General features: G+C 48.9%; 10 protein-coding genes and 1 long non-coding RNA gene across 19 annotated transcripts in view; 6 read left to right on the top strand and 5 right to left on the bottom strand.

Moving 5' to 3' along the window:
• The first annotated feature begins 20,119 nt into the window (after positions 1 to 20,119).
• On the top strand, positions 20,120 to 20,996 carry LOC120709702. The gene is made up of 3 exons (XM_039995371.1): positions 20,120 to 20,286; positions 20,319 to 20,690; positions 20,978 to 20,996. Exons 1-3 carry the CDS (start codon positions 20,120 to 20,122, stop codon positions 20,994 to 20,996), a joined length of 558 nt encoding a protein of 185 aa, XP_039851305.1.
• A 78-nt stretch (positions 20,997 to 21,074) lies between these two features.
• On the top strand, positions 21,075 to 30,885 carry LOC120706397. Of its 4 annotated transcripts, XM_039991041.1 has the most exons (8): positions 21,075 to 21,595; positions 21,679 to 21,729; positions 21,856 to 21,909; positions 22,372 to 22,413; positions 22,835 to 22,913; positions 23,884 to 23,901; positions 23,939 to 23,990; positions 30,571 to 30,885. In XM_039991041.1, the coding sequence occupies exons 1-8, from the start codon at positions 21,586 to 21,588 to the stop codon at positions 30,724 to 30,726; spliced, it is 462 nt and encodes a 153-aa protein (XP_039846975.1). In that variant the 5' UTR covers positions 21,075 to 21,585; the 3' UTR covers positions 30,727 to 30,885. The 4 variants fall into 4 exon arrangements, 2 of the variants coding, with proteins under 2 accessions (XP_039846975.1, XP_039846974.1); XR_005688281.1 differs by having other exon boundaries at positions 21,093 to 21,595; positions 22,110 to 23,137; positions 23,884 to 24,517; XR_005688280.1 differs by having other exon boundaries at positions 21,094 to 21,595; positions 22,110 to 23,137; positions 23,884 to 23,990.
• Positions 30,886 to 38,754: 7,869 nt separating this feature from the next.
• On the bottom strand, positions 38,755 to 39,325 carry LOC120706399. Its single transcript, XR_005688282.1, has 2 exons — positions 38,999 to 39,325; positions 38,755 to 38,870 (listed from the first exon to the last, which is right to left on the bottom strand). It is a non-coding gene; the product is annotated as an uncharacterized LOC120706399 (long non-coding RNA).
• A 180-nt stretch (positions 39,326 to 39,505) lies between these two features.
• On the bottom strand, positions 39,506 to 41,533 carry LOC120709701. Its single transcript, XM_039995370.1, has 3 exons — positions 41,518 to 41,533; positions 40,116 to 40,993; positions 39,506 to 39,998 (listed from the first exon to the last, which is right to left on the bottom strand). Exons 1-2 carry the CDS (start codon positions 41,531 to 41,533, stop codon positions 40,320 to 40,322), a joined length of 690 nt encoding a protein of 229 aa, XP_039851304.1. The 3' UTR covers positions 39,506 to 39,998; positions 40,116 to 40,319.
• A 327-nt stretch (positions 41,534 to 41,860) lies between these two features.
• LOC120706398 (mediator-associated protein 2-like) lies at positions 41,861 to 47,161 on the bottom strand. The gene is made up of 7 exons (XM_039991042.1): positions 46,577 to 47,161; positions 46,273 to 46,432; positions 45,794 to 45,899; positions 45,079 to 45,163; positions 44,344 to 44,427; positions 43,039 to 43,143; positions 41,861 to 42,466 (listed from the first exon to the last, which is right to left on the bottom strand). The coding sequence occupies exons 2-7, from the start codon at positions 46,299 to 46,301 to the stop codon at positions 42,195 to 42,197; spliced, it is 681 nt and encodes a 226-aa protein (XP_039846976.1). The 5' UTR covers positions 46,302 to 46,432; positions 46,577 to 47,161; the 3' UTR covers positions 41,861 to 42,194.
• A 2,318-nt stretch (positions 47,162 to 49,479) lies between these two features.
• LOC120709700 (probable FAD synthase) lies at positions 49,480 to 53,027 on the top strand. The gene is made up of 8 exons (XM_039995369.1): positions 49,480 to 49,580; positions 51,285 to 51,330; positions 51,433 to 51,605; positions 51,713 to 51,830; positions 51,936 to 52,018; positions 52,126 to 52,185; positions 52,514 to 52,640; positions 53,001 to 53,027. Exons 1-8 carry the CDS (start codon positions 49,480 to 49,482, stop codon positions 53,025 to 53,027), a joined length of 735 nt encoding a protein of 244 aa, XP_039851303.1.
• Positions 53,028 to 59,907: 6,880 nt separating this feature from the next.
• On the top strand, positions 59,908 to 75,083 carry LOC120706396 (FAD synthase-like). Its single transcript, XM_039991039.1, has 16 exons — positions 59,908 to 60,254; positions 61,636 to 61,681; positions 61,789 to 61,952; positions 62,054 to 62,171; positions 62,316 to 62,398; positions 62,486 to 62,545; positions 62,808 to 63,053; positions 63,438 to 63,534; positions 63,696 to 63,746; positions 63,817 to 63,897; positions 64,194 to 64,265; positions 64,381 to 64,443; positions 64,742 to 64,888; positions 65,375 to 65,432; positions 65,532 to 65,584; positions 74,616 to 75,083. The coding sequence occupies exons 1-16, from the start codon at positions 60,154 to 60,156 to the stop codon at positions 74,697 to 74,699; spliced, it is 1,524 nt and encodes a 507-aa protein (XP_039846973.1). The 5' UTR covers positions 59,908 to 60,153; the 3' UTR covers positions 74,700 to 75,083.
• A 2,362-nt stretch (positions 75,084 to 77,445) lies between these two features.
• On the top strand, positions 77,446 to 85,528 carry LOC120706395 (serine/threonine-protein kinase RUNKEL-like). The gene is made up of 10 exons (XM_039991038.1): positions 77,446 to 77,700; positions 77,889 to 77,978; positions 78,416 to 78,468; positions 78,606 to 78,681; positions 79,899 to 79,960; positions 80,043 to 80,121; positions 80,223 to 80,282; positions 80,381 to 81,970; positions 82,848 to 83,717; positions 83,897 to 85,528. Exons 1-10 carry the CDS (start codon positions 77,653 to 77,655, stop codon positions 85,013 to 85,015), a joined length of 4,047 nt encoding a protein of 1,348 aa, XP_039846972.1. The 5' UTR covers positions 77,446 to 77,652; the 3' UTR covers positions 85,016 to 85,528.
• Positions 85,529 to 99,755: 14,227 nt separating this feature from the next.
• On the bottom strand, positions 99,756 to 104,099 carry LOC120706394 (serine/threonine-protein kinase PBL27-like). Of its 5 annotated transcripts, none has more exons than XM_039991031.1 (6): positions 103,809 to 104,099; positions 103,254 to 103,310; positions 102,836 to 103,044; positions 102,443 to 102,632; positions 101,473 to 101,864; positions 99,756 to 100,677 (listed from the first exon to the last, which is right to left on the bottom strand). In XM_039991031.1, the coding sequence occupies exons 1-6, from the start codon at positions 103,903 to 103,905 to the stop codon at positions 100,192 to 100,194; spliced, it is 1,431 nt and encodes a 476-aa protein (XP_039846965.1). In that variant the 5' UTR covers positions 103,906 to 104,099; the 3' UTR covers positions 99,756 to 100,191. The 5 variants fall into 5 exon arrangements, with proteins under 5 accessions (XP_039846965.1, XP_039846966.1, XP_039846967.1 ...); XM_039991032.1 differs by having other exon boundaries at positions 102,836 to 103,023; XM_039991033.1 differs by lacking the exon at positions 103,254 to 103,310 and having other exon boundaries at positions 103,809 to 104,097.
• Positions 104,100 to 111,411: 7,312 nt separating this feature from the next.
• Positions 111,412 to 116,896, bottom strand: LOC120706393 (L10-interacting MYB domain-containing protein-like). Of its 2 annotated transcripts, XM_039991029.1 has the most exons (7): positions 116,717 to 116,896; positions 115,755 to 115,827; positions 114,166 to 114,312; positions 113,772 to 114,079; positions 113,609 to 113,687; positions 112,896 to 113,519; positions 111,412 to 111,720 (listed from the first exon to the last, which is right to left on the bottom strand). In XM_039991029.1, the coding sequence occupies exons 1-6, from the start codon at positions 116,885 to 116,887 to the stop codon at positions 113,305 to 113,307; spliced, it is 993 nt and encodes a 330-aa protein (XP_039846963.1). In that variant the 5' UTR covers positions 116,888 to 116,896; the 3' UTR covers positions 111,412 to 111,720; positions 112,896 to 113,304. The 2 variants fall into 2 exon arrangements, with proteins under 2 accessions (XP_039846963.1, XP_039846964.1); XM_039991030.1 differs by lacking the exon at positions 116,717 to 116,896 and having other exon boundaries at positions 114,166 to 114,991.
• A 20,399-nt stretch (positions 116,897 to 137,295) lies between these two features.
• The window catches only part of LOC120706391 (zinc finger CCCH domain-containing protein 6-like), a 5,599-nt gene continuing 2,974 nt past the window's right edge, over positions 137,296 to 139,920 (top strand). Inside the window, exons 1-5 of the mRNA XM_039991025.1 lie at positions 137,296 to 137,541; positions 137,678 to 137,865; positions 138,824 to 138,892; positions 139,153 to 139,269; positions 139,349 to 139,627. Coding sequence (XP_039846959.1) covers positions 137,454 to 137,541; positions 137,678 to 137,865; positions 138,824 to 138,892; positions 139,153 to 139,269; positions 139,349 to 139,627 — 741 coding nt within the window. The 5' untranslated portion in view covers positions 137,296 to 137,453. The remainder of the gene's footprint in view (positions 137,542 to 137,677; positions 137,866 to 138,823; positions 138,893 to 139,152; positions 139,270 to 139,348; positions 139,628 to 139,920) is intronic.

Below are 139,920 nucleotides of genomic sequence, written 5' to 3'. Positions count from 1 at the left end.
TAGTAATCCATCCTTCGGTGGTGATGCCAAAGGAGCAATCTCAAGTCTATCATTTTCTCCATGTTAAAAAAGCAGGCCAATGTTACATAATCACCATTTAAGCAGTTCCTTAAAGTCTTAATAATGATGGAAGAAAAGAACAAAACTTTTATTTGGATGACCTTAAGTTGGCAAGCTGTAACATCATAGTCCAAGTGGCCCTTCCAAGCAAAATTATCCCACTGGCACAAAGAAAAATCCCGGATTATCAAGCAAGTTTGGACCCTGTCCAGGACATGCAGTGCTTTTAAGGTCATCAATTCCATTCTGCACCGAAATTTCAATGTTCACACCTGAGGATGCAAAGAAGAGTTCAGGGACTAACAGCACTATAACAAAACTAAATATCTGATATTATTCTGAATGTAAATGCTAGTGAGACACTAGCCGATTTGCTTCTGCAAAATTGTTTAGGTGTTGCACTTCAAACCAACCTTTTGAGAATCATGCGGGCACATATAATGAACTGGAACTGCAAAATAACTAAATGATCCAACTCGTGAACATAGAGTTTTACTAAGGACATGAAGTCGCGCGCCGCCTCCGTGAATCCCTTGCGCTGGCCGCCTGCGACGCGCCCACGCTGCCGTTAGCACCCCTGCGCGAACGGCCGGACGGAGGAGTCCTGCACGCCGGGCAGCGCTAGCAGGCCCTGGGCGCGTGCGGATGGATGGCCGGAGGGGGCCTGCGCGCCAGTCGCCGGAGCAGGCCACCGATAGGCGCGACCGCGCGAGCAGGCGCCTGGAGAGTGTTGGAGGGGTGATGGCGTGATGCGGATGGATTGGATTGGGATGGGTGTGCAGTTAGCAGAGGGCAACTTGGTCATTTCGCATTCGTTCACAATCAGTGGCGGATGCAGGATTGGAGGCAAGGGGGGCTGAAACAATAGAGATGTTGATTTGTGTGAAGATTTAATGGTGATTTAGAGGTCTTGCTACAGTGTTTTACGTGTAATTAGGGGGGCTTGAGCCCCCCTAGCCCCCCTCCTGTATCCGCCCCTGTTCACAATTAATCTGAATAAATAATAGGCCCTGGTATCTTGTGACAAAATTACATTGATCGAACGGTGTCTCTGGGCAAAGGGAGATTTCTTTAGTGGCTACCAACAAAAGCTGTTATGAATCGATGCCTCTTCATCAATAGGCGTCTTTTCTCATGCGATCTCATCCATCTGTACGGCAGTTAGCATAGTTGTTAGTGTGATAACAGTTAGCATGACATACGAAGGGTGCCCCTTCGGCTAGTCTGTTCATGTGAACAGTAACTTCCTTGTAAACAAAAACCCCTTTACATGTATATAATCCTCAAAGATCAATGAAATAAATAGTTGTTCCCAAATCTTTGTTCATTTACATTCTCATTCACAACACGTTATCAGTCACTTTGCTCTTTGAACAAGAGAAAAGGAGAACGACAAGCGGAAGAACGAACGCTGCTTCCAGAGGCACATGCCTCTGAACCCCCATCGGTAAGCATGGCAAGACTTGACTTACCGTCTCATATCGTCCGTGGCTTGTTCTTCGCCCAGCGTCGCGCCAGTGGAGTTCGTCGTGGCTCGATTCGCCGCCATGGCCACCATGGTCAGCGCCGCAGCGTTTTCGAGCGCCTTGGGCCTCGTGTTCGCTGCAATTCTGCCCGTGGCCCTACTTCATTTGGCCGCATCTTCGATGCCGCTGTTCGCAGCCTCCATGCAGGTCCAATTCGTGGCCGCGAGTACAGCCCCATCCACAGTGGCCGCCTTGCTTCTTCGCGCGGTCTGCATCTGCAGAGTCAGACACCATCTCCTCGCCGTGGCGTGGACGGTGCCAACCCCAGCAACGCTGCACCGCGTGTCGACGAAGCACCAGCGCCATCTGTCGTCGAAGCGCCGGCGCCGCCCGTTGAGGAAGCTATTGCAGAGCCCGCCGCTGTGCCCGCGTACGCGCCCATCGAGCCGATGTCGCCGACACCGGCGCCTCCACGCTTTTGGTGTGACTTCTGCTAGGAGTTCACGCCGATCCCGCACACGCTCGAATATGCGTACTCTTGCCGTCGCTCACACCAGCCTCTCCGACTCCAGTGGCGGCAAGGACGGGCGTTCCCCCGCTCGATCCATGGTTCATGAACACTCAGGCTGCACCCGCGCTCAACGCTGTGGAGATTGAAGAAGAGAATGCAGTCGTGTCCGGCCCTGGAATCGGCATACTTATCAACCCTGGTGGCACGCGAGCGGCAAGGACCGGCGTACCACCGTACTACATCGCCGGCCCCTCGGTTCCTCCGGCGGCAGAGGCACCGGCTTCTCCGCCCAAGACGCGCGCCGAGGCTGCAGCGCGCGCATGAAGGCTCAGGCCCTCCCGAGTCCTCCTCCGGCCGAGGCCCTGCCAACCTCGATGCTCCGGCGCCTCCTCGGTCGCAAGACGGCGGCAATGGACCGGCGCCCCGGACTCCGCCGCACCGGCGCCTGGAACCCGACGGATCTTGGCCTCCCGAGCGCGGTAGTCCTCAACATGGCCGTCGGCGGCAGCGGCTTCTACTCTCCCGATGAGGGGGAGTCCTCCAACTGAATCAGGCGAGCAGCGGCAGCACAGTGGTGAACGGCGGCGGGGCGGTCAAGTGGCGGCGGCGGTTTCCTGGTATGCAGCGGCGTGGAGTAGCGTTGCTGTCCGTGCTGGCTGCTGATGCCTCTGTAGGCCGTGAAAATGGCCCAAAATACCTGCGCCCTGATCTCTCTTCCTGCTGTTCGTCCTGTGCACGCCTGATGGGCCAAGCTAATGAACGTGGATTCATTTCCAATTCCCATGGCTGGCTGGCCTATTATCTTTATTATTTAGTTGATTTAATTTCAGCAATAATTCGCATAAGACTCTGTTAGTCTCCAGTAATTATGTGCTGTAAAATATTACTGATTATGCTTAGTCGTTGACTTGAGTAATTTATTGTACTTGTGATATTTTTATCATTGTAAAATATCCATTTGTGGTATTGTTCATAGTATTTGTCCTGGTATGAATGGCAAATCCAATAAATAATACCCCTCATATTACAACTACGATCTTGCAATTTATTTATTATTAATTTATATATTATTGTCAATTGATCGATTTATTTAAGCCCATTTTACGCTTTAATTGTTCAAAGCTCTAAGTGCTTAAATAATGGATGCAACAATTTATACGTAATTTTCTCATTAAACAATTGTATAACACGCATGTTCTATAGTCGTTTTGTTGGCCACTCCACAAGGTAGCAGCACAATTGCTACTGCGGGATCTACACTAAGTAAATACTTAGTGATTATCCTCAACGTGCATACCCAACATTATCACATAGAACATTTGGTCTACATTTTTATCTCAAAGATGACTACCAATAATTCGCATTCCTATTGGCCATACACAAGGTAGCACTCTAGTTGCTACTGTAGGATCTACACTAAGTCCACAACTTAGTGACCATCCTCAACGTGCGTACCCAATTCGTTTGCTAATTAGCTAAGGTCTTCATCAAATTATTGATGACTACCTTAAGATGTGTTTATACAACTTGCATAATTATTTGGCATCTACTGTGTTAAGCTTATGCCCATTTTGAGATCTACGCCTTTATGGTGACTACCTCCATTCTCTTATTATGCACATGAGATTTTTACACCACTAATAATACAAGATTTATCTTGTTTTTATTTTGCATCCCATAATTACAACACACCACAACATTTTAATAACTTAAAATGTTTCGATGGTTTACCATGTGTAGGATTAATGGCTGTCAAAGAGTTCGAACAATTAGCTCTTGATGGCCACAACTATCCAACATGGGCTGTGGACGTAAAAGTTAGTCTTTCGTCACGTGGACTTTATCGAGCAGTTGCACCACCCCAAGAGGGTGTTGCACCACTTGATGATCAATATGTATTCTCGGCTCTATACATTATTTGGAGTCACATTCATCCTGATCTAAAAGCCGAATATTTGTTGGAAGAAAATCCACGAAATTTATGGACTTCTCTTAAGAAATGCTATGAACAACAAAAGGCACTTATCCTGCCCGCGGCCAATTATGAGTGGACCCACCTTCGCTTACAGGACTTTAAAACTGTAAGTAGGATCTGCTCAAAGTTGCAATTCTGCGAGAAAGAACCTTCAGATGCGGATAAGATAGAAAAGACTCTATCTACTATGCTTCCCTCTAAAAGGATTCTTCAACAACAATACCGTGAAAGAAATTTTCAGGTTTATTCCGATCTTATTCATACATTACTTGAGGCCGAAAAACATTCCGAACTTATGGTTTAGAATAATCAGCAACGCCCTATAGGATCTGCTCCATTGCCTGAAGTACATGCTTATTCTAAGAATAAACCCAAATTTAATGAAGGATCTTCTAAGAACTATCATCAAGAAAATTCCAAGAAGGGTAAGAAAATCCGCAAACGCAACAAGAAATTCCAGAATTGTGTTTCCAACAAGGGTAAGAACATTTCCAAACACAGGAGTGACAAACCTGTGTGCCAAAAGTGCGGCTGTTACAGTCACATTACAAAGAAATGTCGTACCCCGAATCATCTTGTTGATCTTTACTTAAAGTCCGTGGGACGTGGACGTGCTACTCAAGGACAAAAGTATGAAGCCCACTTCAACTATCAACCTGACACCACCAGGGAAGAGGCTAGTTGTTCGCAACAAGTTCCCGAGGAACCAAGCAGCAACCCGATACCAAGAGGCGAGGATCTTGCTACAGAGAATATGATCGTGGAATACGCTTCCAACGACATATTTGGAGACCTTAAATAGGCTCCCAATCTCCAAAAGATTCCAAAGTCTTGATGTCCTATTTACTAGTATTTGTAATATTTAGCACAATTTATATCTTAAAGTGTTGTAAATAAATAAGGTTATCACTTTCTTAGGTTGGATATAAAATAAATGTATTGTATACATTTGATATTCAATAAATATAGTATGTATTCTATATATCATCAAAGAATTTCATATTAAATTCTTCATTTATATATAGATTTATACGGGAGTCGATCCGATGGACGAGGAATTATGCCTTGTGGATAGTGGAACCATAAATTCTATACTTAGGGAAACAAAATATTTCCAAACTCTTACAAAGAAACAAGGAAATATTTTGATAATCGCGGGACGCGATGCAACGATAGTTGGCACTAGTCGTGCCACTATTGTACTCCCTATGGGTACCCATATTACAATTGAGGATGCACTTTTATATCCCAATTCAAAGCGTACCCTACTAAACTATAAAGATATCCGTCAAAACAGTTTTCATATTGAAATCGGTGATGACAATAATGAGGAATTTCTCCTCATTACTAAAGATAACGGATATGGCAAATAAATTGTCGAACAAATTCCTTCTTTTCCGTCCGGATTGTACTACACATACATTAAACCCGTACCACATGTTGCGTATAAGATAATTTTTCAGAATGTTGATACATTCAAAACTTGGCATGACCGCCTTGGCCATCCTGGTGTAGGGATGATGAGAAAAATTATCAGCAATTCAAATGGTCATGAGTTAAATATTGCTAAATTTCCCAAATCATCGGATTTTATGTGCACTTCATGCACTACTGAAAAATTGATTTTACATCCATCACACATTAAAATTCAAAATGAGCCACTCAAATTCGTTGAACGCATTCAAGACGACATATGTGGCCAAATACAACCTACGTCTGGACCTTTCAGGTACTTCATGGTTCTAATAGATGCATCTACTAGATGGTCTCGTGTGTGTCTTTTATCCACACGTAACCATGCTTTTGCAAAGATTATTGCTCAGTCATTAGACTTAGAGCACAAAATCCTGAACATCAAATTCAATCAATTCGAATAGAGAATGCTGCTGAATTTTCCTCAAAGACTTTCAATGATTATTGTATGGCTTTAGGAATTCAAGTTCAACACACTGTCCCATATGTCCATACACAAAATGGTTTAGCAGAATCTCTTATTAAGAGAATTAAACTCATTGCAAGACCCTTACTACAAAATTGCAACCTTCCAACTTCATGTTGGGGTCATGCAGTCTTACACGCTGCAGACTTAATTCAATTGCGACCAACTGCATATCACGTAGTCTCTCCTATGCAATTAGTACGTGGGAATAATCCAAATATTTCCCATCTGTGAAAATTCGGTCGCGCAGTATACGTACCGATCTCACTACCTAAGCGTACCGCTATGGGCCCACACAGAAAACTAGGTATCTATGTGGGATATCAATCACCACCGATTATTAAATACCTCAAACCCCTCACATGGGACCTATTCACGGCTCGGTATGCTGATTGCATATTCAATGCGGACCATTTCCCGGCATTAGGGGGAGACTATAAGTACCAAAATGAATGCCAGGAAATCAATTGGGATGCCCAAGGCATTTCCTCCTCAGATCCACGTACTCAAGAAACTGAACAATAAATTCAGAAGATCATAAATTTGCAACATATTGCAAATAACCTGCCAGAAGCATTTACTGATTATAAGGGTGTCACAAAGTCATCTTATCCTGCACGGAGTGCACCCAAAAGAGTAGAGATACCAAACAAAAATATTCAACTCCTCCCGCTTCCAAAGAAGAGGGGGAGAAGTACGGCTGCTCCCAAGGATGATGCTCAAACGAAGCGTCAGAGGATTCCGCGGACTAAATCTACAAAATCAGTAAATATAAGCCAACCTAAAGTTGGTAGACGCCGAAAAGTGGATACAAATCCCATACTAGGACCAAATCCACAACCCGGATCAATGGTGCACCCAAATACTGATCCTGGGACATCGGAACACCCTGACTCCATAGTCTTAGGAAATGACGAGTCACACAAAGGGGTGAAAGAAATTTCCATCAATTACATTGACTCTGGAGAATCATACGATCATAAGACTACTGTTGTCAACATATACTTCTCCGCAGCAATTGCAGAAATCTTCCTAAACGATCCAGATCCCAAGACCATGGCAGAATGCAAAAAGCGCTCGGACTGGACTCAATGGAAAGAAGCAATCCAAGCTGAAATAGCCTCACTCACTAAAAGAGAGGTATTCACAACTGCAATACCTACACCTCCCAAAGTCTTCCTTGTGGAATGAAAACAATGAAGTAGTGAGATATAAAGCAAGACTAGTAGAACAAGGGTTCACGCAGAGACCCGGCATTGATTACAATGAAACCTATTCTCCAGTAATAAGTGGAATTACTTTCCGATACTTGATATCATTGGCAATTCAAAATCATCTATCTATGCAGTTGATGGATGTAGTGACAGCATATCTTTATGGGTCACTTGATTCGGACATATACATGAAGGTTCCTGATGGAATCCAAATTCCTAATCCAAATGCAAATCGCAACATGTATTGTGTAAAGCTTAAAAAGTCACTATATGGCTTAAAGCAGTCGGGACGAATGTGGTGCAACCGACTAAGTGAGTTCCTTTTTAAGAAGGGATACACAAATAATAATGATTGCCCATGTGTTTTCACTAAGAAATCTCCAACGAGATTCTATATTATATCCGTGTATGTTGATGATTTGAATATCATTGGCAACCCAAAGGATATAGAAGAAGCACGCAATCACCTCACGACGGAATTTGAGATGAAGAATTTGGGTAAGACCAAATATTGCTTAGGTTTACAACTTGAGTACCTTCCCTCAGGAATACTAGTGCATCAATCAGCTTATATTCAAAAAATATTGGAGAAATTCAATATGAATAAATCGTATCCATCTAAAACCCCGATGGTTGTTCGTTCTCTAGAAATGGAGAAAAACCAATTTAGACCACAAGAAGAGGAAGAGGAGATACTGGGACCCGAGGTTCCATATCTCAGCGCCATTGGAGCACTTATGTATCTTGCAAATAGCACCAGGCCTGATATTGCATTTGCAGTAAATTTACTAGCTAGACATAGTGCTCAACCTACTCAACGTCATTGGACGGGAGTAAAGAATATCTTCAGATATCTCAATGGCACAAAGGATCTAGGTTTATTCTTTAAGAAAAATCTTGATCCCAATATGATTGGATATACATATGCTGGTTATCTATCTGATCCCCACAATGGTAAATCCCAAACAGGATTTGTATTCCTACATGGAGGTACTGCTATTTCATGGAAGTCTTCTAAGCAGACTCTCACGGCGACCTCTACTAATCACTCTAAAATCATTGCACTATACGAGGCATCACGTGAATGTGTATGGCTTCGCAGAGTGATTAACCACATACAACAGTCATGTGGTATTGGTTCAATCGAATCACCTACAATTATCTATGAAGATAATTCTGCTTGTGTTACACAGATGCAAACAGGTTATATAAAGAGCAATATAACCAAGCACATTGCACCTAAGCTGTTTTATCCCCATAAATTACAAGAAAGAGGAGAAATAAACATCTTGCAAATTAAGTCATGTGATATCTCGCTGACCTCTTTACTAAGTCCTTACCAACTTCTATATTTCAAAAATTTGTACATGATATTGGCATGCGACGACTTCGAGATTTGTAAGAATCAGGGGGAGACATCTCATAGATGCTAACCTATACCTGCATTATATTATACTCTTTTCTTTAACAAGTTTTACTTATGAGTTTTCTTGTTGAAATTTTTAACGAGGTAATATTAACATAAGCTTGTGTTGTATTTTCTATTTTCCCCCATCGGGGTTTTTGTAGGAAATATCAAAGACACATATTGCTCTCACAACTCACTTATGGTTTTTCCTGAAAAGGTTTTTCATGTGAAGTTATTCAACAGGCAATATCAATAATATGTCATCATATTTTCTCCTCATTTTCCCACTGGGTTTTTAAAGTAGTTTTAGCGACATATCAATTTATATTACTCCTTGTCGGTGTCCCGACCCAGGGGGCCCAGATCCCAACTAGTAAATGCAGCGTGCTTCCTCATCCCAGATGATGATGCAAGAGGCAACACAGTAACGCGCGGTTTATCCTGGTTCCGGCCGCGGGGCCGTACGTCCAGCAAAGGGGATGTACGAGGGCACTGTATTATCTTGCACCCGGAGTGCTTGTAGCAGGGGATGGAAGCAAGGCAAGAGAGGGAGGGAAGCCCCCAAGTCTCTGCTAGAAGTGGAGTTGGCTCAGATGAGTGCTCAGTAGTCCCTGAACGTCCTCTTGGAAAAGAGAAGCCAGAGAGAGAGACTAACCAGCCAGCAGCCCCGGCTAAAGGAAGCCCGCCCCCTCCTTTTATAGTCACAAGGAGGGGCGGAGTACATGAGTGGGGGCATAGAAGTCGTCGTTTTCCCCTGAACCGCGGGGTACAGTGGTTGGATACTGTAGGAAGTACACTGTGGGAAGGCGGCGCGCGTCGCTGTCGTCCTGGATTTCGTCCTTGGTTCTGCGAGGATCGCGCCGGTCGTCCTGCAGTGTCTCTGTAGGCGGCGTGGTCGTCGCCGATGTATGGTCTCCTATATACGGCGCGGTGGCATTCGGTGGGCCCTACGGATTAGGGTCCTGTATGCACCAGCGGCAGTGGCAGCGGGGCGCGCGGCGGCCCTGGACCCCCTGGTCGGAGTGCGGGCGTGCACACTAGGAGGTCCGGGGGATGCGCGGAGGTCCCGGACTCCACAAGGGGGGAGGTCCGGGGCTCCGCCCGTGTGTGCTGAGTGCCCTTCTCGGAAGGACACGTGACATCGCCGGTCCCCTTCCCCAGCGGGGAGGTGAGTCCGGATGGTTGGTGTCGACAGAATGGTACGGGAGCAGTGCCGTGCCTGTCTTGTCCCGTATCACTGGTCCCACAGTGTTGCTATAGCAACTGGGGCGGCGGAGCGGTGACCGAAGTCAGCGGATGGGACCCCGGTCACATCCACTGTGGGAGTGGCAGTCTAACGCCGCCCGTCCTTTGAGCCGTGGCAGAGTGGCTGGCCTTTAATGCCTTCGTACGACGGTCAGTTGGGCGGCGGGGCCGTTTGTCCCTTGTGCCGAGAGACGGCCACGAGCGAGGCGGAGATGAGTCACCCGCTCGAGGGTAGATCCGCTACCCTCGAGCGAGGCGGAGGTGTGTTGCGCGGTCGAGGGTCCCGAGGGGAGCCCTCGAGCGAGGCGGAAAATGAGTCACCCGCTTGAGGGTAGGTCCGCTACCCTCGAGCGAGGCGGAGATTGTTTTCGCGTGTTCGAAGGGGATGCGAATGTGCCACATGCTGGGCTGCTTTGAGTCGTTTCCTTTCTTCCGGATGGGAAGCAGGCCGTGGGCCTTCGTGGGCCCAGTTGTCTTAACAGGTGTTTGTGTTTTTAAAGCGATCTTAGTACCCCGATTAGGGTGCCCCTAATCGTGGTACCCGACAGTAGCCCCCGAGACTTTGGTCGAGTCAATGGATTCGACCAAATGGTGATTCGGCGATTTCCCCTTTGACGTGATCAGTCAATGCTGCGCATCCGCCAGATGCACCTGAGCGCCAGTCCAGCGGATGTGACAACACGCCGGTCGGGGTAGTACGCCCGCGGGGGGAGTACTTCGAGGCGCGCGTCTCTTTATTTGTTTGAAGGACAAGACGTGTCCGCGCGCTGGGGGGGCCAGGGCGATGGTGGCGCTCGCTGCTCGGCAGCTGGTGCTCCCATCGCGCTGTCACGCACGTAGAGCCTTGGCCCCGACGTTCCTGGTTGCTTTGTGGTGCGCCGTTCGAGGATAGCCGGCCAGAGCCGACACTGCCCCGCTTAGCATCCAGGGGCTCAGCTCCGCTTTATTTCGTTTGGTCGTGTCTCGGCGTGGGGACCGAGGACATCCTTTGCTCGTGGAGCGCCGCTTCGTCACGGGCGATACAAGCCTCCGCTCTTTGATAAGCTTGAAGCCTTGTGCCCGGCGCAGCTATAAATAGGGGTCGTGGGGTTCCCTTTCTTCTCCAACCTCCCAGCTCTTTCTTCCAGTATCGCCCTAATTTTGTAATGTTTTCTCTGCCCTTTTGTGACCGGCCCCCGGATGGGGTGGCCTGGCTTTTTTTAGACTTTTGGCGCTAGAAGAAAGCTTGCGAGCGGTGGAGGAAGACCGGAGTGGGCGTGCGCACCATCCCTCAGCTTCAATGAGATCAGCAGAAGAGCATTGGGCCCATGGGGTCCTGCTCCTGCGATGTCCCCTAGCCTGAAGGGGGATGGTGACGCCTGACCGTGGCGCTGGCGCCAGGTCCGGCGGCTATTTTTCGCATCGTCCCCCCCGGCGACAAGGTTGCTCTCGGGGAGACGGTGCGGAGGGCGCTGTCCGCTAGCTCGACCCCCCGCGTGGTCTTCGGTGGAGGAGACGCTAGAAGAAGGCTTGCGAGGAGAGCGTCCCGCTGGACCCGTGAGGCCTGGGGGCTGTTTCTCGCATCCCTAGCAGCCTGGCCGTTGCGTCAGCCAAGGGCTCGGTGCCTTTTCTTCGTCACTCGTTCCTCCCCAAGACAGGGAAAATTGCCACATAGGTGGCAATGTGTTTGTATCTTTCGATGGCTTCGCGCCGGTAATCCTTTGTAATCTTTATTTGCATTTGAGCAATAAAGTCCCCTTTCTCCTCTACGGGGAGGATTACCGAGGGTATAGGGGTGTACATAGAGTTACGACCCTCAAATATGTGTGAAGTCTCCTTCGCGGGGGCGCGTCAGCGCACCCGCGGGTGTAGCCCCTGAGGCCTTGGAGGAGTGTTTGTGCTCGTCCAAGGGCTACAAACGTTGTCCCACTGGGTAGCTCTACTGGGATGGCCGTCCAGCGTCTTTTTCAGCTGGCATCGGCACTTTTTCAGCCGGCCTCGGCACTCTCAGTGCTGGTATAGCGACCCGGCGTTCAGCTTAGCCGTTAGGGGAACGTACGCTAATAGCGGGGGGGGGGGGGGGGGGGGGGGTCGGTTATACACGTGGAGCTTCATAAGTGACGGTTGTCGATTTATTCGAGGGTGCGGTTTTGAACCGTGGTGTGCGAGGAGCCCCCGAGCCCAGGCCCGTATGAAGGCGTTCAGGGGAACCCTCGACTTTGATTACGACCCTCGTCGCCCTTCCGCAGGGAGGAGGGGTGAAGCGCACCATGCTACCCATGCCCTGGCCGGGAGCTATGGCCGGGAGCTATGGCTGCTTCAGTGAGCTATTAGCGGGTTGTTCAAGCGGACGTCCATGCCCCGTTCGATAAGGGTCGGCTTGTGGTCCATAGACACGTCACATAGAGCACTTGCGAAGGTTCGCTAGGCGGGGCTCGGACCCATTCGGTAGGGTCCGAGGGCTCGATGCTCTCCCTCGATGGGATCCCCCTTCTAGGGACCCTCGACTGGCCTTGAACACTGCGTAGGATGTCTCAAACTCCACGTTCGAGGGTAGCTTGTACGGCACATCCCTGCAGTCCCTGACTCTGGTGATCTAGGGCGCCTGTCGAACCCCCTGAAGGGACAGGCTTCGACCCCCTGATCAGTAAGATCTCGAAATGCGATTCCTTCGAGGGTAAAGAGACCCCTCGAAGGAATATTCCATCGTGATTCGGAAACGACGCAGAGTCGCGAGTTATGCGTGCAGGTCTTCTGCTGGTGGTGGGCGACGTGGCCCGATCTGTGTGGTGCGGCGTGGGCGCGCCTTTTCAGGCGACAGCCTCGGGTAGATGAAGCGGTGTGGACGGCGGCTAACGGATGGGATAGCGCAACAGTCGCGCCGTACCCGCCGGTTACCGTGCCGCAGTTATTGCTGCGTGCGCGCGTGGGAGACTCCGTGGTCGTGGGGCCCAACCGTCAGCGAGAGCAAAATCTACCGCACTCAATGCGGTAGATTTGGGCCGTGGCTGCGGCTGCACCCGTCATGGTGAAATAAAATGAAGAGGAATGGGTTGTTTGGGCTCACCTAGCCATTTGCCTTCATCCCTCTCCGCCTTCTCCGCCTCCTTTGCATCCTGAACCCGTAGCCAAGAGCGAAAAGGAGGAAGAAGGAGGAGAGAGAGAGAGAGAAAGAGCACCTTAGCCATCCCAGAGTCATCGCCCCCACATTCCCCCCTCGAATTTGAAGAGATGTCGGACATCCAAGAGCCTTTGCCCTGGGGGAAGTCCTCCGTTACCGTGGCAGTCCTGGAGCAGCTGGTCGCCGACCGGCTGCTGCCGTGGATCACCGACTCGGGGGCGCCGGCATGGATTTCCCCGCATCCGGATGAGACCGAGCCGAAGCCCCCGCAAGGCTACGTCGTGAGCTTCGTGCGCCTTCACGAGCGAGGCTTCGGCGTCCCCGTCAGCAGGTTTATGAGGGCCTTGTGCGAGTAGTACGGAGTGGAGCTGCACAATTTCAGCCCCAACTCCATCTCGCAGGCCGCGGTCTTCGTCGCCGCCTGCGAGGGGTACCTCGGCATCGAAGCCCACTTGGACCTCTGGGTCCATCTGTTCCGAGGCGAACTTTTCGTCGAGAACGCGCGGGGCCAACCGAGGCGGTTCGTGCACGCCGGGGGCCTGACGCTCCACGTCCGCCCGACCCGGATGAATCTTTACATCACGAGCAAGATGACGACAAACAACTCCGGGTGGAGCCGAGGGTGGTTCTACCTTCGGAACTACAGGAGCGCGCTCCCGGCGTTCACTAACAAAGTTCTCCGGGAGCGTCCGCTGAAGTGGGACTGGGGGGTGTCGCCCCCATCGCAACAAGCCAAGCTCGAGGGCCTCACCGACGCGCTGGCGCGTCTGGTGAGGAAAGGGCTGACGGCTGCGGCCGTCATCGCGAACTTCCACCGGCAGAGGGTTATCCCTCCGTGGAAAGGGCCCTGCCGATTTTCGAGCTCACCCCCGGGAGCCAGGTGGAGGGCTTGAGGACGTCGAAAAAGCTGCTTTCCCACACCGCCACCGCCCGGAGGGAGAAGTACGCGGTGGCGGAGTTCCCTCAAAATCCCGTGGACCTCTGGAGGATCAAGATGCGCCCCGAGCCGGGGTACATTTCTCTGGTAAGTTTTGATTTCGAATCCGCTGTATGTTGTGTGGTCCCCTTTTCCTGACCCTATCTCGGGCGTGCTTTGTAGGGATTGAGGTGCGGCACCTCGAAGCCCCCGGTCCCGAAACAACGCCTGATCAATCGTCTCCACGCGGAGAAGATGAAAAGGCGGAAGGACGCGACGGAGGCAAAGGCCGAGAGGAAGAGGAAGAGAAAAGTGAAGCACGACAAGGAGTGCAAGCTTGCTCGTGCGGAGGGGAAAGCACGGCCCGCCACGCCCGAGTCCTCGGAGGAGGAGGAAGAGGCCTCGGATGCCGAGGACCACGCTCTGAGGAGCGACGGGGAAGCCGCGGGCGCGAGCCCCCCGCCGTTCTACCTGTGGGATGACGACGAGGGGAAGCCGGTGGCGCCGGAGGTGACGAGGGCCATAGCAGAGTCCTCGGCGCACCCATACCTCGAGGGGGCTGAGCGGGGGTCGTCGCCTCTGGCGGCTGGTGAGGAGACGCCTGCGCCCCAGGTGCTGGTCCGTGGCGAAGAGGCTGCGGCGGGCGAGGAGTCATCCGTGCTGGCAGCCTCGAGTCACCAGGCCGACACGAGGGGGGCGCCCTCGGGGCAGTCTTCGAGGGGTGGCACGGCGACTCGGGCCCGAAGAAGCGCCACGAGGAAGCGGAGCATGAGTGCTCGATCCGGGTAAGCAGACCTCGCTTTCGTTTTTGTTGCGTGTTTGGTGGGTTTCTCGATCCTGTTGTCCTCAACTCGTGTTCTTCGTTTTCCAGCCCCGGGGCTGTCCCCAAAGATGCGGTGCAGCTTGCCCCGGCCAAGGCTCTCAAGACCGGGGCACGAAGCACACCGCACACGGCGCCGTAGCCCCCGCCTACTGCGGACCTCGAGGCGGCGGCCTCGAGGCTACGGGAGGCCATGGCTCGGGGTGCCCAGGCGGCGTAGCAAGCTCGGGCACAGGAGGAGGAGGGTGACACCGGCCAGAGCGGTGCCGAAGCAGCCGCTCCGGCTGCCGACGCAGGGGAGACCGGCTAGGGCGGTGTGGACGGCGCCACCCTGGCCGTTACTGAAGTTGAGGCCGGTCAGGGCAATGCGGCCAGCGCTGCCCGACCGGACACAGGAGGAGAGACCGGCGGGGGCGCGCAGGAGCGCCCTGCCGACCATGTGGAGGAGACCCTCGTCTTCGAGCCCCCGAGGGCCGAGGGCGAGGGCGTCGCAGAGGAGGAGACGGCGCAAGAGGCGCCGATGGTGGAAGGAGCTCCCATCCCGGGGCCCGCGGAGGCCCAGGACGAGGGTACTGTCGCGGTAGTGCCCGTGCCAACGGCGCAAGATGGTGTGACGGCAGTGGTGGAGCTGCCGGACAGCAGCGAGGAGTACGGGGACTCGATGGACATCGACCTCGCTGCTGCGGCAAGCGCCGCCGCGCACATCGCCGAGTTCGCGTCAGCCAGCGCGGGCATGCTCGAGGCGGGGACGTCCGAGGGGGGGCCATCTCGGGGCGATCGTTCCGTCCGGGGTCCCCTCGGAGTTCCTTCGCAAGGAGCAAGAGGAGGAGGAGGCCTGGAACAAGCAGATGGGCGTGGGTCGCGAGATCTTGCAAGCCCTCGACCGCGCCTTCGCGCTCCACCAGAATGCGGATTACCAGGTCAGCCAGGTAAATGCTTCCCCCCACCGAAAATTGCTTGGATTTGGTTTAACTTTTACGCATCTTCACCCACGTCCTCCCCTTTGCAGCAGCTGAGGGAAATCTCGCGCGAAAAGAGCGCCGAGATGAACCGGCTGTACTCCTAGCTGAGCCAGCTCGGGCAGCACAACGCCAAGCTGGTACTCAAGAACATTGATGCCAACGCGAAGATGGCGGATCTGGGAACGCGTCAGCAGGCGCTGGAGGAGGAGCTGGCGCGGGTTGCTGGTGAGTGGGACGTCCAGAGGGCGGCAGCGGAGGAGAAGGCCCGGGAGGCTGAGGCACAAGCTGCCGAGCTGCAGCGCCTTCGGACGGCGCTCGAGGATAGAGCTCGGGAGGCTGAGGCGCAAAGCGCCGAACTGCAGCGCCTCAGCACCACGCTCGAGCAGCAGAAGGCCGAGCTCCTCCACAGGGAGGTAGCCGTGGTTGCGCTCACCGGGACCCCCCGGGAACAGGGCGAGGCCCTCGAGGAGAAGGGGGTGGCTCTCCAGAACATGGGGGCTACCCTTAAGGAGAAGGAAGCCTCCTTGTCCTCGCTCGAAGAGGCCGCTCGAGCCCAGAGGGAGGAGGCGCAGAGGAACATCACGGGTGAGTACCTTCGATTTTTCGTTGATTTGTTATTTTTTGTAACTGACGTTGGTTTCCTTTGCTCAGAGCTGAGGCAGAAGGTGGCGGCCGAGACCGCGGCAAAGGAAGCGGTCCACACCGCACTCACGGCGGTGCAGATGGAGTTTGCTGAGCTGGAGCAGACCGGCGTGAGCGTGTGTCAAGAGCTCGAGGGGGAGGGTTCCGTCTCGGGCAGCTCGGTGATCAGCCGCCTGCGCGCGCTAGGCGGCCGGATTGCCGAACACGCCAAGAGCACCTTCCGTCTCGGTGTCCTGCGGGCTCTCGCCGTGGCCTCGACACACTACCTCATGGATCTCCAGAGGGTGTCGTTGGGGTACGTCGTTCCCGATGATGCGGATGCGGACGCCGCGTCGGTCATCATGGATAAAGCTGACGCAGCCGCGGAGGAGTTTGCCACCATCCTCACCGAGAAGCTCGAAGTAGACATCCCTCCCATCGCCGAATTCGACGCCCCTGAGGGCCCGCAAGGGGGGATGGTAGCCTGTAGGAAAACTGGGCCTCGAAGCCCATGTAAATAGATTAGTGTTTATCATAGTCGCGCTTTGTAATCGCATCCTATGAATATAAGAGATTTTATTTTCGTAATTTGAATGTGTGGCCCGTCGAGGCCTTGTGCGTTCGAGTCTATATTTCTTTACTTTATTTCCGTGTTCTTCGTATGCGACTTAGATAAACATCTGCGAGGAACTTCGCGTTCATAAGCAACGTAGGCGTAGGGTGGTGAGGGGGGTGCCGTATCCCGGAGGCGTAGGCGGCCCCACGACTCGGCCAGCCCCGTACCGTAGTTGCTTACGCCTCGCGTCCATTTTTTCCAAGGATACGAGAAGCTTAGGGTCGAGACGGAAATATTTCAAAAAAACATTGGCGACTTTTTGGGGACGTTCGGGGGTTCCCCCCTAGTAGCCCCCGAGGGAGGCTCGGCTTTGCCGAGGGTAAAGCCGAGCGTACCTCAATGTTCGTGTGCACCCGAGCCCTCGAGGGTCCGGAAGGTTCCCAAAAAGCAATAAGTAAAGCGTACTTCCTTATTATTTCGGGAAATTGAAAATGCGAGTACGAACAATATACAAATAGCTTGAAATGCTAAGGATAGAAGCGACGTAGCTGTTGTATGTTCCAAGCGTTGGTAAGGACTTCGCCATTTTTGTTCGCCAGCTTGTACGTGCCGGGTTTGAGCACCTCGGTGATTATGTACGGCCCTTCCCATGGAGGTGAGTGCTTGTGGCGGCCCCTGTTGTCCTGTCGGAGCCTCAGCACCAAGTCCCCTTCGTTGAGGTCTCGGCGCCGTACCCTCTGCACTTGATACCTTCGTAAGAACTGATGGTAGCGCGCAGAGTGGAGGAGCGCCACGTCTCGAGCCTCGTCCACTTGGTCCAGCGAGTCTTCGCGGGCTCGCTGGTTTTGTTGCTCTTGGTATGCCTTGAGCCTTGGCGATCCGTATTCCAAGTCAGTGAGGAGAATGGCCTCGGCGCCGTGGATGAGGAAGAACGGGGAAAAACCCGTGGCTCTGCTTGGGTCGTCCTCGGGCTCCAAATGACCGAGGGTAGCTCCGTGAGCCACCTCCGGCCGAACATGTTCAGCTTGTTGAAGATTCTCGTCTTCAGTCCCTGGAGGATCATGCCATTGGCACGCTCCACTTGCCCGTTCGTCAGTTCAAATAAGTGGTTCTCAACTTATATCTCAAGAATATTTGGATTTCATTCAAGACTCAAATCAGAAAAGACAAAATCAGAAAAAGTCTATACACCGGTTTAACCGACGATCTCAATTTTCTATACGTCGGTTAAACAGAGTCAGCAGAGTCTGGACAATTCAATACACCGGTTAAACCGACGGGTTTGAATTTAACGTCGGTGCATTAGTCCAGAGTTGGTTTTTCCAGGGTATTTCAAGTTCTATACACCGGTTAAACCGACGATGTTTGAAATGGGACGTCGGTGCAATTGACCAGTGAGATGGTTTTTCCAAGGACTTCAGAAGTTGTACTCACCGGTTAAACCGACGATAGGTTTGAGTTAACGTCGGTGCAGTTATCCAGAGACTTGGTTTTTCAGTTGATCAGTGGACAACTACACTCACCGGTTAAACCGATGATACGTCGGTTAATCTGCCCAAGTTGTAACGGCTAGTTTTCAGAAGGGGCAGTTTACATTCATCGGTTAAACCGACGATGACTATTGGAGGTACGTCGGATTAACCGGCGCTACGCAGTTTTCTGGCAGCTTTTCTCCAACGGCTCTATTCATGTGAGCTGCCTATATATACCCCTCCAATGGGTCATTTTGCCACTCTTGACACCAGACAACATCCATACACTCAATACTATAGTCAAGAGCCACCTTGAGCTTCATCATTCACATATTTGTTCATTCAATCAATCAAGAAGCAAGATTAAGGACTTGAGTAGAGAGAAGCTTGTGTGCATCCGTTCTTGGTGATCGGTTCTTGCTCAAGTGAAGGCCTTAGCTTGTTACTCTTGGTGATTGGCATCACCTAGGCGATCTTGGTGATCGAGGTGTTTCTCGCGGAGCTTGCCAAAGATTGTGGGAGCCCGGAGAAGAAGATTGTACGTGGCTTGATCTCCACCACGCCGGGATGGTGAACGGAGACTCTTAGTGAGCGCCCTCGTCTCGGTGACTTGGGAGGTGACAAGACTCTTTGTGAGTGTCACAACGTGGATTAGGGGTGTGTGCCAACACATCGATACCACGGGAAAAAATCCGGTTGTCTCTTGTCCACTCTCTTTATTCAAGCATTTTCTTTCATGCAATTTATTCATGTGCTTGACATAGAGATCATAACTTAGCTCTACCTTGCTAGGCTCTACTTCTCTTTTTATCTCTCTTAGCTTGTGTAGGTAGCTTAGTTATCCGGTTGGTGAATTGGTGCCTTACTAGCATTGCATAGGTTAAGGTTGCTTTACTTTGTTTTAGAAATTGAAAAAGGCCCAATTCACCCCCCCCTCTTGGTCCATCGATCCTTACAACGATACATATAAATTTTTTTATCATAACTTTACAATCTATACAATTTTAATGCTGATTTAATTGAGCTCATATGTTGGACGCTTGATCACAGAAACCGAAAAAAGAATGGACACAGATTTCTAAAATGGAAAGTTTGGGAGCTGTCAGAAATCGATTGTTAGCGCGCACCTAGCCAGCCCCCCTTCGGTTGTAGTATGTTCACGTGAACAGTAACTTCCTTGTAAACATACATCCCTTCACATATACTCCGTCAAAAAAAACCGTCGTTCTTTGACTCTTACAAACTGTGTTTGACTGCTCGTCTTATTCAACTTTTTTTTACAAATATTATCACTTTTATTATGACTTATTACATTACTAATGATATTTTAATAATATTTTATTTGTTTTATAATATACATAAAAAATTTGAATAAGACGAGGAGTCGACGCAGTTTCTACGAGTCGAAGAACGACGGTCTTTTTGGGGATGGAGGGAGTATATAACCTTCTGTTTGGATGGATGGACGAGTCCATCCGGGTTGGGTCGAACCCCTTTTTGCGTTGCTTGGATGGAGGGTGGGAGGGTTGGAGTGATCCCGTGAGTGGAATATTCCACGTAGATGCGGGTTCACCGCGTCCCTCCAAAACTGGCGGACGGAGCGAACCCAGTTTTCTCCGTCGGGAGCGCCGTGTCCTCCGTCTTCTCCACGCGGGCGGAGAAGGGCGCGTGGATCCGGCGGCGGCGGGGCTGCCCCGCGGCGGTGGCTCGCAGAGGGAGGATGCCAGCCATCGCGCGAGACCTCCATTCCAAACCAAACACGAGAGCTATAGCGTCCGGCAAGTGATTAGAAACTCGCTTCATCTTCAACAACCAGCAAGCAGGCAAGGCAAGAGAGAAAGCAAGCAAGCAAAGATGTGCGGTGGTGCGATCCTCGCCGAGCTCATACCGAGCACGCCGGCGCGCCGCATCACGCCGGGCCACCTCTGGCCCGCGGCCAAGCAGCAGAGGGCCGACGACTTCGAGGCCGCATTCCGGGAGTTCGACGGGGACTCCGACGAGGTGCAGAGCAAGCCGCTCGGGTTCACGCTTCCTCCGCCGGCGCCGCGACCAGGAAGCTGAGGAGGCAGCAGGAGGAGCTGCTGGCCGCGCCGGCGCCGAGCAGGGCCTCCGCTGAGGCGCCCGCAGTCGCCTACGACGCCGCCGCGCGCGACATCCGCGGGCCCAGGGCCAAGCTCAACTTCCCCTCGCCCGCCGACGCCGCTCCTGCCGCCGGGCGCAAGCACGCCCGCGCCGCCGAGTTCGTCGACCTCGTCGCCGACGAAGAGGACGGCCAGCAGCGCTGCGCGGCGTCCGGCGTCAAACACGAGAGCGAGACCTCCGAGTCCGGCGGCGCCCTCCCGGACTTCTCTTGGCAGGGCGTGTCGGCGTACGACGAGTCCCCCGCCCCGGTGGCCGTCGAGGTCAAGGCCGGCGGGGCGGGGAAGTGGCGGCGGCGGAGCGCGGGCCCGCGTCGGGGGCGGCGGGGGCGGGGAGATTCGGCGCGTCGGGGGCGGCGGGGGCGAGGAGGTCGGGCAGCCGGGGCGCGGGGCGGTGGCGTCGGGAGCGGAGCGGGTAGGAAGAAGAAGAAAGGAGATGGGGGGAGAGAGAGAGAGGATACCGACATGTGGGGCCCACTAACGGCCCACTAATGGAGTGAGTGTTGCCATCCAACCCGTACTCCCAATTCCTTCAACCAAACATGTGATGGGTTCACTCCGTTCCCAAAATCAGAGCTGCAACCAAACAATAAGATGGGTTGGCTCCGTCCCCAAAATGAGGGTTGGATCCAACCCAACCCACTCATCCCGCGACCAAACACACGGTAATTCTCAAAGATCAATGCCCTCGTCGCCCCTGCCGCGCCGCCCGCTGCAGCCAGCTCCGCCGCGCCCCGGCCACGCCGCCGTCCTCCGTGTGCGGCCACGCCCCCGCCGCCGCGCCCCAGCTCCTCTGCGTCCGGCGTCCAGGGCGCCCGGTCTACCGCGCGCCGCGGCCGGCCTGGGTGGTCAGTGGTGCACCAAGCAGCTCCGCATCCTGGGCCGCCGTGAGACTCCGTCGTGGGCGTCCGGCGTGGGCGGGAGCCGGGCGGCGAGCCGTGCGCCTCGCCCTGCGTGCGGTGCCCTGCACCGCCGCCGTGAGCTGTCGCCGTGGGCGCACGGCCTGGGCGGGAGACGAAGGGCAAGCCATGGCCCTGCGTGCGGTGCGCCGTGCCGCGCCCGCTTTCCCGGCCCTCTCCGCCCCCCGGTGCCGCGCTCGGCGCCAGGCCGAGGCCTTGGACGCAGCGTGCCGCGTCCGCTCCATCGCAGCCCTAGCCGTCGTCGCCACGATCCGCTGCCTCAATGAATCCTGGTTCGATTCTTTATCTTCCACTTCCTTTCCCCAATGAATCCTGGTTCGATTATTCATCTTACGGTATACTTTTGCCATTTTAGTCGTCGATCTATGCGGCGACAGGGCCGCAACCGGTCCAGCTCCGCCTAGAGGTCAGTCAACGGACTCTGCAGAGCGTCCCCCCCCCCCTACCTTTCTTTTACCGATTTTAGTTCATCCAAAGCACAGGGTTCTTGTTTAAGAAATTAGCCTAACATTTGTTATTCTTGGCTACACAGGGCTCGATCTATCTACATCCAAAATAGGAGTTGTGCTACTTGTCCCGTTAACAGGTATGAGAGAATGCCATTTAATTCCTGACCCCTTCCGATTCTCTTGCTGCTTAGCTTTTACACTTTTCTTGCATAATACGGGCAGGTAGTAGACCAGCCAATGCTATGCTTGGGTAGCTATTTGTTTAATTAGATGATTCTCTCTGATATGATGTTTTTGTTTAGAGTAAAATATTTACACATAATCTTATATTCTTCAGGTTTAGGGAATATTCGAGAAACTGTCAAGTAATGTGAATGGATCCACATCAAGAAAGGAAAAATTCAAGCTAATTGTACAACAAGTTAATGCTTCTAATTTATCTCTCAAAGCTGATGTTCCAACTAGATGGAATTCTACTTTTCTTATGCTTGAAAGAGCTGTGAAATTCCGTGATGCTTTCGACAGACTACATGAATGTGATAGCTCATACAAGTTCTTACCTTCCAAGGAGGACTGACAGCTTATTCATTGCGTAGCAGATTGTCTCAAGGTCTTTTATGAGGTTAGAAAAAGAGTTTCAGGTACAAAATATTCCACTTTAAGTCTGTACTTCAATTATTTCTGTGGAATTTATCTTCTCCGTGAGTGGCAATTTGGTGTTAATACATTTGTTCCATCGATGGTTGTACCAATGGTGAATAAATTTTGGTAATATTGGGACGTTGCAAATAAATTATTAGAGACTGCAACAACTCTTGACGCCGCCTACAAAATGAAATCCATCAAGTACTACTATAAATTGCTTTATGATCCATTTCTAGCTGAACTAAGAATTGAATCTGCGAGAAAATCATTTCTTGAGTTGTTTAGTGAATATGCAAGTCAACGCTCCCAAACTTCATCAGATGCTAACTCATCAAGGAATTGAATCTGCAAGAATTTTTTTTTTGTACTTATATATAGGCTTTCTAACTTTATTTTAATTGAAACAATTGAGCCTAGGGGTGATGAAGGTGACATACCTACCTCTGAACCATCTCTACCAACTAAAAGTCAAGAAGATCAAACAGGACCAATGTAGGTATGGCAAATACATCATTTCTACCCCTGCATCTTATGTGAGTGGTACATTTCAATAGTATGTGAAGGGGTTTAGGACCATAGGCAACGGAAAATGTGATCTAAATGCATTTTATAGTTTCTGGAAGGAGTTCTGCTTCTAGGTAAAGCTTCATATGTGTATTGTGCTCAGATAAAAGAACCAGTTGGCATCAGTGGGTTGGATGTGGATGAGGCCATGCTGAGGTATATTTCTGGAGCATCTGTGTATACACTTTTAGACTCATGACTACTGCATATTGTGGGTTGTAAGACCGTCCACAGCGAAAAGAGCAAATGGATGAGCAAATGTACTGTTTGGCACTGTAGACGCACTGTTTGGCACTGTAGACAGAGAGGGCGTGGAAACCGAGGAAGAGATGCTCCTTAGGATGCTCGGCCCGTTGTGGATGGCCTAAGGTAACATGATTTTTTTTGGTCAAAATTCTCCCTATTTTTTCTGTTTGTGTTGTGTCAGAATTGATGTCATCTATGTGAAGCCTGATGTCATCTATGTGATGCAATTGTTTGCAATAGCTCTGATGATTTAAATTTGTGGATGCACTCGATCAGTTGTTCAGATGAAAAATTTTGTTAGGAAATTTACTGCACCTCTTCTCGAAAGTGTCAGATGAGTTCTTTATGGTCCCCGATGCCACCAACCACACAGCTGGAGTTCTTAATAATTTTGGATGAGTTAACTATATCTGCTGCTTGACGTATATAGTCGTGATCTTTGTGTGTGTGTGTGGGGTGGGGGTGGGGGGGACAAGCATATAGATGTTGCTTTGTATTTACATAAGTCGAGCTAATTCTATTTTCATGGAGTCAGGTGCACTTATCTTTTCTAACTTCACTTGGTACTGCTTCGTGTCTCTTCATATTGAACTGTATAGCTTTGATCCTGCATCTCACAATTTTCTGAAAAAATGTCTCTTTTGTTCTTTGAACAGGGTCGTATCTATTTCGGACTGCATCAGGGTATCAAGAGAGGGAAACGAGTGTCGGCACATGTTTGGTAGCATATAAAAAATATGATACACTCAAGGGACATGAGAAGGTACGCTCCCCGTTGACAACTGTCCTATCTGGTAAAACATTAGAAGTTGCTAGCTGAAATGTTCTTGCTGCGTTCAGGGTGTTACCGGCATTAGCTTGAATCTTTGAGAGTTTTGAACCTTCAGCTTTTGTGTTTGTTCATTAATCTTGTATTTTGATGCATGTTTTACTTGCAAAAGGGTAAAGTATACATAACATAATATTTATCACTCATATCTTATTTTGATGCATGTTTTACTTGCAAAAATCAGAAGTTCAAAAACATGAAATTGCATTGACCTTGTTGCTCAAATGTACCATTTTGTTTTATTTAGTGTATATCATTGTTACACATAAATATTACATATGTTGTTTTTTTACCCGTAGCGTTAGCACGGGCCAACTTACTATATGTAATAGGAGCAAAATAGTTCTGTAGTTATGAGTTCAGCCATGTATCAACAAATTCATTTGGCGGGGGTTGGATGTGTTCCTGGTTGGTCCATGTTATCTCTATTGATATGTCTCCTGCAAAGGGTATGAGGATAGGTGAGCGAACAGCCTTTTTGACAAAATCCCATGGTGTACATAAGCATATTTTGCTTTGATCATTGTTATATTTAGTTGCTTATGAATTTTAATCTGAGGGCAGGGTGAAACTTTTGTGCACAGAATTAGCCTAAGCATAAGCCCTGTTTTAGAACAATGTTTCTCATGTAGGTACATAAAAGGTGATTAAGGCATTTGTGCGTTGCTTCAACTTTTGTAGTAGCCCTGTTTTTGAAAATGATGATGACGTTACTGATGAACCTGCTGGTGCAGATGTCTCAAAACAGCTACGGCTAACTCCACTGTTAGTCAAAAGAGTAGACCAGGAAAAAAAATGAAGTGACGTACTGATACTGTGTCTTTTGATATTCATCCATGATAAACTTTATCTAGGGTTGGCTTGATTTACATGTTATGACAAATGATGAATATCTATATCTTGTTCTTTCTGCAATCAATGAACATGTTATGATATTGTTAGACAGATTTTGTATATACTTGTGTGTGGGTCCTGCGCTAGGCATGTATAAGCCGGCCGGCCCTGTGTTTGGTTAGGGAGATATGGTTAGTTAGAGTCCTGAGTAGATTTGGTTTCGGGGTTTCCTTTAGCCCCAAGCTAGAGATATGGTTAGTTAGAGTCCTGAGTAGATTTGGTTTCGGGCTTTCCTTTAGCCCCAAGCTATTCTTAGCCATATATATGTAACATGTGTATCTCCCAATTAATCAAGTAATTATTCCACACAAATTACATCTCTTTCATGGTATCACGAGACTAGGTTATCTCCTTCCGCTGCTGGCGCCGCTGTACGCGCGCCCCACCTCACCGGCGCTGCTCCTATCGCGCCTTTGCGCTGCCCGCCAGCGCTGCACTTTGAGCGCCCGCCCGGCCTAGCGCCATGACTTCTGGCGACGATGACGCCGCCAAGCCTGCCACCGACGCTGATGCTGCACGCGACGAGGAAGCACGCGCAGCCGAGGCTGCCCGAGCTGCTGCTCAGGCCCGCGCCGAGGAAGCTGAGCGGGAGGCCGCCTCCGCTCAGGACGATCTCGACGCCGCCGCCGCTCGTCTCCGTGCCGCGCAGGAGCGCGCTGCTACCGAACGTGCCGCGGCCGCGCCCTCCAAGGAAGATGACGCCGACGCCTTCCACCATGGCGAAGACGACATCGACCTCCAGGCCGCTCTTCTCCAACAGGAGGCCGCCGTCCTCCTCAATCTCCATGCGCAAGCTGTCTCTGTCCAGAACATCCAGACTCTCGTCCCGCTACTCCTGGATGTCAACTCCACCTTCTACGCCCGCTGGAAGGAGTCCTTCCTTGACGTCCTCGGAAAGTACTCGCTGGAACACCATGTTCTCTCCGACGCCGTCGCCCCTTCTTCTCCTTCCTGGGTGCGAATGAATTGTGTCGTCCGCACCTGGCTGCTCGGCGCCATCTCCGACGATCTCGCCAACTCTGTCTCCGAGCGCGGCGCCTCCGCTCATGCGATCTGGCTCGCCATCGAGTCCCAATTCCTTGGGAACCGTACCACCCGAGCTCTCTACGCCGACCAAGAGTTCCGGGCCTTTTCCCAAGGCGATCTCTCCATCGTCGACTACTGCCGCCGCTTCAAACGCATGGCGGAAGATCTTCGGGACATCGACCAACCGATCTCCGAGGAGACACTCGTCCTCAACATCATCAGTGGGCTCAATGAGCGCTTCAGCGCCCTTGGTCTTCATCTTCGCCGCAGCACCCCGCTCCCTTCCTTCCTCCAGGTGCGCGACGACCTTCGTCTCGAGGAGATGACCATGGCCAAAGCTCCCCCCCCCCCGCCGCCGCTGCCCTCACCGCCCTCTCCGGCTCCAGCACCGGCGGCTCTGGCGGATCCAAGCCACCCACCCTGGCGCCGCCTCGACCACCCCAGCAGCAGGACTCCGCCCCGAAGACGCCACAGCAGTCGGCGTCCAACTCCGGGGGCGGCGGCTTCCAGCGCGGCAAGCGCGGTGGCAAGCGCTTCAACAAAGGCGGCGGCGGCGGGGGTTCCTCCGCTGGCGGCGCCTCCGGCAACGCATCTGGCGGCGGCTCCTCCTCCCCTGCGACGGCTCCACCGACCGGCACCAGCTTCTACAACCCGTGGACCGGTGCGATCTACATGTGACCGGGTCCACGGGCCCCGATGCCTCCGCGGGCCGCTCCTCCAGCTCAACACCAGACCTACGTCGCCGGCCCACCTAGCCAATGGGCTGGCCAGTGGGGTGTTCCCTCCCCTGCTGCGCCTCTGTCTCCAGGCTGGGATCAGCAGGCCCTAGCGGCCCAATTCCAGACCATGTCGCTCCAACAGCCGCCGCAATAAGATTGGTATTTTGATACCGGTGCTACCACTCATATGGCTTCCGATGCTAGTATACTCTCGACCTCCACTATTCCTTCTAGTCACTCTCCTTCATCTATCATTGTTGGCAATGGGAATCTCCTTCCCGTGGTCTCCACCGGCAGTATTGTCCTTCCACATAACCTCCATCTTAATAAAGTTTTGGTTTCTCCTAACCTTACTAAGAATCTTATTTTCGTTCGTCAATTCACTATCGACAATAACTACACTGTGGAATTTGACCCCTTTGGTTGCTCTGTGAAGGATCTTCCCACTCGGAACGAGATCTTCAGATGTAACAGCTCCGGACCTCTCTACCCGTTGCAGCTTCCGGCATCCGCCCTCCTAGCATCTAGCACCTCCTCGCTTTGGCATCAGCGTCTCGGGCACCCTGGTCATGAAGTTTTGTCTAGATTAGCACACTCTTCCGCCATTCGTTGTAATAAAAGTGCTAGCAACTCTATTTGTCATGCGTGTCAACTTGGTCGTCATGTTCGTCTTCCCTTTCATATGTCATCATCCCGCGCCTCGCGCCCCTTTGAGTTAATACATTGTGATCTCTGGACCTCGCCAGTTGCTAGCGTCTCGGGTCATAAATATTACCTCGTTATTCTTGATGATTTTTCTCACTATTTATGGACCTTCCCTCTCCGCCTTAAGTCTGACACCTTCTCCACCTTATCTGATTTCTTTTCCTATGTGCGCACACAATTTAACACCGGTGTGCAGGGCCTTCAGTGTGACAATGGCAGGGAGTTTGATAACTCCAGCTCGCGCATCTTCTTCCTCGCCAATGGCGTTCGTCTGCGCATGTCCTGCCCCCATACTTCACCACAGAATGGTAAGGCTGAACGCATTATTCGTTCCATTAATAATGTCGTTCGCTCCCTTCTGTTTCAGGCTAGCACCCCCCAGGTTTTGGGCTGCCACACTTAACACTGCTACATATCTCCTGAATATTCTACCCACCAAGACGCTCGATTTTTCTACTCCACATCTCTCCCTCTTTGGGACACCACCGTCATATGACCACCTGCGCGTCTTTGGGTGTAAGTGCTACCCTAACCTTTCTGCCACCGCCACAAATAAACTCGCTCCTCGTTTCGCCTTGTGTGTATTCCTTGGCTATTCTCCTCACCACAAGGGCTATCTCTGTCTTGACCGTCATACTAATCGGATCATCATCTCTCGCCATGTGATTTTTTAGGAGACTTCCTTTCCCTTTGCGGAAACATCTCCCTCTCCCTCACGTGCGGATTTCAATTTTTTGGACGAGTTCACTAATCCGGTGGTTGTTCCTTTTCCACCATCACCGCATTTGTTGCCTGCAGGTACTACCGTAAGCAACATGCAGTCCCGCATGGTTGCTACCCTTCCCAGCGATGTACCTCCTACGCCACCTGCAGACCCTGCACCAGCTGCGCCACGCGCGGCCCCGACGTCTCCCGCTGCACCACGCGCGGCCACGACGCCCTCTGCTGCGCCATGCGCAGCTTCTTCACCGACTTCAGCTGCACCATGCACGGCATCGTCGCCACCCACGGCTTCATCCTCCCCCAATGGTCATGATGCTACACAGCCACTGGGACGCTTTGGCTTGGTGTACTCACGGCGCCCCGCGGTTCAGCCTGCTGCTCCAACGCCCGTCACGGCTACACCTGCTGCTCCCCTCCCTCGTGGCGCCGTCCGAGTCAACCCTGTGACCAACCAGCATGCCATGGTCACTAGGGCCAAGCGTGGTATTCTCCTGCCGGCTCTGTATCATGCAGCGACCTTATCGCCGATTCCTCGGACGTATCGTGCCGCCCTCGCTGATCCCAATTGGCGTGCTGCAATGGAAGCTGAGTACTCTGCCCTCCTGTCTAATAATACATGGGATCTTCTTCCTCAACCATCTCAGTGTAATGTTGTAACCGGCAAGTGGATTTTCAAACATAAATTCAAGACTGATGGATCTTTTGAGCGCTATAAAGCTCATTGGGTACTTCGTGGATTCACTCAGCGTCCTGGAATTGATTTTGCTGAAACCTTCAGTCCGGTGGTCAAGCCTGCTACAGTTCGGACGGTTCTATCTCTGGCTCTGTCACGCTCCTGGCCTGTTCATCAGCTTGATGTCAACAATGCTTTCTTGCAATGCAATCTGTCTGAGACGGTCTATTGCGCTCAGCCTTCTGGATTCGAGGACTCCGCACATCCAGATTATGTGTGCCAGCTTAATCGCTCACTTTATGGTCTTAAGCAGGCGCCTCGTGCATGGTACAGCCGGTTTGCTTCACATCTTCTGCAGCTTGGTTTTGTCGAAGCTAAGTCAGACACTTCTTTGTCCATCTACCATCGTGGCGAAGATGTGGTCTATCTTTTGCTGTATGTTGATGATATTGTCTTGACGGCTTCCTCCGCTGATCTTCTGAGGCGCACCATCACCTCTCTCCAACAGGAATTCTCACTGAAGGACCTTGGCGCCCTTCATCAGTTCCTTGGCATGCAGGTTCAACGAGTGGGTTCAGATCTCTTTCTATCTCAACGGCAGTACATGATTGTGATCCTTGAGCGGGCTGGCATGGCAGATTGCAAGCCCTGTGCGACTCCTATAGACCTGAATCCCAAGTTGTCAGCTGATGGTGCTCCTGTTTCAGATCCCATGGATTTTCGCAGTCTTGTTGGTGCCCTCCAGTATCTTACTTTCACCAGGCCAGATATCTTTTATGCAGTTCAGCAAGTCTGTCTTCACATGCATAATCCCCGAGAACCTCATCTCACTGCTCTGAAGCGCATTCTGCGTTACGTCCGTGGCACATTACATATGGGTTTGTTCCTGGGCCCCTCTTCTCAGTCAGATTTGGTGGTCTACTCTGATGCTTATTGGGCTGGCTGTCCAGATACACGCAAGTCTACCTCAGGCTATGCGGTTTTCCTTGGTGATAATCTGATCTCCTGGTCGTCCAAGCGTCAGAACACTATTTCTCGCTCCAGTGCAGAGGCTGAGTATCGAGCTGTCGCTAATGCAGTTGCTGAAGCCACCTGGTTACGCCAACTCCTGTCTGAGCTGCACACTGCTTTGCGCAAGACAACCTTGGTGTACTGCGACAACATCAGTGCTATCTATATGTCCTCCAATCCCGTTCAGCATCAGCGCACCAAACATGTGGAGATCGATCTTCATTTCGTTCGGGAGCGTGTTGCACTTGGTGATGTGCGTGTTCTTCATGTCCCGACGACATCTTCACCAAGGGGTTGCCTTCATCCGTCTTCACGGAGTTTAGGTCCAGTCTTAATGTTCGGTCATCCGACGATTTGACTGCGGGGGCGTGTTAGACAGATTCTGTATATACTTGTGTGTGGGTCCTGCGCTAGGCATGTATAAGCCGGCCAGCCCTGTGTTTGGTTAGGGAGATATGGTTAGTTAGAGTCCTGAGTAGATTTGGTTTCGGGGTTTCCTTTAGCCCCAAGCTAGAGATATGGTTAGTTAGAGTCTTGAGTAGATTTGGTTTTGGGGTTTCCTTTAGCCCCAAGCTATTCTCAGCCCTATATATATAACCTGTGTATCTCCAAATTAATCAAACAATTATTCCACACAAATTACATCTCTTTCTGATATAGCTTTCACGATGGCTTAATTTCCTACAGCCTGCAGTGAAGTACTGTTTCTTACTGCACAGTGTCCTAATGTTCTGCTTGACCTTTTCCATTGTGATGGCTGCAGGAAACCCCTGCTCCTGCTGAAGATGGTGCTGCTGACAAGGGCATCAAGGAGGGGGCCCCAAGTGATGAACAGATTAAGGAATGTAAAGTGAAACGGAAGTGGAGCTGCTTCTCTCATGGCTCCACCGTAGGACCTTTAAGAACAACGATAGTGTAGGTTCTGAGCATAAGAAATTTAGCCCATGCTTCGTGATGGTTCCCTTGGTCGTGTAGCTTAGTGTAATGAAACACTGTTTAACATACTGAGGCTCAAGTGTCCAATCGCCTCTGGAATTACATTGCATCCCTAAATGTGTTTTAGTTCATCTTTTGCGTTTGAGCTGGTTCTCGATGGCAACTTTGCAATGTCGATAATTGATAGGTCGTGGCTTATTTGCTCATGTGCCCTTATCTGCAAGGACATATGAGCAAACTATTAGCTATCGCTACATTTCTTTCTTTGCCCGTGGCGTTAGGCTATCTCCAATCATTTCCCCTCTCCAACTCCCCTCAAACGTACTATTGACTATATTTTACTACCTCCCTCCAAAAAATTCCTCCTCTATAACTCCTTCTCTCCAACCATTCCCCCATATTTATTCCCTCTATATATTATCACTCATTAACTAACTATTTATTTATTGTTTTTTAATTTTAAAAAATCATACAGTATTTGTACTGTCATAATACACATTATCATTATGTCACGGAGCTCAAACGAGATTAATATCGTGAAGAAACAGTATAAATAAAATATAGAGGGAATTGAAACTCATCGTATATATAAGGAGAGTTTTAACTCCCCCCATATATATAGGGGGAGCTTTGGAGGGAATCGTTGGAGTAAATTTCCCTCCAAAACTCCCTACATAGGGTGGGGGCGGTTCGCCGTTGGAGCGAGCCTTGGCACCGGGTGCACTTACTAGTGTTCCAAAAGCGGTGTCCGGTCCGTTCAAAAAAAAAAAAGCGGTGTCCGGTGACCCCCCTGGCCGCCCAGGAGCCACCCGTCCGTACGCCCCATCGAGGGCCCCGAAGGACGGTGGACCACCGCCCAGCCGACAGCCAGACACCGGGGCAGATCTGTGCGGGCACGTGACCGAATCCTCCCCGCCCACGGAACGCCGCAGCCCGGCGGAGGGGCGGAGCGGAGGCCGGCCGCAAAAGTTGCGGCGCGCTAGACGAAAGCGACTGCTCCGGCGGCGGCAGATTTTTCTCGACCGTGCTCCGCGTCGCAGGAAAGCTTAGCTAGCCGCGTCTCACTGCGAAACGGATCGGGGTAAAACCGTAAAAGGCTACGCGCCACGCATGCCCCGCGAGCCTCCGAACGAAGCTTGCGCCGGCGCCAATCAATGGCGCAGGGCTCGTCGCGCTCGCCCGGTCGTCCGGCGGCAAACGAGTAAACGACCAGGCAAGCGGAGCGTGCCAGCGTGGGTCCGCCTGCTGTATTGCAAACTGCACGGCAGTGGAGGCCGGCAGGGGCGGCGGAGGTGGCAGTGTGTGCAGGGTGTGGATGGACGGTGGGCGTGTCCGTGTGCCGTCCAAGATGGTGCATAGCTTGGCCGATGACGGGCAAAGGGCTTGCCATGGCACGCGTGACCATTTAGAGCCATTTCTGAACTTCCAAAGCACGACGTTTTCAGCATGCCCGAAGTGACAGGATGACGCGATAAGCTTTGACATGCACTGCTAGCATGGCACGAACACGACGAGCATGGTGCCGTGTCTAGAATCTCAGCACGAGGATTGCGACGATTCTTTGTCTTGATAAGCTAGTATGGTAACAAAGACCGGTATATCTCTTTTAGTTTTTACACATCCTCGTCTTTAGTTTATTTCCCCTCCTCACGACGAACTACGTGGGTATTATGTAGTTAAATTAATTGTAATTGATGACGGTAAGATAAACTTTTGTTTACAGACAAGTTGTAAGAGATGGGTTGTTAATTTGTTATTTAGGTAGCATGTCAGGACGATGACACGTCGCGCCACGAGCCATGCTCGATCTCAACAACGCAACGGGACGAGAGTAGCGTGTCGACTAAACATGGTACAATACGGCACAAGTCACGTGCCATATTTAAACCTGTGCGGGACAAGAGGATGAGTGTGGCTTCGCCGACTAAACATGGAGAATGCCGGGCCGTGCCGTGTGCCGCCGTGCCACGACCAAGTGTCCAAGTCCCACCTCTACTTTTTTAAGTAGAAAAAAATATGCAACCCCAATTGGGTTGTCAGAGGAGAGTGGGAAGCAGAGCTGTGTGTTGACTCGCGTCAAGTTGATTTGGGAATTCCATTGACGGCTACCTAGCTAGAATGATTAACACAAACAAATATGAGAAATTAACTAATACGACCAAACAAATAAACATATAAATTAAACTAGTAAGTACTGATGAAACGAACTGAAACACTGGAACAAGCTTTTTTTTTTATGGGAACACTGAACACAAACTGATGAAACTGTAATTCGAGTAAATTTTACGGCCGCCGACCAAATCAACCGAGTAGTGATCAGTGATCAGTTGATCACCACTAGCTGTTTTTTTTTGAGAGGGTGATCACCACTAGCTAGAGGCCGAAGCTGACCACCAGCTAAGCTGGGCCGCAAGTTGGCACTAGAAAAGTTGCAATTGTGCATGGCCTTGGCAGCAGTGCCCGCCGCAATTTGCAAGACCTCACGGCTATTTCCCTGCACTTTTCTCTCGTCAGATCGATGGTACTGCTAGCTCCAGCAACTGTACAGATTATGAACCGTACACTGTTGCCAAAAAAAGAAAGAAAGGAAAACACGCTGCTAATAAAAATCGAGCTCCTGGATCGTGCAGCCTGTTCATACATATCCAGGGGGTCCGGATAAGATCGACGTGCCATGCCCAAGACGTACACATCTTATCCCGTTATCTCCTGTTTGACTCGCTCGAGTCTCCTGTGACACTATGCGATGTATGTCCCTAGCGTTTTCATCAAGAACACGCAAAGGATTTACGCGTCGTTTTGCTAAAAGAAAAGGACGCACGTGTACTGTTTGCTGAAGCTAAGCTGTCCGATCGAGCAAATACAGTTGCCCACTGAGTCTGAACTGAAGATATTCATCAGGAAAGAAGAACTCGAATCAGGGAGAAAATTACCGGGCAGCAGCTTGAAGAGCTGGTGTAGTTTGATCGGTGTTACCTTGATCTTGCCCCGATCATCAGATGGGAAGAAGTGTCGCCGCGGACAAGGCCTTACATCAGGAGCAGGGGCCACGGTGTAGCCAAGAACAACTTGCCGATGGCCGACCGATCGATCAGCACACGCGCGTCAGTGGTGTCTGACGACGATCAGATCGATCGGAGGCGTTCGTCAATCGGCAAGTCATCCTTGGCTGCACCATAGTCCCCGAGCCTAATGTTAGGCCGCGGGCGATCGAGCCGAGCCGATCCGCCGGCGCCGCCCTGGCTGAGCTGAGCTGAGAGCTTGCAGCCACGGCCGAGGAAGAGGGGAGCTCGTTGCTGGGAAAGGGAGAGGGGAACGCACGGACAGAGTCACAGAGATGTGCGGGCTCTTTATAGAGAGAAGACGCCATTTCTGAAGGGAGCTAGGAAGGTCGGTGGGAGAATTGAATAGCCTGCAATTCTGGAAAGAAAAATACTTGAATATCGTCTGCAGATTTTTTGAAGGGGACAGGCTATGATCGGATAGGGAAATGTGGTCACGCGGCACATGCAGCTCGCGATCGTTGCTGCTAGCACCTGCTGCGTGCAAAATCAATGCCGGAAGCATGGACGGATGCGCGCGTCCACATGAATACAGGCATGGGAAGCACCGATCAAAGGGTTTGGGTTTGGGAACGTTTTAGTGATCAGTGTAACATGACAACACGCGAAACTTGAAACCAAACCTCCCCAAATGACGATGGAGCTAGTCAGCTAGCGTCGATTACTAGTATATTATTACCAGGTAATAATAAAGTCGTGTACTGAGCGAAACGAAAGAGAGAGAGAAAAGATTGTGTACTGTGTGTGAGAGCCCTTTATAGGTAGGTACACACACACGGTGATACACCTTTGATGCTGTCTTTCCACGTCGGAGATTCCTCGTCCTCTGACAGGCCACTTTTTCCGGTGCCTGACTGGGCCACGAAAGAGATATGCATGGGCCTGACTGGGGCGCCATGCCGCCGCGCACCTCCCCGGCCCCACTGTGCCCTCCCTCGCGCGGGCGCGGCTCATCCATTGATCCTTCGTACGGGCTCTGCACTGCCACCGACCCCGCCTGATTGCCATGTTCGCATCCAGAGCCAGCGTCGTGCTCCCCATCCGTGCCGTGCCGCGCCGCCTCGCGCGCTCGCAGCTGTCCTGGGATTGGCAATGGCGTCCTCTTCCTCCTCCCGCCCATGATTGCGGGGATTGAATTGACCGGCTGGCCGGGCGGCAGGCCGGGCGCAGGATCACGGAGGGAGGAGGATCGCCCGCGGCTCGTCGTTCGTGCGTGTCCTGACGGACGACGGGTGGGGAATGAAACTATTTTCTGGTTGGTGGTGTCAGCGGCCAGAGCTTGCCTTTGCCCCCCGGCGGCCCGGCCTGTACTTGGTGCCGTGGCTCAAACTTTTTTTTTTCTCAGAACAGAATTATTGGTTGGAACTTCAAATTAGCCATCTCGTTTTTCCTTGCGATCAATGATAACCTAGGCAAAAGCCGAGTCGATTGAGGATCTGTGTCGGGTTTCAAACTTTGAAGTTCGCTTCGCCCGAGCGCAGCCAAGGCCCCGGCTTGACAAAGCTTGCATATTGGCAGCATATCATGTGGCGACATAGCTCGAGACGTGGCTGGAGTAAGCTCCATGGGGCAGTCTTAACTTGGCAACAGTTTAATGCTTAAAGCTTTATATAAGATAGGCACTCGTTCCGTCGTTCGTAGTACCTGTTTCAGAGTTGGACCCAAGAGTTATGGGGATCGATAAAGTGAATATCTTACCCTCAATTAATCTTCTCCTGAAGTCATGTTTTCTCAGCCAGAGATTGTAGATTCTGGCTTTTATAATCTCTATCTCTAGCTGAAATAAATAGCCAACTTTTGAATCTAAGATACTATAGTGTCCACCAGCTTTTGCCAAATTATGGCACAAAAAATATATTTACCCTTTGCTTTGCTTTGCATTCTCATTCCTCCCATTTTGCAAAATTCATGAAGAGGCAATACAGCTGATTATGATGTTAGTATCTTTGTTCTTTCCTTCTCAAGCAACCCCCCCCCCCCCCTAAAACGACCAGCTTGTGGTATTCCATCAAGTATCATTTCTAGTTTCACAAAATAAAGGAGTGCCCACAAAATGGCATGGCATGAACATATCGCGTGCCACAACAGAAACTCGATCGGGGGCTTGAAACGGTCCCCACCCGCGTTTCATTAAGAGGAAGCGACAACCTCGGCTCTTAACCCGATCAAGAAACCCCCCGAACCCTGACCCACCAGCGAGGGGGATTTTTTACCCCGCGGCATCGGAAATTCGCGTCCCCCAGGACTCGAACCCGCGCCGCTGGGTGCCACCAGCCTCAGCCGACCAGTCGGTTGTAGAGGCCTTAGGCATCGCGTACCACATCAGGTTAGGCCATTTTGAACCAATAAGAAAATTTGAAGGGCATTGATAGCCGATTTGATATTTGTAAAGACAAGCGTGACTCTTGGGACAAAGGTTACTAGTTGAGGGATATGTTTGGCTGTTTTCCTTCTCATAATAAATGTTTCGACACTTTAGAATCTTCATGACACTTCTCATCCTCTCTCTTTATAATAACTCTGTCATGCCAGCAAATTTAATGCTCATGCCACTCCTGTGACACTCCTACTGAGACTAAGCACGCATGAAAAAAATAGTTAATGATAGTTAAGAAAAAGTTAAGATTAGAGAAAATAGACCATTCTTATTAGTGCAAGTTTCATGGGCATTAAATAGACTATCATGTCAACATTTTTGATGATGTGGTAGTGTATTAATGAAGAGAGAAGTGAAATGAGTTTCATGGGGTTGAAACGATGTGTACACTGTATTTCAAACATTTTTAGATAATATATCATTCTAGGTTATCATGCCTTAGAAGTTGCATAATGATGAGAATTTAGTAAAGATTATAAAATAGTTATAAATGAGTTTTTTTGAACAAGGAAATAAGCACAATAATGTAAATCCAACCAGGTAAATAGGTTGCCTTGATAGGCATACAGGATTGAGATGACTTTTACTATTTTATTTTTGCTAGGTTCAAAATGAAGCTAGGTCTACAGCAATCCGATAAATAAGCACAATAATGTAAATCCAACCAGGTAAATAGGTTGCCTTGATAGTATTTTTGCCAGTGATGCTTGATCGTTTTGAGCATTGTCATTGTCAAGCATATGGGACAACGATTCATGCATGATTCAGATCTTATACCAATCCACCTTCTCCGTGCAAGTAACAAGGAGCCCAAAGCCCCCAAGCGTGCACCATGCAAAGGTCTCCACATTGCAAGTTGTTTAACTTCCAACGTTAAGTGGACACCTTGTTGATTTTGTTAATTTGGTTAATGCAACTACCAATGTGAATTCCTTACTAGGGAAAGCGATGCACAGTTTTAAAATGTTTCGCTGAGAATTATGGCACAACTTCCATCCTCCCAATGAATTACCATCCATCTAATCATTTTCATTTTCTCGTATATATTAATTGTTTTTCAATTTTTTACTAACCATTCAGTTCCTATAGTAAACATTCTGAACTTCGGCGTGCATCAGGCTGCGCCGTAGGACCGTAAGCATCAGCAAAATGATCCACGAGCAAACTTTCGGGAGCAGCGGCAGCTCAGTTGAAGGGAGCACGGACGCAGCAGGTATCAATCACAATCAGTTCAGAAACAAGACCGTGAAAGTTGAATAAAATGTGCGGCAAATCACAAGCAGAGCGAGCAGGCCGGGGGAAGCACTGCGAGCTCAGACAAGAGTGAATCGCCGGGCGGAAACTCTCGCACACCAAGGTTAGGAGCCCGAGTATTCAGGATCAGAACTCGGGGCCTCTTTACATGTGCGTATCGAACTTGAAACCCGGCCCCCAAAACCACAACGAAAACAGTAGGAGGAACAAACAAACAACAATCAGGAGGAACCAAATGCAATTCGGATCAAATTGCATCCAAAAATAAGAAAGGCAAGAGCAACGGCGAAATACAAGCTAGATCGAGGCTGCAACCAGGAGCCACAAAAGGATCCCTAAGTCTGGACGGACGAGAGCAGACAAGAATTGGCGGCGGCTACGACGACGAGAGAGCAGGGTGAGCGGTAGGGTTTTGGTGGGGATGTTGATTTATAGCGAAGGCGCATCGACGGAGGCCGTCGGATCGGTCGCATCCTTCTGTTTGCCACGATCTCGCCCAGCCGCCAGGCGCCGTTTCCCAACCCGTTTATTCGGGCCGCGCGACGGCCCGCGGGCGTGGGATCCTCTTGGGCCCGTACGTCCACGACACCTCGGCGGCCCAAAGAAGCTCGTCGTGCGTGAGGAGTGGGAGTGGGAGAGCATCTCATTATTCTCATCTTAAGCTGAGATGCTGGATCGCACACGCACAGCTGGCCAGAAAGAAGTCAGAAGGCACCTGAACCTTCTCCTTGGAGGGGAAGATCTGCTCGTGAAATTGCTCAAGAAAAAGACTTTCAGGGCATTCTAATTTCTAAACCAGAGAAGGGCTGGGGTGGGCCACGGGAGCGGACGGTGAGCAAAGTTGATAGGAAGATGATAGGAACAGAGACAGCGCGTCCTTGCAGACAGAGAACTCCCTGTACTTTTGCATTCTTTTAAAGATTGCAAAATGAACCATGGCACAATATTATAAGGCATCGTATCTTATGAAAACCAAACCCCCTGTGGAAACTATGAAAACTGCAACGGAGGCCACATGATTTTGATCGGAAGACACCCGACAGAGATGGAGAAATTTTTCATTTTCACGCCCGCCTCTTCCCACCGTGCCCTGCGCGTTTCGCAATCCACCCCCTGCCTTCGTCAACCTCCAGCGCCGTTATGCTCGAGACCGCGCACGTCGCCTGTGGCGCTGGACGGGTCGGCGGCCAGCGCGGACACGCCCTGGTCATAGTAGGCCGTCGGCAGGCCATGGAGCAGCGCCGACCCGTGGCCACGGAGCAGCGCGGGCGCCGTCGCCAGGCCATGGAGCAGCGACGCCGCCCAACAATCAGAAGGCTCCAGCATTTGTTTACATTCGGAAAGATCCTTGCTTGAATTGTGTTTACATTCGGTTGCCTCAACGGAGGCACAATCAACGGCGACTGCATCTTCATCATCCATGGCGGCGCCGGACTAATTACACATGCAGGCAATGAGAAACATTCAGTTCATGCACCCAGCAGTGATTACAAACACCATGCCTACTGATCGTTTTAGCTACCCATCAGTGACTCTGAATGTCAAGCAGCCCATGGACGTACCGATCGGGAAAGCGAAGACGCTGCCGATCACGACGACCATGAAAGACGAGGGCGGCGGCGATCAAGACGTGATGTGATCACGCAAGACGAGGGCGGCGCTGCTGGAGGCGTTGGAGGCTGGCGGTGCTGTCGAGTCCCTCTGCCACGGTCTCGCGGCCACGGGCGCGCTGCTGGAGCTCCTATGAGACCGGCGGCGGCGCGTTTTCCACGCGGTGGGGGGCTGCTGGAGCTCCTATGAGACTAGCGGCGGCGCGTTTTCCACGCGGTGGGCGGAACCCCCTGCGGAGACAAAACGACGAGACGGAACGGCGCGGTCTCGGGCGTAACGGCACTAGAGGATAACGGAGGCAGGGGCGGATTGCGAAACGCGTGTGGCACGGTGGGAAGAGGCGGGCGTGAAAATGAAAAATTTCCCTACCTCTGCCCGGTGCCCTCCGATCAAGATCCTGTGGTATCTGTTGCAGTTTTCATAGTTTCCACGGGAGATTTGGTTTCCATAAAATACGGTTATAAGGTACTAGAATAGAGCAGATCGCGCATCCTAAAACTACTTGAAACATAATTATTTTTTTACAAACAAAGCAACCCTGTTCGTGTAGAAAATCATTCTTTATGCATGAAGCAATACTCCTCATGGAAGAACCTCGTGTGGGCATGGTTCGGGCTATCGTCTTCGCTGGGCCGGCACACGGAGGTGGCCTCGCGCGAGGCCTTTCGCAGCGCCGACACCCACTCCCGGATGTCCTCCAGGCGCTCGTCTCCCGGGGCTCCTCCTCCTTCCGCCATGACCAGCACCAGCTGCTCGACTCGAGGATGGGTGCCCTCTTCAGCAAGAACCCGACCAGCCGCCGCTCCCGCCATGTCCCCCTAAAATCACGACCTTGATGAAAGTCAGCTGGCCGAGGACGATCTTGTGGCCGAATCCGATGTATTTGTCATCGTCCTCCTCCTCCTCCTCGTCTGACACCCAGCTGCTTCTGTGTGCAGGAGTGCTGGAGAGCTGCAGTTACATTAGCAAATTCAGCTGGTAATCATTAAGCAGTTCATTCAGAAAACTTTTTCTCAACTGAAACTCTCCAAGTTTGGGGCTTTGGGAACAAAAGTGAAAGGTGCTTACACGGATGAAGAGCCGTTCGAGGACCGGAAGTGAGGTGTGACAGAAGAAATAGTACACGCGCTCAGGAACCGCGCGTCCTGAGAGAGAATTTCTTCTTCTAGGGAGCCCAGCAGCAGCTGCAGCTCTTGGAGGTTGGGCATGTCTACATACGTATCCTCAGCGCCGTCGACATGCGCATAAGGAAGATGATCGAAGCGGTCATCATCATCCGAGTCCATTGAAAGCGACGGCACCACCAAGCCGACGGAGCAGAGCGTCAAGATCCGGGGATGCGGGACCGTGGTAGACGAAGGGGTAGTAGTAGTCGTGGTTCCGGTCCAAGGTGTGGAGGCCGGCCATGTGCGAGAGGTACACGTCGCGCAGCGCCGGCGCGGGGGCGAAGTCGACGACGACGGCCTCGCACCAGTCGGCGGTGCTCAGGATGACGTCGCCGTACAGGGCGAACGACTCGAGCGCGGGCGCGGCGACCCGGAGCTCGCGCACGCCCAGGCAGCCCAGGAGCTCCAGCGCCCGCAGCCGCTCGCTGGCGACGCGCACCGCGGCGAGGAGGGGGCAGCACCGCAGGCTCAGGGACTCGAGCGCGCGGCAGGTGGCGAGCACGCCCCGGAGCGCCTCGTCGGTGACGTCGGTGTGGCTGAGGGAAAGGGAGCGGAGGCCGGCGAGACCGGCGGCCGCGGGGAGCGGGACGGCGCGGAGGCTGAGCCGGCCTAGCGCGAGCCGCTCCAGCGAGCTCCTGACCTGGAACAGGTCGCCGGGGAGACCCAGGAACGCGGCGGATCCACTGGGGCGCCCACCGCCGGGAGAAGGCGCTGGTGCGGGCGGCGTGCTTGAGCGGGAGGTCGCGGAGGATGGAGTGGAGGAGGTCGTCGGGGAGGCTGCTCAGCTGGTCCTCCATGGCTCCGCTGCAGGTGCTCGATCGGGTGCGATTCCACGTCAGTAGGCGGTGCGAGGTCGATTGGTGTATGCAAAGGTTTAATGCTCTGATTAGTTCCCACCCGTAAATGTAAAAAAATATCACATCGATGCATATGCATGAAGTACTAAATGAAATCTATTTATAAAATTTTTTACATGGATGAGCTGTAAATCGCGAGACGAATCTAATGAACCTAATTAATTCATGATTTGCAACAGCGATGCTACCGTAACCATCCACTAATTATTAATTAATCATGAATTAATTATCATCATTAGATTCGTCTCACGATTTACAACCCATCCGTGCAAAAAAAAATTTATAAATAGACTTCATTTAGTACTTTAAATTAATAAAATTCCATCGCAATTTTTTTTTGCAAAACATCTAAACACAGCCTTAGCTGAGACTGGAAACGGGAGGTCTGGGTGGTAGTAGTTGATCCAGCTTTGGAGCAAGCAGCTCGCTCTCGGACGCGTATCCTACGTTTTTTTTTTCCCATTCCTCTATTTTTCCTCTATTTTTCTATTCCTTCGTTCCAAACGGACACAGTGGAAGCAGAATTGAACCAGCATGCGATGATGCGAGAGCTGCTGTCTGTGGCATACTAATTGCTAGGGATGTCCCTTTTTTCCGAACCCTAGCGAACGATGCTACGAGTGAATCGGGAAGCAGTTTACCTCAAGATCAGCAGGCTATGCACGGTCTGCAGCATTCACCGCAGGCCGCACTGCGGAAGGTCGCTTGCGCCGACCCGATCTACAGGCCAGCGCATTTTGAGTATAATTCAAACAGAACAAAACATAAAATTAGAAGACAAAAGCAGGGATTAAAGGACTCCATGATTAACATAGTTAGCAATGGCATGGTTTTCAAGTTGGAAAATAGGCTTCCAGAAATCAGAACTCAAGGGACATGTCGTCGCTTTCAGTAAACAGGCAGAACGGTACACAGCGATATTCCAGTTCCCGCACCACGCAACGGGCTCTCCTAACTCCCAAGTATCATTCTGCAAACACCACCTACCACTCAAGAAATATGTTTTGCATCAACAAAATTGAGATCCAGGGACGCACGAAGGAACTACAAACCCAAATTTCCGGCACAGCTCCGCAGCAGCTGATAGTTCAAGGGAAATTGATCTACTTGCCAAGGCGGCACTACTACTCCACGATCTTAACCTTCTTTTTCTTCTTTGATTTCTCCGATGACTGTGGCACCTCCGAAGTCGTGTTGCTCTGCACGCCATGTGCCTGAGATCCTTGGGAGGCCTTGCCTGACATGTTTGAGTGCCCCAGGCTGCTTTCATCCTTTCTCTTCTGCTTGTGTTTGGGAGTCGGCTCTGCGCTCCATTGGCCCAGTGAACGGGCTGAGCCTTGGCTGCTCCGGTTCTTCGATGCACTAGTGAACCGAGACTTAGTCTTCCTAGAAGAACCTGGGAAGCCACAAGAGAATCGCAGTTCAATCAGATGTCTCTTTCTTGCGGTTATAATGATTGAGTGGCGAACTGGCCATTAAGTAAACTGACAGCATTTTGTTTGAGGGATGTAAGTTATTGGCAAAAATGCATTCCATCACCAGTGAACTCAAAAATACACCTGAATAAGTTATTAAATCTCATGGGGCTATTCTTACTTAATCAACTTTCACTGGTGACCTCCCATCTCATGGTAAAAGAGCAGATGTTTAAAATTAGCACCCACAAAAATAAAAAAAATAAGGTTACACCATATGCCTGAAGGTTACTAACATAGATGATATGCACTTGGACCAACTTGTCTTTCCTCTTGTTGAATAGTTATGAACTTACAAAAAAATATAAGACCGTGAACTCACCCAAGCAATTTTTTTTGAAGAAAATGTAAGATTTAACTGCCAGGAATTACCCCCAATCTAGGGATTTCGACTATTATCCAGCAGTAACATCGTATCCTACCTAACTTGGCTACAATGATAACAGTGGAAAGTGGAATTGGTGAACAAAAACAATTTCGGGAAAAGAATTACCTGCAGATATCTTACTGCTTGGAGTAAGACCCCCAAAATTTGGTTTAACTAATTCCTCAGGTTCAGGATAACGAACTAAGCAAACTCGCCGTGATATCTTCCCCACTGTATTTTTTTGTCAGTCAACAAATTTGCATATTAAAAACATAAAATATAAATAGAAGATGAGAAAGCTAAGATAGAACTGCTTGAGAGTTTACGCAAATTTAGAAAGTAGTGCCTGCAAGACAAGAGAAGGTGATGGATATTTTTCCTCCTTCGCTAAAACCCTTATGATTTTAAACATTGTTTGCTTATCTTAGAATATTTTTTAGCCTAATTTTTTCTTGTTGCGCACAGTTGAATGATAGCTATGACGCCACCTTGTTTTCATGATCGAACTGTCATGCAGGAAATAAAACTGATACACCAGAACACTAAGAAGCAATAGCAATAGCCCAGAAGATATTCTTCATTGTTGGCACTAGGTTGGGATAAGGTCCAACTTCTACAGTTCATCCCAATATAGTTTCTGCATCAACCAAGAGCTACAAATGAATAATATCTCTGAATTTGACATTTGGAAATAAACTTTCACAGATGGGAACCATGCCCTCTTCTTCTCTTCTCATTTCAGTATTTCCCTTATAGATCAAAGAAACCAAACTAACAAGTTGAAGTACATGTCAAAATAACTGACTAAGAAACATTTTTAAAAAACCAAATATGACACTACAAACTATCATGAAGCAGAAGGCTCATTGTATTGTTAACATTATTCACGAACTGGTAACTAATGATTTAGCCATCACGGCCCTGATCAGGGACCGTGCAGAACTAGGGGATTTGGGGGATTGTGAGGGATAAACGGATGATGAACGGGACACTTGAGATCAGGCACACCGACCGCGGCTGCACCCTCTCAAGGCTCGGAGTTAGATGACGATCTCATGATAATTTTTACTTGATTCCAAATAGATGCACAACCTCTACTTATATAGAGCTTAAACCAATCCTAACCCTAATGACCTAATCTCGCTGGTGCTACAGTACCCGTGGAACTACAGTACCACGCTACAGTATGGGCTGGACTATTATCGAATAACATTAGCAAATGGGAAGAACTAATATCAACGGCTTCTATCTAATGAGCGCTAGCTTAGGGTTCTCCCAACCCATCACAAGCAGCTTCAATCATGGCATGAAAACTAACCCATTAAACCGAATATGAAGATATACGGCAGCGAGATTTCTGTCTCGAGAAAGGGGCAAAATAATATATGAAAATCCCACACAATTAAAGTAACAAGTTAAATTCCACGGTACCAGGTTTTATTTCTGATCCTGATGGTTGAAAGACAGTTGCATCTGGCTGCTGGGCTTTATAGCTAACAAGCTCGTAAGATTTCCCTGAAAAAAGTAGGTGTGTTAGCTGCAGCCTGTAACTGATATTTTCATTGAGAAAAAATTTAATAGTTCTTTCCCACAAAAACTGGACTATGATGTTTGCCATGTGCTGTTTCTAGCTTCAACTGAAGAAATTAATGAGTTAACAGTACATTACATGATAAAGCTGGCATTTCATTTCAATGATCGAACTTATGAATATTGGTAACAGTACCACCTCATTTTCATAAACTAAATTGTAAGTCATACATCTTGATTTCAATTTATGTCCCAAAGAACCCGTAAACTAGTAGTTCATTCCCCAAAGATTAAAGAAGGAAATTGGTAGAATAAGAACTTCACTACTACTAAAACTCAATGCTTAATTCGGGCTACCAAAAAGAACACCTTAGGAGATTCAGACACAATGTTAGCCATGGAAATACAATGGTTCCACTGAAAGGATGGACACTGATGTGTTTAGTATAGGATACAAATGCTATTTGGCAAAAACACTATGGCCAAAGTTGGAGTGAACAATACTCAAGTTTGGAGATTCCAGAAAGCTCAAAAGCTATTAAACCATGTAACCATCGAGTCAAAGCAATTTCACCATAGCCCCATGTAATCACCAAGTGAAAGCAACTTCATTATAGCCCATGCCAGTTATGTTACCTGAGGAACTCTCCAAATTGCCCAAGTTTCCATCCTTGTGCAGCTTAAGAGAAAGCTCTTTACCATGGAAATCAGAAACATCTAACTGCATCGTTGTACAGAAAACATTAAGATGCCACAATCAGCATTGCAGCATATTACTAAGTAAAAAGTTCAATTTACCCCCCTCAACTAGAGCCAAAGTTTGAATAACCCCCTAAACTATAACTTGGTTCAATTTACCCCCTAAACTATGCCATTTAGTTTATTTTACCCCATAATAGAAGTTATCTTTTTTGTTTCTTCATACACAAGTTGAATTTTAATTTTAAATTTTGCAGGATAGTAGTGGACATCACAATGCATATTTAGAAAAAGTTTTATAATTTTTCGCCATTAGTTTTCATATAATTTTGAATTTCAATGATTAATTTATTATTAAATACCCTAACCTGTAAAAATAATGATAAAAAATATGATTATTTTTTCTAACATGTGTTATGGGGTGTACTATTATGTTGTAAAATTTCAGCTTAAAATTCCACCTATGAATGAAGAAATAAGAAATACAAATTATATTAGGGGGTAATTTGAATCAAATGGTATAGTTTAGGGGGTAAAATGAATCAAACGATAGTTTAGGGAGTTATCTAGACTTTGGCTATAGTTGAGGGGAGTAATTTAGACTTTTTCCTATTACTAACACACTACTGGGGTGCAAGAGGTCCAGCTTTACCTGATCTTTAGGCCACTGTATTAGCCAAAACTCTGTCGAGTCTGTTGGCGATATGTCAAGCATGGGTTCTTCTTTGACCTCCTGAAAAGCTGGTCCAGGCTCATAGCTACAGCGGTTGATGTAAAGTTCAGATGCCAAAGAACAGAAACGTAGCATCAATGCATATGAGGTGCCCTCCTGGAAGTATATACACTAATTCCATTCGTGGCAAGCAGGTGCATATCTACCATAAGTTTTATTAAGAGAAGGGTAACAAGTTCGCCATATGATAGTTGATAGCATTCCAGCTTAGCATTATTCGAGCAGAAAAAAGGTAGTACCAAGCAGTAAAACAACACTATGCAATTATAATGCTCTTGCATTCAAAATGGTAACAACTGGTCCAGTTTACTCCGCAAGATGAGCATTCGGACAGACCTAGTCCATACCAACTACACTACGGTGTCACAGGGAAAACAAAGAGAACGTTGAGGACATACCGAACCCTTGCTGCTGCCGCCTTCACCATCTCTACCGCAAGACAAGCCCCTCCCTCAACCGCGCGCTCTTCACGAGGGCTCTTCCCGAATAAGATGAAACACCCTAACTTGTTCTGGAAACAAACTGCGTCCGCACCTTTTGTACGATTGGTCTTGGGCGCTGAAGAACAGGAATCCCGATTCGACCGTGGATGGGCGGATTACATTACCAGGTGGGGAATACCAGGCATCATAACAATAAGAACACACTGATGATGAGTTGAGGGAATGAGAAAACTTTCCCCGCGTAAGCAAGGTCCAGTACCTGTACGGGCCAATCAACGAGCTGCTGACGAGGCGACAACGGGCGAGCCGGCGAGGGGTGACTTCGATGAGGCGGCGGCGGCGGCACTATAGATGGCAACGGGGCTATCCCCGCCGGGGATCAGCCGAACGTTCCAGCCCCCCCATCAACTGGAGAGTCCCCGCTCCCCGTCCCCGCTAATGCTCACGGGGGAAGAATATCCCCGTCCCCGTCCCCGAGCGGGGATCGCAGACCCGCTGGGGACCCCGGCCCCGTTTAATCCCCGAGGCGTAGGTGCGGTGGACGAGCTCCGGCTGGCGTAACGGGAGGCGGCGGCGCTGTGACGGCGGGGTTCGATTCCGGCCGGGACGGAGACACGCGGAGGGGTGGCGGCCGGAGTTGGACTGGATCCACCAAAGGGAGCCGCGCGTAGGGGCGGCGGCGCTGTCGTCGGTCGCGGAGGCCGCTGGAAGGGGAGCCGCGCGCAGGGGAGAGAAGGAAGGTGGCGGCGGCTGCACAGGGGAGAGCAGGAGGGGGGGGCGCACAGGAGAGGGAGGCGGCGGCGGCTGGGCGACGCGCCGACGCGCGACTCCACGTCGCGAGCGCGGCTGCGCGAGTCAGGACTCAGGAGGCGGCGGCGCAAGTCGTGGAAAAGGATGGGTGAGGGTAGAGGCAGTTTAGCTAGGGTTACCAGGTATTTATACCTTGTATTTAACTTAGGCTGGGCTGAACATCTAGCACTGGGCTTCTTTTAGCCAGCTAGCTGGTAGTCGTGTTCCAGCCCCCGCTTTTAGTCGGGTCACCCGACGGGTGACGGGGACGGGGAGTGTTGGAACGTTCCAGCCCCTGCTTCACCCGATGGGGATTAGTTTTAGTCCGTGAACATCCTCGCGGGGATTAGTTTTAGTCCACCAACGTCCCCTCATAGATGAAATCTCCATTGGGGATCAGGGATCGGCCCGTTGCCATCCCTAGGTGGCACAGAGAGAGCGAGAGAGCAAGTGAGGAGGGAGCAAACCCTAAATTGGGCTTCTGGGCTTATGTTGACCGTCCTGCCAAATCGATCATCGGCCCATGCTCCTTGTGCGTGAGAGAGAGAAGAAGTAACCGTATTAGTTGGGCCGTGGCCTCGCGCACTATCATCACAAAATGGAAAAGTCATTTTTGCCTCCCTGAACTTTGGGCTGAATCCGCTTTTCTTCCCTGAACTTTGAAACCGGCCGACCAGCCTCCTCGGACTCACGAAACCGGTCGCAGGACCTCCTTGAGCGGGTTTGAGGGCGGTTTTACTATTTTTTATGTTTATTTTAACTGAAACTTTGAAAAATTATAGTAAATCACAAATAAATTATAAAATAGAAAATCTAATTTTGTTGGACTCCACATAGTAGACCTGGGCATCCTCCGGGCCGGGTCGGGTTCGGGTCGGGCCAAAAAAAGCCCGGTGTTTTTTCTAGCGGCCCGTGCCCGACCCGACCCGGTGGCCGGGCCGTAAAATTGAGCCCGCACCCGACCCGATAGTCAGTCGGGTCGGGTCGGGTCGGGCCGGGCCTATGTAAAATGTCGGGTTCCTTCGAGTTTTTCGGGTTTCGGGTCAAAAATTTTAGCCCGTGCCCGGCCCGTCAGTCATACCGGGTCAAAAATTTTGACCCGAGCCCGCCCATCAAACTCTTCGGGTCGGGTCGGGTCGGGCTATTTTCGGGCGGGTTGGGTCGGGTCCGTCGGGTCGGGCAGCCCATGCCCAGGTCTACCACATAGGTAGATATACGCAGTGAATATATTATATGGTATACTTTAATATAATTTTTTGCTATATCTTTAGATATATATTTTTCTGTAATTAATTTATAGCTATATTTTTCGTCATTCAATTGTGATGAAAATTTTATAGCAGACTAATCATTATATGATTGAGTTGTAGTAAAAAAATTATAATTATAGGATAATGTTTGACTGATCTACAGATTTATCTATATAAACTAGATAAATCTATAGAGAAATCTAGACAAATCTATAGATAAATCTAGATAAATTTATAACTCAGTCATACATCATCCAATAATCATAAAAATTTTACTGCAGCTCAATCATATAATGATTAGCTCACCATAAAAATTTCACAATAATTGGATGACGGAAATTGTAGCTATAAATTAATTACACAATAGTATATATCTAAAGATATAACAAAAAATTGTATTAAAGTATACTGTATAATATATTCACTACGTATATCTACTCATGTGGAGTCCAACAAAATTAGATTTTCTATTTTATGATTTTTTTTGATTTACTATAATTTTTCAAAGATTTAGTTAAAAATAAACATAAAAGAAAAATAGTAAAACCACCCTCAAACCCGCTCAAGGAGGTCATGTGGTTTCAAGAGTTCGAGGAGGTTGGTCAGCCGGTTTTAAAGTCCAGGGAGGAAAAGCGGACTCGATCTAAAATTCAGGGAGGCAAAAAGAATTTTTTCCTCACAAAATCATCTGCATTGACCCAGCCCATAACGACCCTCAACGGGGCTAGTCCGTACCAGGTCCGGACCGAGACCTGGGTTTACAAATGGATCGAATACGAAAGTAATATCGTATTTTTTTATTTTTATTAATATGGATAGTGTTTGTTTTTGTCGGATAAAATTGTAATATATATTGATATTTAACTTTTTAGTGTTCAGATGCGGATCGGTTACGGATATTGAATATTCGAAATCGGATACCGATGAATAAAAACTCTTTCGGCCTGAATCAAATTCGAATATGCTTGTCGCTGGCAGGACCCAATTGACCGAGATCAATCGTCGTCACCTGAGCTAGCTGCCCTTTCTTCTTGCTCTCGATCAAGTTGCGAGACCGAACGATCGGTACCCGCGAGGAGCCAGGCTCGGACGTCCGACCCGCAGCGCGGTGCGCGGCGTGGCGATGGAGATCGAGCGGGCGGTGTGCGGCAGCGGTGATGCCCGGCTGCGCGCCAAGTACGATGCCGCCGTCTACACCATACGCCAAGCCTTGGCGCTGTACCCGTACGTACGTGCGGTCGCCCTCGCCTCTCTTCTCTAGCTCTCTGCGGCACCTGCACTACTTCACCATGGGCCCTCCCTAATAATGTCTTCTACGCCAACGCTAGCTCGCATTCTCAGCTTGTGGCAAGACCTTGGGTTTTTTTGGATCATGCCATTACAATTTGCTAACTTCTGATATATGCCATTACAATTCACCTATTTTGAAACCTGCCATTACAATTTTTCGTTTCTTTGAATCGTGCCATTTTATACGTCTTTGATGCCCTTGGACCCACTTGCAGACCCCCGTATTTTTTATGACCCAAAATACCCCTGTTGCTTCTCTCCCAACACTCACTGACGTGTGGGACCCACACGTCAGCATCTTCTTCAACCTTCGGTGCTTCTTCTTGCTTCTACCTCAACATCGCAGATCTGGCGGAGCTTGGGGCGGCACTAGGCGAGGTGCCCATGCCGGCACCGGCGCGGTGAGCGGTGAGCTCGAGGCAGCGCCGGTGGGGTGGAGCTTGGGCGGCGGAGGGAGCTCGGCCGGGGGCGCGGCAGGGGGAGCGAGCTCGCCCGCGGGCGCGGCGGCGGCGTGCCCGCGCGAGGCCAGGCGCGGCGCGGCGTCGGCGAGGCCCCGCGCAAGGCTAGGCGAGGCGCGGCGCCGGCGAGCTCGCCTGGGGGCGCGGCGGTGGTGTGCCCGCGCGAGGGGCGCCGGCGACAGCATGCCCGCGCAAGGGCAGGCGGGGGAGGGGCTCGGCCGGGGGAGGGGGGCTCTCCCGGCGGGGGAGCATGCCGGCGGCGCTCGTGGCGTTGGGGGGGTGCAGAGGTGAGCAGCCCATGGAGAGGAAAAGGTTGAAGGAGGAAGGAGATTGAAGGAGAAGCTGACGTGTGGGCCCCACACGTCAGTGAGTGTAGAGAGAAAAGCAGCAGGGGTATTTTGGGCCATACGAAAATACGAGGGTCTGCAAGTGGGTCCATGGGCATCAAAGACGTATAAAATAGCACGATTCAAAGAAACGAAAAATTGTAATGGCAGGTTTCAAAATAGGTGAATTGTAATGGCATATCTCAGAAGTTGGAAAATTGTAATGGCATGGATCCAAAAAACCCCAAGACCTTTGTCCAGGAGGCCAGGACTGGGTTTGGCGCATTGGCCTCGCCTCGGCGCACATGTTCTTGCGCCGTCGAGGATTCATGCATGGCTCCGTACAGCATCGAGCAGGGGCTGTTTCGTCTTTTGTAACCGATGCATGACTTGTGGATCTTTTCCAATATTATTCGGACAGTCTCGTCTGCATTGAGTCCGGTCAGCGTGAACGCCCAAAATCTTATATGACTCCACACTGCTCTTGAGTGCTTTAAAAAAAATACATGTGGATCTTTGTGTTAGCGCTAGTACATGCACGTACGATGCCTTAATCTTTGTTTTGGTCCAACTAAAAAAACGAGATATATAGTATTATAGTGTAATTAGCACTAAACAGGCATGACTATTAGTACATTCTCTGCTTTTGTTCTTTGTCCATCACATCTATGGCACATGACAGAAAAAGAGTGCGTGGAGAGACACGTTTTGAAAACGCAAAGACTATTGGTAGAATGGTAGTTGTTTCTATGGTATACTTTTTCTTGTATCTTTCTTTTTTCTGCTTCAATTATTGTTCTATTGTTTATATTGGGTGGGTGTGCAGTTGGTATCTCCGAGATTTCACTTTTCAGGTTTGAGCAACTCGCTTTCAGCTTCAACGGCGGGAAAGATTCAACCGTACTTTCCTACTGTCCCTCATCTGCTCACCACTTGTCTCTAGCTTATGTTCAATGACAGTTACTAACCATCAACCTTGATGGCAACGTGCTAATTCAATAGGTGCTGTTGCATCTGCTTCGGGCTGGCTACTATCTGCACAAGGCAACAAGTTCAGGCCATGTGGACAAAATTGTCCTTCAGGCCATTCAAAATTGCCCGATGCGGACCATCTACTTCGAGGACCCTAACACCTTTTCTGAAATCGACTCGTTCACGTACAAGGCCGCGTCGACGTAAGAACTCGCAGATCGGATCAGTTACAATACAGTTCTATGTGCCATTGTATTATCTTTATTCTCGGCAAGTTGAGTGTGTATTCATTCTCATCCATGTTTTGCAGATACGGCTTGTCACTGGAAACTATTAGGACAGATTATAAATCTGGCATAGAAGCCCTGCTTAAGGAGAAGCCCACCAAAGCAATCTTCCTTGGCACCAGAAACGGTGATCCGAATGCGGTGCGGCAGCTCTCTTGAATGATCGATTCTTTTTGCAATTGCTCTTCTTCTACTAGTTTATACAAGAGACATTGACATGCGCCATCCAATTTCAAATTTCTCTAGGTTGGTCAACAACAGTTCTCCCCTAGCTCACCCGACTGGCCTCCTTTCATGAGGGTGAACCCTATCTTGGATTGGTCCTACAGGTTTGCCTCCTGTATCCTGATCCCTGAATAATCCTGCCCGCGTAGCTCAACGGAGATCGTTGCATTTTCTCCCCCTGGATGCTAATTAGAATGCTTTGCTCTGACAGCGATGTTTGGTCTTTCCTACTAACCTGCAAGGTCAAATACTGCAGCCTCTATGATCAAGGGTATGTGCTCTTTGGTCTTTTCCATGCATGTTCAGAGACTTCTTCAGAGTCTACACCTTTTTAAGTCACACAAAAAAAAAGTCTACACCTTTTTGGTAGCTGTTACTGCCTTGTAGACCAAAGTGCACGCAACCTAGTATCAAAATTAGAACTGCACTGGCTCCCGTTGCATGTACGACGTATTGGCCGTGTGCTACTGAACTTTTAGCAAAAGCGCAACGTGTCATTTCAGTACAATTACCTCTGCCCTTCCATACAAATTTACTTAGTAGGCTATCGTGCATCTAAGTATCTGACGACAGTTGATCTGGTAATCTGGTTCCAGCAGGTACACTTCTATTGGCAGCATACATAACACTGTTCCAAACGAGCTTCTGCGTGATGGATCAGGCGGGTATAAACCGGCATACACGCTGTCAGATGGGGGTCTTGAAAGGGCTGGTAGAGCAAAGAAGGTTGGGGAGACAAACGCTTCCGTCAATGGCAGAAAAAACACAATGAACCACGGCAGAGGAGTAGGCCGTAGATGAAACAACCCCCCTGTAAATCTAGTTGTTTTCGATCGGCTTGATTAAGAATTTGAGATGAATTCCTTTTTGGAGAATTTCGTGTAAAAAGTGGCAGAGATGTATGCATATATTGGTAGCCCCATGTAGATAGAGAAATCGATAGGCAAGGTAACTGAAATTCCTGGAAGTTACACGATGTTGTATTGGTAAGGCTAGTCATTATTTATTTGACAAAAATTTATCTATGCTTTAGTATTGGATAAATAAAGTGAAATAGATTCTTCGAATTTGGTTCCTCCATTGCAGGTGTATTTTAAGAAGGAAAATCAGTAAGTGCTCTGCCTTTTCGTTATGCTAGGGAAACTTCTCTGCGATAATTTTTTCTTAGTTTTTATGTGAAAGTGGATGATACTTTTTTAGGTTCAACCACTGTATCCGTAAGATTCTTGCAGCACGTGTGTTCAATTCAGCATGTAAAAGCACTAGGCACATTACACCGTAAGACCCCTTCAACTTTTTTTCGCGACCGTGCCTGAGCACGTATTTCATTAAGAAAAAAATAGTTTACAGACAATTCTTGATGCGGCCAAATAGAGCTTAACCGACACAAGATCACAAAAGTCTAAAAATAGAAAAAACACAGACAAACACCCAACAACCACAACAGACACCCAGCAGCAGAAGCAAGACGGGGGAGAACACCTCCAACCCTACAACCCCAAACGAGGCCAAACCAACGCCAACCAACAACTGGACCTGCAAAAGAAACTACACCGCAAAAAGTGCGAAGATCTGCAACACAACCAAGGTGGCAAAGCATCCACCCAACCAACCAACAGCGGCGGCAAAGCATCCGCCCGAAGAGAACTCCAACCAACGACGACCGCAGCAAAGCATCCGCCAGAGCAGTACAACGGCAAAGAAACCACCAACCGACGACCAACGCAACCTGGACGATGTAGAGCAAACTAAGCAAAGGCATGCGCAGAAGCGGATCCTCTCCAAGAAGAGCAATCGACCACCACCGGCAAGAGCTTCTAAGACAACGCCTCCAGAGAGGGAGCGACGCAAAAGGCGTCGTTGTCGTCCGACCAACATGGTCTAGGTTTTCACCTGGAAAGCACACCGAAGGGGAGGGCATAGGGGAAAGAGTGATGCCTTCAACAAGATAAGCGACGCCCTCGGACGTCGCCGTCACCGGCTCGCAAACGAACCAAGGCTTTTGCCTTCACCCCAGTCCCAACCCAAAGTTGATGACAGCAGACACGCACACCCCCCACCCAGCCACACGAGGCGGCGGCGATGCAGCCAAGAGCCCCCGGCCACCCAAGGCAGCGGCGGGAAGCCCTGGGCGAGCGGCGGCGGCGGTGCGGCCACGCCCCCCTCCTTCCACCCCCGGCGGCGGTGCAGCCGCACCCGAGCCGGCGACGGAGGCGCGCCCCCACCCAAGCCCGATGGCGGATCCAGTCAAGGGGGGGGGCCTGTATCCGTCGAGGAGGAGGCCAGATCCGGCCCCGGCGGCCGGCGGCGACGAAGAAGTACGAGGTCTTTAGGGCGGGAGGAGGAAGGAGGTGGGAGAGAGAGGAGAGGGTGTGGGGGCGCGGCAGAGCCGACTTCGGCTCGGCCACATGCTGCCACCACCACCCGGACGGGTGCCAGCGACGGCGGCGGCCACCGGAGGCGAGCCGGGGTGGGGTGGTGGGCGACGGCACGCGGCGCCCCCCTCCCCCCCCCGAGTTGCCAACTAGAGCGACGCGGGGGGGGGGGGGGAGGGAGGGTGTGCGTTAGCCTCATTTGGGTTGAGTTTGACCCCTTCAACTTCACGAAGATAACGCGTGTTAGGTGTTACACCGCTTGCTAGGTGTAATGTGAAAAACAGTTCCAATTCCAAGAGTTCTTGAAACTAGGTGTTCCTAGAATTAAGATTTCATAAAGCTTGAGCTAGAGCCTTACTGAGACCGTTTATATGAACCCTTCAGGTTTAAACTGTAATATCCCGTATTTTTACGGAATGTTATATTCTCCGAAAAAGTGAAATTTCAAAAACTTTTTGTGTGCAAGTGTAAATAGGTAGAAATAATATAAGGATATAATTCTCTCCATCTCAAATCCTAGTAAATTAAAAACGAATCAAAAATAAGGATGATATATTTGCTAGTGTGCTACATTTGGAGTTTGGAGTTTGTTGAATCTACCTTGTTTCCATTTGATTTGGATTTCTTTTGTTTGAAATTGGGTGGCAAATAATTTGAATTAAGCCATTCAAATTATTTGCAAGAGCTAACTATAACCCTATCTAACCTGGAGTCCTGGACCTAAAACCCCTAACCAGACCAGCCCAAACCCTTCAGCCGGCCCGCTAACCTAACCCCCACATCCAGCCTTCCCACCACCGCTAACCCAACCTGGCCCAGCATCACGCTCCGCCCAGACCACCCCGCGCGGCCTGCCAACACGACCCTCTACCGCGCGCGGACGCGCCCACACGGCAAGCACCGGCCCGCTTCACCGCGGCCTGCACCGCCTCGCTTCCTTCCCCTTCGCCCCGAGCCACTGACGGGTGGACCCCGCACGTCAGCGCCCCCTTTTCCCCTTTCCAACCGCCCGGCACTGCTTTTCTTCCCCGCGGCCGACGACCGCCGCATTCTGCGCTGGGGACGCCTGCCCGCTGACGCCACCGCCTGCACCCTTGGTCAGCCACCCTCCGCGACTCCGAGCCCGGGTCGAAGGTGCCTTGGATGCACGCCACGTACCCCGCGCCTCGAACCGCCATCCGCCATGCAATCTTCGGCGTCCGTGCCCACCGAAGCCCTGGCGGCCGCCTATAAGATCCACACCGCTGCGGACGGGAACCCTAGACACCCAATTGGGGTTTCCCCCTCACGCCGCCGCCAGAATCGGGAGAGGAAGGGAGAAACAGAGGAGGGAGAGAAAGAGGAAGAGCCGCCGCCGCCGCCGGGAATCTCCGCCAAGGCAGCGCCCGTACGTCGACGTCGACGCAACTGCGCAGCACGGCACCACCCCGACGTCCTCCTGCATCGCCTCTCCATTGCGCCGTGACCACAGGCCCAACGGTGAGCCCCGCCGCCGCACCTTTCCCTCCGCATTCGCCCTGCTCCGGTGAGCCATGGCCGCCATGGCCGAACCCTAGCTGGCCCTAGGACACCCCTTCCCCTTTTTGTGTGTACGCGTATAGGAGCCGACGAGCCCCGCCGCCGTTAACCGAAGCCCGCAGCCTCCTTCACCCAGCGCCGCCATGGCCACTTGGCCACACGGCCGCGGGTGGCCTCGGAAGCCGAGAACTCACGCGTGAGCACGCACCCTTTGCGAACCCTCACCGGCCGCAAGGCCAAGTCGTGGCCTTGCACGGCCGTGCGCCTGACCCCGTCGTCGCCACAGTTGCCCCATCTTTGCCTAGCCCGACTGGTGAGCCTCAGCTGCCGAGTCCTTGTCCACCTGACACCGCGCACGCACAGGCCTCCCTGCACCTTGGCCCGACCTCGTCGCCCCACCTTGTCTGCCGCCGCTCCGTCGGCCTTTGGACGCTCCTTCGCCATGCCTCGCCGTGGCCGCGTCGCGTCACGTCACGCACGAGCGCACATGCGTACACGCCGCGCCATCGCTGCATCCACACCTTTGCCCCGCGCGCACTCGCGGCCGCCCAAGGTTGGGCCTTTGCTTCGCGTTGGCGCCGTCCCGAGCCGCCGTTCCACCCTGCACCCTCGCCCTTGCTCCGCCGGGCCTCGCCCGAGCTCGCCTTGTCACCGTCATCTCCATTGACGCCGCCGTGCTCGTCGTCCCGGCCGTCCTCGTCAAGCCATGCCGCCGGATCTCGCCGACACTGCCCGGAGGACCTTCGTCGCCGAGCCCAAGCCGCCGCCGTCGAGTGTTGCCACCTTCGCCGCCGCCTTGCTTTGCCTGAGCCTTCGCTTGACACGCCTCGCCGCCGCGTCGGGTGGACGCGCGCATGCTCGCGACGTCGCGTCGCGGTGAGCCGAGCCGCGCTGGACACACACACACACACACAAACACACACACACACACACACACACACACACACACACACACACCTGCACACACACGAGCCAAAAGCCGCACCGGATCACCCGCTGCCCGCAACAGATCCACCAGTCAATGACATGTGGGGCCCAGCTGCAAGAGAGAAGAAGAAGACACTGACGCGTGGGACTGGGACGTCAGCGAAAGGAAAGAGAAGAAAGAAAAGAAGAAGAAGAAGAAGAAGAAGAAGAAGAAGAAGAAGAAGAAGAAGAAGAAGAAGAAGAAGAAGAAGAAGGAGATGGGCCGGATTTGGCCCGATCGGCCCGAGAAGAAGATGAGCTCAGTTGCACTTTGAGCCCGCTAACTCTTTGCCCTTTTTCTTTTATCACAGCACTTACACACGGGACCCACCTGTCATCCACACAATGCGACTGATCAGCGGGACCCACCGACCACAGACCCCACCGACGACCCGTTGACCAGTCAACAGTCAACATTGACTTGGTCAACGCTGATGTCAGCAGGGCCCACTGCTGACGTCAGCAGGGCCGGACCCCTAGATGACGTCGTGCTACCACGTGGCAAGCCTAGAGGCTGCCACGTGTCACTGACGGAGTGTTTTCTTTTCCGAAAATCATTTATTAATTCTAGAAATTGTTTTAAGCTTCAAAAATTCATAATAAATCAACCGGAGCTCCGAAAATTATGAAACCAGTTTCATAATTCTTCTAAAATCATGCTCTACATGTTATAGTAGGTTTTGTTGTGTGATTGGATCTTATTTGAGCAGTTTTAGTGCATCTTTGCACTGTAGTCCCTATAGTTATACGAGTTTACGTTTAGGTCCCTACGAGAAGCAGCTGATCGACGCCCTGGACGCCCAGAAGACCCAGAAGGACGTTGCGGACTACAAGAAGCCCCCGAGACCCCGGAGGACTATGAAGAGTTACCAGGTTCACGCCCATCTATGACTTTAATTCCTATTAGGCATTGCTTGCTAGAATTGCTATTGCTCACTAGTGTGTGTGTGGGATAAGCCTGCATGGCCTACTTATATACCGTATTCCTTGTGTCCCTAATATACCTTGATTGATTCTTGGATGCTTTGGCTACTATGAGAGAGAATGGGTATGAAAAATTCCATGATATGATAGTCTTGGCATGCATGAGACTCACTTTGTGAGGAGTCAGAAATAGGGCTTTTAGCTGGGGCAAGGTACTGGCCGGGAATGTGTATTGAGCACATTCCGGGGGAGCACCTGTGGCGGGTGCGGGAAGAGAAGAGAAGGAGGGGAAATACCTGTTTATGGGTGCCCAAGGAGAGGCAATACCTACTGTTGGTGCCTTTGGTGGACCACTGCGGAGGACTGCGTGAGGAGTGCTTGCCCCGGCTCTTACGGACATATGCGGTAACTATGATTTGTGGGACTTTGTAAACGCGCATGCCACTTATCCACTATGAGGGTGGACCCGGTCCGAGCTAGCTATGCGCATCACCAGCCCTGTTAGAAGTAGGGTTGTGCGGGGGAGGCCCGATGCGGGAGTAGCACGAGCCTTATATAAACTCCGGATGGCAAGGGGTGGGGCCACACAACTCCAGGGCGACCTCTTGCGAGGGGATGCATCCCAACCTGGGGAGACAAGATGGTGCCATAGCGGTTAGTCTCATTTCCAGTAAACCGGTGCCTCGGAGTCAGTCGGTCGATGGATCGGCGGGCGATGGGGCGAGTGGGTACAGGTGCACAACCCCTGCAGGGTGAAAACTATACGTATAGCCGCGTACTCGGTCATGTACATTCCTACTCTTCTGTTACTTCATCTAGAGTAGTAAACCCAGATTTCTATCTCCCTCTAGTCCACTTCCCCCTTGGAGTCAGATGAGGTGCAGGGAGAGGGAGTTCCTGCACCGCCCCGGGTTTTGACCGGTGCCGGTATGGCCCATGTCGGAGAGTGACAGATGACTTATATATATATATATATATATATATATATATATATATATATATATATATATATATATATATATATATATATATATATATATATATATATATATATACCTTATTGCATCCACTTAAAGTTTGCATACGGATGGTGACGTGAACCTATCCCGTCCTTGGGGATAGTCGGGTAGATGCAGGATTCAACTAGTGGATCAAGCCCGAAGACGAAGAATGAAGCTAAGGACGATTCGAGCTACACTCCGAGCTGCCTGTGAAGAGGAGACATCAAGACGGAGGATGCCCAGAAGATTAGCTACCGCTTCCGACTTCTGTTTGCTTTCCTTTAGCCCAAGTGGCTTGTACTCTGATTTCCGTACCACAACCCTCTAGGTTATGTAATAATTAAATCCATATAATGATTTTCAGTGTTGTATGTCTGTGATATCTAATTGAAATGAGTTCTGTATGTGATAGCTACTGATTCAAAAACTATCACGACGATACAGGGATTCGGGTTCTCCTTCCGGAAACCCGGGTCATTTCATAAACTTAATGGAAATAACTATTTATACCACTCAATTTGAGTTTATGAACTTTATGTCCAACTTGGATCTAAGAGCTACTTGTGCCAGACAATGCTATATATGAACAAAAATTTATTCATATAACATTTTTTGTTTTGTTTCTTTCGCAAAGCATTAGATTTGAATCCTCTCAGCTTGGTTTTCTGTGTTGAGTCAAACCCACATGTTGATGATTCTGCCTATTGCTATGACTACTTTGCATGCCGCACCTATACAAAATTGTCTTATTGGATTGATCCTTTTTATACAAAAAAAAAATGAAAAAAAAGCAAAAATCTCCAACTTTTTCCAATAAGCATGGCTATTTTATGTAAACAAATCCAGATCTGTTTATTCTGAAAGTTTTTGTAGTTGTGTCCATTGCAACGAGCCATGTGCATTCATGGAAAAAAAAGATATTTCAATTTTCAGAAGCCGGCGGGCAGATGCTACAACAGTCTTAAGACGAAGGTTATCCTCCTTGGAAGAAGAAACGGAGAGAAAAAAACAGCACGGCCAGTCAGCCACACTGCCCTGCCCCACCGCCAGAACCTGGCCTCTACGGTCCCGTTCCGCCACGTCAGCACAGCACCACCTGCCCCCCTGGCACGCGCAGCAGAGCACGGGGCCACCTCGATTACACCATCCCGCCACCTGATCCGACGAGGAGAAAAGAAGAGAATTTCCGGGAAGGCAAGAAAAAGATCCAACGCCATCCGGAACGTGCAGTCTACCCGCGCAGCGCAGGCGGAGGAGCAGCTGCCTCGGCTGGAGGCTTCATGCCTTGTCCCTTCAACTGGCTATAGCCCACCATCTCTCCGCGGCCCCGCTCCCCAAGCAAACCCAGCCGAGCCGAGCCACCCCAGCCCACACGCCTCCCACCATTCCTCAACCGCCTCGCTCCCGCTCCGGGCCGCTTCCCGCCTCGCCGGAGCAGCGGGCAGCGACGGGGGGATGGAGATCGACGAGGCAGTGCGCGGGTGCAGCGACCGCCGCATGCGCACCAAGTACGGCAACGCCGTCTACGTCGTCCAGCGGGCCTTCGCGCTCTACCCGTAAGCTCCCCCTCTGCTCCCTCCCTCCCTCCTCCACCTCGTGGGCGGCGGGGCGCGCGGATTGGGTTAGTGGCGGCGCCGGCGGAGGTGTGCTGGGTCCGCGGCGATCCGGTGGGGGTGGGAGCTCGAGATTCATGGCGCGGGGGGCGGTCGCCGCGCGCGCGATCGGGCCGGGGTCTGGGCCGCGCGCGCTGGCGTGGAGCTTGCGCTGGCCCGCCGTTTGGGTTGGTTGATCCGGAGGAGGGATAGGCGCGGGTTCGGATTTGGGGAGGGAGGCGGCGGGGGGATAGGCCCGCGGGAACATCGAGTTTGACGCGCGTTGACGGAGTAGATCTCAAACTGCCTGGAGCTGCAGCCGTTGGGTCCCAACGCCGCAGGCTGTCTCTGTATCACTGTTTGTCTGCTTATGCTCCCCCTGCAGCAACAGAATAGGAGTACCACTTATCGGGCAAAGGTTGCTTAATCAATTGCAGAATTGTTCTCTGCCAGCTTGCTCATCATGTATCTACTGAGTTCGGAAGACAACTTAAACTGGCTGGTGGAAAACCAATGCTAGTAGATAAACAATTGGCTTTTGGCTTCAGTCACAAATTTCTAGATTAGTTGCCTTAAGACCTCTGGTTGAAGCAGACTGTTCCATCCGCTTCCTGAAACACCACAAAGTAGGTGCATTGCTTTTGTTGCACTTTTCTAAGGTTGTTCTGTATGTTCTTAGGCCAGTTCTGTGGATGTAGAAATAATTTTATGAGGGGTTATGTGGTTAATTGTTTTGATGGTATCACTTAAGTTGCTAAGAGCAAATATTATGGGTGGCGGGAGAGCCGGCTGAGAATCTACGTGGATGAAGGGAGAGAAGGTGGCGGGCGTCTTGCGATGCGCCCGCTGAAGCCGGCGGAGAGGCCCTGTGTCCGCTGCTACCTGCTATTTGCTGAGCTAGCGGGGCCCGCCACCATCACGGCGTGCATCCCAGCCGGCAGTCGGTGCTGCTATTAGCCATGCTCTAAAAGGAACAGTAATAAAGCCTAAATGCATGCTTAGGGGGTATAAAACCCATGATGCAGGTCTGTGAGTAAATCCTAACCGGAAGCTGTTATTCCTGTCTGCATGTTTCTTAAAATATTCCTTCTAACTTGATCTATGCTCAATCTGTGGCTAGTCAATTCCACCTTTCATTTCTATTCTGAATTGTGCATGGGGTACAAGTTAGATGTCCTCAAAATGTTATCATAGTTTTGAAAATAAAGTGTGCCCTTTCTGTGTTTCTTTGAAAGGATTGATGTGTCTAATGTCGGATATTGGTGGCTGATTGAATGCCAAGACCATAGGAATAGCCGAATAGGATTATCATTGCTGTCGAGCTCTCATTAGTTTCACTTTACAGGTTTGAGGAAATAGCCTTCAGCTTTAATGGTGGGAAGGATTCAACTGTAAGTATCTTTATGTTCTCTTCTCATCCTATTTTGTATGTTCAATTCCAAATAATATCTCTCAAGTCTTGAAAGTTTGAAATGATCCCAATGTTATCTGCCAATAGGTTCTCCTGCATTTGATTCGGGCTGGTTACTACCTTTACAAGAAGGATTCTGGTGATGTAGCCCAAATGGATGCTATTAAAAACTGTCCATTGCGTACCATCTATTTTGAAAGCCCTTGTGCTTTTCCTGAAATCAACTCATTCACTTATGAGACCGTCTCAACGTAAGAGTTGGCCAGGATTCTCTTAATTTTACCCCTTGTCTCCACTATCTTTAGAAGGCCAAATTGAATATTGTTTGTTCTGTTCTCTCTACACTCCACAGTTACGGATTACCACTGGAAACTATCCATTCAGATTTCAAGTCTGGTCTAGAAGGCCTATTGAAAGAAAAGCCAACCAAAGCAATTTTCATTGGCACAAGAATTGGTGATCCAAACGCGGTGATTGTCTTTTGCCATTGCTCATTTGCTCTTCACAACCCCTTGTACCTAATATGTGCAATGATTATGCCCATGGTGCTCACAGTTCCTTACAGTTTTGGTATCTCCGCAGACCTTTGAATAAACATAATTTTGAAATTATAGGTTGGTCAAGAACAGTTCTCTCCTAGTTCACCTGGATGGCCTCCTTTTATGAGGGTGAATCCAATCTTGGATTGGTCATACAGGTTTTTCTCTTGATCATGTAACAATTCAAGACGGCCTTTTCTAGTTTGCACATTCAAATGTTAAGGAGCATTTTTTTTCTGTGCTAGGGATGTTTGGTCTTTTCTCTTAACATGCAAGGTCAAATACTGCAGCCTTTATGACCAAGGGTAGGCTCTTATCTTATGTTCAAAACTTTTCAGTTCTAATTGCTTGTTTGCATACCTTTTGCAGATCTTTGCCATGCCATGCCATTGATCTAAAAAATATTCTTTTAGAAGGATGTTTTTTCCCCTTCTTTCTTTGGACGAACAGTTTTCTTACCTTGTATTCTGGATTTCAGCTCACTTTGCGAATCCACTGCAGAAGAATTCTGATCTTTCATATTTGCTTTCCAATATGACTTACATCTTTCATCTACTCTGATTTCAGGTATACTTCCATTGGAAGCATACATGATACTGTTCCAAATGCACTTCTTAGTGATTCATCAACCGAGAAAAGCTTCAGACCAGCATACATGCTTACAGATGGAAGGCTTGAAAGAGCTGGTCGAACAAAAAAGACTAATCACAAAATAGAAATGAATTCTGTTGCAAGCAATGGCATGAACAATATTGAGGGAGAACAGATGATTTCACGTGCGGCTTCAATTATTGTAGTCGGTGATGAAATATTGTGAGTGATCCCTTCTAATAATCATGTTGGATGTAATTATGTTATGCTTCAGGTTCTTAAGCTTGGAGCAGTTTTTCTTTGTAGCAATGGAACATGTGATCTTTTTCTTTTTCTTTCCTTGAAATTTATATCACAATCATGCAAATTCACTTCATCTTTGGTATGGCTTTTTGTATGGGTGATTGAATTATATCAATCGGTAGTCTGGACTCTTCAGAGTAGATCAGAAAAGTGTAGCCAGGCGTCCCAAAGTCCAAATATACATTGTGATTCCATTTTATTTCGTTGATAGATAACCCAACCTGGATCTCTTTGCGGAATTTTTCTACTTATTAACCTTTATTCTTAACATTTAGTCCATGCCTATCCATTTTGGTTCTTCAGGTTTGGCACAACTGAGGATAAACTAGGAGCAGCATTGTGCAAGAAGCTTCATGCAATTGGCTGGCGGGTTTCTCATGTAGCAGTTGTTCGCAATGAGGTAAGATAATTTACTTATTGGAATAGTTGTGTCCCAGATCACATTGCCTTAAATAAATGTTGTGGTTTTGTTCTAAATTATTCTATTTAGCTGCCATCGCCATGTCAGTTTCCGCTTTCCAGGCATGTAAACTAACAGAATATATCTGTGTGGCCTTGCAGATTGATTCTGTTGCTGAAGAAGTTGAACGTTGTAAATCTATGGATGATATGGTTAGTGCCTATAGGCTTGCTATCATATAAAGTTTTCAAGTTGTGTAATGAAATTCATGTTGTATTTAAGGTGTTTATCTTTGGAGGACTTGGGCCTCTACATTCAGATGTTTCTGTGGCTGGTGTTGCGAAAGCATTTGGAGTTCGTCTGGTATGTCCAATAACATTTTACTTTCTGCAAAAATGGCTTTCTGTAGTACCACTTCATTTCTGACCTTTTCCATATAAATTCTTATCTATAATATTATTTGGTATATTTTCTGCATTTTTTTTGTTCTATAATGAAGTAAACCTTGTGCATTGACCTTATAGGATTGTACTATTGTCACAAGAAAACCAAGTTGTGACCGAATTGTGAGATGTAGAATCTTCTCACTCGCATAAATGTGAATTGTTGTTGTACGTCAAATGGTTGTTTCAACTTATCTGTGCTTTGCATTAGCATAGGCTCCTGATGAAGAGTTTGAGGATTATCTTAGTCAACTCATGGGAAACAATTACACTGGTGATCGAAATGAGGTATCTGGACTTCAAGCATTAAATTTCTTGAATGTGTATTGGCTTGCAATTATTTGTGCTTATTCTAGCAAATTGCAACCTCTACAAGTTAACTCCTTGTCTATTTCTTTCTCAGATGGCATTGTTGCCAGAAGGTATTACTGAACTACTGCACCACAAAAAGCTACTGGTACCATTGGTATGTTCTGTAGTTTTGGTGCATTTACATATGTTCTGAAGCTACATGTTCTTTGTGAGGTTTCCTAAGGACCTAGGTTCTATGATTTAATTCTGAGGCAGTAACAGTTAAGCGCCTATATTTTTTCTATTAAAAAAAGATATAGTTTATGGGGCACACAGAATGTAAAGTCTGGCATTTTAACCAGCAACTGATGAGAAAATGCTTACATATATCGGTGAAGTGTTTTCACTGTGCAAATTTTAAAATATTCTAGCCAACTCCGTTTGTATTTGCCTGATATTTTTTCCTTATGCAGATCAAATGCAGAAATGTCATCACTCTTGCTGCAACCAATGTGCATGAACTAGATACTGAGTGGGGTTGTCTTCTAGACAATCAGGAGAGTGGTTTAGTGCAGGCAAAACCTTTCGTGTCAAAGCATCTCGGCACTACACTTTCAGATGTATGTCTCCCTGCCATAACGGATCTGCCCATTTGTATTGATGCCTATCCTTTGGAGCACATGCCCAAGTTTTCTCTCTGGAAATGATTGCTTCAGAAGATTTGAACTTTTTTAGTCCATAATCGGCATTAAAGTAATTTTCCTTTTAACCTTTAAACTAGAAAATTCAGGTGTCCTCTATAGTCAATTCTTGTCTATCCAGATTTTGATAGTCATATGTTCATGATGGAATAATTGTTCTGCCAAACTATGCTCCTTTACCTTTAAGGGAATGAGAATACCCTATGATTCCAGATGGTACCTTCTAGGAGTTTATAACAGAATACTGGCTAATTGGATAAATACCAGAGTCATGATTCATGAACTACATTTTGTCTAATGTATATTTTCATATTTCCCCAAGTATATCCTTCGAGGCTTCATGTAGAGTATGTCATTAATTCATTACTTGTCTAATGTGAAGTTACTTGCGGCATGCTTGTTCAGGTTCAAATTGCTCCAGTCCTTGCAAAACTGTGCTTGGAGTTTTCTGATGTTTACATAGGTATGATCTGTGAGGGGATCTAGTATCCCCTTGTTTCTGTGTAACTTATGAGCCCTTCTGATCCGCTTGATGACACTTGATGGTTGATATTTCATGCAGGGTGTCATCGGATATCAAGAGCTGGGCCTTTGGTTGTAAATCTTACTGGAAAGGTAGATGATGAATTCTCTGTACAGTACATATGACTACTTTAATCCCACAAATGGTCGTAAATACTACTATATTTGCAAATAATGACGGGATGATTAGTCCATTCCTCCAACCCTAGATGGGTGGGTATATATAGATCCAATACATGAGCCTCTAGATGGGCCTCTATACACTTGGGCTCAATATACTCCAACACCCCCCCCCCCCCCCCCCCCGCAGTCTGAACTACCGGCGCAGCGGTGTTCAAGACTGGACAACAAGAAAGCTAACACCCCCCCGCAGTCTGAGCAACCGACGCAACGGTGTTCAAGACTGGACAAGAAGAGAGTACAAGTAGAGCACAAAAAGGCTAATACCCCCCGCAGCCACAACTAGCCACCAGCTACGTTGAGGCTGGATCGAAACTCCGAGAAGGTCGACGAGGGCAGCCCCTTCGTGAAGATGTCAGCAAACTGGGAGGTAGTCGGGACATGGAGTACCCGAACATCGCCGATGGCGACTCTGTCGCGCACGAAGTGTAGGTCGATCTCCATGTGCTTCGTCCGCTGATGCTGGACGGGGTTGGTGGAGAGATACACGGCGCTGACGTTGTCGCAGTAGACGAGCGTGCTCTTGGCGAGCGGGCTGTGGAGCTCCGCCAAGAGCTGTCGCAGCCAGGACGCCTCCGCCACGCCGTTAGCGACAGCCCGGTACTCCGCCTCGGCACTGGAGCGGGAGACAACCGGCTGCCGCTTGGACGACCAGGAGACCAGGTTGCCGCTCAGGAAGACGGCGTAGCCGGAGGTGGAGCGACGAGTGTCCGGGCAGCCAGCCCAGTCAGCGTCGGTGTAGACCACCAGCTCAGTAGAGGACGAGCGGTGAAGTACCAGGCCGAGGTCCACAGTGCCACGGACGTATCGGAGGAGACGCTTCAGCGCAGCAAGGTGTGACTCCCGGGGATCATGCATGTGGAGACAGACCTGCTGAACAGCGTAGGTGAGGTCCGGCCTGGTGAAGGTGAGGTACTGCAAAGCGCCGGCCAGACTCCGGTAGGCTGTAGGGTCAGCCACCGGATCACCCAGATCAGCAGACAGCTTCGCCTGAGTGTCTACTGGAGTGGAGCAGGGCTTGCAATCAGTCATCCCAGCCCCCTCCAGAATATCGAGGGCGTACTGCCGTTGGTGCAGAAGGAGACCAGACGGGCGAGGCTCAACAGTGACACCCAAGAAGTGGTGGAGCTAACCAAGATCCTTCATAGTGAACTCCTGCTGCAGAGAGGATGAAAGGCCCTTGTTTGGTTTTGGTAATTGAGTGACAACTTAGGTGGACTAATAAGTGTTTATGTTGAGATACACAAGAGATTAGTCCACACAAAGACACTAGTATGAGCAACATGTGCCATGGATGAGAAATGACTAAGGATTGATGCTATGCTCATATAGTGTGATCGAGGAGCTCATTGCATATGAGACATGACATGGAGTTATGTGACCAAAGTGGAGAAGATCAAGACAAGGCTTGGCTTGATGGACCGGTTGCAATGGAGAAGGGCAAGTCAATGCTTTGAAGCGAGGGACCGCGAGGCGGTGAAGCTTGGGCAAGATTTGGCGCCGATGGACCGAGGCAACGGTGAAGAGCGAGCAAGGTCAAGATCGATGGACCAAAGAGGTCATGTGATGATATGGAGTGGATCATATCATTTAAGAAAGATCAAGTCAAGTGTTGATTCATGATGATGATCAAAAGGCTTGATGGAGTTTGGTGCTTGTGTGGCATCAACATTTGGGAAGATGAAATGGAATGCGCAAGGCAAAGGTATGACTTGTAGGGCATTTCATTTCATCGGTCAAAGGTTGTGTAGAGAAGTGCATGACCGGATTTAGGATAGATGGCCGTACTATCAAGAGGGGCAAACTTGTTTGCATATCGGTCATCTAAGTGCCACTTGAGCGATCTAACATTGCAATATTGCTAGGATCGAGTGGCGTGGTGAGATCAAGTGAAAATCCTTTGAAAATGATTGTGAAATGCTAACACACATGCACATGGTGTTGTTCACGTGGTTGTGTTGGCACATTTGCAAAGGAGAAAGAGTTGGAGTTGATGTTGATCAACTTTGGGAAGCAAGAAAGGTTTTTCGGTTTTCTCCGGAAATTAGGTGGTCTCTTGGAGTGGAATACTGCTTTGATCCATTGTGTTTTGGATCAAGTATTCAGTTGGGTTGTGTAGCCCTCTGAATTAGCTTTCCATAGAGTCTAAGATCACCTAATTTGGACATCGGAGATAAGAGTTTTGGTCGTTTTACCGAGGTACATTTCTGCTGAAATTATACCTGCGGACGGTCCGCTCAAGGGGGGCGGACGGTCCGCCGTTATCTCGGATGAGCTCAAACAGAACCGTTTTTGGCTCTGTTGGTGGTCCAAAATGAACTGCGGACCGTCCGGTCCATGGGGGCGGACGGTCCGCCTTTAAAAGCTGAAATGGGCGCAGAAACTTGGTAGTTCTGTCTTAGGTGTCCAAAATGAACTGCGGACGGTCCGGTCCTTGGGGGCGGACGGTCCGGTCCTTGGGGGCGGACTGTCCGCCTCCTACTGAAAATTTTGGGACAGAAACACTGCGGGTTCTGTGTGTGCTCACCTTTTGAACTGCGGACAGTCCGCCCCTAGGGAGCGGACAGTCCGCCGGTCACTTCCAGTTTTAGTCAGAGACGTTTGCAAATCGGTTGGTTCGAAGTTTCGAACCGCGGACGGTCCGCCCCAGGGGCGCGGACAGTCCGCCCGGGGCTCTAACGGTCGACTCTGACACATAATCATTGCAGTTCTAGCCGTTGGTTTTGAATGGCGGACGGTCCGGTCTCTGTGAGGCGGACAGTCCGCGAAAACTCTGTTTTCACGGGTTTTGAGTGTAACGGCTAGTTTGGGGCCTCCCTCTATAAATAGAGGGTGTGGCCGGCCATTTGAGATGGCTGAGCACCTTGGGGACTTGGTGTCCATGTGTGAGAGTGCTTGAGAGCCCTCTACTCACTCTAACTTGATAGTAATCATCCGATCGAGTGAGAGAGCGATTCTAGTGCGATTGCTTTGAGAGATTGCATCGAGTGGCACTAGGTGATCGTGTTGCAAGCCGGTGTGCTTGTTACTCTTGGAGGTTGCCACCTCCTAGACGGCTTGGTGGCAAGAGGCTCTGTTGAAGCCCGCAAGAAGATTGTGCAGTGCTCCGGAGAAGAGATTGTGAGGGATATTGTGCTCACCCCGCGGGAGCCGCGAAGAGCAACTCTAGTTGAGCGAGACGTGAAGAGCAACAAGTGGTCCGGCCAGATCATGTGCTAGAGCTCGGTGTGAGCACTCCACGCGGGAGAGTATGACTTGAGAGTCACCACTAGCAAGAGGATCGGCGGCAACCTTTGAGCTTGTCTCAACGGGGATTAGCTTGGTGGCAACCAAGTGAACCTCGGGATAAAAATCACCGTGTCAATCTTGTCTACTCTTCTCGGTGGTTTGCATTCTCCAAATCACAAGCCTTGTATTTACATTCATCTATATCTTGTGCTTGTGTAGTTAGAAGTAGAGATCCTAGTGTAACTAGTTAGCTTGTGTAGCTTAATTAATTGCTCTTGCTTAGATTGTATAGCTAAGCAAGTTGAGCTCTTGGATTTGGATTGTGTATCCTTGTCCTTGAGCATCTAGTGAGCTTAGGTTTGGCTTTGTGCTTTTGCTCATTAGAATTGTGTAGGAGCTCCCCCGGTTTGTGAAGTACTAGTGCTTAGATTTGTATGACTTGGCATTAGAATTGTTATGAGAGCTCTTACTAGCTTGGCACTCCATTTGCTTTGTGTATGATCTTTTTGGAGGTGCCTTAGAGTCATAGTTAGAGGGGTGAAGTCTTGGCTAAGCGAATAGTTTCAATTCCGCATAAGTTTCGGTTAGCCGGCGCAATTAGTTTTAAAAAGGACTATTCACCCCCCTCTAGTCCGCCATCTCGACTCTACAGAGGAGATGACACTCTGAAGCAACTGCTGACTGGAAGTTGTGAGCACAATGTCATCGACATATAGCAGCAGATATGCCGTCTCATCCCCACGGCGGTAGATGAAGAGAGACGTGTCAGACTTGGCCTCGGTGAACCCCAGTGTCAGCAAGAACGTGGCGAACCGAGAGTACCAAGCCCGTGGAGCCTGCTTCAGTCCATAGAGAGACTTGTTGAGCCGGCCGACCATATCCGGACGACTCGAGTCCACAAATCCCGCAGGCTGAGAGCAGTAAACAGTCTCTGACAAGGTGCCGTGAAGAAATGCATTCTTCACGTCCAGCTGGTGCACAGGCCAAGTGCGCGAGAGCGCAAGCGAGAGGACCGTGCGCACCGTAGCGGGCTTCACGACCGGGCTGAAAGTCTCATCATAGTCCACACCAGGCCGCTGAGTGAACCCCCGGAGAACCCAGCGAGCCTTGTAGCGCTCCAGTGTGCCGTCAGCCCGACGCTTATGCGTCCAGATCCACTTGCCAGTCACCACATTGCAACCAGACGGACGCGGCATGAGGTCCCACGTCTGGTTGGTAAGAGCCGCGTACTCCTCTTCCATCGCGCGACGCCAGTGAGGATCCGCCAAGGCTTCGCGGACAGAGGAGGGTACCGGAGAGACCCGCGGCTCTCCCTCGGTAGCGGTGAGAGTCGCGGCCTGGGACGCCATCCGCCGAGTCACCATGGGATGGATATGCCGAGGATCCCGATGGACGACTGGCGGGTGGTACACCTCCGGGGCTCTGCTCGAGAGGAAGCCGGAGGAGTCGGCGGCGGCGGCGGCTCCGGTGTCGGCGTCGCAGGAGCCTCCGGAGCGGGAGGCGGCGCCGGTGTCGATGCGGAACGACGCTGGTACACCTGCACCGGCTCAGCGTACCGTCGCGGCGCCGAGGTCGGCGCCGAGCGACGCCGGTACACCCGCACCGGCTGAGCGTACCGCGCAGGGGCAGGGGAAGGCACCGGGGCCGCGCGTGGCGCAGCGGGAGACACCGGGGCCGCGCGTGGCACGACCGGAGGTCCGGGGGCCGCACGTGGCGCGACCGCGGGTACCGGGGCCGCGCTCGGCGCAGCAGGGATCACCGGAAATGGTGCCGGTGCGCCGGGAATACCTACAGGAAAAGGACAGACAGGTAACGGTGGCTGGACCACCGGGTCAGTCGGAAACAGGGACGCCAGCTCGGGATCAGGAGAAGGTGTGGAAGAGGTGGAGTAGGGGAAATCCGACTCGTCGAAGACAACGTGTTGGGAGATCAGAACGCGGCGAGAGGTGAGGTCAAAGCATCGGTACCCCTTGTGGTCAGGGGAGTACCCAAGGAACACACAATGAGTCGAGCGGGGCGCCAGCTTGTGAGAAGCGGTGGCGGACGTGTTAGGGTAACACGCACACCCGAAGACCCGAAGGTGGTCGGAGCGAGGAGGGGTACCGAAAAGAGCGTGGTGTGGGGTGGGAGCAGGAGAAGCAGTGGACGGAAGACGGTTGAGCAGGTAGGTGGCGGTGTGGAGGCTCTCAGCCTAGAAGCGCGGGGGGAGAGAAGCCTGGATCAGAAGGGTGCGCACGACGTCGTTCGTCGTGCGAATCATCCGCTCAACCTTGCCGTTCTGAGGAGAGGTATACGGACAAGACATACGCAGCTGAACACCCCGAGACAGGAAGAAAGACCGGGAGGTAGAGTTATCGAACTCCCGCCCGTTGTCACACTGGACGGCCTTAACGGTGAGGCCGAACTGAGTGGACACCCAGACAAAGAAGTGGAGGAGGGTAGAGAAAGTCTCAGACTTGGCGTGCAAAGGGAAAGTCCAAGAGTAATGAGAAAAATCATCAACAATGACCAGGTAATATTTATATCCAGACATGCTGAGAACAGGAGATGTCCACATGTCATAGTGGATGAGATCAAAAGCATGCGCAGCATGCGAAGAAGAAGAAAACGGAAGTCTAACATGACGACCTAGCTGGCACGCATGACAGAGGTGCTCAGCAGAAGCCCTAGTAACGACTAAGCTGAGCCAAAACGTCGCGGCCGGGGTGTCCAAGCCGGCGGTGCCAGGTAGTGGAAGAAGGCGTCACGGCAAAAGCAGGAGACGAAGAAGAAGCCGAGAGCGGAGCAGCGGAAGCAGGAAGCCGAAGAGTGTAAAGGGGCCCCGAGCTGTCACATCGGAGGAGTGGACGCCGGGAAGCCGAATCCTTCACAGTAAGACCAGAAGAGTCAAATTCAATAGAACATGAGTTGTCAATAGTAAACTGGCGAATGAAAAGAAGGTTGTGAACTATCTGAGGAGCAACAAGAACATTAGAAAGACGAGGAGCAGAACCCACGGCGGTGACAGGAAGGCAAGACCCATCACCAACCATGATAGAAGAAGGACAAGAGGGGTGTGGGTGTCGGACAGAAGAGAGGATACTAGCATCGGGAGTGGTGTGGAACGAGGCACCCGAGTCGGCGATCCACTCGGTGGTGGTCGGCGGCTTCAGTCCCATGGTGCTGAAGGACTGCGCCAGAGCGGCCTGATCCCACCCCCCAGGCCAGGTCGGCGGCTGGCTGGGCTGAGTGGGCGGGGTCCAGGACGGCGCGAAGAGTGGAGCAGCGCCAGTGAACATGGCCGCCGGCTGGAGCTGAGGACGAGGCCCCCCTCCCGGACCCTGGAACGGCCACATCGAGATGCGCCCTGACCATGGGTTGCTGAAGGATGGCCAGGGCGTACCTCCAGTGGCAGGGGTAGGAGCGGGAGCAGGAGCCGGTGTCGGCGCGCCCCGACGGCGCCCACCGGTACCGGTGCTCCCAGAAGCAGGGCCACCGGTGCCACCACCGCCACCACTTCTCCCGCGGCGGCGACGTCCACGGCCCCCTCCTCCGGTCTGCCCGGCTGAAGCAGCACCGAGCATGGAGGTGGCAGGAGCAGCGGAGGAGGTCGGTGGAGCAGCAACGACCGCGGAGGGGGTGAGCGAGGACGATCCGGGCGCGAGACCCCTGGTGATCTCCTCGAGGGCGAGGTCGTCCCGGACCTGCAGGAAGGTGGGGAAGGGCCTCTGACGGGCGATCCAGCCCTTCAGGTGGTCGTAGGTGCTGCTCAGGCTCCTTAGGACATTGAGCACCAAGACCCGATCGGACACTGGATCCCCAAGGTCGTGAAGAGCATCGGCCATGTTCTTCATCCGCCGGCAGTACTCACCGACGGAGAGGTCCCCCTGCTCGAAGGTGCGGAAGGTGGCGTCGAGCTGGAGGGCGCGGTACTCGGCGTTGCCGAGGAACTGGCCCTCGAGCGCCACCCAGGCCTGCCGCGCTGTGCCGCCGTGGACCCTGACGAGGTCCTGAAGATCTAGGGAGATGGTCCCGAAGATCCAGGACATGGCGACGCTGTCGAGGCGCAGCCACGCCACGTCTCGCGCCTCGATCGTCAAGTCGACGAGGACGTGGTCGTCGAGGGCGTAGCGGCGGAGGGCGAGCAGAGCCTGGTCCCGCCAGCGGCCGTAGGTGGAGGACGCGGGGTCGAGGAGGACGGAGACCAGGGCCCTGATGTTCTGGACCCCGGCGGCCTGGAGGTGGAGCTGGGCGACCATGGGGTCGGTCGGGTCGTACCGGGCTCCAGATCCAGCGGGCGGGGCACGACGGGAAGAAGAGGCGCCTGGCTCGAGGTCGACGGGCAGCTGGCCGGAGGAGGCGCGGAGGAATCGCTCCGCCTCGGCGACCCGGAGAGCGGAGGCTTCGGCCGCGGCGCGCTCGCGCTCCCAGGCGAGGGCGGCCACGCGGACACGCTCCTGGGCCGCCGAAGCCTCCGACTTGGCGGCGAGGAGGTCCGCAACGAGGGCAGTGTCGGTCTGCGGCCCGCGGAGGGCGGCGGTGGAGAGCGGCGCATCCGCGGGCGACATCCCGAGCCTGGCCCAAGCAGCATCGGGCGCGGCGTCGGCGGCGGGCTGCTTGCCCGCGGTGATGGCGGCGCGGTGGGCAGCAGCAGCGGCTGGATCAGCGGCCGCGTCCTCTGGAGCAGCCCCCGCAGCATGCAAGAGCTGGGCTGCGGCCCGCAGGACCGCCGGATCGGCGCCCGCGGCCTGCAGCAGTTGTGCTGCGGCCCGCAGGGCTGCCAGATCGGCACCTGCGGCGGGATTGGCGGCCTCCACGGGTTGCTGCACCTTGGGAGGCGGCTCCAGAGCTTGTAGTAGAGGCAGGGGACCGGCAAGGGCAGGACCCGAGCCTGGACCCGCGCCTGGAGCAGGGGGCGCGGCGTCCAGGCCCCCTGCGGCGGCGGCGGCGGCCCCGTCCAGCCCGGGCACGGCGGCAAGAGCCACCGCAGGGGCGGCGGCGGCGGATCCAGAGGCCGCGCCCGCACCCTGGGCAGATCCGGCAGCGGACCGTGCCCACGCGGCGGCAGGGCGCCAGGCGGGACCGCCAGGGGCCATCCCGGCGACTGCGGCCGCAGAGGAGCCAGCAGCCGGCCAGGCGGCGGCGGCAGAGGAGGAGGTGCCGCCAGGGGCCAACCCGGCGGCGGCGGCTGCAATGGAAGCAGCGGCCGGCCCGGCGGTGGCAGCAGAGGAGGAGGTGAGGGGAGGGAAGGAGGAGAGAGGAGGGGGAGGAGGAGCCGGCGGCCGGCCATGCTGGCCGGCGGCGGCGCAACAGGGGAGCCCTGGCGGCTGGAACAGAGAGGTGGAAAACCTAATCTACTGATACCATAATGACGGGATGATTAGTCTATTCCTCCAACCCTAGATGGGTGGATATATATAGATCCAATACATGGGCCTCTAGATGGGCCTCTATACACTTGGGCTCAATATACTCCAACAGCAAATTCCATTTATTCACACTAAGGAGGATTTCGGTGTATGCATTATTTAAGCGCCCATAAGTAACATTGCAGTAATGTACACAGTAACACTCGGTTTCTTGAAAGCAAAGCAATCTGTAAACATCATAAATGGAAATGTAGACAACTGATAACACAGAAGTACATTCTTCTCGTAGTAACTGGAATAGGAACAGCTAGTTTAGCATTGCTTTAGTTTGAGTTCATGCAATGTTAATTCTTGGTTCTTAATTCCAGGATAACCAGAGGGTGGAGGCAGCTGCACAGAAGCTGACGAGTAGCTTCGAAGGACAATTTTTCCAAGTCGGCAATTGCAAATAAGCTGTCAGAGTACACACTTCCGTATTCTTGGCATATTCTTTCCGCCTGAAGCTCTGAGATTGTCCAGGACTAATGATGGTGCTCCACTGCCCTAAACCAACGACCAAAATAAACCACCGAGCTGGTACTCTGAAGCGACAAATATTATTTAGGACACATAGGAATTTTGTACTAGAAATTGGTAACTGGCTGGGTCTAGCATAACACTAGCCTTGCGCAGCTAATATTTTGATCGGGTTAAGAGCCCATAATTATTGATTCAAAATCAATTCAATTATACTGTAATTTATAGCACAGCATTACTATTCGAATGGGTGTCTTCAGTTGTTTGATCTGTGGGCCGACCTTGTACGTTCCCCCCTTGAATGGAAAATTCGATTTGAGCGAGGATTTGGTTCACCCCACACGGACAACCTGCTTGCGCAGTGCAATGGGAAGTTAGGGAAGACTATAATCTCAATTAATTCCTGCCAATATCCACGTGGCACGGCTTCCTGATGCTCATGTCGATGCTGAAGTTTTGTGTTGTTTTAGAGCATGGTTTATGGTTTCGTCTGCCGCGGGCGACTCAACGACTCAGGCTGCGAGCAGTGGTGGTGGGCACCACAGCTATTTAATGTGTTGCTCAATACGTGGAAGCAATTGAATGGAGAAGATCTGACTTGCTTTAGATTTAGCCGGCTCAAGCGGGAGACTCGGCAGTCGCCTACTCCTCTCTCCTTTCTCTCTTTCCTATTGGATGTCGCCGGCTCAAACTTCTCCATAATACTTGCTCTTAGTTCCCGAGTAAGATGAACATTTTGAGATAAGGTGGCGCAACGACGTGTCTGAAGGATCCATCTCCCTGAATTCAGGACACACCTAGATCATTTGTGCAGTAAGAATAATTAACTTGAGCGAGCTGCTTCAAATGTTCAAACTTCAAAGGAATACTTAATAGCTAGACGCTCTCTCTGTCTCCAAAATTGCCAACGGTGGATACAAATAATATATCTATTTTTGCTACTAAGGATATATTGTTAAAGGTGTTATAGTGAAAATATAACAATTAGAAGTAGTTTTTTTGTGACTAATTAGAAGTAGTTTTCTTGAAATCTGATAACAACACCTTTTATGTGGAAAATTGTATTATTGTTTTTTAAGCGGTTGGGTTTTTATAGGCGGACTGCTCGTATTCTAATGCTAGTGGACTGGGCTTCATAGGCATACTCACTTTCTTTAGGAAAGACGCGAGATAAATTGCGTTTGAACTATGTTTACACCCTCCGTAGTATTAGATTTGCAACCGTGAGAACCACTAATTGCAAGAAGTGATCGTATGAATTATTCACCAAGACTTACTTCAAAAGCATCACGGATTTCATAATACCATTATACTAATTCAGTAGTTGCATAGAGTATAGACATGTACACCTTTCCAGTTTCCACCCTGCACATAAATTAGGAACAGTATACTCCTTTTGTATTCCTTGGGGCAATTTTTTGACGGGCACTTGGAGAGCAGTAACTATCTAGGACTTCAATTAGTTTAAAAATATAAACCATGTTTTTATTCTGAAATTCAAAATTTATATGTGCTGATTAAAAAAAATACTAGCGAACCTATAACCTACATTTAATACTTGGGTGGGCCAAAGGCCATTCAAAGAACATTATCCATCACTTTACAACATTGCTCACCACCACATGTATCAGTAGCGAGTGTGTTAAGTTCAGAACCCCTAAACATTTTGTTTAGAAGGGCATTGGTGGATGAAAAACTCCAAAAATAGCTTGATCTGGTAGCTAAGATAACCAACATTAATTTAGTTGAAGGGAGTGATCACTTTAGTTGGAATTTACATAAATACGGGGTCTTTACTGTTAGATCTATGTACCTCCACAAGATAAACCAACATGCTCCCTTTCGCCACAAATTGATTTGGAAACTAAAAATTCCTCTCAAGATAAAGATCTTCTTTTGGTTTCTACAAAGAGGAGTTATCCTAACAAAAAATAATCTAGCGAGAAAGAATTGGAAGGGGAGTTTAAAGTGTTGCTTCTGTAATTGTAATGAATCAATTACACATCTCCTCTTTGATTGTCACCATGCAAAAGGAGATTTGGAAGATAGTCTATTTAGCTACAGGGTTAACCCCACCAAAATATATTTCCCATATGCTAGGAAATTGGCTCTCAATTTTGATAACAACGAGAGGCGTGTCGTTTTAGTGGTGGCAGCTGTATTGTGTTGGGCTATTTGGAGATGCCGTAATGATATTATTTTTAACAAAACTAAGTATTCATTATTTATGCAGACTATTTTCAGGGGGACCTACTGGTTGCGCTTATGGGCGCAACTGCAACGTAAAGATATGATAAAGGTGCTGTTCCGAAAGGCGAATCTTGCATTGGAGGCCGTCGTCTTGGAAATAGCCAATCATAGGTGGAAACATAACCTTAGGATTGGTTTAGATTATTTTTCCTTTGTTCATCCCCAGTTAGCCAATAGACAACTATGTTTTGTAATAATTATTGGGCTGTGTAAACTTTGTAGAGGCGGGAACTCGTGTCCATTATCTAAAAAAATATTTAAATTTTAAAATTCTATAAGTTGACCGAGTCAAAATAAAATTCATTCTGTACTGTTCCACAAAGGGGCACCTACCAATTATATAATGACACAGGGTTCTTAATGAAAAAACGCCATCGCTTAGTAAGAGGATTTCAAAACGGAAAAAAAGATCAGGAGGAGGAGCGCCTCCGCATCGGCTATCCCAAAAGCCAAAAACTAGCCGAGAGAACGGCCGTCTCAATTCAAAATCCCGCCCACTCCCTTTCTCTCTCGCTCCCCCATCCCCTCTTCCTCCCCGTTTCTTCCACCGCTTCGCCCCCCGAATCTCAAACCCTAGTCAAACCTCACCGGCGGCGAGAGGGGAGCCCCGCCTCCGCCTCCTTCGCCTACTCCTCCGCCATGAACAACTTCCACGTCTACGAGGCCATCGGCCGCGGCAAGCACTCGGTAACCCTCCCTCACCTTCCCTCCCCCGCTCCGCTCCCGAGGGATTCGGTTCCACTCCTCCCTCCCGGCTCCCGCCCTGGATCCACCAGGATTGGGGCGGTCCGGGTTCCAGCGCAAGAGATTTCTGATATTTCGGTGGTTTTCTATGGTCGGTTCTGTGATTTGGTCCTGGTGACTGCGGAGTGAAGACGGTGTATAAGGGGCGGAAGAAGAAGACCATCGAGTACTTCGCCGTCAAGAGTGTTGACAAGTCGCAGCGCTCCAAGGTCCTCAACGAGGTGAGCTCGCTTCTCCGCCGCGTGCATCGTGAATCATCGTGGTCGAATCGCTAGATCTTTGGTTTCCGTAGTTGTAGGCTGTTAATTTTTCTCGAGCGCATGGTGTAGCCTGTTTAGCTTCAAGGACTTGGTTAAGTGTTGTTGCCAATGCAGAACTATATATTTTGGAGCGCTTGCCAAACCTGAAACTGCTGACAGTTAGGCTTATTGATTTTATATTTCCAGTGGCTAATTACAGATAGAATGCACATGGAAGATATGTTACAGTAATACTACAATACAGCCTGCACTCTCTTATGCTGCTGCTTTTTTATATAATACAGATCATGCTCTGGTTTTAGATTGAGAACTCTTTTCGGGGAGCATGATTGTACAGCTATTAAACAGTCAAGTTCTTTTCCTTTGTACTAATTGTGCTTTTAAACTTATCTTCTCAGGTTCGGATGCTCCATTCTTTAGACCATGCAAATGTCCTGAAATTTTACTCATGGTAAGGTTCTTAGGTACTCCCATTGTCCTACAAATTCTCCTGGCTGGTTTTGCAACGTGATAATGTCTTTTAGTTTACTGGTTGGGAATATCATTGTTCCTCTACATTCCATACTTATATTCTACTTGTCTTCCCAGGTATGAGACCTCTGCACATTTCTGGTTAATATTGGAGTATTGCGTTGGTGGAGACCTGAAGGGCTTGCTTGAGCAGGTATCTTGCTCATCTATTTATTTACTGCATGCAGTTTTTTCTAGTTTTAAAAGGATATACAATGCATGTCATGTGTTCTGTATGCTTAAAAAGTTGAATCGATTTGGGTAAGTTAGCAAGAATAGGCTATTATGCTATAGACATGAATGTATGCATATATTCTAGAGTAAACAGTAAACTAACTTGGTGAAAAAAGATTCAATCGACATTCAAAAGACCATAATCAGATGTGTCTTACATAGCTGTACGAGTTTTTTTTCTCTCTTATTAGATATAAATTCCACATGAAACAATGATTTAGCTTGCATATGACATTTCAAGTGGAAAATCCATGTTATTGCTTTGCACTTGCTATCTGCAGTTGGGTACTTCAAAATAATACTCCCTCCGTTTCTAAGTATATGATATTCAGGACAAGTTAATTAATTAAAAATGAACTAATTAGCTTGTCCTAAACATCATATATTTGAACAGAGGGAGTGGTAGTCAAGCTAAACTTTTAAAATTAGGATCTACAATTCATAGCACGTTAGCTTCAGAAAATGATAGTACAATCATCTATGTATTTGCTGCTTTTATGTTTAGTCCTGATGTGCCCCAGGTGCATATCAAACCATCCTGTCTGACCTTTTCGTATTTTTTTTCTGTTACTTTGATGTATGAAGTATAAACTTTAGTTTCACTTTCCCCTTTGGTTGGAAACAAATGAACTACTGCATAACAGTACAGTGAAGCTGTGTGAAGCATTTTTTTGTCTAAAAGAGAGAATGAAAACAGCAATGAAGTCCTGAAAGCCCAATCTGCGCACTGCAGAATTGCAGAATCTTTAACTAGGAAAACTGGAACTACTTGGTATCCTGCTAGTGCTGGTTGCTGTTTTAGTGGTTCATTGGCACTATTACTGTTATGGCTTATATGCCACTTGTCATAGCAACCCAAGAATTCCTCATGATAGTGTTTTCTGGAAATTTTGGTTTGCTATATGCCAAGAATTTTATTATAATCTCTTCAGGAGTCAGGAGGTACACATGTCTGTTTCAACTTTCAAGGCATGTTTATTGCTATTCAGTTATTTACATTTTGGCCTTAAGAAAACAAGAGTAACCCATAAATTTCTTTCTTCTACTTGTTTTGCCAAGATCCATGTTGTGAGTATGTATATGGAGTTTCCTTGCCTTTATGTACCGTTTGTCATAGTAGATTTTGTTTCCATGCAGGATAAGAAGCTTCCTGAAAATTCTATTCATGACCTGGCTTATGATCTCATCAGAGCTCTTCAGTAAAGTTCTTTTGGTAACCTTGTATCGTAATTTACTTTATATAATTGGTGAACCTTGGTTTATTGGGAACATCTTTGATAGGTTCTTGCATTCTCAAGGAATTATATATTGTGATCTGAAGCCATCAAACATTCTACTTGATGAATTTGGATGCATGAAGGTACATAAGTGGACTACAGAAAAATTACTTTACTCCACTATTAAAGCAGTGCATAGTAACTCAAACTAACAATATTACTGTTTTTTTTTCACTTGTTCCAGCTGTGCGACTTTGGATTAGCAAGGCGCTTAAAAGACATCGAGAAAACCAATCCTGGAGATGTAAGCTTTCATTTTCTTTTAAACAGAGTTTCCTTGGGTCACTTTTTTCATATCTATTTGACTTTCTTTCCCTATCCTTAATTTCTTCTGGCTTGTAGGTGCCACAACCCATGAGGGGTACACCATGCTATATGGCTCCTGAATTATTTCGAGAGGGAGGAGTCCACTCATATGCTTCGGATTTCTGGGCACTTGGTTGTGTTTTGTATGAATGCTATACAGGAAGGCCCCCTTTTGTGGGTAGAGAATTTACACAGTTAGTCAAATCTATAATTTCGGATCCTACACCGCCTTTGCCTGATAATCCATCAAGGTCCTTACAAAATCTGATTGATTGCTTGCTCATGAAAGATCCGGCAGAAAGGTTACAGTGGTCTGAATTGTGTGAACACAACTTTTGGAGAACCAGTATACCGATGATTCCTTTACCACTTCAGCCTGCTTTTGACAACATGATCGAACTTTCTGCTACACCATATCTAGCTGAGAGAAATGGTGACAAACCTTCCAGACAGTTGACACCACCCAAGCACCGTGAGTATATTGGCCTTGGCCTTAAAAAGAAGGATGAGAATTCTGCCAAGGGTTTCACAACACCTGTTAAGAATTTGCAAAGTGGCAAGAGAAATAGTGCGAAACCTAAGGCTGATGGTTTCAAAGGTGTAAATATCCTCAGGATGTCTCGCATAGCTAAGTTGAATTTGCAAAGGGAAAGGGACAAGGAGAACTACAGGCGTCCTCCCACAGAAACATCTGAGAATGAAACTGAAGTTAAGATAGAAAATAATGACATGGAGCTTGATTTTGGTGAAAATCCAGAGGGAGATGTGCCTGATGACACTGATGGATCTGATCATCCAGGATCAGCAGCACATGAAAAGCCTCAAGCCACTGATGGTAATGAAGAGAATTGTATGGCAAATCAGGTTGACATGCTTACAGATGAGGGGTCAGTTAAGCCCGATATCATGATGAAAACTGAGCAGAATTCTTGTTCAGATAACCTGGATGTGGTGGCCACTCCACCAAGTATCTGTATGCGAAAAGCACAACGTGCAAAGGTAACTCCATGTTCTGCAAATGGTTCTGAGCCAACTAACATCTTTGAAGCATTCTGGCATCCAACAGACCTTGCAGTTAAACCAGTTATGCCTAGTAGGAAAGCAGATAGAGCTGTGGACACGGTTCCCACACTTCCTTTCGAAGCTCTTACAGCATGTGATTATATTAAGTTGCCACAGGAGCAGTTGAATGCATTCAACAGTCAGATACTTCAGAGTTTAAGTGGAACTTTTCAGGTTTCAGAAAAACAAAATACAATCAGATACCTAGAGATGTTAAGCATGAACTCAGATGCTGCAAACAAAATAACTAATGGCCCAATTATGTTGCTTCTTATAAAAATGCTTCGACTGTCAAAAACTTCAGTCTTACGTGTCCAAATTGCCTCACTTATGGGGTTGCTGATACGCTATTCCACGGCTCTTGATGTGGAGCTGGCAAGTTCAGGAATTCTCAATGCGTTATCAGATGGATTAAGGGATAAGAATGATAAACTCAGGAGATTCTGTATGGCAACACTGGGAGAGTTGTTATTCTACATTTCTACCAAGTCTGATCAAGATACCAAAGAAATCAATAACCAAGAATCCCCTTTGAAGGATAACAGGCCTGCAACTTCATGGCAGGTCAGAACTCAAAACAAGTAGTATGCTATGTTTTTTTGGTTTATTTAGTCAAATGTTGTATATCATATCATGTAGTGTATGTGTATCATACCTTGGTAAAGTACTGGCTCGTAGAAATATCTAATACTTGGTACTGATTCTCTTTTAGAGCATCATTGCCTTTTCCTATGGTTAAATTCCCAAGTACAGATTTCTAGGGGTTGAAACTATCTTATAAACACCCTGAAGTACTGCTTGCTTATGAAACAAACGCATGGATGTACACTACATATGTTTATATTTTAGTCTCATCTTTATTTATGTGCAAGTGTAACCTTTTTGGTGTTCACAAACAAAGAATTTGTGTGTTATAGAAACTCAATACTATTAGGCTGCACAAGCTTTGTAGTCATCTGATCCAAGAGAAAAGTTAGTTCCACTATACACTTATATTATGGTATTTTCATTGCAGTATTCATGATGAATAAATCTATAGGTTGATAGGATATGCATAGATGTCGAATTATATTTATTAATTATCACTTTGCTCTTACAATATGATGGCTCACCTTTACTTCCAATGTGTCTGATCAGCTTAGAGCTTTGCGATTTCCCCCCTTCAGTATTGGGAATGTTCCATAGTTTATTTGTCTGTGGAAAATTTTAACTTAGTTTCTTTTGAGTGCAACAATTCTTGGTTTTCTGAGATAATTTTTGGGTTTGCTCTTTGACAGCAGATTGGCTATAAATGAGTGGTCTCTGCGCTGGGTTATATTATGAAGCAACTATGTAGATCTTTCAATTCATGTAGTTTGATGCGTTCATCAGAGTACATATGCATATAAGAAGCCTTTTGCATTAGCTTCTAATGTGTTAATCCTTCTTGGAAATTGTACAGGTTCCCAATGCTGTAATTGCACTGGTGTCATCTATCTTGCGAAAGGGTGAAGATGATCTAGCTCAGTTATATGCCTTACGGACAATCGATAACATATGTAGCCAAGGAACAGAATGGACATCCCGCTTTGCTTCCCAGGATGCGATTGGGCACTTGTGCTACATCTATAAAGCAACTGGAAAGCAGGAGAGTACAAGGCTCATTGCGGGATCTTGTTTGGCCCGCCTTTCTCGCTTCAGTCCATCATGTATTCATTTAATCCTGGAGAAGATATCATTCAAGGATATTGCATCCACACTCATCAAGGGAAATCCACGTGAACAGCAGATTAGTCTTAATATTCTCAATTCGGCATTAGTTAACAGTCATACTGTAACAAGTATGAACCGCTATATTCATTCATTATCGGATGACAAACAATTGGTCCCTGGGCTCATTTCTCTGATAGAACAGGGAACTGATGTTCTGCGAGGGAAAGCCCTTTTGTTTGTTGCTCTACTTTGCAAGAACAGTCGAAGGTGGCTTCCTCATTTCTTTTGCAATGCAAAATTAATATCAGCGGTTGATAGATTGGGAAAGGAGAAGGAGGGTTTTATTCATAAATGTACAGAAGCATTCGTGCAGTTGGTGGCTTCTTTGGTCCCTTCTATTCTTGACACAGTCTGCAGTGATATACAGCAGGTTATGACTGGCAAACGCCATGGACCTGTTACTGCTTTAGCTGGGCGAGCTCATCCAAAGAGCACGATTTATCTGTTTCCAGTTATTCTTCATCTTCTGGGAAGTGCATCCTTCAGGCACAGAGTCGTGACAAGTCATGTATTGCTTCAGCTGGCAAACCTTATTAGAATTTTGGAGGCACCGTTTCAGGTATGATTTTTGTGAACTATATGGATATTACATCCTGATGAGTATATGGACACTGCATTCATCATATCACTGCAACTTTGGTGCCGTTTGCCTTAACAATGTTTTGTACCGCACAATTTATTTGCTGAACAAATCTTTGCCTTGTGGGATTATTTATGTCAATCTTGTTGTACTTTCAGGCTAGGGATGATTTCCAGATGACATTGTTGCGAATTCTTGAGGCTGCTACAGAGGAGCCTTCTGTTGTACTTGATGAACACAAAATATTCATCAGTCGTATCATCCCAAGCTTATCCATCTTATACAAGGGCAATAAAGATGGTGATGCCAGATTTCTGTGTTTGAAGATACTCTCTGATGTGATGATTGTGATCTTCAGTGATTCTTCGTTAACTACTGATGAGCAAACGATAAGTGATTTGAAATCGATCTCTTTGAAGCATTTTCTGCCACTGTACCCTTCTTTTGCAGAGGATGAAGATCCCATACCCATATATGCACAGAAACTGCTAGTAATGCTACTGGAACATGATTGTGTGAAAGTCTCTGATATTCTGCACAAAGCAACAGTATCCCAATGCTTCGAATTTTTATTAGGAGACCTGTCAAATGCAAATGTAAGCAATGTCAAGCTTTGTTTTGCCCTGGTATCTGCTCCCGAGATGGACACCCGTATTCTTTCTCAGCTTCAAGTTGTTCGAAGAATAGGGAACCTGCTTGAGTTTGTTGCTGCAAAAGACATGGATGATTTTCTTGAACCAACCCTAGAACTTTGCAGAGCTTTCATTATCCGAGGCATTGGCAGCAACAGAAGTACCGCCCTCTCCAAAAACCCAGCACTCCTTGTTGACAGTGCCTTCAGCATGAGCATTGCTGTTGATCAACAAACTTGTGTTATGGATATATGCGACTTTGGTGGCAACATGGGTATTTTTCTTGAGATAGTTGGCAATTCAGATCCACAGATAAGTGACTTAGCATCAGATTGTGTGGTTTTGTTACTCAAGGCAGCACCTCGAGAGGCAACAGTGGGCTTGCTGACGAATCTTCCTAAATTGAGTAGTGTCATGGACTTGCTGAAGCATGACAGCTGCCTACGGCTGACTCGCTTACTATATGGCCTAGGCTTCTCATGCAGACAATATCTAGCCCAGGGAATGATCCTGTCAATATCAATGTCAGCTTTGATGCGAGTTGAAGCGCTTGTTTCAGTTTTCAAGGGCTCCAATGATAACTTTCTTGCTGATGCTGCTTCTTATTTGGGCGCTGAACTGCAGCGCTTACCTCGCTGTTGTTGAGCTGCAACGTGGCCAGGGAGGCAGGCTGGCTGCAATTGTACGAGTGATCTTAATAGGATGCCCTTGCATTCCTTCACCTTTCATGCACCATGCACATGAGTTGAGCAAGTGAGCACAGGACCTAACAAGTGCAGGTTTTCTACATCAGTGGCCAGCTGGTTGATCTCAATTGCCACTCTTTGCCACGACCGATTGGTACCTTGGCTTGTTGATGTGCAGGATGTTCATGGTGTCATTTATCATCTGTGATTTGGGGCTGCTGTATATGGTACTTTGTGACCATCTGAAAGGTGGCAAGAAGAAAATACCCCTTATTTCTTCGCCAATTTTGGTTGGCAATTACTTTTCAGTTCTATGTAATTCTGCAGTACCTGTAATTTATGTGAGAAACTGTAGTCCAGTATCATAATGTGTACATTATAGATAATCTCCTGTTATGTTTCATGTCACTGTTAAAAAATCCTTGGCTCCTGAATCTTGATACTATTTGTGTAGTCTTTTTTCTTTTTACAATAGTGATAAGCCTTTGTAGTCTTGGCCCATCCTAGAGCAGTTTTTCTATATTTCTTTTGTCCAAATTCGTGGTAACTGCCTAATTTGTCGACTATTGTAAGCTTCTTTACCCTTCTCCCTTTCCATAGGTTCTCCTTGCTCCTTGGAATCTATCCACGAGCCATTTCACTCTCGGTTGCATAGTTATGTGCTTGGCATTTGAGGATTCATTGCAGTAAGACCTGTCCAGACTTTCAAAGCCAACTTTTGCAGAAACGCATGCTCTTCTGCGCTTGCGTCTTCATTCTTCATCAGCAGAGTAAGACGAAGATTTCGTTTTCATGTTCTGTCACCGTTGGGTTCTGCGTGTGGTTGGCTGCGCTGGAGCAGGCCATGACCTGATGGTATGCTTCTGGTCTTTATTATTGGGGAAGGATACACGGTACCTGTCATGACTTGTAAATAGTAGAGAAGGATACAGCGCGTTGTTTCGTTGGTTTGCTTCTCCGGTTTTCTTTGGCAATTGGCCATCGAGGCCTCGAGTCTTGAGAACGACCTATCCATGGCTCTGCCCAATTATTTGTGGCTCAGGAATTATCCGTCCACAAAATTACTAAAAGTCAAATAGTATTTTCCTTTGATGGTGCTGTTGGTCAAAAATACATAAGTACGCAGCAACTGGTTGACTAGGCGGTTGACTGAATTTCCGTGTTTTGGCATGCAAAAGTAACATCTGAACGTTCATATATATGGTGGTCTTACCAAATTTCAGTTCAGTTGTTCATACTCTATGGTCAATTTGTAAGTGACTCTTTGAACTTTTAATTTGACCTAGTCATCACCAGAAAATCTCACAACTCTATGAAGACTCAAACATATTAGACACCTTGGTCGTTGTGCGAAAATCTATCGTACTCCATGTTTCATCATTTGCACTAAGGTTACTAAAACCTAGCTCAGCATGTTTGTGCAAAGTTGCACTTTTCAAAACAAGATGTGGGGTTCAAGAAAATTCCTCCTCCGTCAAGAGAAGCATAGAAAAAATCTACAACTGGTGGTTGGTGAGGCCAGATGATAAGGATATAGCTGTCAAAAAAAAAAAGATGATAAAGGTAGAGATCAACCAAAGAGGATTTACGGTTGTATAACATACAACTGGCGTGTGCCAATATCATTTTGATGATGCAAATGGTGTGACCTAAGGATATATGCACCGGATCTCTTCAAAGTTCAAACCGCTGCTTCAACTTGCAGCCGTTGTACTGACCTACTCCACGCGGAAAATTTTCAATTCTCATTGACAATACCTACCTAAATACAAAATTCAGTTTCGTATAAGCGTACGAGACGCCTGCAGGGTCCATGGTACCGCAGTCCGCAACACAGCAGTTGACCCAGATGACAGACTCCAAGTCTCCAACTGCTATAACAAGGACATTTCCACGCATGCTTCTGCAACAAAGCCAAGGTGCACGCTTCCTCTGCAGCGCTGTACCATTCACCAGGCCGCGAGCGAGAGCATGGGGAAAGTGTGCCTGCTCCTCGTCGACGAGAACATCCTCATCGCGCTGGCCTTCGTCGCCGTCGTCGTCCTGATGTTCATCGCCTTCCTGCAGCCGCCGCTGCGGCGCCACCGCGGCTACTACTGTTAGCACGGCGAGCCTGGCCACGCCGTCGGTTGGAGTCCCCCGAGTCTTTCTCTGTGATGTGAGTATACATGATTGGTGTGGTTCGTGGGTGAGCTAGGCTGGGATCTAAGTGTTGTGTCTCGTTGATTTGGAGTCTATACTCGACAGGCATGCTGAGTTTTGGCTGAACTTGCGTTTTGCATGCTTACTACTAGAATTTTGTTACCCTGTTACCTGTCATGGATTCTGCAGTATGGTGTATGGAGTAGCTCTTGTGCAATTCGTATCTGAACGAGTGATCAAAGTTTCTCCCCTGTTGTCACTGATTCATATTTGCTTACACACATACTAATTTGAGTGGATGCCGCATGCATACATTTTCTGAATGCAGATGCTGGTCAGAGAACACTGAAGGAGGCGCCACCAGTTCCCAGCAAAATCAGAGAGTATGCTTCATGGTGAAATATGGGATACTCTAGAAACTATATTTGTATGATTAGATAGCTATGAGCAAAATTCTAAAGTTACATATTTCGTAGGAAGCGGGGGTGTCCCGGCAAAACCGGGGCCCAGTGCGAAATATTAAGATAGGGCCTGGTGGCCTAGTAAAATTAAACAATAGTAACAACTAATAAGTAATAATATAACATATATGATATATATGTAAAGTAATACATATAGATGGGATATTTCAAGAATCCCGTGGCCGTCTAGGAGTGGCCATGGCCCGTGGCGCCGTGGGTGTCTTACGAGACACGACTCACGTCTGGTGATCGGTGTCAGCATCGGCAAGTCAACACCGCGACCGCCAAGTGCGAGTTTGCTCCGCCTCTGGGAGACACAAGTGTCAGAGTGCGCGATAGGAGAGGAAGCGGCATCAGTCTTACCTTCAATGTCGGGATCGAGTCGAGTGCCGCCGTGGCCGCCGAGCGAAAGGCTGGGAGTTGAGCAATCGACAATCGGGAATACGTTGTGTTACTTCTGGGTGCAATTTGGACCTCATTTTGCTGCAGATTGAGCTGCAAATTAACAAAATTGAAGCCTCCTATATTATTATACATAAGGTATACTTCATATTTTCGGGACCCTTCAAATTTGGGGCTCTGTGCAGTCGCACAGCCCGCATGGGCCTAGGAACATCCCTGGTAGAAAATATGTAGAAGATGGACACATGGTAAAACCATATGGGCTATGAAATTCTATAAATAGGAATGCTCTCTTCCCTCTTGATCAAGGTTGGAAATAGCGGGCTATGAAGTTTTAGCGGCAACCTTCTCTAAAAGCTATAGAATAGCTATAGCGGGCTATAGTAAAAGCTAAATTATTTGGCGGAATGATAAAATAATAAATAATCTCATACAAATTATAAGTATCGTTGGTCTAACACCTAAAATTTGAGTCTAACACGTCTCTTAACTACCCAATAGTACCCAATTGACATTTAGCGCTGAGTCTCACAGAAACCTATTTAGCGGACATTTAGCATGACTAAATCTCATAAAACCTCCTTTAGCGGATATAGCGAATAAATATTGTATAGCGTAGCGGTAGATCTCCTAAAAAGCTATATTTCCAACCGTGCTCTTGATATATCATGGCATAAGAGGTCTCAGGTAGAAGGTCAAGATTGTCATGAAGTATAGTAGTGTTATGGTAGGATAACCATATAAAAAGAGTAAGAGACTTTGTTTTATATAACTTGGTGAATAAAGAGTTGAATCTCTATATAGAGTTTGTCGGTACCCTGTAACAGGGATACCCACTCTTACTGCGGCAAGGCAGGACCCGCGTAGTTATCCGTAACTGCGCGCAAAAGACTGAGTAGCCAGGCCCCACGGGTCAGGCTATTTCCTCACCAAGCCAATGGCCCCGGACCCGTCCTCCACCTGGGGATGGGTCCGGAGACGCCACATGTCCCTAAGGAAGGAAAACTCCGAGCTGACAGTCGAGGCCTCGGACCCCCTATAGGGGTCCGGGACCTCCTGCGTCCATCCAGACCTCCCTTACCGCGTGGGGGTCCGGAGCCGCCACGTGACCCGGAGGCACGGGCGCGGACTCGTGAGCAAGTCTTCCGCTGGAAGACTCGTGCACCCACCGCATTTAATGCAGATGGTTGAGGCGTGCTCTGTCGCCGCGGCACGCGGGACAGCCTTTGTCAGGCCTCACTGTGCACCACATATTACCAAGGTATATAGTGTAGCCGCCTGTGCCGCACCCGCACAGAGCCCGTCTGCCGCATTAATTGGATACGACGGCACGGCACTTTTCCATCATGCCTCCTACGCCGCAAGCTACGCGGCCCGTTCAGCTACGTGGCAGGCAACGCCGCTAGCTATGCCGGGCGCCGCTCCGACAAGACAGCGCATGGACACGCCGGATGGAGGATTCCGGGAGCAGGCAATGGAATCCAGGAGAGGTATCTCCTTCGCCTGCGACGCCATAATTATGAACAGTATGTTATCTTGTACTGCATCGTTGGGCCCACCTGTCGGGGTCCCAACAGCCATGTACGCGCCCCCTTGAGATATAAAAGGGAGGCGCTCGCTGTACACAACAGGCCGAACAGGCTCTCCAGACACACACAAGCTCTCGCGAACTCTCTCGAGGCAAGGCAATACCACCCAGTGGACATAGGGTATTACGCTCTGGCGGCCCGAACCACTCTAATCCCGCTGTGTTCATTGTGTTCTTGAGCGAGATCGAACTAGGACTAGCTAACCCCTGAGTACACACCCTCTGGGCTTAGGCGGGTGCCTTCCGCCACCCGGCTGTGGTTTGCAGCACCACGATATTTGGCGCGCCAGGTAGGGGGACTAGTTGGTCGCAGTTTATATCTTCCCCGTCTCCATGGTTCATGTGGACGACGTGGAGATGACGGAGGGTGTGGCGTCCTCCACGACACACACCTCTCGAGTTTCTGCTCCAGGGGCAACTGTGCCTGTGGGGCAGGCACCGTCGGCGGCAGCGCGCGCTGCTCGACGGCAAGGGACAGGGCGGCCGTCACGGGCCCCCTCGCAGGCTGCGAGCGGCGGAGCGCTGGCGGCGGCTAGGGAGTTGTTTCGCAACCCTCCGGCTGCTGCAGCCTCGCCAGACGCCCTGAGGCAATGGCGGGACGACGTTGACCGTTTCCTCCATCTAGCTCAGGCCTCCCCCAGTTCTGCAAGGACTGGGCAACGACCTCCGCCCGGCAATACGGTGGTACCCTACCACCAGCGCCAGGGCGGTGCGTCGTCATCTGTGCGCTCCCCCACCGTGAGGGGTGCACGGACAGAAAACTTGCGGGCGGAGCTCAACCGCCGGCGCGCGGGAGAGTTTGCCCGCATCTCCGTCGAGAGGGCGCGAGAGCGCCATCTCAACATTGAGGGACGCAACCTCAACGCCGACTTGGACGTGGTAGCACCCAAGCCTCCAGTGAAGGCCCGGATACAGGCGTGCGCCCCGGTGGCTGGGGTGGGCTGCGCTGCGCTGGCAGAGCACCTCCGCGCGGTGGCATGGCCGTCCAAGTTCCGCCCGCACCTGCCGGAGAAGTACGACGGTACCACTAACCCGTCGGAATTTCTGCAGGTGTACGTTACCGCCATCACAGCAGCTGGTGGTAATGACGCCGTCATGGCGAGCTACTTTCATGTAGCCTTGTCTGGGCCAGCCCGGACTTGGCTCATGAACCTCACACCTGGGACGATCCAGTCCTGGGAGGAGCTCTGTGCGAGGTTCACAGCGAACTTCGCCAGCGCATACCAACAGCATGGTGTGGAGGCACACCTTCACGCCGTGAGGCAAAAACCCGGAGAAACGCTCCGGGCCTTCATCTCACACTTCACCAAGGTACGGGGTACCATTCCTCGTATCTCCGATGCATCTATTATCACTGCTTTTCGCCAGGGGGTACGTGATGAGAAGATACTCGAGAAGCTGGCGATGCATGAGGTGGAAAGCGTTACTACGCTTTTCTCCCTGGCAGACAAGGGTGCCAGGGCCGCTGAGGGCCGAGCATGGCACTCAGCCCCCCAAGACGGAGACACCAAGGCTGGTGGCTCCGGTGCTACCGCTCAGGGCGGTGGCAAGAAGAAGAAGAACAAGAACCGGAGTCGCGGGGAGCCGCATTCTGGTGGACCAGTCGTTGCAGCAGTAGCACCAGCGACGGCGCCGCCGGTTGCAGCAGCGGCCGGGGGCCAGAATGCATATGGCAAACGCCCTTGCCCGCAAGGTGGAAGCGGAGGTTCATGCCCAGTGCATCCCACCGCTCGCCACAGCGCCGTTGACTGCCGCGAGATCCAGAAGCTCGCGAAGCGGGTCAGTGGGTGGCGTGAGCATTCCTCCAAGGACGGATCGCCCCCTCCTCGCCAGCGGCCTGGCAAGGAGAAGGCCTCCGACAGCGGAGCCGCTGCTGGGGAGAAGGAGCTGGGGTACCAGTCCCCCGCTCGGGAGCTGAAGGGCGTCTACCACGACGACGACTCCGATTCCGACAACGGCGACCGCCGCAAGAAGCTGTACGTAATGTACGGCGGAAGCTGGGAGCTTGTCTCCCGGCGGGACGTGAAGACCCTTTGCCGAGAGGTCCTTTCGGTGAAGCCAGGGGTCCCAAAAGCGGCGCCGCACCAGAGGTGGATGAACACCACCATCTCTTTCGGGCCATCCGACTGCCCGGAGAATATGGCTGGGGTTGGTGTACTACCTCTAATCACCGCCCCTGTCATATCCAACGTGCCCGAGGGCGTCTTCGAAAGACGGCTGCTGAGACCTACCGCCCAGCCTGCCGATCTGGGTGAAGGGGATCATGCTAGCACCTCGAAGCTAGCAGTCCCGGCGGCATTCCACCTATGGTGCCCGACCTGGGCTGTGTGCTCTATTGAGGATCCTGGAGACCTCATAGAGCCACCCCCACCTGCTCAGGGAACTCCCGATGCATGGATCTCCGAGATCCGGGGCTACCTGAAAGATAACATCCTCCCTGATGATGATGTGTCCGCTGAGCGAATAGTCCGATTGGCTAAACGCTACGCGGTGGTAGAAGGGGATCTCTACCGCCGTGGCGCCAATGGTGTCCTCATGCGATGCATCTCCCAGGGAGAGGGCCGCGAGTTGCTCGCGGAGATCCATGGAGGCGAGTGTGGAAGTCATTCCTCATCTCGCACGCTTATTGGCAAGGCCTTTCGGCATGGTTTCTACTAGCCAACAGCACTCCAGGATGCGGCTAAGCTGGTAAAATCCTGCAAAGCGTGCCAGTTCCATGCAAAGCAAATACACACACCGGCTCAAGCTCTGCAAATGATTCCGCCCTCATGGCCATTTGCCGTGTGGGGTGTGGATATCCTGGGGCCATTCCCCCGGGCCGTCGGCGGGTACCGGTTCCTCTACGTCGCCATCGACAAGTTCACAAAATGGCTGGAGGTTACCCCTGTGGTGAATATCACAAAGAAATCAGCAGTCGCATTCCTCAAGTCCATTGTGTGCAGATTTGGCGTCCCAAACCACATCATCGCGGACAACGGGACCCAATTCAAAAGCAGACTCTTCCAAGAGTACTGCGAGGACATCGGCATCCAGCTATGCTTTGCGTCCGTGGCACATCCCCGCAGCAATGGACAGGTTGAGAGAGCGAATGCAGAGATCCTCAGGGGACTCAAGACCCGCACCTACAACTGCTTGAAAAAGCATGGTGCCAAATGGGTTGATGAGCTTCCATGTGTACTATGAGGCAACCGGACCACACCCAGCCGAGCCACCGGGGAGACTCCGTTCTTCCTGGTCTACGGGGCTGAAGCATGCCTTCCCCCAGAAATACACCTGGGCTCACCACGGGTCCAGGCTTTTGACGAATCCATGCAGGAGCAGCTGTGGCGTGATGACGTGGACTTTGTTGACGAACGAAGGTGGCGAGCAGCAATCCGAAATGCACGCTACAACCAGGCGCTCAGGCGCTATCATCAACGGTTCGTGCACAGTAGGGAGCTCCGGGCTGGTGACCTCGTCCTCAGATGGATTCTGAACCGAGCAAGGCTCCACAAACTTTCCCCCAGCTGGGAGGGGCCCTTCAAGGTTACAGAGGTGTGCCGGCCCGGATGCGTTCGCCTCGCCACAGAAGATGGAGTGCCGCTGCCCAACCCATGGAACATGGAGCATCTGCGTAAGTTTTACACCTAGGCAGAGCAGGGAAATAAACTTTTCCTTTGTAATAAGTTAGAGTTAGCGTGCGGCCCAGAGCGGTTGGGGGCCACCCTCGTAAACCCGACCTCTGGCATCCATCGCACCATCGGCTAACGCGCGGCTCAGAGCGGTAGAGGTCCGACTTCGTAAACCCGGCCTCTGGCATCCATCGCGCAAAGCCATGTACATCAAGATTGCAAAGGAAAGATTTTCTCCCAGTTCTGTCTTTGTGTCAAAATTTAATTTCGCATTCTGATTCTCGAGATTTTACCTTTCTAACCCCCGCGTGGACCTCTACTCTTGTTGCTACAACTAAGATCTGTATTGAGTCGCTGGACTGCCGTACAGATCCGGACCCTCTTGCTGCTGGGAGAGAGGTCCGGACCCCTAAGAACCAGCTCTGGAGAGGGGGTACTTGTTTCCTGGGGTGGTCCGGAGCCCTGTGTAGCCGCTTAGCCGGTTCCGTACCCAAAGCCTACACACTCCACCACCCTGTAACGAGTGCCCTAGTACCTGGGGCTGGGTAATTAGGGGCCTGGACCTCGTTCCAGCTCAAGAGTTGGCTTCCTATGTCCTACACGGCATGTCCAGCCCTATATCTCAAAGGATCGAGTACAACAAAGTGACCTCACCCACTGCTGCGAAGGGTCTGGGACGATGAAGCCAGGTCCGGAAAGATCGTGCTGTTTCCTGGAGTGGTCTGGAGCCATGTGTAGCGCCTTAGCCTGGTTCCGTACCCTAAGCCTACGCACTCCACCACTCTGTAACAAGCACTGAGCTACCTGGACCTGTGCATCTAGAGCCCCGGACCTGGTACCAGCCTGGGACCGGTCCAGGATGAGTCCCGCGGGCCTGCTACTAAGCTGTAACTTTGAAGTGGTACACAGGTTAAGCCCTGACTGGAGGTAGCCAGCCTCAAACCATTGAGCCTACCTACCAGGGGGTCCTGGCATCCGCTTCAAAGGTTTCATGCAGATCAAGGTCTAGTCTCAATGGTAGACAGACTCAAAACAACTGAGTCTATCTCCCAGGGGGCCCGGAGCATCCGCTTTGTCCCAGACATCATGAATGGATTCTGCATGCGTCAAACAGCTAAGTTGCAGTATCATTACTACCGTATAAGCGAATTTGATTCTTCTCTCTGTAGTTCTGTATGCTACACAGGGAACAAGACGCTTGCTTGCCTTGCAAACTATGCGGCACCTATGCCCAAGGAGGTCCGGAGTATCTTCTACGGCTCAGGTGGCAGACAGGTCCAAACAACTGAACCTATCCGCCAGGGGGCCAGGGCGCCGGGGTGCTGCATACCGCAAATCAGCAACTGACAAACAACTAAGTTGAAGTTTTCTTCTATTCCAAAAATTTCAACTAGTACAAGGTTTGTTACATAACGCAAAAGATACAAAGATACAAAGCCCAGCTCAAGGGTCTGCAGGCTCCCGCTTGAAGTAGGTGGCAACGAAGTCGACGACCTCCCGCACGCTGTCCCGAGCGGCGGCCTCCGTCTCCGCGATAGGACCATCGACCACGGGCGTCAGCGAGATGGCCGGGTTGTGGCTCCGGAGGCAGGTCAGGATGTGCTCCGCCACCATCCGGATCAGCTCGCGACCCTCGGCTTCGAGCTGACCAGAAAGGACCGGCTCTAGACGCCGGAGCCTATCCGAAGCAGAACTCAGCACTGGGAGGGCTCAGCTATCGAAGCTGGCGGCTCCGCCACCTGGACTGGGCTCATTCCAAGTGGCACCAGTGCTAGGCTCGCTTCGGCCGCCCAGTCAGCAATCCACTGGGCCCCCACGCGCTGGTCCTCCTGGTGCTTCCGGACCGCCTCCTGGACCGCCTCTTGCATCCGAGAGTCCAGAGCTGCCTTGGCCACCTCCACCTCGCGGGACCTCTCCTCGAGCTCGGCCTTCCTCTTCTCCGACCACTCCTTCAGCTTCTTGAGGGAGTCCCGCTGGCGGCCAAGTTCCTTCTCTATGCCGGTGGCGTGGGACTCCCGCTTGGAGAGGGACTTCCAGTCCTCCTCCAGCTCCGCCTCGGCAACGGCCAGCTTGCTGGCCCTCTCCTCCAGCTGTTTCTGCCATCCAGCCAGGGTCCCAGAGAGCTCGTCCAGCTCCTGCCTGCGGATGTCGAGACCCTGGCTGCGGGTCTCAAGCTCGGACTGCTGGGCAGCAAGCCGACTCTCGAGGTCGGACCGCTGAGCCGCGAAACTAACAACCTCGCTGGGCCATGGCCTTCTCCCGGCTCGATACAGCAAGCTCCCGGTTGAACACCTTCAGAAGGTTGGCTCGATAGGCCTCTTGGTCGGCTTTGAGCTTTGACCGGGCTTCCGCAGCACAGGAGGCTTCCGCCTTCGTGTGCGCTTCCAGGCGGGTGTGCCAGTCGGAGAGGCGCTGGCGTTCGCTCTCCAGGGCAGACCACTCCCGCCAAAAGGCCGCCTCGGCGGAAGAGGTTGCCTCCTCTATCGACCGCCGGACCTGGATCAGCACCTGGGGAAGGGGAGTCGCTTCCTATTCCGGGGGTTGGAGATGCAGGAGCTGCCTGCCAAAGACCACCTCCAACTCCTCCTCTGCAACGGGACCGGAGCTGGAGGTGGGAGCTTCCGGTACAGACATCGGGGCTTCAGTAGACGTTGTGCCCGTAGCGGCTGTGCCCAGCATCGGCGCCCCCGCCGCAGCCGTATCAGGTGCGGCTGCGCCCAGCTCCGGTGCCGCCGCTGCGTCGGGCGCGGCTGCGCCCAGCACCGGCGCCTCCGCCGCCGCCGCTGCGTCGGCCGCGATTGCGCCCAGCCCCGGCGTCTCCGCTGCCGCTGCGACCGCTGCGCCCGTCGCCACCGCGTCGGGCACCACCGGGCTAGCAGAGGTCGCTGCACCTGAGGTTCCCACTCCCGCCGTCACTGCCGCTGTCGTCGCAGAGGTCCCGATCGCCTGGGCACTAGCCGACGAGCCGGCGATGGTAGAAGAACTGCTGGGGCGAGGAGCCCTGGCAACAAAGTGGAGAAGCCTTCAGCAAAAAGCAGAGCACCTGGCACAAGGGAAGAGAGCGGGATAACACTAACCCAGAAGTGACGGGTACCCAGCATCCTCGGAGGCCCGACCTCCGCTCCTGCTGTTGCTGCCGGCGGGAGGTATCTCTCGGCGGCGATGGTGGCGGCGCAGTCGCCCCGGAGGACCCGCGAGGGCCGGCGACCCGGGAGCTACCCTAGCCCGCGCCCTCAGCGGTCCTCTGACGCTTTGCGGCGGGCTCCGTGACCAGGGTCCCGTCGCCCCTGAGTAACCTGCGCCGGCCTGCGTCTCCTGACGATGTGCCGGAGCTGCCCTACACCTGGCTAGAACCGGCTGTGGCGGTGCTACTGGCCACAGCCTGCTTCCCCTTCGTAGTAGGCCCGGACCCCGCGGTGCTCAGCGTAGCTTGATCCCCGGACGCGCCAGGGATCCGGAGCCCACGGTTCGGATCGCCTCCGGTCTGGCATGGGGCCAGCCCCCCGTCGTCAAGAGTTGGCAGGGTAGCCAGCACCGCCACCCTCGCGGAGTCCTCGCAGAGGGGGACAATACCCTGGGGGAGGATCAGGTTCTCCGGGATGAAGGCGTCCCCCGTCACAGCCCGCACCAGGACCTCCAAGGCTTCCTGAGTCAGGTCGCTCCCCTCTCCGCGGTGGGTCCTGCTGCAGTCGTTGAGGCCGGTGAAGCTCCAAGCGGGGCGCGGGCGCTGCTTCAGGGGGGCGATCCGGCGCTTCAGGAAATCTCCGAGCACGTGCTACGAGGTGAGGCCGCTCTCCGCCAGCGACCTGATCTTGCCTAGCACAGAGTCGAATTCCGGCTGCAAGGACGGCTTGGCCCTCCAGGATCCACGGTCGGTGGCAGTTCCCTCGGTCGGCAGGGCGAGGCGCTCGTTGGCTTCGGTGGTGGCGATCACCCAATCCCTGCGCCACTCCTCCCACTTCCCGCCAGTAAGGCCGGGAATGTAAGGCGTCGGCAGGTCACTCCTCATCTGGAAGTAGTACCCCCCACTTCGTCCTTGCTCCTTCCGGACTTCACCAGGACGAAGAAGTAGCGGAAGAGGATGACGCAGGGCCGCACTCCCACGAACATCTCGCACAAATGCACGAAGATGAACGTCAGGAGGAGGGAGTGGGGCGTCAGGTGCTGAAGTTGGAGGCCGAAGTCTTCCAGCAGCAGTAGCAGGAACGAAGAGATTGGCAGCCCCACGCCGGTGGAGATGTGCGAGGTGAATAGCACAAACTCCCCGGCGCGGAGGTTGCCAAGGGGAACCGAGCCTGCTTGGACCCCCCAGCCGGTCTCCTGAGCACTCCACCCAAGCAGGCGGCACACCGTGTTCAACTCCTCCTCGGACTGGAAACGGCGGGGATGAGCAAGGGATGCCATCTCTCTGTGGAGGTGAGGAGCAGCCTGCGTGGGGGAGCAAGGGGCAAGGAAAGCTCGAAGGCAAATGGGCGCAAAGGTTGGAAGGAAGAAGGCGAATGCGGGAAAGTAACCGCGGTATACGGTTCGCCCCGTTATAAAGTCTGACTCAACTGGCGCGCCCCGGAACCGTCGCTGGAACCCAAGCGACGCCCGCACCTAGTGTTAACCGCCCAGTCCCTGACAAGGGGGCCCAGGCCCATCTGTTAGGGAGGGCGGGTAACCAACAAGGGTGTGAAAAGGCGGGATCTGAACCGTCGCCCACGCGCGAAGCGAGGCGGAAACTGAGCTGACGTGCGCGTATTAAGCGCTGGCGTGGCCGAGCTTTTCGGGAACTGCGCCGGTGGTAAATGTACCGTTTACTCCGGCCGCAACAATGCCGAGCGTCGCGTGCGTGACGAGGTGAACCACTGTGCGTGGGGGCCATGAGTCAGTAAGCCGTTGCGATGTGATGAGGCAGCAAACAACCCGACGGATGGTCAAAGCCGGTCAAGGCCCCTGCAGTAAGAAGCTTCAAGCTATGCAGAGCCAAATCTCAGTAGTGGCCCCACCTGCGGGTTCGTACCTCCACCAAGGTGGGCCCGGGGGCCACTGTCGGTACCCTGTAATAGGGATACCCACTCTTACTGCGGCAAATCAGGACCCGCGTAGTTATCCGTAACTGCGCGCAAAGGACGGAGTAGCCAGGCCCCACGGGTCAGGCTATTTCCTCACCAAGCCAATGGCCCCGGACCCGTCCTCCGCCTGGGGATGGGTCCGGAGACGCCACATTTCCCTAAGGAAAACTCCGAGCTGACAGTCGAGGCCTCGGACCCCCTATAGGGGTCCGGGACCTTCTGCGTCCATCCAGACCTCCCTTACCGCGTGGGGGTCCGGAGCCGCCACGTGACCCAGAGGCACGGGCGTGGACTCGTGCGCAAGTCTTCCGCTGGAAGACTCGCGCACCCACCGCATTTAATGCAGATGGTTGAGGCGTGCTCTGTCGCCGCGGCACGCGGGACAGCCTTTGTCAGGCCTCACTGTGCACCGCGTATTACCAAGGTACATAGTGTAGCCGCCTGTGCCGCACCCGCGCAGAGCCCGTCTGCCGCATTAATTGGATACGACGGCACGGCACTTTTCCATCATGCCTCCTACGCCGCAAGCTACGCGGCCCGTTCAGCTACGTGGCAGGCAACGCCGCTAGCTATGTTTGGCGCCGCTCCGACAAGACAGCGCCTGGACACGCCGGACGGAGGATTCCGGGAGCAGGCAATGGAATCCAGGAGAGGGATCTCCTTCGCCTGCGACGCCATAATTATGAACAGTACATTATCTTGTACTGCATCGTTAGGCCCACCTGTCGGGGCCCCAACAGCCATGTACGCGCCCCCTTGAGATATAAAAGGGAGGCGCTCGCTGTACACAACAGGCCGAACAGGCTCTCCAGACACACACAAGCTCTCGCGAACTCTCTCGAGGCAAGGCAATACAACACATAGTGGACGTAGGGTATTACGCTCCGGCGGCCCGAACAACTCAAATCCCGCTGTGTTCATCGTGTTCTTGAGCGAGATCGAACTAGGACTAGCTAACCCCTGAGTACACACCCTCTGGGCTTAGGCGGATGCCTTCCGCCACCCGGCTGTGGTTTGCAGCACCACGACAGAGTTGGTCTCCCGTACTATTGTCTAGGCGAAGATCTTATTGTATAATGTGAGTATAGGGTACGCAAAAAAAGTGGTCACACACTACTTTGGTACTGCTCCTCAGAAGTCGGTGTCAAAATTAGAAGCACCGATTTCTCAATATTTTTATATGACAAGAAAAGATTCATGACCCTATTGACCGGAGAACTTGGTGACTATGATCATTAAGTCATAAACAATTGAAGCTTCACACCAACCTATATTGTGCAGTGGCACTGGGTACTACTCAAAACAAAATTTGCTTAATGGTAGCGCCATTAACTGTGGTTAGGATAGCACCATTCGTCATATCGTTTCCATTAAAATTCTTATAAACCTTTAAAAATTCAGATTGCACTTGAAAAATACAAGCGACGTGCAGAATCTGAAAGTGGCAACAACTGGAAATAGCAAAGCTTCAACATGAATCATCCAAAAATATATATGCTCTAACACATACCATTTTAATATGCCGATCCTATATTATGCATCCAAAAATGCTGAACTACAGAAAGGTTGCATATTCTACAATGTCTATATGGGGTTGTTACATGTACACACTTCCCCAACAATTGTATCTATGCAATATTTATCTATAAAATCCATGTATGCAATAAGATAAGTCTGGATACATTAGACTCCACCGGTGAAATCTTCGAAGCACTCACACTGGTGAAGTTCTGCAATTCCATTGCTATTATTCCTTATCCTCTTCTAACAACCCTTTATGTAGTCCATGGTTTTCTTTCAAAATGTATGTGAAGTAAGTATATTTATCATGATATGTCAAAACTACTTCAGAGGTCCCAGTCTGATTCTGATTGCTAGCGCATTTTGCTTGTCATCTCTTGGCGCCTCCAAGCCTCAGCCCATACGTTAGCATCTGCAAGTGCACGCTCCCTATCAATACCATTTGGAGCAACTCTGCCCCTTCCTGCACGATGTGAACCACTCCAGGAAGTTTCCTTCACTTCCGGTATGATATGATTCATCTGAGAATGAATTGGCACATCAACTTCTTGTTGGCTAGGCAATTTGTTGCCGTGGTTCATTTGATCATCCAAAACCTTTGATGTCGAAGGCCCAGCACGGTTACGACGAGCAGTGTTATTCCTATCATATGTTTGTGAGGCTAAATAAGAGAGAGCAGCAGCAACTTCCCTAATGGGAGGTCGGTTTTTAGCTTTCTCCTGTAAACACATGGCTGCAATAGCCAACGCCTGATATAAACCCCTCCTTGGAAAACGGCCATGCAACAAAGGATCAACCATCTTGGGAAATTTCCTTTGATCTCTAAACAATGGGCGGGCCTGTAGACAGATCGAAAATAACCTCAAGGTTAATTTAAATTGTGCCAGCAAAATAGAAAATAAGGGAAGCATGTATAATTCAAGCAACAGAATAACTTCACTACTAATGTGTTCTATGTAATACCTGTGTTTGAAAATTTAAAAAATTCTGGAAAACAAAAAAGATGTTCAATTCTAGGGTATTAAGACACATAGAAATAGAAGACTATTTTAAATACAGCCGGAAAAGTATCCAAATAATGTACTCAAGTTTTTTTCTCTCAAAATCAGTATACTTGAAAGTTGAAGATATCGCCAATCCTAACACACATGCTGTTAAATTCTTATTTATTGTTATATAGAAATGAAAATAGGAAATATTAAACATAGCTGAAATATCGAGAGAAAAATCTAACAATAACAGCATGTTATTATATATTTTAAAGCATTTGCTATTACTCAATAATTTGTCTTTGACACATACTCCCTCCGTTTTTATTTACATGTCGTATTAGGTTTGTTCTAAGTCACACTTGACTAACTTTGACCAAGTCTATAGAAAAATATTGTAACAACTACATTATCCAACATATGCGCTATCAACCCATATGTCATGATGGATTCAATGAAATAAATTTGGTATTATAAATGTTATTATTTCTTTCTATAAATTTGGTCAAAGTTTTCCAAGTTTGACTTAGGACAAACCTAACACATGTAAATAAAAACAAAGAGTATTAATTTGTGTTTTAGTTTTCTTTATACAAAAATGGCCATGGACCACTTGACTGCATTTTAAAACGGGTTAAAACATACCCATGCAACTAAGTCTTGTTCCTCAGGAGGCCGATTGCTATCATGTGGTCTTCGCCCTGTAATTAGCTCAAGGAACACGACACCAAAACTATAGATGTCGGACTTAATTGTTAGCTGTCCGGTTGACGCGTATTCAGGAGCACAATAACCATGTGTCCCCATAACACGGGTTGTTACATGAGTCTTATCGCCAACCGGACCAAGCTTAGCAAGTCCAAAGTCAGACAGCTTTGCATGATACTCTTCACCAAGAAGAATGTTTGATGGTTTAATATCTCGGTAAATGACTGGAGGATGTGCCTTATCATGCAGGTATTCCAAACCAGCAGCTGCACCAGCAGCTATCTTCATCCTTGTTTTCCAATCTAGTGGTTCTTGATCCGGTGCAAGATCTGTTGAAAGTATCAATGTTAATTTTTTTAATGGCGTGTCCAGTAAGTAAGAGCAAAAAATGAGAAGGAAATACATGTAATACAATGGGCAGTAAAGAAACGCTTAGAAGCAAGAAACCAACAACATAGACTTAAAGGTAAATGACATATCAGGGGCACTTGAATCCTTAAGAAGTCAAAGCCAATGCCTTAAAAATTTTATTCAATGTATTGGTTAGGGTAAACTCTAGTTAGGTAGCATTCTGTAAACTAGAACCATTCATCTTACCATGTTTGACTAAGTCTACATTTCTGCTTCTCTCTCCTAATTTGTGATAAGAGCAGACAGTTGAATAGTGGAGAATTCCCGTATACTATAAAAGTTCATCTGGCCATATTGGAGTACGTAAATATGTTTAAAGGGAAAAAAATGATGCTGGGCATGATACTGAAAGGTCCTACAATCTACGAAATACCCAATGCTTTTATATTAACAGTGTTCTGACATTACGACAAATGGCACCTAGGAGTAGAAAACTTCTAAGTTGCCCCAGTGCTGATGATATTATTCATTTCCAATATAAACCAAAGAAACTAACCATGCAAATGGTCTTCTAGAGATCCGAGTGGCATATACTCATAGACAAGCAAACGCTGATCACCATCAATGCAGTATCCAAACAAATTGACTAGATTAGGATGATGCAGGAGATTGAGCATGAGAACCTCCACAAGGAATTCTCTGTTCCCCTGAAGCCCATTTAGATCAAGTCGTTTGACTGCAACAACCTGCCATGTAGCAAATTCTGAAGCGGCATTAGACATAAATAAAGTACAAACTAGATTACCATACTTTCAAGATTTCACATTGCCATCAGCAAAATGAAATATTCACATTAGCATCATCGAGTATGCAATGGAATCTTGTTGCCAGACTGTTGTCTCTTGCAGCATAACTAGATCAATGAGAAACATGACTAGCAAACACAGACCTGCCCATCACTAAGAGTAGCCTTGTACACACAGCCAAAGCCTCCTCGCCCCAAAAGACAATCCTCCCTGAAGTTTTTAGTAGCATCAGCAAGCTGATGTAACGGGAAGATGATTACTTCATCATGTCTACTGATTGGTTGGGTTCCTTCTATATGTACAATGCTCCCAGTGTTCAGCGGGCAACTTTCTGAAGATTTTGAATAACCCACTGTCAATGACCCATTTAAAGTTAAAGATAAATCCAATGTCATCAATAGAACAAGGATACATTGTGAGAAGGAAAAAAAAGACAAGATAAGCAGGAAACATTAAACAAGAATAACAACAATTTTCTTACAGTTCTTCCCTGCTTTTTATACAATCATGTTAACACTATTTTCCTTTCATAATCAAGTGTGATCTCTCTTTTCATTGTACCTTTATTTCTTCCTAGATAGACAGTCTGTTCTTCGTCTGTATTCTTAGATAGACAGTCTGTTCTTCGATTGTAATTAAACCATGTAAGTGTCTCTGTTTCTTTTTTTAAAAAACACGCTGTAGACATTAAAAAAAGAGTAAAAAAAGGAGATGACACGAAGAAACATAAAACAGTTTTCTAATAGTGGGACTTTGGGTGCTACTTAAGGGATTTTCATGAGGCTGACTACGGCAAGAAAAATAGACTTGCTATTCAGAAAGAATAAAAAAAAAGTTCTTGATTGTTATAATTCTTCACCCCCGTAAATTACTAGTAAACAACCAAATTGGATTACCGTGCAGAACTCTATCGAGTTCGCAAATCGTAAGACTTCATCTTATTTTCTACCGCAGAACTAAACGCGCCTCTGATATCAATAGCATGTTCAGCTCCACAAGGCGGATGCTACAAGAGTAGCAGGGCCTTGCATATCAAGAACAAGGCGGGACCAGAACAAAAGCACCAATAAACGAAACGAAAACACAAGAAAGGGAGCCATGCGCGCCATCCATCACCTGAGGCGACTTGGTGATTGATCTTCAGCTGCTCCCCTTCCTTCTCCTCGTCATCCTCCTCCTGAGGACACCGGCACAGGCAAGCCAAGAACCCCATCTCTCATCACCGGACTGACTCAGCGCCTCCGGCAGGAGGAGATAAGAAGCGAAACCCCCAGTCCCTACCCGCACCGGGAGGAGGCGTTGGGTCGCCGGGATATCAATCGAGGACTGCTGCAGCTGGCAAAAAACCGGATCAGTTTTTCCAGGTCCGTCCAGAAGGAGAGGGAAAAGGAGATGGAAGGATAACGGCGTGCGCCCAAAAAGTCTGCTCTCACGGGAGAAAGAAATTAGAAAAAGAAAAACTGTGGGGATGAAAAACGCAAAAGTCAGCATCGATGGGGATGTCGGGGAGTCACTAATTGCAGTGCTAACGGTTAATTAATTCAATTTGCAGGACAAATTGCACTCACATCCCTCTGGAGTTGGTTATTCGTAAGAAAACTGGTACGGACGCAATGGCAATTGTCAAAAACTCGTTCAAATACCGACCGGCCGAGCTCCAAAAAACTTTAAGCCAACACCGGCCTCGCCTGGCCACAAAATTTTGACGCAACGTTTAGAAAAAAGGATGTCAAAATTGTAATAGAAAAAACTTATTACTGTGTTGGATTAAAGTGATTTCGTCACTTCATTATATGAATAAATATGGATTTTCACTTTCACTTGCAATTTTGCAAAAGTTTATAAAATATTTTTTACATAATTTCTTGAGTATGGGGTCATTACTGGCCCGTAATTACGGACAGTTCGGTTAAAAAATTGTGAACAGGCCATTTTGCGGTCACTAGTACTTTTTTATATCAAAAGGTCCGGTCATCTCATCACTACCTAATATGATTAGCAGAGTAAAAAAGAGTTAATCTTTTGAACAAGTGAGAGGTAATTGCGACTGCTCGTGGTTGTTTTTTTCTTCCTTTTGAACGGGTTACTTAACGTAGTAATAAAGACAAAGCATTATGCAACATGGCTTGTGGCACACCGAAAGGAAATCAAAATATTTGTTTGGATGCACCGTGTAAAAGTTTTTGAAATAAATTTTTTGTATATTTAAAGTATTAAACATAGACTAATTACAAAACTCGTCTTTAAACTACGAGACAAATTTATTAAAACTAATTAATCCGTTATTAACACATGTTTACTGTAACTTTACTGTATAATTATAGTCTAATTAGGCTCATTATTTTTAACCTTTTTTAATAATATTTTAAATTTAACCCGTGTTGGATTTTATTTGTAGGGCATAGCTCGTTTGGCCGCGCCACCTGCGCTGGGGCAACGGATAGCCGCTGTCGCGCCAGTGCATGTGGCACGACAGGGTCGCCACGCTGGCGGGCCAGCCAGTGCTATGCTAGAGGGACGCTGACGTGGCCCAACCTGTCGCGCCACATGCACTGCCGCGACAAGGCTGTCGCGTCATGCGGGCGGGCGCGACAAGGCCAGGGTGGACCTACGCCTAGGGCCACCCGGGCCGTGGCCCTAGTCGTGGCCCAACAACTTTCAGCACCCCCACTTAGTTTTAGCCCAAAACATTAGGCCCAGTCCTCGCCTCTCCTATTTAGTCACGATCGCCGCCGCTGTTTGGTGCCTGCTGCCTGGTGCGTTGCGCACTGGAGCGCGCAATCTGATGCGGATCAGTCTCTGGCTGGTTTCTCGTGAATTCATCTCTTGGAAGGTCACCTTGGTAATTTGTTCCTCAACTCATCCGTCACGTAAGCACTAGGCTGCACGCCGCCGGCAATCTAGCTTTTTTTATGTGATTACATATCTTCTCCTGGCTCCCGTCATTTCTCATTACTATTCAATACATTAATATAATTAGAATATTGGATTGAGCTGAATCATTTGTGGTTTATTTTGTAATGAAACTGTAGGTCTAGAGACTTACAATTTGTTCTGCAAAATGGAGAGGACTAGAAATAATAACAACCAGAACTAGTGTGTGCCGGCCTACCATAGAGTTAGCATCTTAGTAAACTAACATTTTTGATGATTATATCTAATTGGTATAATTTGATTATTTAATTAGATATCAAGTATTGCACACTAAAGTACCATACACTAGGCAACCTATTGAGTTGGATATGTATGACTGTATATACCATATCTGTCGATATGTATATATTGTGGTGTCATGACCACATAGAACTTGGCCCTAGTCTTGGAGGAAAGCTGGGTCCGCCACTGGACAAGGCCACTGTTCTGGGCCCGCGCCAGCCCCTTCTCCCCCGCCCTCTCTTTCTTCCTCACTTCCCCCGACCCGAGCGCCGCCAAGAGCATCGCCCCCCCCCCCCAATCCGGCGTTTGGTGGGGGGAGTTGGGGAAACGTTCCCCACCCTTCCCCGAAGGTATTGCCCCTATTTTCTTCTCCTTTAACCATGTACATTAGTAGATATTAGTGATTCTTGGTGATTAAAATTTGGTTCTTGATTTGAGAAATAGTGTCGTAGTTGATAGTGTTCTCATGATTAGAGGTTTAGATGATACGTAGATGGTACTCTGCTTGTAATTTGGACGTGAGGCAGTACGTGCATCCATCGATTAATATGAATTCTAGGATTAAGTAGTGGGGATGTTAATATGGTTTTCATTTATAGATAATATGCACCGTGAAATTTTTTTGTGTAGTTGCTTTCTTTGTATAAGTGATAAAGTACAAAAAAATTGTTTTTGTTGTAGATGGACGAATTAGTTCGGATTTTTCACGATGGTATAGTTAAGAAAAATGGAGAGTTTGAGAATATGATAGAGGATGTCGAACTGTTTAATAGTCCTCCATTGTTCGGGATGTCTCGATTGCTTCACTACTGCCAGTTATTTGCCCGTTTCACAACGACAGACTGGAAATGAAAGGGCAGGAGGGACTAGAGCATCCTTATCACACTCGGATGGGTACTGTCCACCACCAAGCAGCTTATACCGGGCATTATTCATTGTAGCTACACAAATTCAATTGCCATGTCAAATAACCAAAATACTCCAAGAAACAAACTGTATACAAATTATTGACAATATACAAGCGTCCAAACTATAATGTGTTCACTCGTAAAACTATGAAAAAAATTGCATTGTATACATCCTAAATGTACTACCTTGGCTATAACATCTTGTTGTTGTTTTATCCATGAATCACTTTTCCATCAATCAAATTGACATCAAAATAAACACATCCCATATTATCCATGAATCAAACTCATATTATCCATAAAAACAACAACTTGTTCTCTTATAAACACAAAATAAACTACACTAAACGAATTTGCATCCCCTATTATCCATGAATCAAACTCATATCATCCTTTCCACTAGTCAATTCTACAAATTATATTAATCGAGTCATGCAAGTCATTCCTCATGTCAAAATTGCGAGCAGAGTACCATCTACGTATCACCTAAACCTCCAATCATGGTTACACTAAAAACAACATCACCATTTCTCACATCACAAATCAAACCCTAAACACCACAAACCACTAATAACTTCAAATATAGATGGTTACAGGATGAGAAAATGGGAGCAATACCTTCGGGGAATGGTCCCCACTTTCCCCCACAAAACGCCAGATTCGGGGGGATCTTTGGGGGGGGGGGGGGGGGGGAGGGGCGACGACCTGGATGCAGCTCTGGTCAGGGAGGATGAGGGGAGAAGTGGGAGGACGGGGAAGAAGGGGCCGGGGCGGGCCCAAGTAGTCGACCTTGTCGTGCCACTGCATGTGGCGCGACAAATCAGCCACGTCAGCGTCCCCCGTGGCGCAGCGCAGCCTCGCCTTGCCAGCGTGTCACCCCTATCGCGCCACTGCATGTGGCGCGACTGTGTCGCGCCACTCAGTCTGGCGCGACCAAACAGCCTATCTCGTGAAAATATAATCGGTTCCAGATTAAATTTAAAATATTATTAAAAAAGTTAAAAATAAAAAAATTCGATTCGTTGTAATTTACAAACAAACTATACAATTATTTTTTTATTTTATTTAGATTTCATACTTCATGCATGTGTCGCAAGATAGCTTTCAAATTTTAAAATTTGCATCTAAACAGGGTCTTATCCGCAAATTTCCCTTTGCACTCCACTGGCGCAGCCATCGTCTGCCCGAATCTTTCACACAGAGTGCCAGGCGTTGGTGAGTGGTGACTGGTCAAAAGCAGAAGCACCGTACCAGTACCACTATACCAGTGCCACAGCAGCACGCATGCTGGGCACGGCGTTGGCAAGTCAACCACCGGCTGCTACAGTGCCACATAAAAGTATCATCCGTTCCTACCCGAATACTAAATCTGATCATTAGGCGTGCGATCAGACCAAATCCCCATCCATCCGCCGGTCTCGGTGCGAGCTCAACAGATCGAAACCGAACCAGATCAGGCCACGCCGCGAATGCTAATCGCCCAGCTAATCGGCGCCTGACGAGCAAGTAACGCGGCCGCATCCGAACGCCTGAGGTGAGGTGAAGGCGACCCCGTGCCGCTGGTGGGCGCCGGTGGCGGCGCGGCGCGCCCCGGCGGGCCGCGGGCACGCGAAGGAATGGGCGCGGGGCGCGGGGCCGCCCGCACGCCACGCCGCGCCGGCGCCGCGGGCGGGGCGGGGCCCTCTCGGGCAGATCGCGTCGCGCGCACGGCACCCCGCGCGGGCGCTTTTTCCTCTGGTGACTGGTGTGTGTGGTGTGGGGATTGGGTCGGCGCGGTCGTCTGACGGAGGAGCTAGACGACCGGGTGGCGTGGCTCGTGGTCGTGGCGTCGTGCGGCACCACCCACCTGTCCCGCGCCGGCCCGCCGGGCCCGGGCGGCTAGCTGCCGCCCGACCCCGACTGCCGACTGGCGACTGCCCGAGGGTGCAACCGGAAGCACAGCGGCGTGCAGGGGAGTAACGCGACACGCTACGCGTACTACGCACACGGGCGTCTGTGTGACTATGATGGAAGGAATACGAGAGGGTGTCCGGAGAGCGTAGGATACCTTGCCGAGGGTGCTGGCCGGATGGCGATCGGCTAGCGCCGGAGCGCGGGCAGGCCCAGTGGCGTAGATCGCCGCGCGTCCGTCCTGCTTCTACATTCAGCGGTACTTAGGGTAAAAAATTCAGTTTACATTCTCGGAATATAATAAAATTTTAATTTTCAATTTTTATTAAAAAAATAACAGAGGTCATCCAATTGCCGAAACCGGATAATTTTAGCACTTTAGTGGTTTCAAAGATAGTGTTCCATTTTAGCACTTATAGATTGGATTTTTTCCTTCTTATTATACGACCCTAGAATTAGAATTAGTAATTGTTGCCGCTGGTACAATGACCCCTGATTAATCACTAGTATTTGTGTTCCATTGTTTTGCAGGTTGTGAGATCGACTAGCACCTCTATGCCGTGACCAAGTCAATTTTATGGAATTCCTATAAAAAAAAGTGTGTACTTGTATGGAATAAACTTGAGTCATTGGATTCCATAGTAGTCTAGCTAGACAAAATCAACAGCAAAACAAAGGAAAGGCAACAAAAAAAAAAGAAAACAATCGAGCTAGCAAGTTACGACCATGTGCTTCTTCAAGACAAGGTACACAGGCTTGGATTAATCTGTCCGTCAGGCGTCAGCTCTCAAGAAGTTTACTTGCTTTAGAACAGGCAGCCTGGGCACTGGAGCTTTGGGAGGAACTGGCTAGTGACGATTTCATGGCGTGACGCGCGTCTCCAACATACCGGTAGCTCCGTGTCATCTTCGCGGTCAAGTACACGCGGGAAACCAGCAGCATCCAATGGGCTCCGCACGCAGCGTAGTGGGCTTCGCACGACCGGTTTGACTACTGGTCTCCTTGCTTTTGACTATTGATGATGGCACTTTGGTTTAGGTGCTGCTACTGTACAGCAGAGGATGGAAATGGGTACCGATCGTCCATTAGGCTTTCCGCAAAATTACACTATTTTCATCATCTACAATAAATATTCTATCCGATCATCGAGATTCTCTTCTCTGTATACTAATTTCTCTCGCACCTGTCATACCCTATATCTCATACTCTGTATCAGAGCTTTGTTTAGTTCTCAAAAAAATTTGGCCAAAAATGTCACATAGAATGTTCGGACACACGCATAGAGTATTAAATATGGACAAAAAAACCCAATTGTAGTTCGTGTGTAAATTGCAAGACGAAACTTTTAAGCCTAATTATGTCATGATTAAATAATGTGGTGCTACAGTAAATATTTGCTAATGACAAATTAATTAGGCTTAATAAATTCATCTCGCAGTTTACAGGTGGAATCTGTAATTTATTTTGTTATTAGTATATGTTTAATACTTCAAATGTATGTCCGTATACTTTAAAAACTTTATACCCCGGGAACTAAACACACCACAACTACCACTTATTTTATTCAACCATCTCCAACTATCATCTCATTTTAACAAGCACATTCTTTTTTCTCTTCATTTTCATTTTATTCAACTATCCTTTTTTTTGGTGGAAATTCAACCATCTTTACCTACCATCGGATTCTAACAACCATATTCTTTTTTCTCTTCACGTTCCTTTATCTTTTCTTTTTTCTCTCTCTTTTCTTCTCACTCCGCCAGTCCCCGCCCCTCTCTGTGGGCCATGTCATATGTGCATCATGGATCTTACGTGGGAGGTGATTGACGGCTCGTGAAGGGGGCTGTTGAGCTTAATGGATGGTAGCAAGACAAAATGTGAACGATGATCCTACACAGAGAGCCCTCTCGATTTAGCATAAATTGAGAGCCCTATACGTTACTTTTATGTATCAAAGGAGATGGACCAGGCGAGAAGTGGGTGGGACGGTCGGCTGCGGGGTCGCCGCCGGCCCCTGGTGGCGGCAGAGGCCGGCGGGGTTAGGGTTTTGGATTTTCAGGGTTGGGGTTGCTCCATGGCCGGCGACCTTAGAGGGAAGGCCGTGGGCGGCGGGCGGCCCGGCATAAGAGGCGGGGTGTGGGCGGCGATGACGCCACCGGTGGGTGGCGGTGGACCTCCGGTGGGCCAGGGGGAGGGGAGTGGTGGAGGCGGACTAGGTTGGGTTGGAGCGGAGTGGAAGGGAGGAGAGGGGAGGGGGAGGGGTTGGAGCGGTGGTCCTTGCCAGCGTCGGAGCGACGCCGACAAGGGGGAGGTCAGATGGAGGCAGAGGTGCAGGGAGGGAGGCGGAGGGGGAGAGAAGAAAAAGATAGGAAGAAGGGCTCTCACTCGGTGGCTACATCGAGAGCCCTCTCAATGTAGAGGCCTCCGTGAACAATACTCTTCCGTTCCTTCTCCTGCTTCCACCTCTGCATGTGGCATCCCCGCGCTTCATTGGAGTCTTGGAGACAATACACCGAGTGGATGACCTGGTGTTCTCACATTACAGCAATACAGCCTACAAACACAACATGGAAACTTTGCTTATTCTGGCACGAAGGCCGATCGATCCATTTCTCCGTTCATGGGAAATTTCTTTAGGGCTTGTTCGGTTGCTTTAGGAACCGTTCCAGGCAGGAACGATTCCAGAAGGGGATTGAGTGAATCCGCCTGCTTCACTCAATCCTGGTGTGGTTCCGTTCCTGGCCGGATTGATTCCACCTCTCTAGAATGTGGCCATTCGGTTACACATGAATCAAAACAGGTCTTTTTTACATCACACAATTGCAGCACACATGTAGTACTAGAAATGTAATTATTCATTAGCCGTTGGAATAATTCTCTCCAGTGCAGTACTAGCTCTAGCACAGAACTCTCTAGCACAGAACATCTATTCCATTTCGTAACTGTTGGACATGTTTTGCAATAAATTATGGCAAAGTGTGGCAAACTGTCTCTTTTCACGCCTTCTACACCTACTGGCCTATGATAAATGCTGTTACTCTCCTCCTGACCTTGTCCAAGTGATACTATTGTACCTGCATCAAATAAAATACATCAGAACTCGACAAACCATCTAGAATTTGAGTACCAGGAATTAAATACTCAGAATTATATAAATAACACAGTCAATGTAAAATGAAAGGCATGATAAGAGTTATTGTTGGAGAAACCAAACTTGAACAAGTGGATTTTAAGAATGTAAAATGAAAGTATTGATTACTGATCAAATATAAGAACTAGGATGCTACTAAATGAGTGACCTTGCGAAGTGACTGAAGCCTAACAATACTAGAAAAGAGACATCTAAATGTGAATGGCCCCAGGAGATGCAAGGCCATATCTAGCATCAGTCTGTAAACCTATGAAGCTATGTAGTCCCCGGGAATAAGCCAAGCTGCATCTTGATTCAATTAATTTGTATTGATAATCAGCTGTTGCAAAAGGATGTGGAGATGCTATGAGATTTGTAACTTTTAGTCAAGTGTTCTGAGCTTTTTGTATTGATAGTCAGTTTGAAAAAAAGACATATATGAGCTGCAGATTTTTAGAACTGCAATGCATGTCTGAAGTCATAACCTCAGGATTTATTTTGGTGAGGAATTAGCTACATCCACAAACACACATGAATGTAACTTCCAACAGAGTAATCAAAGGTCTACAATGCAGAGGAAGATAAACACTAACCTTTGGTACAATCTGAATAAAAGCACAAGGTAAATTAAATCAAATTCCATTCTAATTTCATCTACAGTTAGAAAAGATAATAAACACTAAAGTTTGTTAAAATGTCCATCAAGTTCTAGTTAATCCAAACTCACAATCAAACACTGCATCATTTTGGTGATTCATCAAGTTATAATTCCATTCTGAATTATACAATGTTGAATTGTGCTACAACAAATTTCCCTAGCTCAAAAGTAGCAACCAAGAGAAATAAATACACTACAAAGCTACACAGTTTCAGATTACAGACAATGCCTGGCCATTAAATTTCTACTAATATGATCCATTCACAAGCACTAGCATATACTAGCAATCAATCAGTAATGACTATATCATCTGCCTTTAGCAAACATGGGTAATTTGGGTACAATACATATGGCTAGATTGGCATATGAAATGCTGGACTGTGGCGCTTCAGATCGTATTAAGCCCAAATAAGATAGTCTACATGCTACTGCTTGTATTTTCATTCATATAAAAATTTTACCTGTTAGACCATCTCATTTCGGAGCCAAATCAAAGTTGATTCCACATCTGATTCACATCCAGAAATGAAGGCCTCTCTATTTTCTTTGCTCTTGATGAAGACCACAAAAGCTTTTACCTTTTCTTCCTTGGTCACTTCCAGTGTGTTCAGAACTAAAATGCACCTTTTGATAGAGAAATCATTACTTTCACCAGCCTCCTTTTCTCTGGCCAGACGTGCAACAAATTCTTCTTCTTGCTTGGCTCGACGTGCAGATTCTTCTTCAGCTTGCTTTGCCATAAGTGCAGTTTCTTCTTCCCTCTTCTCCAGAAATCTCTCCATCATTTCTTCAATCCTTGCACCCCTCTTAGGCCTCTTCGCTTCCTTTCCTTGTATGTTTCTTGATGCAGTAGTAGTTCTTCGCAGTCCACTATTTTTTAGCAACTGTTACCTCACGGATGTCATCCAAATCTTCATCATCATTCCTTTGATCTAAGCTGGTCCTTCCTTGAGCATCATCACCGTAATCATCTTCATCTGATCCCTGTTCTTCTTCATCTTCTACATCAACAATTTGTTGAAGCAGTTCTTCTTCTTGTGATGTCCCCAAAGAAGTGAAATAGTAAGTCCCTTCCGCCAAATGACCTACATGATAACAAGGAAGTATTAGCTAAAGAAATAGTCTTTTGACCGCAATCATATCTCAAGTAATATATTATGACAGCAAAACCTACCATCATAAAGCTCCCCCAAGGCATCATACAGAGCAAAGCTTGCCTTGTTATTGCGAAACTTATTTATCTTAGGGAATGACTGCACATTGAAAGAAATCATTAATCAAATATGAGGTTATCACTATGAGGTTATCTATAGAATTGCTTGAAGAAATCAACTTACCACTATGAGGTTATTCCACATAGCTGGTGGTCCTTCAACCATATATCTTTTTTCGTTCCAGCTAGACCCGCTCTGCCTCCTTGCCTCTTTGAGCATCTTGTAATCTCTCTTTAGCTGACCTTCTTTGTCCTGAATTTGAGCCTTTGTGTAAGACACATACTTGTTCCTAATATGGAATTCCTTCACCATCCTATTCCATCCTTCAGAGTTCCAACCGTTGTCACTTCTATAGCCACTATCTTTATACTCATGGAGAATATCTACAAGAGACTTCTCAAGGTTTGGATTCCAATTTGCCCTTGTTTTTACTACAAAAATAGAAATTTTAGAGCATCAATAATAGAAGATTTACAAGAAAGCATCTGGTAACTTTTAGGAACATTAAACACCATACCTTTCGGAGAACCTCCACTCTTCTTGACCCCACTACATTTAGGAGAAGACTTCTTGTTTGTAGCACTCGCTGTAGGTAGGAACCTACGCAACTTTGGTGACTCACTTGCAATCATACGTAACTTTGGGGACCCTTTTCCAACCATTGCTGTCAAATATGACAGAAATCTTTCACTTATTACAATTTTATTCATGATACAAGCTAAATCACTAATTAGAATCCATAAAAAATAAAAAAAACTATTATTACAAGCTTATTCATGATACAAACTCATTATAACCTATTCAAAAACTAATTTAAATGTTGCTGGTATTGATCCCACATTTCTTGGGCGATGGTGTCTCTTAAAGCGTTGCCTTGTTCAGTTGCTGAGTCATTGTTCTCATCACCATCTGGTAGATCAATGAAGTTTGCTGGATGGATATTATTTGGCTGATGTTCTAACCATTTCTCATCACCATGAAGTAATCGGATTACATTATGAAAGATGGCAACAGCTATAGGAATCTTTACTTGATTTTCCAACATGTGGAATGTGGCAACTTTAAGAATGGAGAATCGCTTCTTAAGCACCCCCAAAGCCCTTTCCACATGATTCCTAAGTAGTGCGTGGCAGTGGTTGAAGAGCTCCTTTGGGTTTTGCGGCCTTCGATGTCCAACCCCAAATTCTTTCAAATGATATCGAACACCTCGATATGGAGCAAGGAAAGATGGAGTATTTGCATACCCTCCATCAACCAGATAGAATTTGCTTGGAGGTACTTAGAATCCCTTGCTCATAGCTGATCTTAGAACTCTGGAATCTGTAGCTAATCCCTCCCAGCCACTAGAAATGAAAGTGAAGTTGAGATCAAAATCACATGCCACAATCACATTAATGCTTAGTGTGCCCTTTCTATTTCTAAAAGGAGGATGTTTCTCAGAGGCTATGGAAATAGGAATGTGAGTTCCATCAATGGCACCGAGACAATTCTTGAAGAATGAATAGAATCTAGGGTTGTCTTGGATTTTCGGATGCACTTGATTAGGATTAGGAGGTTGACGGAAACGACGGGATAGTTTGGGAATGACCTTCTTAAAGAAGTGGTTAATGTGATGGTGGAAGGTGTCATTGCTGTGCCCAAAGAACACTTGAAGATCCTCATACGAGGCATTGTGACTTAACATGTATAGGAAGAAGCCCAACTTCTCCTCCACCTTGATCCTTGTATCAACGATAATTCTTTTACTTCTAAGATAGGTTGCCAATTCATTGAAGATGTATGGTTCCATCCTAAATGTAACTTGACAGTTCTTGACATGTCCCTCAAGGAGTCGATGAACCTTAACCTCGCCTGTTTCTTCCGATGTATGACGTTTCTTCTTTTCACCCCCTCCAGCAGAATCCATAAGATATAAGGCAGGGAAAATAAACAACATCATGTCATCGTCGTCATCCTCCCTCCTCTTTCTAATATGATCTCGCAATGACATACTCATTGTCGAGCTAAAGTATATAATTCAATGTCAGGTAGATGCTAAATAGAAAAACTAAAGCAGGAGTAACAAGAACTAAAGCATACTGTGTATACATAGATAGAATTCAGTACCTTTTGGAGTTGGTACCGGATCCCAAGAAGGGGGAGCTTCACCTTCTCCAACTCGAACGGGTGCGGGAGGGATCTACAAGTAAAAAAAGAATTGATAGAAATTCTTCAAAATGATGTATCTGCTTTGTTGGCCGTTATTATTAACTAATGGTTTCTGCTAGAGTTCAAGAAAATAAACACTAACAATTTCACTGCCAATGCCGGTGCCAGTTTCAGGTAGACCAAAATATAATAAGAACACAGGGCAAAAGAAGAAATTAAAAGACAGCAATTTATAGTAGCACATGAACTCCCTCATACGGAGTATCTGTGTTCTTTGCTGAAACCATATTTGCCCGCTTGCTTTAATGATGCAATGCTGATCTTGTGTGATGAGATCTAATAGAATGTGGGTGCTGTAAGCGAGTTGCTCTAAACGCTGAATCCTATGTTCTGATATGCATATGCAATGCGAACGGACATTCAGACATCAGTTGATCAGGAGAAATTCAGCTCAGCCCAAGGAAGGCTGAAGCACGTAGCCGTCTACTCCACCCCTTGACATCTTGTAGCAGCGCACCCTACGCTGAAACAGCCGTAGCTCTCCGGACCTGGCGGAGCCAGCTGCTGGGTCACGACGACGAGAGCGCCCGACGACATGGATGGCCATCAGAAAGAGGGCACTGTCATGTCTTTGCCGGCGAACTCGACGGCGATGGTCCAGGCGATGCAGAATTTGCGCTGCAGCCGCACCGCAAGCAATCGGCCGGACGGTGGCCCCAGCGGGGCCTGAGCGGAGAGCGGGAGCCTCTCAAGTCCTAACGCGCCGGGAAGGTGGACTACCGGCAGAGGCTGCCGCCGGTCTCACCAGGCCGCCCAGATCCCGCCCCCATCTCTCTTCCACCAACTCTCCTCTCTACCGGGCTAGATCAAATCAAGAATGCGAGCACGGGAGAGGGGAAGAAAGAGATGGCGGCGCTTACTGGCGATAAGGTGGCGGGGAGGGTTGCCTCTGGACGGGAGATGGTCGCCGTCGGGGATGCGCACCGCCTGGTCGTCACCTCGCGCCGCCGCCTCGTCGCCTCTCGCGCCGCCAGTGCTGTGCGCCGCCTCAGACTCGGAACGGATCCGGACGGCAGGACATGGGGTTTCATTCCGGGCCTGAGAGTGAGGGGATACAACATTCCGGGCCTATTTTCATTCCGGGTCAGGTCTAACCGAACAGTTATTCCAGTGCAGGCCTGGAATGGAAACGGGCTGCTTCAATCCGTCCGGAATGGGCCCGTTCCGGCTGCAACCGAACGAGGCCTTAAAGTCTCGGTATTTAGCTAGCCAGAACGACACATGAATGTTTCCCACCTCTGGAGATCCATTCGTGCGTGCGACATTTTCGGGCAGCTACGGGCCCTGCCACTCGTGCTTTCCCCATCTTGCACAGTCGCACGTCCTGTACGTACTCCGTACGATGTCCTGCATAGATCCATCAGTAGTTCAATTATATTATTATGTTATATTATTTATTCCTCTCTGGACCCCTCTCACCCTCTCTTTTTTTCGTACACACTGGGATAATAGTAATAGGAACCACATCACCAGGCAGTAGCTCATGTCAATTTGTCCTTTTTTTTAATTAAGATCCTATTTGTACGATTTAGCTAAGAGCAACTTGTGAACAAACTGATGGAGTAGCTCATTTGTAGCAACTCCAAATCAGGAAGATCAAACTGATGGTGATTAAGGTAGGCTTTTATGTTTCATCCTACTCTGATGGCACTAGATTGCTTTATTCAATATTATACACTGAGCTGTTGACATTTATACTCTTTTAAGAAAAAAAGTGAGTCTCACATATTTCAGCATATGTTATCGCCATAAATAAACAGGGTTAATTAATGGGCCGCGAGTGAGTTGGGCTTAATGAATAAATTAAAGAAGGGTTACGAATCGGCTCCTACGCGAGTATTTGGGCCATGTGGGCCATGTATCCCTAGATTTAGTTCAGATTGAGTTAGAGATAGAGTCCGATGTAGATACATTAGTTTAGATTGTTTCCCAAGTCTCCGGACTATAAATATGTACCCTATGGTATTCGTAAAAAGAGAACATCATCACGTCTTGCAAACAACAACTCTCGGCGCATCGCCACCCCTAATCTTAGGATTTCATCCAAGTAAGCGCCATGCTGCCCTGATCGCTTCTCGCGACCAGGGCAGCATTGTTCTTGCCTTTACCTTGGTATTACTCATACTGAAGTGTTTTTGATGGCAGGTAGTACTAGTTATCTTGATGTTCGTAGCATGGCTTTTAGTAGATCTATCATGCTCTTATTGTTTACCATCTACGAATATCATGTTTTCTCTATGTGTTCATGCTTGATCTTAAGCTAGTTCTTATTGTATAGAATTAGTTACATAGAGTTAACATCTTGCTTCTTTTCTATCTAGTAGATCCAATCTGTTACGGTTGTTCTTATTTTATAAGGATTAGTTTATATCTGCTAGGTTAGGCCCTGCAAACGGATTGGATGTTCTGGTGATGTAATAGATGCTTTACCTTAGCCTCGATAGGGATTGTTCCGGGAATCGGCTCTTGCTAGTTCTTAGGCATCTGTTTTCGGTTATGGTTTAGTTATCTGTTATGTTCGCTAGGCCTAGTTACGTGTAGGATGTTTCGATCTAGCAGTGAGGCTTTTACCGTCGTGGATTGAATCAGCTAGATTTAATTGAAGCAAGTTTTCCATAATTATTTGCTTTATTCATCAATATCTGGATAGATGCAGATCCAATCTGACACCGGGACCTGATCGGCTCTTTAAAGCCGATGCAACAGTCGTCCCGGGGAGCCGACCACGGCTCGGACTTACGTTTCCACGTGTTTGTGTATGCAGGCAACTCGTCGCAAGAACGTTCGCACCTTCTTGATCGGGTATAGGTCAGGTGGCACGCCTTACATTCTCCGGAATCTTCGGCCTGTGCCGGATTGCGGGCCGTTGTCCGAGGAAGCAGTGCCTGCCAGCGCCCCGGCGGCCTCCCAGCTCTTCGTGTTGCCTGTCGCTGCTCGCCGGTGGGTTTTGACCGACAACACATTCTGGCACGCCCGATGGGACCTTCATCAACAATAACGCCCGCTGCAGAGATGACCGGACCTCAAGACCAAGTTCCTGTTCCACCGGTCACCAAACCTTTCACATATGAAGAGCTGACTCCAGAGCATAGGGAAAAATACGATGAGGTCAAAGCTCAGTTCAAAGCCGATCTCATCGGCTCCTTCGAGAGGACCCGCAACCATGACATCAGGTGGAAGGGGTTCTCACCAGAGGCCGCTCTCGACAACGTTGATCTGTCTGTGCCATCAGAGGAGCGCAGCAGAGCCCTACGCCAGGAGATGAACTATATGATGGCTCATGCGCTTCATCGGCACTCAGAGAGCCTGGTGAACGAGCTCGAGTGCATGGCACATCGCGTCGTCCAGGAAGTGATCAAGAACCAGTACTCCCCGTCAGGACCAATCTTGGGGAGTCACAGGGGGAAGCTGCATTGCAATCCAGGCCGCCAGTGTCCTACTCGCTCGCGGCAGCAGGACAGCAGAGCTCGCCAATCTATGTCGTCCACAAGATCGGCGGTGACCCCGGGGAAGGACAGTTCCTGAATGAGCCGCCTAAGGAGATCCCGCATGGCTACACGTGCGTGTACATACCTGACAACATCAGCGCAACACGCACGGGGCAGCTGGTGGGTACAGGAGCCTCAGGAGCAGACACAGAGAAACAGGCATGGCTGGCAAAGTATGCTACCGGGCCGAGTGCTGAACCCTCGTCCCCAGGAGTTCTTAGTGTGGAGCAGGTCGGTGCAATACTGAGGGACCAGTTTGGCATCCTGCCCAAGAGAAAGGCGATCGGCTATTCCAAGCCGTATCCAAGTGACTATGATTTGATCCCGTTGCCACCCAAGTATCGGCTTCCAGAGTTCACCAAATTCAGCGGGTCAGAAGGAGCCAGCTCCATTGAACATGTGAGCCGATACCTGACGCAACTTGGGATGATCTCAGTATCGGATCCTCAGAGGGTCCATTTCTTCTCCCAGTCTCTCATGGGTTCAGCTTTTGGATGGTACACATCATTGCCTCCAGATTCGATCCGGACTTGGAGGCAGCTGGAAGATCAGTTTCACACCCAGTATCATTCAGAGGCTGCCGAAGCTGGGATTGCCGACCTCGCTCAAGTCAGGCAGAAGCGAGGTGAAAGTGTTTCAGAGTACGTGCAGCGCATCTGAGAGGTCAAGAACCGATGTTACACGTCACGCATAACAGAAAAAGAAGCGGTTGATTTGGCAGTTCTGGGGCTCGCAAAGCCGATCAAGGATCTGACTTTTCAGTTGGAATTTTCCTCGCTGGCACACATGGTGCAAAAGCTTACGACGTATGAACACTACCACCCTGATCTATACCAGGAAAAGTTCAAGCGCCATGTCAATATGGCCCAAGCTTGTGATTTCGATGACTATGGCGAGGAACAGGAAGTGGCTGTAGGCTGTAGCAGAGTGGGCTCGGGGAGCAAACCCCGTCCCGTGCAAATGGGTCAAACAGAAGGGGCTTGTGAAGGGCTTTGACTTTGATGTGGCCAAGGCAGAGCAGATATTCGATCTACTGCTCAAGGAAAAGCAGTTGAAGCTCTCAGAGAATCACAAGCTACCAACGGCACAAGAGCTGCAGGGGAGGCTATACTGCAAGTGGCACCACTCGGTCACTCATGCCACGAATGACTGCAAGGAGCTGCGTCGGCAGATATAATCGGCTATCGAGCAAGGCCGATTAATTCTGGCCCAACACACGATGAAAGTGGACAGTCAACCATTCCCACAAGCTAACGTGGTAGAGCTATCGGATCTTGAACCTGAGGGCCAGAATTTGGCGTTTCAGATCAACATGGCAGGACCCATCCACCGCCATGTCGAGCAGAGGAAAGAGGCCGTTTCTGGCAAACGGCCACAGGATGAAGACAAGCCAGAGCAGCAACATGTCACTGAAGAACAAGTGCGTCACATCCGCAACCAGCTCCTAGCTTCTAATCGGCTTCTGGAAAAATACCAGTATCAGTACAAGTTGCGCCGCCGATACCAATCGGAAGAAGATGAGTACGAGCACCGCACAGGAAGGTCGTTGGGGAGGCGCCAGGCTATATGCGACCACTGGCATTGCCCGTTCTTCAGGTACTGTTGGAACTCCGGCATGAGCCGATTGCCTACTATAGATGATTGCTTGGAGTGCAGGCCTTGGGGACGCCAGCATGGTGAGACATCAGTGTTCCAGCGCTTAGGGCCCAGAACACGTCACGATGACCGTGTGAGGCGGCCTTCCAGGGATGATCTTGAGCCAGAAGAGAAAGATAAGTATCATCATCCACGATGGTGTCCTGACGGGCTCAGCCGATCACAGAAGCACATAGTGCAGCGCCTGCGCAATCTCGAAGAGGCGGAAGCAAAGTACCTCGACGTGCTGAGGAAAGCACGTTCGGATCTCGAGGAGCAAGTCAGGCGAAGGGAGGAGAGGCGTCCTCCAAGGAGGGAGTGGTGCCCCAAGTAGCCAAGCGCCGATGAGAAGCCATCGGCTGATGTGAACATGGTGTTCGTGCTCCCGTCGGAGTTTCGGACACCCCAACCGGAAGAATTGGCCATCGCGCAACTAGATCTCGGCCCACAGCCGATCATCTTCGAAAAGCCCAAGGAGAAAAGCTACAAGAACCTGAAGGGATTGTATCTCAAGGGCTTCATAGATGGCAAACCTGTGAACAGAATGTTGGTCGACACTGGCGCCGCAGTCAATCTGATGTCGTACTCAGTGCTGCGCCGATTGGGTCGTTGCACTGCTGATCTTATGAAGACCAATGTGATGCTCAATGATTTCAACGGTCAGCCGTCGGAGGCACAGGGTGTCTGTTATCGCCATAAATTAACAGGATTAATTTATGGGCCGAAAGCAAGATGGGCTTGAAACAGGAGAATTAGAAGGCTTGTAAATCGGCTCCTGCGTGAGCATTTGGGCCACATGGGCCATGTATCTTTAGATTTAGTTTAAGATTAGAGATAGAGTCCGATCGGGACAAGATTAGTTTAGATTGTTTCCCAAGTCTCCGGACTATAAATATGTACCCTATGTTATTCATGAGAAAAGAACGTCATCACGTCTCGTAATCAACAATCTCGGCGCATCGCCACCCCTAATCTTAGGGTTTCATCCAAGTAAGCGCCATGCTGCCCTGATCGCTTCTCGCGATCAGGGCAGCGTTGTTCTTGCTTTTACCTTGGTATTACTCGTACTGAAGCATTTTTGATGGCGAGTAGTACTAGTTATCCTGATGTTCGTAGCATGGCTTTTAGTAGGTCTGTCGTGCTTTGTTGCTTATTGTCTACGAATATCATGTTGTCTTTACGCGATCATGTTTTCATCTTATACTAGCTCTTGTTGCATAGAGTTAGCTATGTGCGATCATGTTTTCATCTTATACTAGCTCTTGTTGCATAGAGTTAGCTATGTAAAGGCAACACCCTACTTCCTTTATATTTAGTAGATCTGATCTGTTACGGTTTGCTCTTATTCTTGAGAGTTGGCGTAATATCTGCTAGGTTAGGCCTTGCAAATGGGTAGAACGATCCGATGGCGTGTTAGATGCTCTGCTTTAGTCTTAACACGGAATTGATATGGGAATCGGCTCTTGCTAGTTCTTAGGCCTCTGTTTTGGTTATGGTTTAGTTATCTGTTACGTTTATTAGGCCCAATCACGTGTAGGATGTTCCGATCTAGCAGTGAAGCTTTTACCGTTGTGGTTTAGATCAATTAGATTTAATTGAAGCAGCTTTACAGTTATTCGCTTTAATCATCAATATCCGGATGCAAACAGATCCCATCTGACACCGGGATTCGATCGGCTCTTTAAAGCCGATGCAAGAGTCGTCCCGGGGAGCCGACCACGGCTCGGACTTACGTTTCCACGTGTTTGTGTATGCAGGCGAATCATTGCAAGCACGTCCGCACCTTCCAGATCGGGTATAGGTCAGGTGGCACGCCCTGCGTCTTCACAAGCCGCGGCGTGTGCTGGAATTGCGGGCCGTCGATGAGGGAGCAGTGCCTGCCAGCGCCCCGGCAACCACCCGGTTCTTCGTGTTGCCTGTTGCTGCTCGCCAGTGGGTTTCGACCGACAATAGTGTCCTCAATGTAGAGTTGACAGTTGGCCGCAAGACCGTCCCAACCTCGTTCTTTATCGTCAACAGCAAGAGTACGTACACAGTGCTGCTTGGGATCGATTGGATTCACGCCAATTGTTGTGTCCCTTCCACGATGCACCAGTGTTTGGTCCAGTGGGATGGCGATGAAGTGGAGGTGGTCCGTGCAGATGATTCCAGCGAGGTTTCGCTTGCAGACATGAATGCCTGGGATGCGGAAGGGCAAGAGCCGATCTCAGGGATCGCGCTGGAGGACTGTGATCGGATTGAAGCGAAAAAAACGGACTGAGGCTGGTCTTATCCACTAGCCTCACAGAGTAGACACGTCCTGGCAAGCTACAGAATCCAGCAAGGTTAAAGAGGCCGGTCCCAGCGACCGGCCAGAAAAAATGAGTAATATATATTTGGGGTTACATTTGTCACATCGTGTACAAACAATGGCCTTTGCTGAGCATTCAGTTTTGAATAATAATGGCAATATGGGAACGGCTAGCCCATGCGGTTGGCCGGAAAATTTTTCTTCTTGTTATCTCCCTGTGTTTGCTGTCGACGTCGATCTTTCAGATGGCGGCAAGTTAGGGTACGAGTTTACGTCTGCTGACGATTTGGAGGAAGTTGATATCGGTCCCGGGGATAAGCCGCGACCGACATTTATCAGCAAAAAGTTAGACCCAATCTTGTGTGATCAAATGATAGCACTGTTGAAGGAGTACCGGGATTGTTTTGCATGGGATTATACCGAGATGCCCGGTCTAGATAGAAATATCATCGAGCATCGGCTCCCGCTCAAGAAGGGATTTCGGCCGTTTCAGCAACCAGCACGGCAGATGAAGGCCGAAGTCCTAGAGGAGGTTAAGAAAGAGGTGCAAAAGATGCTGGATGCAGGATTCGTCAGGCCATGTCGGTATGCGGAGTGGATCTCTAGCGTGGTTCCCGTACAAAAGAAAGATGGCCGATGGCGAGTCTGCGTGGATTTCAGAGACCTCAACAGAGCAACGCCAAAAGATGAATATCCGATGCCTGTTGCAGAAACATTGATCAACGCAGCAGCTGGTCATAAGATGATGAGTTTTATGGATGGTAATGCCGGCTACAATCAGATTTTTATGGCCCCAGAAGATGTACACAAGACCGCGTTCAGAGTACCAGGTGCGGTCGGGTTGTTCGAGTACTTGGTCATGACCTTTGGGTTGAAAAATGCCGGTGCAACGTATCAACGTGCCATGAATGACATTTTTCATGATCTCATCGGCAAGTTGGTAGAGATCTACATTGATGATATTGTGGTCAAGTCCACATCGGCTGGGGGACACTTGGAAGATTTGCGTCAGGTCCTGGAGCGGACTAGGATGTTTGGAATCAAAATGAACCCAAAGAAATGTGCCTTTGGTGTATCAGCCGGTCAGTTCTTAGGATTCCTAGTGCACGAGAGGGGAATCGAGATCGGTTTGAAAAGTCAAGAAGCCATAAGAACAATGAGACCGCCTACTACGAAGAAGGAGTTACAAAAGCTCATCGGCAAAATCAACTTTGTCAGACGATTTATCTCCAATCTTTCTGGGCGCATCGAGCCGTTCATGGGTCTGGTGAAAATCAAGTCTGATGTTGAGTTTCGCTGGGGGGTAGAACAACAGAAGGCTTTTGATGAAATCAAGGAATATCTATCGAAGCCTCCAGTGTTGGTTCCACCCCAGCAAGATAGGCCTTTCTACGTGTACCTGTCCGTGGGTGACACTTCCATTGCTTCAGTATTGGTTCAGAAGCACGACGGCTAGGAGAGGGTGGTTTTCTACCTCAACAGACGTATGTTAGACGCCGAGACTAGGTACCTTGAGATCGAGAAGCTTTGCCTCTGTTTATTCTTTACATGCACAAAGCTTCGTCATATTTTGCTCTCGGCAGAAACGATTGTCATATGCAAATCGGATGTCATTAAGTATATGTTGTCGGCTCCGGTTCTGAAAGGCTGACTCGGAAAATGGATGTTTGCATTATCATAGTTTGATATCCGATATCAGCCTGCGAAGGCAGTCAAAGGACAGGCACTGGCGGATCTCGTGGAAGACAGGGTCAGCACCGATATAGCTGCACTGTTTATACGTGCATGGGCCATGTTTTTTGACGGATCGGCATGTGATGATGGATGCGGCGTGGGAATTCTGTTGGTATCACCGCAAGGGGTGACTTATTATTTTTCCATCAGAATGACTGCTCCATGCACCAATAATTTAGTAGAATATGAAGCTGTGCGCAGAGGGATGGAATTACTCTTGGAAGCTGGTGCGGAGGCAGTGGAAATATTTGGGGATTCGAAATTGGTGATTTCTCAACTCACGGAAGAATACAAATGCGAGAGCGAGGCTCTTTTCCCAATATGGATGCAATGCCGTGAGTTGATGTCACAGTTCAGGTACATTAATTTCCACTGGATACGCAGAACTCTGAACAATGAAGCCAATGATTTGGCACAAATGGCTTCTGGATACAAGGAAACAGTCGATGGAGTCAATGTAGAGGTTTAGTTTCTAGAACCTGGAGACTGGAGAGCCGATATCTTCAATTATTTGAAGGATTCGGCTCAGGGGGCACCCAGAACGATAAGACTCAAGGCCATGAAGTATGTTCTGATTGGGGACGACATGTTCTACAGGACTTTGGAAGGGCTGCTGCTTAAATGTCTGGGACCTGCAGAGTCGAATCGGCTCTTGCATGAGATTCATGAAGGAGCCTGCGGCACTCATCAATCGGCTCATAAGATGAAATGGCTGATTAGGCGATCGGGATATTACTGGCCTACCATGCTTGAAGATTGCTTCAAATATTACAAGGGGTGTCAGGCGTGTCAGAGATTCGGCAAGATTCAGATAGTGCCGGCGTCGGTAATGAATCCTATTATTAAGCCGTGGCCGTTCAGGGGTTGGGCCATGGATATGATTGGCTAGATTAACCCACCATCTAGCAGAGGTCACCAATGTGTGCTAGCTGTCACGGATTATTTCACAAAATGGGTGGAGGCAGTACCCATGAGGTCGGTGGCATCAAAAGATGTGATCAGTTTCGTCAAAGAGCACATCATTCATAGGTTTGGGATCCCTCAGACCATCACGACCGATGGAGGGTCGGTCTTTATTTCGGAAGAATTTAGGAAATTCGCTGATGACAAGGGGTTCAAGCTGATCAGATCATCTCCATATTATGCCCAGGCTAATGGAAAAGTTGAGGCATCCAACCAGAGCCTTATCAAGTTGATCAAGAGAAAGATCGATGAATATCCTAGGCGCTGGCACGAGGTGTTGTCAGAAGCTTTGTGGGCATATCGAATTTCGTGTCACGGATCCATCAAAACATCACCATACCATTTGGTCTACGGCCAAGATGCTGTGTTACCATGGGAGATTACGGCCGGATCAAGGCGTGTTGAGTTTCAGAATGATCTATCGGCTGAACAGTATGCAGCCTTGATGAAGGATAATGTGGAGGATCTTACAGAGCTAAGACTTTGGTCGTTTGAGAAAATTAAGGAAAACAAGGCTAAAGTTGCTAGTGTGTACAACAAAAGGGTCAGGCCGAAAGAATTTCAGGTTGGAGATCTAGTTTGGGAGGCAGTTTTACCATTGGGAACTAAAGATAGAAAATATGGCAACTGGTCTCCAACTTGGCACGGGCCGTACAAGATTGATCAGGTTGCTCGAGGAATTGGACGGCGTCAAGTTTCCTGCTGCTGTCAATGGCCAACACCTCAAGAAGTATTTCCCGAGCATGTGGGAAAGCGAGTAACAGGAGCCGATGAGATCCATCTGGCTGTACCGAGAAAGGCCAACACGTTGAGTTGGCCAGTAAAAAAAAAAAGAGATAGGCCAACACGTTGAGTTGGCCAATAAAAAAAAGAGAAAAAAAGAAAGAAAAAAAGAAAGAAGAAAGAAAGAGAAAGAAAGAGATAGGCCAACACGTTGAGTTGGCCGGTAAAAAAAATGAAAGAGATAGGCCAACACGTTGAGTTGGCCGGTAAAAAAAATGAATGAGAGGCCAACACATTGAGTTGGCTAGTAAAAATACATATGAGAAGCAAGATAGCCGATGTGTAACCATCGACTTAAGGTGTTTTAAATGAGTACAAGTTTCAGGTTTAACAAGCAACATCAAATGTTTTCTGAATAGTTCTACTAGTTCAGGAATCCTTCTATGGCATGGATGGCTTCTGCACGTACAGCGTCAGCTCTTTCAATGATTTCTTCGTCGTCCTTGTCATCGCCTGATATTATCTGTCGACTCAAGGTGCTTATCTCTGCAAACTCTGCCTGTATTTGTTCAGTCATTTCTTGGGCTTCCTGCTTGGAGTTTGCGATCGAAGCTTTCTCCTCTTGGATTAGTCTTTGGGTATTGCGGACCTTTTCTTCAAGTTCCATCAGTTCCTTTTCCAAGAGGTTGAGTCGTCTTGTGCTCTCGGAGATATCAGCTTTAGCATCCAGAGTCGCCTTCTTTTGATTGAGTAGTTTGCACTTCTGAGTGATGTTGGCTTTCAGAGGGATTTGAGAATGACGCAGTTCTATTCTCTGTTGTGCTGCCTTCACCTCTGCCCAAAAGAAAGCAAGATGGCCGGCTGGCCAAAGTTTGACTCGAAGTGATTCTGGAAGCTGGGATTCTATCTGCTCAAGAATTTCTTTTATCTTGCTGGAATCATCAACCAGAGTAATGATCAGAGCAGATAGCAGATCCTTGATGAGTTGAAGCTGATTTGCCAAGTTAGCCGATTGCTGCAAAGATGGTGCTTTTGCTCCAGGGGCAGTCAGACCCATTGATGCCGGGTCAAAGGAAAGCAAACCTGAAATGTCAAAGGCCTATGGACATATCTGAAGTTAGAGCAAGGTGCATTTATGAATCTATCGGCTGGTTCAGAATTGGTTCTTGTAATGTTACCTGTTCTGAAGAAGAAGCGTTGGTCGGTTCAAGAGCGATCGTCCTAATAGAGCTTGTGTCGACATCAAGAACATTGACTGTGTCAGCTTGCCCCTCGCTTGCCTCTATCAGTACATTAGGATTTGCAGTCATCTCATGTTGTACTGGGCTTTCTGCATTGGGGATGTCTTCAGCCATGTCCTGAAAATAAAAATTACGGTCAACCAGAATATATGTGCATAAGGAAGAAGTTTCAGAAAAGATGAATCACCTGGTTGGAGTTAGTATCTGATGGACTTGGGGAAGATTGGACAATTTTCTTAATGATCCTTTTTGTAATCATCTTCCTCTTTTTGGTTGGAACTCGGGGGGCAACAATTGCAGAAGCTTGTCTTCGTTTGGAAGCCGACTGAAGTAAGTCTGGGTGAATAGTCATTATCACTTTCTTCATTAATGGTGATCCCTTGCAGAAGAGTACATCAGGTGCAGTTGGAAGAAAGTGGAATGGCTCCCCGTTACTGGTCACAGGTGCTGGACCATCTTGTTGCTGTAAGAGAGGTGAGCAAGGATTAGACAAGTAAAAGGATAGAGGACTCAGAAGGGATAAAGTGCATATATTCAGTACCTCTTCCTTGGGGACTACATACTCAGGGTCAATTTTTCTGCAGTCGAGGACCTAGAGCTTTTCTGAAAACATAAATTTTTCACATTCCCCACCATGTGCAGAAGTCGATTGATGAGGAAGTGAAGGACAGATCGGCTGGTATTGGAATGTGAAGGTTGTCAAGCATGCTGTAGCATCTTGAGCTGGTGAGACCATCAGGCAGATCGGCTCTACTCTCCACCAAGTGGTGAATATGGAAGTGGGGAGGGACTTGTCCTAAGCCAAATTGCCGAGCTGCTACGACTGGTTGATAGGTTTCATAGCCTGGTTTGATAATTCTATTGGAAGTACTAATGCCAACAGGAAGGAAACCAGGTCGGATCATTAGGGAGTATAGATGTCGAGTGCTGTTGTCATCGGCAAAACTATCTAGTCTGAAGTCAGTTGGGTTCTCAAAAGCTTCAGATTCAGTGAATGAGAAATAAAGGGGATTTTTTAAGCCTTTGTAGAAGACTCTAAACCATTTTGCTACATCTACCGGGTTCAGTTTACTGCCGGGAAGACTAAATAAAGCTTGGCCATAACTAGTACATCTAATTGGTTTGCCACTCTCATCAGGAAAGGAATTCTTAGTCAGGCCTTGGAAGTTTGGGATCTGGTGCTGAAAGTACAGTTGTGCCCATAACTGAATAAACCACCAAGGGCCTCCAGTTCTCAGTTTCTTGTGGTTAAGCAAGTTAGATGTCATCAAATGGAGATATCTGTAGGTTTCTCCAAGGAAAAGTTTACCTAGGCCAGTGCGGTTGCCATGGGCTAGGTGATAGGCCAAAGGGAGGTAATTCTTAGTTGGAGCTAAAGAAGGACCACAGAAGATGAAACGTTCTAACCAAAGATTTAAGAAGGCTGTGTGTTCCTTTTCAGTCACTGGACCTTTTGTTTTCATGTGCTGGCTCATGTAAGTGCCCCAGTTTGTGCAGTTAACCTTGGATGAAAGTTTAAAGGGAACTTCTGCCATTTTGTGGGCAGCAGGATTAGGGGATCCAATGTCTAGGCCAGTGATCATGGTGACATCTAGCAAAGTGGGGGTCATGGGACTGTGGCCAAAGAGGAAACAGTTCAGTGCCTCAGACCAAAAATAGCCGATGGTTTTCAGAAGATTTTCATCTTTGTCAAGAGGAGATAATGATAAGCTAAGAGCATCGGCTATGTTCAATTCCTGCCACAAGGGCATATAAGCTTTTGATACTCTGCTATACCATATAGTCCAGCTCTCAGGAGAGTTAGGCCAGGCTCTTAAGCAGTCGGCCCAGAGGTTCAAATTGATGTTTTAACTTACAAAAGGGATCCTATTTGCTTCACAAGAGATCAAATCTATGGGATTTTCGTAAGCTCGTGGGCCAAGACAGAAAGATTTTGGATTGGAAGGATGCGGCAGAAGGATGTCTGACACCTGAAGTTCGGAGATTCAGAAATTTACATATGGTGTCATGTTTCAGAGTTTAATTTGTTCAGAGGCTTAATAAGCTGAGAAAAATCAAAAGAATTAGGCTGAATATTACCTTCAGGCCGCAGATTGCCGCATCATCAACTATAGGATTTGTTGTTTGAGTTACAGAGTCCGCCATGGTTCAGATCTGTTGGTTTAGGGTTTGATTGCTATGGGTTCTGAATCGAATCCTGGATGCTTGGAGAAGTTCTTGCTCGAATTTGTAGAGCTGGATTTTCGAATTACGCTTGGAAGTGTATTTTGAGTTGGGTTCGAAGTGGAAGTGATGTTCTACTCTGATGCGGGTTGCTTCCAGTTTGAATTTTGTCGGCTCTTAGATATTAATGGAAGCCAGATGCGTTGCCATCGGCTTTTTGGGGAGTAAACCGAACACATAGAATTGAAAGACAATGAACTTCACTAAAAGATGGTTTTTTACAGAGGAAAGCCGATTTGACAAAGGAATAATCCTTCGGCTTTACAATCCTACTCCAACAGTACTACGTCTACTGCTCGTAGGTACCTAATACCTACGGCGCTTGGGGCTTCGGGCCGGCGCATCCCCACCATCGTCGTCGTCATCGCTGGCGCCGTCGAAGGTGCTGCTGCCGCCGTCCGTCTCGACGTCGTCGCTCTAGCCGCCGCCGCCGCTCTCTTCCTCGCTGTCCTCCTCGGAGGACCCGAGGAACCTACGAGGAACCGGAAGGACTTTCCGCCCATCTGTCCGTCGCTGGAGGAGGAGCCGATTTCCTCTTCCAAGGAGGAATCGGCTCCATCCGAGGAGAAGACTTCTTCGTCGCTGCTCTCCAACTCCTCCTGGAACAGGAGTTGGAGGTCTTCGCCCACGGTCTCGGGCTCGTCCTCCTCGGAGACGGCCTCGAAGTCGAACTCCTCTGCATCCCAATGTAGAGGAGCGAGCGCCTCGTACGCCGCTGTCGGATCGTACTCTGGTGTCGGCTCTCGGCTCTCGGGGATGGAGTCGAGAGAGGAGGCAGAAAGCTCTGAGGAAGAAGGGGAAGAAGAAGAGCGGCCAATGGAGTTGGAGCCGGAGGAGGAGGAAATCGCCATGGCTACTGGCTGATGAAGGTTGGGGTTTTTTCTGTGCTACTTGGCTTTGGGAAGAAGATGAGTTTGCCGTGAAGAGAGCCGATTTGGGATGAGATTAAATAGTAAAAGGATGGAAGACGGATCGGCAGTTTCACATTCTACGAGGAGCCAGTTGCAGAGACGTTGCGTCTTCCTTGGTGGTTGCAGTGCGTTTTAATGAGCATTAACGGGAAGATGAAGCGATGGAGTGGTTTTGGAATTATCATTGCCAAAACCAGGGGCATGTGTTATCGCCATAAATTAACAGGGTTAATTAATGGGCCGCGAGTGAGTTGGGCTTAATGAAAAAATTAAAGAAGGGTTACGAATCGGCTCCTGCGTGAGTATTTGGGCCATGTGGGCTATATATCCTTAGATTTAGTTCAGATTGAGTTAGAGATAGAGTCCGATGTGGATACATTAGTTTAGATTGTTTCCCAAGTCTCCGGACTATAAATATGTACCCTATGGTATTCGTAAAAAGAGAACGTCATTACGTCTTGCAAACAACAACTCTCGGCGCATCACCACCCCTAATCTTAGGGTTTCATCCAAGTAAGTGCCATGCTGCCCTGATCACTTCTCGCGATCAGGGCAGCATTGTTCTTGCCTTTACCTTGGTATTACTCGTACTGAAGCATTTTTGATGGCAGGTAGTACTAGTTATCTTGATGTTCGTAGCATGGCTTTTAGTAGATCTATCATGCTCTTATTGTTTACTATCTACGAATATCATGTTTTCTCTATGTGTTCATGCTTGATCTTAAGCTAGTTCTTGTTGTATAGAATTAGTTACATAGAGCTAACATCTTGCTTCTTTTCTATCTAGTAGATCCAATCTGTTACGGTTGTTCTTATTTTATAAGGATTAGTTTATATCTGCTAGGTTAGGCCCTGCAAACGGATTGGATGTTCCGGTGATGTAATAGATGCTTTACCTTAGCCTCGATAGGGATTGTTTCGGGAATCGGCTTTTGCTAGTTCTTAGACCTCTGTTTTCGGTTATGGTTTAGTTATCTGTTATGTTCGCTAGGCCTAGTTACGTGTAGAATGTTCCGATCTAGCAGTGAGGCTTTTACCGTCGTGGATTGAATCAGCTAGATTTAATTGAAGCAAGTTTTCCATAATTATTTGCTTTATTCATCAATACCTGGATAGATGCAGATCCAATCTGACACCGGGACCTGATCGGCTCTTTAAAGCCGATGCAAGAGTCGTCCCGGGGAGCCGACCATGGCTCGGACTTACGTTTCCACGTGTTTGTGTATGCAGGCAACTCGTCGCAAGCACGTTCGCACCTTCCTGATCGGGTATAGGTCAGGTGGCACGCCTTACATTCTCCGGAATCTTCGGCCTGTGCCGGATTGCGGGCCGTTGTCCGAGGAAGCAGTGCCTGCCAGCGCCCCGGCAACCTCCCGGCTCTTCGTGTTGCCTGTCGCTGCTCGCCGGTGGGTTTTGACCGACAACAGCATATCAGTCTAGCTGCCAAAGTATAGAATCAAACCTTTGTGTCCTCGTCGATCTGAAATTCTGCATTTTGTAGTGTTGTGGTTTCATATACCTTGTTTGAAATGTGCCTTACCCTTGTCTAAGCTGACAATATTATAAATTTTCAGCAATCAAGAAAGAAGAAAGATCTGGTACAATGTTTGTGGACATAGCAAGTGGCATGCTCTATGTCAAGTGGCTTGGACATGAATCTTGCTAGGAGTTAGTTTCTGTATGGAGAGGATGATGTAAAAGCTTACTGTTGTACACTTCTATAATATTCGCATTGTAAGATTCAAATTGAATTTGTTGTTATTGATCTCCACCCATGGAAATGCACGTTGAGATCAGTACGTGGCTGCCTAACACGGTGCGCTCCAGGTTTAGCTTGTTTTCACAAGTCTCAATGTATCCTGTACAACAACGGCTTGCTTCTCCGTTTGATGCACGATTACCCATATCCATTCTATATTACCCGTTACCCAATGGGTATGGTCAAATTGAAGTGGGCAGGTTACGGGTAGGATAATAATTAGATAATTAACTCATAGGTATGGGTAGGGAATGCTGCGGGTATATCCAAAGCTTGCCCACCGGCAACGTGAAGAGCAAGCATATAAGGATATGTAAGCCGACTGTATAAAGTGCCACATCACATAAATATTAAGATGGAGGAGAGAGAAGAGAAGTGGGGTGTAAAATTACAGCTGGCTGAAGAACATGTTTCAAGATATTATGTGAGGGAATAAGGTGGTCCATATATTGATGATATAGCCTGCATCAACACCTACATATTAGAGCAAGTATTAAAACAGGAGGTAAGCAGACTAAATGCTGAGATGGAGAGAGAAGACGATATAGAGGAGAAGCGGGTTGTAAACTTACAGCCGACTTCGACAAAAAATCATAAAACTTTATGAGAGAGGGAAGTGGACCATGAATAAGGATGGCAACGATGCAGGTTCAGATAGAGTGGAGTGTCTACGCATTCAAAATTGAAATTCGAACTTAAAACCTGAACCCATCTCGAACACCGGTTTTGATGAAAATCCATCCGCAAAATTGAAACAAGTGGATATCCGAAACCCGATTGGATACCCGAAGCACATTTGTGTGGCAACATTGTAAGAACAATTAGTACTTTATATAAATATATACATGATATTTATAACATTCATATGTATACACAAGATGGAATAAATAGTAAATAATTTCTTGAGTCAATAACTAAGAATAAGTTTAATAGTCAATGTAAACAAAGTTAATATTAGTATACTATAAACCATAGTTTTTATTCCAAACGGAAATCCACTAGGTACCCACGGGTGAAAACCCAAACCCGAAACCGAACCTGATAGGTTTCGGGGTCCCGAACCATCGTTGGTGAGAAATCATTCCCGAACTCGAACCCGCTAGACCCAAAACCCACGGATATCCTACCGAAACTGAACCACTGTCATCCTTAACTATGAATTAATGTTGAAGAGCTAAATATTGTACAAGCCGGGGCTGACAGGTAGGCTGTAAAAATTCTTACATCCAGCACCTTAACTTGCTCTTATACGAGTAGGATGTTATATGGGTTGCAAGTGACATGATAGTAGCATATAGCCAGCTGCGGCTAAACTATTAGGCTTCCTCTAAAACACCTGGCAATAAAGTCATACAGTACATTCAACGGTTACAAAATCGCTCACCCAATACAGTACTAGCAATACTCCGATTTTTTTTTTGAATTTCTCCGCCGTATCGCGAAAGAAAGCGCGCGCGCACGTGCGCCGGCGCTGACAATGCCGCGCGTACGCGCGCCCTTTTCCGCGCCCCGTTTCCTTGTCACGCACGTTAAGCCCTCTGCGTGCGTACGTGTCGCCGCGCGCCGGCCCGTCCTGCGAGTCACCATGATGGCGGCGGTTGACCTTGTCCGCTCTCAAGAGCAGCTCGCATCTCGCGTATACGCCCGTGCACGCGGCTCGTTTGTTTGGCCCAGAGGCCCCAGATCGATGCGTTCAGGCCGGGCAATGCAGCTAATAAAGTGCCTTTTTCCACTGATAATACTATAGCACAACAGCGTTAGTTTTATTTCCTTGCTTGATGGAGCAGCTTCAGTGAATTTTAGTGGCATGAAACGGCTTGATTTTTGGTTTAATATTTGAGTTCTGTTGAAGATTTCGTTAGTGATGAGAGAAGCATGATGTCGGTTGTTGAGGTAGGAGGGAGAGAGAGAGAGAGAGAGAGAGAGAGAGAGAGAGAGAGAGAGAGAGGCGTATGGGGCAGATGTGGGCTGGGCCATGGTATATACGTGCCATGTGAAAAGAATGAAGTATGGTGCGATCGACCCCGGACCACGGTGTATTATCTGTTCAACCAACGTCAGTGGTTAAGCAAGCAAAGGCCCACACGCCTGGGGCACCGCGGGTCTGGTCTGGTCCGGTTTGCGTAAATAAGTTGTGTATAAAAGAACGAAGGGCATTTTTGGCAACTTTAGTAGAGCTTATTAGAAGCTGCGACTCGATTTGGAATTCGGTTAACACTATCTGACATGATTTTTTTTTGTTTTGCCAAGGATGTTGTTTGGTTATTAGACGACCTTGCTTGTTCTTACTGGTTCTCGAGATCACACGTCCAAACAAAAGTGTAGGCTATACGCATTCCCAATTTACCATGCATGCATGCAAAGGGCGGCATCAAAATGTATTGTTATTTTTTTAAAAAAATGTATTGTTGTTTGAGTGCTAGCTTGCTTTGTGTACAATAAGTATATGGTGTAGTTCCCTTAATTACTAGTATATATATAGGTAAATAAAAGCCTGCGGTTATAAGCTGCGTAATTTGGATAGTATGGAAAACCTTGTTCTTATTGGTTGGTTCTTAATTAAGATCGAATACATTGAAAAAGCAAGCACATGCTAGACGTACACTTTAGCGGAGAGGCCCACGCTCACGTGCGTATAAACAAGGCAAAATAATAGTATTATTTCAAGTACTTGCTCTTGCTCTTGGTACCCAATAATTAAGTTAGTCGCAGTTTTCTTATTACTTTTTAGTAGGTAAAGTCCAAGATTCTACCAAATGCTCTAGTGAATGTCCATCTTTTAGTTCTCTTATTTCTTTATGTACCAAAGATTGTTTTATTGATTAATATGATTTTATCCCCATTGGTTTAGAATCCGGGAAGCACCGCCTCACGTATATATAGTGTCTTGCATGACACATTTAGAACAACAACTGTTCCATACGTACAGAGCGTCCTGCACGACATGTTTAGGATTACAAATGATTCGAATATATCCTCCCACGTCATGAGATTTGGATCTTTATAGGACGGAAATGTACGTGGCTAGTCACATGTAACATAACAAAAAAAAGTTACACGAAAAGCAAAAAAAAAATCCAGCCCACACGAAATTTCGCTTCACTAGCATTTGGCGAAACAAACAAACAAAAATGACACGACATACATTGCGTCAAGCAAACACCCCAACCCGCAAGCTAGGCTAGAGATGCGGCCTTCCCGTATAACGCTTCACCATCGCGTGCGGCGACGGCGAGCGTTATGCATTTTACATAAAAGGTTCTCACCCAACACCTGAGAGATGGCACACATCAGGGAAACTAAACCACCAGTGATGCTCGAGATTTGTAATCTCTCTTGGTAAGAATCGGTGGAGATTCGATTGGTGGAGATGACGAATTGACGACTCAACGAGCCGCGTAATAAGTCATAACATCACCCTCAAGCGCCATAAACAGAACTCCCTTAACTCTCCCCCAACCGCTATCGCTCCTCCACATTTATGCAGCGAGCGAACGAAAATCACCATAAATCCGCACCCCCCTAGATAGCTAAGCTACCTCAAGCGTGGTCCTGCAGCAAAGGCAAAGAACCCCTCCCAAAAAACCTTTTCTTTCACAAGTTTAATTTAATTTTAAAAAGAAAACAGAAAGGAGACATCTATGCAGCACGGATACGAATACGCGTATCGGTATCGGACCGATACGGATACGGGGATACGTCATTTTCTCAAAAAACCCGATACGCGGATATATTTTAGTAATTTTTTTATAAAATAAATATTAATGAATATTAATGGTAGGAAAAGAAAAATAAAAAGAAAAGAGAAAGAAACTAACAAAGTCTAGCCCAAGAGACCACCAAATAGTCCATATAACCTTCCCTTTTTCTGAAGTGAACATATCAGGTGCAAACCAACATCTCCGTGCAAACAATGAAAACTTCAATTTCAGCCATCAGATCAACATCCAAGGGGAGGGGCGCAGGGGGTGGATGGGGAAATTTGTAAAAGTGTGATTAACCAATTCAAGGGCGGGTCCAGATTGTAAAATTACCCAATCTCTCATGCCCCTTGGATGTTGATCTGATGATTCAGATTGAAGTTTCCATAGTTTACACGGAGAGGTTGGTTTGCACTTGATACGTTCTCTTTTCTGAATCGGTCGATTGGAAGCAGATCCTCTGTTCTCTCTGCGATACGTTCCACAGATATCCGATACGTACCCAAATAAATATCCAATTTATATTTCATTTATTTTTTATGAATACTTCTCCGATACGTATCTGTCATGTATCCGCCGCGTATCGGTATCCGATATGTATTGGATACATAATTCGCAACTCATTTGGAGTATCGGGGTACGAACACCTACCCCGTGTAAGTTCCGGACAGGGCGCACACGCGACGCGAGCGAAGCCGCGAGACAGAGGCAGCGGAAAAATAGAGGGAGAGAGAAAAAACAGACAAGAGAGAGAGAGGGGGAGGGAGCAGTAGCCTGCCACACCACAGTGGTGGAAGGAAAGGAAACGAGAGGGAGAGAGAGAGAAAAAAAGGAGGCACCCCCCGATCTCCTCCTCCGCCCACCCCGATCGCCCGACCGATCGCCGCTCGGTGAAGCTTCCGGGTACCCTCCCCGCCGCCCGCTACGCCATGGAGCCGCCGCACGCCGAGGAGGCCGCCGCCGCGGGAGGAGGAGGTGGAGAGGGCGGCCGCGCGAGCCCGGGCACCGGCCTCGAAGGTACTCTGCTTGCACACGGTTTTTTATTTTGTTGTGCCGTTCAGATCTCCGGCGGGGTGCGCGGCCGCGCGGATCTCCGGCGGATTCCGGGCGTGACGGTGCGCGTGGCGTGCGAATGCGTGGCTGTTTGTTGCAGGGCCGATGCTGAGGCTGGGGCTGGACGGCGGCGGGGACGGGGAGGGCGGGGAGCGGGAGGCGGAGGCGGACGCGCGGCTGCCGGAGCGCCCCGGCGAGGCGGACTGCGGCTACTACCTCCGCACGGGCGCCTGCGGCTTCGGGGACCGCTGCCGCTACAACCACCCTCGCGATCGCGGCGGCACTGAGGTGAGCGTGAGCCCTGTTTCCCGCGCTGCTCTCTCGCTCTTCCCCCGATCTGGCGCCCCGTGTCCCCGGCCGAGGCGTTGTCGACGGCGAATTACTCCGCTTCAGGTAGATTCGCCGTGTGATCGAGGTAGTTACGATGTGACCCCCCGTGAGGGTCGGAACGCGGAAACTAGTGATTGTGGTAATGTGGTTCTTCCTTAGCCAGTGCTTGGACGCGGCACTTGTGAAATTCTCCGTGGCGTCTTGGTATTAGTGATCGGATGCCTTGGCAGCCTTTTGGGAGCTGATGGCCAGTTGTGTGTGTGTGTGTGTGTGTGTGTGTGTGTGTGTGTGTGTGTGTGTGTGTGTGTGTGTGTGTGTGTGTGTGTAATGTTATTCCTTCCTTTCATGGTTTGCTGTTGATGTCTGCTATGCCGTTTCTGTTTCCTCTATGCTGCATATTCACTACTTTGTCTTTATTGGCCCCTTCCAGTTTTACCAGGTTGTAATGAATGCACATACTGAAATTTCCACTGCCCACCCCTGTTTTTTTCCACTTTAGATGTCTCACATCCTGACGAGTGAGACATAAAAAGTTACTTTCCCCCCAATTTGGTGGTTATCTAAGTTTTTTACGTCAAATGTGAAAGGAACAAATGCTGATGGTTGGTACATGGTAGCTTGAAGTTACTTTTTTTATCCTTGTTTTTCACGGATTAAAAGCTTTATGACCTGCTATACTTGCAAATGATCACAACTTTGAGTACTGCTACTACTTAATAGTTACGACTAGCACATGTAAATCTCCCATCCGTGGTGATAATCCTAAATGATTTGACTATCTGACGTATGCTGCAAATAAATCCTTAGTTGCTAAGAGTATATGTTTTCCAATATAATTCTAGGGAACATTTTTTGTAAATTCTACTGAAGTGCAAAACTGTTAATAATTTCTTTCAATATTATTTCAAAACTTTAGTTTGGTGGAGGTGCCAAGAATGGAGCAGCATCAGACTTTCCAGAGAGACAGGGTCAACCTATATGCGAGGTACATTAATGCCTTCATACTCAAGTTTTATTATCTTTCATTAAAGAGTTAAGCATTAGTCACACACACATTCAAGCATGTATCCGGCAACTCCTGCACACTATCTGCATGCCTCCAGTGTAACATGCATCTGCTGCTTGTCCACGGGCATGCGGGGTGAACAAACATCAAAGGAAGTAATTATTCACACCTCTTATTATATGTTATGTCAGATGACTTGTTATTTTTTGGTGATTAACTGCTTATCCCTTTTTTTACAGTATTATTTCAAGACTGGTACTTGTAAATTTGGTTCCAATTGCAAATACCACCATCCTAAGCAAGATGGATCAGTGCAATCGGTTATATTAAACAACGGTGGATTCCCTCTACGCCCGGTATGAAAATTCCTATGCCTGTGCTTCTTGGATTATTTCAAATTATTTGCAAAAAATAATTTACATGAATGAATTGCAGGGTGAGAAAGAATGCTCCTACTATATGAAGACTGGGCAATGCAAGTTTGGTACTACATGTAAATTTCATCATCCAGAATTTGGTGGTATTCCAGTGACCCCTGGAATATATCCACCATTACAATCTGCATCTGTGCCCTCCCCCCATACATATGCTCCTCTTGCGAATTGGCAAATGGGAAGGTCACCTGTAGTTCCTGGATCATATATACCAGGTTCATATACTCCGATGATGCTCTCATCTGGAATGGTTCCATTGCAAGGATGGAGCCCTTATCCGGTATATAATTTGGACAAAATGCTTTATTTTTTACTGAAGAAAGGGTTCATGGCAACAAACTTCTACCAAGATATATATAAAAAAAACGAGCAAGCCCTTTTGTAAGCTAGTATAAGATTGTCATATGATTTGGCTAGGCAAGATCTGAAAGACATTCATTGATGTGTTACGTGAAATTACTTGGCAATGCGAAGAAAAGAAATAATGTAGGGCACTACAGTTGACTTTTTGGAAAATAATAAAAAGAAAACTAACAAAAATATATTTACCTAAAAAGAGATTTTCCCCAAGTT

This window comes from Panicum virgatum, chromosome 5K (assembly GCF_016808335.1).
Source record: "Panicum virgatum strain AP13 chromosome 5K, P.virgatum_v5, whole genome shotgun sequence".
Taxonomy (NCBI): domain Eukaryota; kingdom Viridiplantae; phylum Streptophyta; class Magnoliopsida; order Poales; family Poaceae; genus Panicum; species Panicum virgatum.
The sequence above is the reverse complement of the archived record's forward strand: the minus strand, read 5'-3'. Positions and strand labels throughout refer to the sequence as shown.

Bases quoted from the DNA above. Each gene is read 5' to 3' on its own strand.
- LOC120709702 (XM_039995371.1), top strand. From the start codon at position 20,120: ATGTGCGGTGGTGCGATCCTCGCCGAGCTCATACCGAGCACGCCGGCG. The intron at 20,287-20,318 runs GTTCACGCTTCC...CGCCGCGACCAG, and splicing joins GTGCAGAGCAAGCCGCTCGG to GAAGCTGAGGAGGCAGCAGG.
- LOC120706397 (XM_039991040.1), top strand. From the start codon at position 25,414: ATGACTTCTGGCGACGATGACGCCGCCAAGCCTGCCACCGACGCTGAT.
- LOC120706398 (XM_039991042.1), bottom strand. From the start codon at position 46,301: ATGGTGAAGGCGGCAGCAGCAAGGGTTCG. The intron at 45,900-46,272 runs GTATGTCCTCAA...CAACCGCTGTAG, and splicing joins GCGGCAGCAGCAAGGGTTCG to CTATGAGCCTGGACCAGCTT. The intron at 42,467-43,038 runs GTAATTCTTTTC...GTGGCTTCCCAG, and splicing joins AAGCAGTAAGATATCTGCAG to GTTCTTCTAGGAAGACTAAG.
- LOC120709700 (XM_039995369.1), top strand. From the start codon at position 49,480: ATGGAGATCGAGCGGGCGGTGTGCGGCAGCGGTGATGCCCGGCTGCGC. The intron at 52,186-52,513 runs GTATGTGCTCTT...TGGTTCCAGCAG, and splicing joins TGCAGCCTCTATGATCAAGG to GTACACTTCTATTGGCAGCA. The intron at 52,641-53,000 runs GTTGGGGAGACA...CCTCCATTGCAG, and splicing joins GGGCTGGTAGAGCAAAGAAG to GTGTATTTTAAGAAGGAAAA.
- LOC120706396 (XM_039991039.1), top strand. From the start codon at position 60,154: ATGGAGATCGACGAGGCAGTGCGCGGGTGCAGCGACCGCCGCATGCGC. The intron at 63,898-64,193 runs GTATGTCCAATA...GCATTAGCATAG, and splicing joins AAGCATTTGGAGTTCGTCTG to GCTCCTGATGAAGAGTTTGA. The intron at 65,585-74,615 runs GTAGATGATGAA...TCTTAATTCCAG, and splicing joins TTGTAAATCTTACTGGAAAG to GATAACCAGAGGGTGGAGGC.
- LOC120706395 (XM_039991038.1), top strand. From the start codon at position 77,653: ATGAACAACTTCCACGTCTACGAGGCCATCGGCCGCGGCAAGCACTCG. The intron at 78,682-79,898 runs GTATCTTGCTCA...GTTTCCATGCAG, and splicing joins TGAAGGGCTTGCTTGAGCAG to GATAAGAAGCTTCCTGAAAA. The intron at 81,971-82,847 runs GTCAGAACTCAA...GAAATTGTACAG, and splicing joins GGCCTGCAACTTCATGGCAG to GTTCCCAATGCTGTAATTGC.
- LOC120706394 (XM_039991031.1), bottom strand. From the start codon at position 103,905: ATGGGGTTCTTGGCTTGCCTGTGCCGGTGTCCTCAGGAGGAGGATGAC. The intron at 103,045-103,253 runs GTACAATGAAAA...GGTCATTGACAG, and splicing joins CTATCTAGGAAGAAATAAAG to TGGGTTATTCAAAATCTTCA. The intron at 101,865-102,442 runs GTTAGTTTCTTT...TACTTTCAACAG, and splicing joins TCTAGAAGACCATTTGCATG to ATCTTGCACCGGATCAAGAA.
- LOC120706393 (XM_039991029.1), bottom strand. From the start codon at position 116,887: ATGAAACCCCATGTCCTGCCGTCCGGATCCGTTCCGAGTCTGAGGCGG. The intron at 115,828-116,716 runs GTAAGCGCCGCC...TTTTACTTGTAG, and splicing joins TCCCCGCCACCTTATCGCCA to ATCCCTCCCGCACCCGTTCG. The intron at 114,313-115,754 runs GTACTGAATTCT...CATATTTGACAG, and splicing joins TCCGGTACCAACTCCAAAAG to CAATGGTTGGAAAAGGGTCC.